The sequence below is a fragment of the Malaclemys terrapin genome, chromosome 8, assembly GCF_027887155.1.
Source record: "Malaclemys terrapin pileata isolate rMalTer1 chromosome 8, rMalTer1.hap1, whole genome shotgun sequence".
In the NCBI taxonomy this organism is placed as follows: domain Eukaryota; kingdom Metazoa; phylum Chordata; order Testudines; family Emydidae; genus Malaclemys; species Malaclemys terrapin.
This window is the reverse complement of record NC_071512.1, coordinates 76,708,155-76,850,421: the sequence shown is the minus strand read 5'-3', so window position 1 is coordinate 76,850,421 and position 142,267 is coordinate 76,708,155. Positions and strand designations below refer to the sequence as shown.

Below are 142,267 nucleotides of genomic sequence, written 5' to 3'. Positions count from 1 at the left end.
ATTTTAAAAATGGGCAAACAAGGCTGGTACCATTTGTGGAATGAAGGCAGGGATTGACATCTTGCTGCCACATTAGAAATTATAGGGCAGAAATAAGTCATAAAGAGCCTTGAAAGTGAAGACATGTAGCTTGTATTTGCAGTGAAGGACAAGGAAGTGGAGGAATGCAAAGAGAAAGTTGATGTGGTTGAAGTAATAAGCTAGGAAAGATTTTTGCAGTAGCATTTTGAATGGAGATAAGTGGTGCAAAATGGGATTTGTCAAGGTTGGAAAGGAAGAGGCTGTAGTAGTCAAGGCACAGATGAGGGCTTGGACAAGAACTAGCTGTGTGCATAGTGAGGAAAGGTTTGATCTTACAGATGTTATGTAGGATGAAGTGTCAGGCTTTAGACACAGACTAGGTATGTGGAGATGGTAGAATTAAGACAACACCCAATGTAGTTATACTGACTTAAGACCTGTTGTAGGCAGCACTACGTTGACAGAAGGGCTTCTCCCATCAATATAGCCACTGCCTCTGGGAGGTGGAGTACCTATTCTGACAGGAGAAGCTCTCCCATCAGAGTAGGTAGTCTTCGCTAAGCACTGCAGTGGTGTAGCTGCGCCGCAAGTGTAGGCAAGCCCTAAGAGTTTTGTTTGGATAGAAGGAGACCGGTTGGGAGAAAAGTAGGTTTGAGAGTTGTCAGCATAGAGATGATACTTGAACTTGTTCTTTCAAATTAGATCACCCAAAGACTAGGTATAAAGGAAAAAGGAGAGGGCCAGGGATGGAACTCTTTGGGACCCATTCATAAAGTTGGAGGTTGAATGAGAAATATCCACCAAACAAAACTCTGAAAGAGCAATTAGAGAGGTAGAAAGAACCAAGAGGGAACAGAATCATGGCAGCAGAGGAAAGACAAGATTTTGAGATGAAGAGAATGGTTGAAAGTATGTGTGACAATTTGGGGAATCTCTGTGGTACAGTTTATTAATTTTGGTTGATATGAAATTGCTGTATAATGGAATCTCGGGGTCTATGAAGTCAGTCCTGTGCTGTCAGGGCTATTACATATTCCCAATACCAGAGACAGTGGAGAGCCATTTAACCTCAGTGACTGTACTTTGAAGATGGGTATGCTAACAAGAATTGCCTGATGTGGGAAACCAAGGTGACCAAGTTTGTCTGCATGACTGGTATGGAGATACCCAAACAGGACAACAAAAGTCAACTGTTAATGCTGGGTCTTAAAAACCACAGAGCTTCAGGCTGTCTACGCTTAAAATGCTTCGGCAGCATCGCTGCAGCTGTGCCACTGTGGAGCTTCAGTGTAGATGCTACAAGGGTTTCTCCTGTCACTGTTAATCCATCTCCCTGAGAGGCAGAAGTGAAGTCATCAGAAGAATTCTTCTGTTGATTTAGCACTGTCTACTCCAGGGATTAGGTTGGTTTAACTACATCCCTTTTTTTTTTGGGGGGGGGGATTTTTCACACCCCTGAGAGACAGGGCTATGCTGATGAAACTTTCCAGTGTAGACCAGTTTTCAGAAGTTATGGAGTAACTCAGAGGGGCTCAGACACAGGAACCTTGGACTGGAAAGAGGAAGAGACAGGCATGCTTTTGTAGCAGATGGTCTTGTTTTACTGTTGGACTACCTGAAGAAGAAGGAAGCTCGCTGCACAGAAAAGACAACTCCATGGTTTGGAGAAGTCATGAGCTTTATGAGGGGAGATCCTGGATGACTTTGATCTAAGCCCAAAGAGTGCTGAAGAATGGTGAGGAAATTGAGGCAGGGCATTTTTTTTGTCTGGATCCATGTCGTGCTCATGCTAAGTAAAGCGTAATTGGGTTTAGAAACCTTTGAAGAGAGTGAGTGTGTGTGTGTGCTTAATCTATCATGTGCCCACAAGGCAGGAGTTTTGGGAGAGTGTGTCCTTAAAGTTACTGGAAAGACTGGGAGGTCAACACTGGTCTTGGGACCCACGGCAGCTTAGCTGTGAGGCCCAGTATCCACGAAGCCTTTGCCCAGAAAGCATGCTAGAAAGGCCCAGGAAAGAGTGTTGTGGCCTACTCAGACCACGAGAAGCTTAAGAACACCGGGCTCTCTACTGGGCTGGGGACTCCAACACAGCGGCTGGTGAGTATCCAGCGGCTGGAGCGTTACCCAGGCTGCACATGACATTGGAAGTTTGAACTTTGGCCAGGAAGAGGTTGCTAGTGTATAAAGAACTGGATCAGTGGAATGGAAGGCGCAGAAGCCACATTGGAGACCACCTATGATGGAATTGGAAGAGAGGAACTCCAGACATCCATTGTAGACCGCAATTGGAGGTGGAAGAAAAAAGATGGGAGTAGTAGGGCTAAGTGTGGGGAGGAGGGCGTGCATGTTAAGACAAACTTTCTTGTAGTGTGCAGGGAAGTAGTTGAGGAGAGGGAGATGTTGGGGAGGGAAGCGCTAGGGAACACTGAAGCAGAGGCTACAGGAGGAGACTAAATGTGAAACTTCTGCATCAATAATGGTGAAGGGGAGTGGTGGGCAAGAAAAGTTAGATGGGGCTGGGAGAGGGTTGTTTGTTGTTCTGCTTGAAAAAGCAAGATTCTGTGCAGGGGGAAAAAAGTGAAATGGGTGGGGAGGATTTGGGAAGGGGAGAGTAGAAGATGGCAAATAATCCATTAGGAGTATAGGTGTGGGAGTTAGTCAAGGTGAAAAAGTAACTTGTCAAGGAAAATTGCAGAGTTTAAGAGACTTGGGGAGGGGTGGGAGAAATCTATATGGTCATGGAACTTCTGCTTGAGATCCTCCACTGCATGAGAGCAGAAATAGATCCTGGCATGAGCAAGGCTAGGGGTTGGCAGAACAGACCTTGTGATGGGGAGAGGGATGAATGAGTCAAGGGTGGAGGAGAGTGTAGAATGGCCCATCTACTCTTGGGGCAATTCTATGCCAGTGCATGTGTGCAGAATTCATGTCCCCCGCAGGTGTCTTTGCTTCCCGGTCAGAAAGTAAGTTTTCTGCAGGGAAGCAAAGGGAAGTTGCAAGAGCAGTCATGCACCACTCCCTAGCAGTGCAGACACATTGTTTCAGGCACCCGGAACAGCCAGCAGAGTGGTAAATCACTGCAGGGCTGGGGACATGCCAGCCAGTGGCTCCTACCTTCAGCTGGGATCAGCTGCTAGACCTGGCTGGGCTGGAGGCAGGAGAGGATAGGACTTCCTCTTCCTTTGCCAAGGAGTGGTTGGGACTGTCAGAGCCACCCCCAAAAACCTCCCCCAGCTGCAGGAAGCTTAGCATCCTCTCCTGCCCCCAGGGCTTCTCAGCTGCGGGGGGGAGCTGCTTCCCATCCGCCCAACCCCCATGCATCTAGACCTCCCATACCAACACCCCTGACAAGACTCACACCGTACACCCAGAACCTCCCTAGCCCTCCATACTTGAACCCCACCCCACTGAACCTCAACCCCTGCATCTGGAGTCCCCTGCACCTAGACCCCCTGTCTCTGGACCCCTGCACTAGTAAGCCCCATCCCCCCTGCACAACTGTTGGGAGAAGAGAATAGATGCTATAATGCAAAAAGGGGTGTGGTGAGAGCTTGGTTGAATAGCAGATGGACATAATTAGGGCATGGCTACCCTGGACACTTCAAAGCGCTGTCGCGGGAGCGCTTTGAAGTGTGAGTGTGATTGCGCGTGGGAGAGCTTTCCCAGCGCTTCTGGTAATCCACCTCCAAGAGGGGATTAGCTTCAAGCGCTGGGAGTGTGGCTCCCAGCGCTCGGAGCCTGTCTACACTAGTGCTTTAAAGCGCTCTGACTTGCTGTGCTCAGGGGGTTGATTTTTTTTCCCCACCCTTGAGTGAGCAAGTTAGAGCGCTATAAAATGTAAGTGTAGCCAAGCCCTTAAAAAACAGTTGAGTAAAAAATCACTAAATGGGAACCAGTTAAATCAATAACGAGTCAACTGATTAATATTGTATCAGATTAACAGCAAGCTATTTATTTTAAGCAGACACACAATGAGTGGAGATGCAGCTGTAGTGAGTTGGGTGGCAGCCAGTGAGGAGTAGTGTTGGATGTGCAGGCTCACTGAAAGGAGGAGCTGGATGATAGCAGACAGTGAGGGTTTGGAATGAAGCAGGGGAAAATAGCAGCTGTGCATGGCCTCCATAGGGATAAGATAGGGCATGGGTCACTAAGAACAGCCCTTAATATGGCAATGTGGCCAGTCATGTGGGGAAGTCAATGGGAGTGAGGGGAAATTAGATGCCAATCCTGAAGGTGGCAGTGAAATATGGATAGAGACCCCAGTATGCTGGGTGACTGCAATGTGTTGTCCCCATCTTGGGAAGAATGTAGATCAGGCACCAGTACCAGGAGCAAGAGAGAAGTAACTGGTGCTTGTATGATCCCTCTCCCTCCCCCACAATCATTTACAAAATGTCGCTGCCAGAGGGTATAGAGCAGGTGTGCATATGTGTACATGAGACTGTGTGAGTGAATGCAGTACTGAACTATGCTCATGACACTGAGTTGTGCACCTTTCTCATTTCAATTGGATTGTGCAGTCAGTTTTCCCAGTGGCTGGCCCAGATTTTGGATTGATTAAGAGCTAGTTGGCCAGATCAAATAATGAGGCTTTTTTCCGGTGGAAAATGGCCTGTGCCATTGGCAGACTTGTTTCACTAACTCCTCCCCACCCCTCTGTTGTTACATTTGGGCAGATTGGAAAAAGGAAACTTCTTCGAGTGATTGTTCACGTCCGTTACACATTAGGTGTGCGCGCGCCGCGTGCACGGACGTCGGAAACTTTTTCCCTTAGCGGCTCCCGTCAGGTTGGCAGGGCCCCCCCTCCCGCCAGAGTGGCGCCCTGCTCTAGGGTATATATATCCCTGCAGACCCGACCCCTTCAGTTCCTTCTTACCGTCCGTGGAGGCATTGGAACAACTCTGTCTTTTGTCTGAAAGCGTCCCTTAGCATAGTCATTAGCGTTATCTGCAACAGTTATCAGTTCTTTAGTTGTTAGTGTTAAGCTTAGTAGTTAACAGTTCTTTAGGAAGTACTTGAAGTTCTTGTTGTGGGTGTTTGGTCAACCCGGGCACCAGCCCTGGGCGGCGGGGCATGCCACACGCCCAAGGCTTCAAGGCTTGTGCCACGTGCTGTAAGCCTATGCCATTGAGCGACCCCCACAACTCGTGTCTCCGCTGCCTGGGGGAAACTCACCAGAAAGAGCGCTGCAAGATCTGTAAGGCCTTTAAGCCCAGAACTAAGAAAGAAAGAGACTTTCGCCTCAAGCAGCTGCTCATGGAGACGGCGTTACAGCCCTCCACTTCGATGGCACAGTCTGCCTCAGTGCGGAGCGCCCCAGCATCAGTTCGGGAACCGGCACCGGCGGGTCACCCGAAGCCCACGGCACCGACCCAACGGGGGCATTTACGGCACCGGTCGTCTTCGCCGGCAAAATCCAAGGGCCAACCCAAGGCCCGAGGACGCTCCCCACATAAGAGGGCAGCACCAGCGAAGACCTCGAGTGCGCCTAAGGCTGGCATGACCCCGGCACAGGCCCCGGCAGTGGCTCCGGCGCCGAAAGGCCCGTCGAGCCCCGGGATAGGCGCGTCGAGTGAGGAAGAAGGGCTGGAGGAGCTCTTGGAACAGCCCTCCACTCCGGACACATTTGAGGCAGCAAAAGACCTCATTGAATTGTCCGTTGAGGGCCCTCCACAAATTAAGGACGCTCCGCCGAGACTGCCATCCAGAGGCAAGCCGGCGATGGTGCGCCCATCACGGTCGCCATCTCGGCACCGTTCACGGCATCGGTCCTGGTCGAGTTCCTCCTCGGTGGACTCCCGGTTGCCCTCCGCGCAGAAAGCGCCACAGCCGTCGGGCCTCAATAAGCGGTCGGCACCGACTCAGCAGCCATACTCGAGTCGGCACCGGGATGCGTCGGCTACACGTTCCCCGAGACCGACCACCCGTAGTCGTTCCCGGTCCCGTGGTCACCGGTACCGATCCAGGTCGGCGAGACGCTACTCCAGGTCCTGGTCACAGAGACACTACTCTCCAAACCCGGACCGGCACCGTTTCCGTGGCCTTCAAGATCACTGTCCGTGGTGTTGGAGACTGACTCGGGCCGGTACGGCGGGTATGCCCATAGGACACAGGCCAGTAGAGACTACAAAGCCTCTGGTCATCCTCAATGGGGCCAGCCAGGCCAATGGCCATTCTGGACGCCCTGGGGCTACCACCAGCAAGGCCCCCCATCTAGGGCCTCGAGATCTGGGCCATCAGGGTACCGATCCCGCTCTCCGCGGTGCCGCCCGCCCTCTCACAAGGAGGCAATGATCTCTAGACCACAGGAGCGGGAAGGAGTGGACTCAGCACCGAGCACGGTACCGTCCCAGTCCCACGCTGTGGGACAGGCCCCAGAGGAACAACCAGTCGATGACGGGTTGCAGGAAGGTGAGGATGGGCAAAAGGCCCCGACCTTTTCCTCCTCGCCGGACGAGGCAGTGGCGGGCACGACAGTGTCTGGCCTCCCCCGATTGATCATCGGGCGCACCAGGACCTGCTCCGCCGGGTAGCCCTCAATCTGGGCTTGCAAGCAGAGGAGTCTGTAGAGCAGGAAGACCCCATGGTTGACATCCTGAGCCCGGAGGGCCCCTCCAGAGTCGCTCTCCCGATTATACGGACAGTCCAGTCTAACTATAAGACGGTATGGCAAACGCCGGCCTCCAGTGCACCAACTGCAAGAGGCGTGGAGAGAAAATACTTCGCCCCATCTAGAGGGTTCGACTTCCTCTTTTTGCACCGTCTCCTTGTTCGCTGGTAGTCTCTGTGGTCAACGAATGAGAGCGTCATGGCCAGCAAGCCCCTGCGCCCAAGGGCCAGGAGGCGAAACGCTTGGACTTATTTGGGAGGAAGGTCTACTCGTCTGGGGGCCTCCAGCTGAGGATCGCTAATCAGCAGGCGATTCTAAATAGACACAACTTTAATTCTTGGGCATCAGTATCCAAGTTCAAAGAATCCCTACCTCCGGACGCACATCCAGAGTTCACGGCCCTAGTGGACGAGGGGATGGCGGTGGCCAAAACTTCGTTGCAGGCCTCCCTCGACTCAGCTGACGCAGCGGCTAGGACTATCGCGTCAGGGGTAGCGATGAGGCGCTTGGCATGGTTACAGGCTTCAGGCCTTCCGCCAGAGGTGCAGACCACCCTGCAGGACCTTCCGTTTGAAGGGTCAGGCTTGTTTTCAGACCAAACGGTCGCCAGGCTACATAGCCTCAAGGACTCGCGAGCGACCCTAAAGTCGTTAGGAATGCATACCCCGGTGACACAGCGCAAGCCCTTTAAGCCTCAACCACCACAGAGGCAGTACCACCCTCGCCCTCGGCACGAACCGTACCGCCGTTGTGGCAGGGATAACAGGTGAAGACATAACAATACGCCTAACCAAGGTCATGGCCAGGGCAAGCCGCAGCCAGGGAATAAACCAGGCTTTTGAAGTTACGCTCGAGGACAGTGTACCACTTCCCATTCCGGATCCACCTCTAGGTTTCAAGGACCGCCTGTCCCATTTCTACCGTGCATGGTCACGCATAACATTGGACCGCTGGGTCCTGCGCACAGTGAAGGCGGGCTATACCCTCCAGTTTTCCGCGCCCCCTCCCTTCCATCCCCCTTCCCCGTCCCTCTTCAGGGACCCCTCTCACGAGCAACTTCTCATGCAGGAGGTGCAGACCCTCCTCACAGTGGGAGCAGTGAAAGAGGTCCCACCAGACCTAAGGGGAAAAGGATTCTACTCCAGGTACTTCCTGATTCCCAAGGCAAAAGGGGGCCTCCGTCCCATTTTGGACCTGCGCGGACTAAACAAGTTTCTGGTCAGAATGCGTTTCCGTATGGTCTCCCTTGGAACTATTATCCCATCCCTGGATCCGGGGGATTGGTACGCTGCCCTCGATATGAAAGATGCATATTTTCACATCACCATCAGCCCGGCCCACCAGCGGTTCCTGCGCTTCACCGTCAACCAGCGCCATTTTCAATTTACGGTCCTGCACTTCGGCCTAGCATCGGCACCGCGAGTGTTCACGAAATGCATGTCCGTGGTAGCAGCCTTCCTTCAGAAAAGAAGGATGCGAGAGTTCCCGTACTTGGACAGGAACGGAGGCCGAGGTCCGCGCTCACGTGACGCTGGCCTTACAGATGTTCGGCAGGCTCGGCCTACTGGTCAACGTGCCCAAGTCCACGTTAACTCCCACACAGAGACTGGACTTCATAGGTGCAGTCCTGGACTCGGTGACTGCGCGGGCAAGTCTCCCAGAGTCGCGGTTCTTGGCAATTCAAGGGGCCGTAAGCTCCGTCCAGAAATTTCCCACGACGACGGCAAGGTGCTGCATGCACCAGGGAGCTTTTGCGAACAGGGGCTGCTAACAGAGTTTCGCAAGGGAGTTTGGAAGGGGAGCAGGAAGGGGGCGAGGGTCCCTTGCCGGTTCTATCTGTTTTCTCTTTATTCCCCTTAAAACCTATAACCAACTACATTCAAAACTTCTTGCTTAACAACCCTTTCAGCGGACAGGGGGCTGCAGAGGGGAGTTTGATAGAGGGAGGCTTACGATGGTTAGGAAGATCCGCAACACCTGTGCCAGCACTGCTTCTGTCTCCTCCACCTGTGCCTGTAGCCAGACAGAGCACCTGAGCATGGATGCTTCTACCCAGATCCTGGTGTGGTTTTGCAGAGACTGTAACTTGCAATTTCCACTTACTGATATCCAGGCTGGGGGGACCATCCAATGTGAGAGGTGCCTGCTGGTGGAATCTCTCAGGCAGCAGATGGGAGAGCTACAGGAGGAGGTGACTAGGTTGAGGAGCATCCGAATCCACGAGCAATTCCTCGACAGTGTCCATGTGGAGACAGCTGAGGTAGCTGTCCCAGTACACAGGACTGCTGATACACCACTGGTGGAGGAGGAGATGGCTCAGGGTGGACACTGGCAGCTGGTTACTTCTGGCAGCAGGCAGTGCTCCACCCCTGCTCCGAACCCTCCTGCCGGGGTAATAGGTAACCGTTATGCTCTTCTTGATACAGGAAAGAAGGAATCACTCCCTACAGTAAAGGAGGAGAAGCCTCATACCCCTAAGGCTGGGAGGTCTGCTGCCACCACTGCGAATAGGAAACGTAGGGTAGTGGTGGTTGGAGACTCTCTGCTGAGGGGGACGGAGGCGCCCATCTGTCGCCCTGACATTTCATCTCGGGAGGTATGCTGCCTGCCAGGAGCCCGTATCCAAGATGATACAGGGGTATTGTCGAGGATTATCCAGCCCTCTGACTACTACCCCATGCTACTCATCCATGTGGGCACAAATGATACTGCGCGGTGTGACACTGAGCGGATCAAGAGCGACTACAGGGCTCTGGGAGTACGGGTGAAGGAGTTTGGAGCGCAGGTGGTATTCTCTTCAATTCTTCCTGTCAAGGGTAGGGGCCCAGGCAGAGACAGATGCATCATGGAGGTGAATGCCTGGCTGCAAAGATGGTGTCGCCAGGAGGGACTTGGCTTCCTAGACCATGGGATGCTATTCGAGGAAGACTCTCTAGGCAGAGATGGCGTTCACCTTTCGAGGAGGGGAAAGACCCTATTTGGACACAGACTGGCTAACCTAGTGAGGAGGGCTTTAAACTAGGTTCGACAGGGACAGGTGAGCAAAGCCCACAGGTAAGTGGGGAACATGGAGACCGGGGAGATGGGTCGGAAACGAGAGGGAGTGTGGGCTATATTGGCAGAGAGAAAGGAGGGTTAGGACAAAACTGGGAGGAAAGATCAAACCAGTATCTTAGATGCCTATATACAAATGCGAGAAGTATGGGGAACAAGCAGGAAGAACTGGAAGTGCTAATAAATAAATACAACTATGACATTGTTGGCATCACTGAAACTTGGTGGGATAATACACATGATTGGAATGTTGGTGTGGATGGGTACAGCTTGCTCAGGAAGGATAGACAGGGGGAAAAGGGAGGAGGTGTTGCCTTATATATTAAAAATGTACACACTTGGACTGAGGTAGAGATGGACATAGGAGACGGAAGTGTTGAGAGTCTCTGGGTTAGGCTAAAAGGGGTAAAAAACAAGGGAGATGTCATGCTAGGAGTCTACTACAGGCCACCTAACCAGGTGGAAGAGGTGGATGAGGCTTTTTTTAAGCAACTAACAAAATCATCCAAAGCCCAAGATTTGGTGGTGATGGGGGACTTCAATTATCCGGATATATGTTGGGAAAATAACAGAGCGGGGCACAGACTATCCAACAAATTCTTGGACTGCATCGCAGACAACTTTTTATTTCAGAAGGTTGAAAAAGCTACTAGGGGGGAAGCTGTTCTAGACTTGATTTTAACAAATAGGGAGGAACTCGTTGAGAATTTGAAAGTAGAAGGCAGCTTGGGTGAAAGTGATCATGAAATCATAGAGTTTGCAATTCTAAGGAAGGGTAGAAGGGAGAACAGCAAAATAGAGACAATGGATTTCAGGAAGGCAGATTTTGGTAAGCTCAGAGAGCTGATAGGTAAGATCCCATGGGAATCAATACTGAGGGGAAGAACGACTGAGGAGAGTTGGCAGTTTTTCAAAGGGACACTATTAAGGGCCCAAGAGCAAGCTATTCCGCTAGTTAGGAAAGAGAGAAAATGTGGCAAAAGACCACCTTGGCTTAACCACGAGATCTTGCATGATCTAAAAAATAAAAAGGAGTCATATAAAAAATGGAAACTAGGACAGATTACAAAGGATGAATATAGGCAAACAACACAGGAATGCAGGGGCAAGATTAGAAAGGCAAAGGCACAAAATGAGCTCAAACTAGCTATGGGAATAAAGGGAAACAAGAAGACTTTTTATCAATACATTAGAAGCAAGAGGAAGACCAAAGACAGGGTAGGCCCACTGCTTAGTGAAGAGGGAGAAACAGTAACAGGAAACTTGGAAATGGCAGAGATGCTTAATGACTTCTTTGTTTCGGTCTTCACCGAGAAGTCTGAAGGAATGCCTAACATAGTGAATGCTAATGGGAAGGGGGTAGGTTTAGCAGATAAAATAAAAAAAAGAACAAGTTAAAAATCACTTAGAAAAGTTAGATGCCTGCAAGTCACTAGGGCCTGATGAAATGCATCCTAGAATACTCAAGGAGCTAATAGAGGAGGTATCTGAGCCTCTAGCTATTATCTTTGGAAAATCATGGGAGACAGGAGAGATTCCAGAAGACTGGAAAAGGGCAAATATAGTGCCCATCTATAAAAAGGGAAATAAAAACAACCCAGGAAACTACAGACCAGTTAGTTTAACTTCTGTGCCAGAGAAGATAATGGAGCAAGTAATTAAGGAAATCATCTGCAAACACTTGGAAGGTGGTAAGGTGATAGGGAACAGCCAGCATGGATTTGTGAAGAACAAATCATGTCAAACCAATCTGATAGCTTTCTTTGATAGGTTAACGAGCCTTGTGGATAAGGGTGAAGCTGTGGATGTGGTATACCTAGACTTTAGTAAGGCATTTGATACGGTCTCGCATGATATTCTTATCGATAAACTAGGCAAATACAATTTAGATGGGGCTACTATAAGGTGGGTGCATGGCTGGCTGGATAACCGTACTCAGAGAGTTGTTGTTAATGGTTCCCAATCCTGCTGGAAAGGCATAATGAGTGGGGTACCGCAGGGGTCTGTTTTGGGACCGGCTCTGTTCAATATCTTCATCAACAACTTAGATATTGGCATAGAAAGTACGCTTATTAAGTTTGCAGATGATACCAAACCGGGAGGGATTGCAACTGCTTTGGAGGACAGGGTCATAATTCAAAATGATCTGGACAAATTGGAGAAATGGTCTGAGTTAAACAGGATGAAGTTTAACAAAGACAAATGCAAAGTGCTCCACTTAGGAAGAAAAAATCAGTTTCACACATACAGAATGGGAAGAGACTGTCTAGGAAGGAGTACGGCAGAAAGGGATCTAGGGGTTATAGTGGACCACAAGCTAAATATGAGTCAACAGTGTGATGCTGTTGCAAAAAAAGCAAACATGATTCTGGGATGTATTAACAGGTGTGTTGTGAGCAAGACACGAGAAGTCATTCTTCCGCTCTACTCTGCTCTGGTTAGGCCTCAGCTGGAGTATTGTGTCCAGTTCTGGGCACTGCATTTTAAAAAAGATGTGGAGAAATTGGAAAGGGTCCAGAGAAGAGCAACAAGAATGATTAAAGGTCTTGAGAACATGACCTATGAAGGAAGGCTGAAAGAATTGGGTTTGTTTAGTTTGGAAAAGAGAAGACTGAGAGGGGACATGATAGCAGTTTTCAGGTATTTAAAAGGGTGTCATAAGGAGGAGGGAGGAAACTTGTTCACCTTAGCCTCTAAGGATAGAACCAGAAGCAATGGGTTTAAACTGCAGCAAGGGAGGTCTAGGTTGGACATTAGGAAAAAGTTCCTAACTGTCAAGGTGGTTAAACACTGGAATAAATTGCCTAGGGAGGTTGTGGAATCTCCATCTCTGGAGATATTTAAGAGTAGGTTAGATAAATGTCTATCAGGGATGGTCTAGACCGTGTTTGGTCCTGCCATGCGGGCAGAGGATTGGACTCGATGACCTCTCGAGGTCCCTTCCAGTCCTAGAATCTATGAATCTATGCAGCTCCTGGGACACATGGCAGCCTGCACACACGTAGTCAGACATGCCCGCCTAAGGCTCAGACCTTTGCAGTTGTGGTTTGCCCAAACGTACCGCCCCAACAGAGACCCCTTGGATCTGGTGGTGACGATCCCGGCTCGGGTGTTGAGCTCCCTCCGCTGGTGGCTCGATCAACGGCAGGTTTGCGAGGGGATCCCCTTCGCTGCCCCACAACCCACTCTGATGTTAGTAACAGATGCATTGGACCTGGGTTGGGGGGCGCACCTGGGGGAACTGCGGACCCAAGGGTTGTGGTCCAGGGAAGACAGGTTGCTTCACATCAATCTGAAGGAGCTGAGGGTGGTTTGCCTCGCCTGTCAGACCTTCCACGCCACCATAGAAGGTCACAGCATGGCAGTTCTGACGGACAACACTACCGCCATGTTCTATATAAACAAGCAGGGCGGGTCTCGGTCCTCTCTCCTCTGTCGCAAGGCACTCCATCTATGGGACTTCCGTATAGCCCATGTGGTCCATCTTATCGCAACGTATCTCCCAGGGATCCAAAACAGGTTAGCGGACCGCCTCAGCCGATCCTACCACATGCACGAATGGGCTTTGAGGCAGGACGTCCTGCATTCAATCATCCGGAGGTGGGGTTTTCCCCGGGTGGATCTTTTAGCCACCAAGGACAACAGGCAATGCCCTCAGTTTTGCTCTTTCCAGAACCTCAGCCCGGGATTGTTGGCAGATGTCTTCGCGATTCCGTGGGGAGGGAGCCTGAGGTATGCCTTCCCTCCATTCCTGCTCATCCACAAGGTCCTCCTCAAGACCCGCAGGGACAAGGTGACAATCATCCTCATCGCCCCGGCGTGGCCACGACAGCATTGGTTCACGACCCTGCTGGAATTGTCCATAGCTGACCCGATTACCCTCCCCCTCCATTGCAACCTAGTCACACAGGACAGGGGTCGCCTGCTCCACCCGAACCTATCGTCGCTACATCTCACGGCGTGGTATCTCTCTGGCTGAACGATGCGGAACACAGGTGCTCTCACCAGGTACAGCAAATTCTCCTTGGTAGTAGGAAGCCCTCCACAAGAGCGACCTACCTGGCTAAATGGAAGAGGTTCTCCCACTGGTGCAAGCCTCAGCACATACAGCCTCTGCAAGCCTCAGTTCCATCGATCCTGGACTACTTACTGCACCTCAAGCATCAGGGGCTCGCCCCCGCCTCGATTAAAGTGCATTTGGCTGCCATATCGGCGTTCCATCCGGGGAAGTTGGGAGTGTCAGTGTTCTCCAACCCCACAGTAGCTCGATTCCTCAAGGGGCTGGAGAGGGTGTTTCCCTACTCGCGCCCACCAGTCCCTGCGTGGAGTCTGAACCTAGTCCTGACTAAGCTCATGGGGCCTCCCTTTGAACCCCTAGCCGCTCATGCACCTCTCGTGGAAGGTGGCGTTTCTCGTGGCCATCACATCGGCCAGGAGAGTATCGGAATTGAGGGCCCTCACTTCAGAACCCCCTTATACAGTTTTCCATAAGGATAAGGTGCAACTGAGGCCGCACCCCAAATTCCTTCCAAAAGTGGTCTCGCAGTTTCACATGGGACAGGACATTTGTCTACCGGTGTTCTTCCCTAAGCCCCATGCGGACCCTAGCCACCGCAGCCTGCATACCCTCGATGTTCGGAGGGCATTGGCGTTTTATCTGGAGCAGACCAGGTCGTTCCGCAGAACACCTCAGCTGTTTATTGCTGTTGCGGAACGTATGAGAGGCCTGCCTATCTCGACACAACGCTTGTCAGCATGGATTGTGCATTGTATACGCACGTGTTATGAGTTCGCCAACGTACCGGCCCCAGAGATCCGGGCTCACTCGACTAGGGCCCAAGCGGCCTCGGCGGCCTTCTTGGCACAGGTTCCTATCCAGGAAATCTGTAAAGCGGCCACCTGGTCGTCCGTGCATACGTTCACAGCCCACTACGCGATCCACCATCAGGCCAGAGAGGACGCAGTGGTTGGACGGGCTGTGCTACAATCAGTTGTACCTTGACTCCTACCCACTTCCAATGGTAAGCTTGTGAGTCACCTAATGTGTAATGGACGTGAACAATCACTCGAAGAAAGAACGGTTACTTACCTTCTGTAACTGTTGTTCTTCGAGATGTGTTGTTCACGTCCATTACACTTCCCACCCTCCTTCCCCTCTGTCGGAGTCTCCGGCAAGAAGGAACCGAAGGGGTCGGGTCTGCAGGGATATATATACCCTAGAGCGGGGCGCCGCTCTGGCGGGAGGGGGGGGCCCTGCCGACCCGACGGGAGCCGCTAAGGGAAAAAGTTTCCGATGTCTGTGCACGCGGTGCGCGCACACGTAGTGTGTAATGGTCGTGAACAACACATCTCGAAGAACAACAGTTATAGAAGGTAAGTAACCGTTCTTTCTTTGCTACAAAAATAAACTGTGAATGCAAAACTTGAATTGAAATCTTAGAGAACAGACATATGCTTATGCCCAACTATGCCTCTGTAAATCAATTTTTAATCTATGCATACATAAATTATACTAGTCCCAGGTTGAGTAACAGTCATAACTATTTAGAATTAACTCCTGTATTGTACGATGAACTCTACAATAAAGGTAGAGACATATATAGCATTGCCCTATAATGGATTTGGAGCTGCTCTGTGATAATTTATGAATACTGCATGTAGGTATATGAATACCTGTAGTTTTGGGATGTTTATGAATATATTTTAATGCAATAGGGGGCTGTTGGGGAAAACCAACAGGAAAGGAAAGAATGGTTCAAGATCAGCCACTTCACAGCAATGGCTTGAGAGTTGTTAAGAATCACGGCCAGGATGGCAAATGGCCTATGCACACCAGAGATCAAAAGAACTCTAGCAGCTCTGAAAGGGAATCCTCTCTTGAGAGGTGGGAGTTAAACTGAAACACAATCTGCTGTGAGTGTGTAAAGAAGTTAGGCCTTCCTAGGTTACTATTAAGGGGCAGAGGGGTGGTAGCTGAATGGTTAAGATGCTTAGCTACAAACCTAAACATCATGACTTTAAGTCTTGCTCTGTCTTACACTGAAAGACCATCTCCAGTTCACTCAGCTGCAAAGTGGGTGCCTGATCCAGCAGGTTGGGGCAGTCAAAGGTGGTCAGATATGATATTGTGCACATGGAACTGCTGTGCCTTAACTGTCTCAGCCTGATAAGCCATAGGCTTGTGAGAAACTCTGACTTGGATGATAAGCCTTTAGGCAAGATAGACGTGCATAGACTGTTTTAAAATCCTGCTTCTCTCAATGCTTTGTTCCTGCTGTAAATTAATCAGTACTTTGTTTTTTAGAAGGCTGACTGATCACTGTGCACCATTGGTCTCAGGCCACCAAAGGGAAGAACCACAGGTGATTGAACTCAATAGGATCTGCAGGGTAGGAACGGATGATATAGAGTTCTGGTAGTCAGGGGCCCAGTCTAAGAGTAGGAGAATTGTGGAATTCTACCCCAGGGAAGGTAGAGGCACAAGGCTTGACATCTGAAGGGATGCAGTCGGAGGGCCGAGGTGCAGGTAGCCCTGTAACTGCGACACCAGCCTACAGTATATTGCCCAAAGTTAGATACAAATTTTAGGTTGACTTCCCTTTTATGTATACATTTTTTCATTAGAATAGTTTATTAATTTTAGTTGCCTGAACTCACTGCTAATTACTGTATCTAACAATATCACATAGTACCTTAATAGTAAATATGTAAATATATTAATTCTACTGGGATTCTACTCCTAGTTTGCCTCTGCCTCTTTGTGACACCATCAGCCTGCAAATGTCTACTGAAGTTAATCAGTAGCTTGATGAGGATTTTTTTTTCTTTTAACTGATGGGCAAGAAGTTAAATGTTAGTTCAGTTACTTCAGATGTTCTCAGTGCTTTATATTCCTTCTGAGGAGAAGCTCACTAGGCAGGCAACTTAAGGCAATTGATAGCTGATAGATTAGTGGATTATTGTTGGCATCTGGAAAATGGAATCCTCAAAATCAGCTGCTATGGAATGGCAGACATTTATAAAGTTATGAAATATTAAAATATGTAAAATTACTTGTATAGTATCACTACAAAAGCAAATTAGTTAGCAAAAATACTCCAGTGTTTATTACATACACAATGGATCAAATCCTGATGTTTAATATAGTGGTATGTCTTTAACGTGGACAGGATTTCAGATGGCCAAGCAAATAGAAACGAAAGAGAGGCACTACTTGGAAGTCTTGCTCAGCCCAGGTATCCAATGAAGAAGATTTCTGTGGTGAGTGAATACTGTCTTAATATTCATTGATATTTTTAATAAGGAGAATCCTGGGTACAATTCCAAGTTCTGAAGGGAAGTGTTTAGACTTTCCACCTCTGTCCCATCTGCCCGTCTCTCTCTCTCTCTCTCCCCCCCCCATGCCGTCCCACATCCCAAGGATGATCCCCTCCAGACTTTGTAAGTCCTCAGAGCTCCCAAGAAGTTCTTTATGCCTTTAGTCTTATTCTATATCTGCATCCCCAGTCTTTCCCCTGCCTTCCCCAGCCCTGGGTCGTCCCCCTGCCCCCACCACTTTTGTCTAATTTTGAGGTCTCCTCTGCCACCCTTGCCAATGTCCAGTTCCAGTCCAAGGAGTCCTCCTCTATGTTGGCTCCTGTCTCCCTTTCCTCCTCTCCAGCTCTGGTTTCAATCTACCTTTCTCTATGCTGCTTGCCTCTGTATTCCTGTCAAGCTTCTTCCTGCTGCTCCACCTGTCCTGGACACTAGCATTGTGGGCACTGAAAGCCCAGGAGAGTGAGTTTCAGTGCTCTCGCTTATGGTGCTCAGTGCCACAGTGGCCTTTGGCAACTGTCAGAAGCAATTGCAGGAAAAGTTCTGCTCTGCCCTAGAGCCCTGGGATGGAACATGCTCAGTCAGGACCTGCAAACTCTACAGGTTTTCTTTGTGGACTATGGGTTTTCAGATCCTGTATAGGTCTATGGAGAAAAGCCCGACCTAGTCTGTGGGGAATAGTCCTCTGATTATTGTCCTTTTCCATTTTGGAGACAGTGGTGTTGGCATTAAGTTAGTGGATGTTCAGAATCTATGCTGGACTTGCACATTGCCAGATTTAGTTGATCGGGCTTGAGGAGCCCCTCTGCTACCCGTGTTTCCAGACTCTGCTTGTGCCAGATGGGCATGATTTTTCCTTTGTTTTTACTACTAGAGAAACCTGTACTTACAGGCAATCTAACTAAAAATAAAAAGAGCTACAGAAGAAAGGAAACAGCAAATGAGGGAAGTCTTGAGGACACAGCATGTGATCCAAGCTTGTTGTTGTTTGCAGTTAAGAAAGAATGGGGAACAAGTGGAGCTGTTCCCTTGTCATACCCTCTGTGAGGGAAGGGGAGGGTCAAATGACCCCAGTGGACACTGTAGTCTAGAGGATTCCACAGCTCAGTACCTTGTGGCACCACTCTCACAACTAGAAATATGTAGAGACTACTGGAAGAATGTATTCTTTTGGAAAACATTTTAGAGAGAGGATATATGTGAGATTTTCCTCTCTCCTCTTGGGAACGTATTGCATCCATAGACAGGGATCTTACACTTTACATTGTATAAAGCAAGCAATTTGACTGTGGACAAGAATCCTGATTTGGCTTGTGTAACTGACCTGGCAGGATACAGGCCCTTTGTTCATACAGTCCATTAAATCCTTAATAGTCTAGGATTTTAGATATTTAAAGGTGCATCTTAGGTTTTTGTTTCCATAAGCAAAGACCAGTAGCATTTTCCAGACCAGCAGATTAGAGGCCTGCTCCCATTAACACTACATGTGAATGTATAACAGGATGTATCTACAGGCATGGCACTATAGAAGAGGCTGGGTAACGAGGCCCCATCCATGGAAGGGAATGGTTGAATGAGCCTGCCAGGATCTAAAGCAAGTTACCTAATGCTCTTGAGAAAGGAGAGTAGTTTTTTGCCTCTGGTAGATTATGGTGGTTTTTAACTATTACTTTCTTTTAAATAATCTTTAGGTTTCTATGAAATCCTTTAGTCAATGGCCATGTGTTCTAGTGATATCTACTAACGAACCACCAACCTCTTTTCAGTTGCTTTCTGCTAGACACTGAGTGTGATTTCAGAAGCTTATTTATTCTTGCAAATAATTAGAAAATTGGATTAATATCTTCCTCCCGTCCCTCCCAAAAGCTGGCCTAGTCCTGCTGCTGTATGGCCCGCTGATTTTTTTATGATCACATAGGATCAAATTCTGCAGTCCTCACTCAATCAACATTAAACATTTAAATATTTCAAATTGATTTAATTGAATGTTTAAATGTTTAATGTTGATTGAGTGAGGACTGCAGAATTTGATCCTGTGTTTTGATCCAAAACACCAGGAGTTTGATCTGAATAAGAACTGTGGGATTCAGCTCTTCATTAGAAATCTGACTTTTAACAGCTCAACTGGGAATCCAGAGCTCCTTTGTCATCTCCCCCTGGCTCCGCCCACTTCTCCCTAGAAGAGAGGCAGGTTGCTTTATGGAGGTATAAAACATTTGTTCTTGAATACAGTCTCATAATTGTCTTTGCAGACTTTAAATATGTAGCCCTTTTTGTCTTACTAAGTCCACCCAGTTAAGTCTATAACACACATCCCCTGAAACTTGGCAATAAGTATTTAACAGATGGAGAATTGCCTGCTTTTGCATGCATACAAGCTCATGGTAAAGAGAAGCTAGAACAGTAGGAGAGGCATTTCCACAACAGATGGTAAATGCTATATTGCCCCTTTTTGAAGAGAGAAAATACTTTGTCACATGCAAATTCCTAGCTCATGTCAGGATGTTTCTGCATTCTTTCATGGCCGGGGAACAGAATAAAAGGTCAGAGATTATTTCTGTTGGCATGGATTATGGTTGTGTAATGTAATAGTTTGTCAAAGTGAGACTGTATCTTGCAATAATTGAGACACATTGTGTAACCTCCATGACCACTGTATTACAGAATCATTTAGTTACGCTGGTTCTTAACTGTGTTTTGTCTGCTAGCAATCTTGAAACTAGACTAAGCCAATTGCAGTAGCATTTATGAACCTTACCATAATTTCCTTAAGATTGCACATACTATCTTTCCTAAACCCTATTCTATCCTCCTTACACGTAGTACTGAAAGCTTAGAGTTCCAAAAATAGATTGCATTTTTTCACTTTCCTTTCCCCTAAAATATTGGGCGAATTTTGTGTTCCAGAGGCAGGATGAAATTCACACACACACCTGGCAACTTTCCTTTCACAACATAGGCTTGCTTTCATTGTGCAGTGTATGATACCCTAGTCTTTTATGAAAAAAATATAGTGTTGCTCCTACTATTCAGTCACATGCATATGTGGAAGATTAACGTTAATTAAGATGTAAATATTTAAAGCTTTAAGCATGACTACAATAGGGATTTGTAAATGGCGTAGGTTCAAAACTAAGCTTCCACCCCTACTGTTTAAAGAATTAGAGGGCAGGGGTAAAATTCTGATCTCACACCATTGTAACTCTGGAGTTGTGGTCACTGTCAGTTTGCTTCTGTACTAGGGTAACTGAGAGCAGAATTTCACCACTAAATTTGGAGGAGACCTCTCTTAAGGAAAGAAATGTCACAAGGGAATATTATACACTGGAGAAGAAATGTGGTATATATTTCAAGCAAGGCAGAAACTCAAAGGTCAATTGATCTTACTTGAAAATAAATTATTATAATCTTTTGCACAGGTTTCATTCCTAATCCTTTTACCATTAAACTGAATTTACAGGTGTTACCATTTACGGTTATCAAGTGAAACCTGATCTCTTAAAAGAACAAGAAGTTTTGGAAATTCAGTCTTTGAATGACTTGCTTTGTGACATTGTGGAAGTCATGAAGCTTTGGTGCATGCTACAATATCAGGCTATGTTACAGTGCTTGCTCTTTTTATGGCTCTATCCTGCAAGATACTGAGCAGTCATGTGACCTGTTGTGCACCTTCAAATCCTGTTGAAGTCAGTAGGAACTGTGGGTGCTTAGCCCTTTAAAGGATCAAGCCCTTAGGGTAGAGTATGCAAAGATGAAGTGTTATAATTAGAGTGCATAAAAACAAGTTTAGCCTTATTTATTGTAAAATCTCTGCTTCTGGCATATAATTTTATTCAACATCCACAGAAATTAACCATTTATTACTTAGCACAGAATTAAAAACAATTAATCTTACACACTAGATTTGTTTTCCTTATTTCAGTTAATATTTGATTTGTATCTTTTATACAAAACACAAGAACAATTTACTCCAATATCCCATTAAAAACATCATTTATTGCGTCTAAGTTTGAACACCATATCCTTCACCCTTGATGGCCACTGATAAATATTTTTCAGTTGACAAAATCTCATACAGCTGCATCTATAGTATATCCTCTGTTTAAAACTTTTTGTTATGGAGAAGTTACAGTAGTAAGGGTTGTTCTAATAACCGAGCTAAGAGCAAGAATACAGTAGCCTAACATCAGAGGTAGACTTTTTAGTCACAGCTTCATGGAAAGAATGCAGCATTTCACAGCTGTGGTATAGCATCACATTTGTGGTACTACATTTAAGGCTGAATCACTTCTGTCTTCTATTAAAAGGACAGAGCTCTAGGAATGGGGGTCTGCCTGTACTCAAAAAAGCCTGTGCCAAAGCCTACTGAAGTCAGCGGGAGCCATTCCACAGAATGCCTTCAATGAGCTTTAGATCAGGCCTATAGATCTTTTTACCACTTGTCCCTGCTCTGCATCTACTTTAGGTATAGGGCATTAAGTCCCTGGAGAAATGGAATACCCCATGCTGCTCACCACTGCCCCACTCCTCAATTAAGGGAGAGGAGGTAACTTGTTCTGAAGGGAGTCCTACCCAGAAGAATGATGTATCCCATGGTTCCCAACCAGGGATACGTGTACCCCTGGGAGTACGCAGAGATCTTCTGGAGATACGTTAACTCATCTACATCCGTTTCTCAACCTGGGATCATAGCATAGGCTTAGGGGAGTTGCAAGTGCAGGGCTGACGTTAAGGGGTGGCAAGCAGGGCAATTGTCCAGGGCCTCACACAGCTAAGTTACATGTTTCAGCCCTGGGTGGCAGGGCTTGGGCTTCGGGAGTATAGTAGTCTGGAAAGGGTGAGAACCAGATGTATCCAATACTGTATAGGATCATGTGTAATTCTGTGGACAAGTTAATGATAGGAAGGTAAGGATGGTGTAATTCAATTTGTAAAAATCTCCAGGCTCGTAAGTTCAATGGTGTCACCCTCTGCAACATGGCAGGAAGGACCTGATACACCCCCACACTTGGTGGAATTTTAATAATACCAAGTCATTTGAAATGGATTACAAGTTGGGTATTGTTTGAAAGCCCTTTCTCTCACGAACACAATGGTATCAACATGACAAACCTAGAACAATTATGTAGATATATATATATATGTGAGAAAATGTTTTTAAAAAATCAATGTTTTTTTAATTTATGCTTTAACACAGGGATGCATTGCTTAAGTAGAGATTGATCTTTGGTAATCCTAAAGAATCTAGCCTTGACACTTATAACTGAAAACATTTATTCCTCAAAGTCACCATCAGTGTTGTCTCAGTCTAGGACAGCACTGCTAGACATGTCACACTGATCCTTGTCTGTGCCACTCTCACACATCTCTGTACAAGGCAGGCTGCTGGCCAAACATTTGCAGATGGTGAGCATCGGGTCTTTGCACACAAGCATTTGATGAGCTGCAGGATTGATTGGAAGCGCACGGTATTTCACATAACTGCTGTAAAGTGATTCCCAACTTGACCCATTTTCAATGACACTATGATCAAAATGTCCACCAATCGGAGGAGCTGGGAGGGGACCAACAATGAATCCTCCCTGCCACGCCACAGAGGGTAGCACCTTGAAATTATGATTCTGCAAATTTTTACAGATCAATTGACACCTCCCTTAGACCTTTATCACTAACTTGCCCATCGAATGACATTTTACTGTATTATGTACCCAGACTAATAGAGGGCAGGTACAGCAGCCCCTGAAGTCATACAGTCAGCAGCACCTTTTAAAATCTTTTTTTTTTTTTTTTTAAAAGCAATAATTTAAAAGGGTTATTGCTAGGCTTCATTCATACATCTGAAATTGAAACTAAAGTGTAATCTCTATGATAGCCCCTGCTAGAGAAAAATGGCACAATGACTGCATTTTAATGAGTCAGTGCACTGAAAAATGTTTTCCCATCCTCTTCTAGGGGGATAATGCTGGGCCCTCCAGCATAATGACCTTCAGTCCGATGTGCTCACAAAGCAGACAGTCTAGTTGTAGTGTTTCAATTCTTAACACCAAGTTCAAATACAGGCAGTACACTTGTTTACCTAGGCTGGAACAAATGTTTTAAATCTTTTTTAAAGACAGCTGATGTGAACAGGGGTACAGCCCTAGCAGTCTTAACATGGACTTTCAGAGCTAATACAATTTCTATGGGCTTGGCACTTGGCTTGAATCTAGGCTGATTACAAAATACTTAAAAACTGCACTCTAAAATACTAAGGCTATAACAAAAGGAGACAAATGCACAGATGAGACATGTATTTTTCCACTCCCTCGGCAGAAAGAAATGGTAGGTTTGATGCAAGCCATCTGCCTTTTTATTGAGAAAGATAGCAAACTGCTTCTATGATTGAGCATTACCTTGCATAATCAGTTCATGCTGCAAATCTCAAAATTTAGGGCCAACTCCAGTTTGTTTTATTTATGCAAGTAGTCCCATTAATTTAATAGGAGAGCTCATAGGAGTAGAATGGAAATAGTTACGTGATGACGGATTTGTTGGGGTTTTGTTGTGGGGAGGGTTTAGCTGAACAACTTTAGCTCTGAAGTTCGTGAACTGCTACAAATTGTGGCATAACCCTGCTTGACCTCAAGGAGCAAAACATCTTAGCAAAATTAGTAATATAGAAAGAATTCTGGAAGTCTATAAACATTTAATGTCACGTTAATGTTTCCAAACAATTTTACCTAAAAACTATTAAAGGAAGACTGTCATCTGAAAAAAACCTCACTTCTGTCTGAATGTATCTACTGTTATGATATCCAAGATTACAATAACTAAAGATTAAATAATTCCATTTTATTTTGTGCATCTGACTGTTATTTTGTGTGGTCAATTTCACTGTTCCAGTGGACCTTTCACACAGCAACAACCAACTAAACAGGAAAATGGGATTGTACAATCACAACAACTGGCAGGAGGACTTGGACAGGTATAGTGCCTGATGCTACTTTTAATTAGTTTATAAATTGACTAAATTTTACATTAACTGTCTCTTTAAAGTGCTGATATATATAAAAGTGTAAAAATAACTTCTCATTTTAACCACTTCACAAATGTTAACCCAGTGTTTCTGTATTATGCTGTACAATAAAGACTCAAGGAAATTTTATACATTTACATTTATAGAGAACTGACAATAGCTATAGCCTACATAGGTGGGCCTCAATCCTTTGGCACATCTGTAACTTTTCTCAATGCTTTATTTAAAAAATTGTAAAAAAAAAAAAATACCCAAATTATTTAGGCAGACATAAAAAGGTTTAAGTGACCATGAAAAGATGACTATATGGCAGGTACTAACATTGGCTTACATTTGGTACACCATTCGGTGTTGTGCATAATCTAGTAAGCGTCATTACAAATGCAACAAGCCAACAAATAGACACACCAGTAAGACTGTTAGTAACACTTGCAGAGATGGAAGGACAGGGGAAAGGTATTCTGTTCATGCTAGTAACATGTGAATCAAGAACCTGATTATGTCGTCTATTCAAAACAAGTGGCAAGGTAACAGGTCTCTTTTCCTGTAGCAGTTTATTCCATTTTCCCCTCCTCTCTGGTTATTGCTATGATCACACTAGCTGTTAAGTTCTACTTTTCCTCTTATCTTCAAAAAGACTTTTCAGCATGTAAACCTGAACAGCTGAAACCACCACCATGACTCCCAAGTTGACCATGGACCAAAAATTCACTGTGTCAAAGTTGCTTTCTTGTATATTTCGATCACGAGCTTCAAATGCTCTGAGCAGCGTCTGAATCTGGAGGCTTTTGCTTAACCTGGCTTTGACATTGTTGATGGATTCCTGGTAAGGAACAGAATAGTGGTTTTTTAGACTGTAAAATCATTTGGAAGGAAACAGAAGTACATTTTCTGCTAATATCAGTACATATCACACTTCTCACTTTAAAAAACACTATCATTCACATTGCTGGTTTTTATTTGTGCATGTGTCACTACCACTTTTTCATTTTGCAGTTAGGTGACCGTTACTTCACTTATGAATGTTACACATTATGAACTTTTCATTATTTTTTGTTAGCCTTATTGTGTTTATTTTCATGTGTTTGAATTTAAATACATAATATTTATCCCAGGCTCTGATCATCTTAACAAATCAATTAAAAAGAATCCACAACTATTTAACAAAAGAAGACCCCACCCGCTGAACAAAGAGACACTTAGAGCAGAATGCCCTAAAGGTAAACAAATCTGGGCTATGTTAGACCCATGTGGGACATGAAGTCCAAAGATGAGGTGCTCAAACAGCCCTCTATCTAATGACCTATGGGGGGGAGGGATAGCTCAGTGGTTTGAGCATTGGCCTGCTAAACCCAGGGTTGTGAGTTCAATCCTTGAGGGGGCCACTTGGGGATCTGGGACAAAATCAGTACTTGGTCCTGCTAGTGAAGGCAGGGGGCTGGACTAGATGACCTTTTAAGGTCCCTTCCAGTTCTAGGAGATGGGATATCTCCATTAATTATTTAAAAAAATTATTATTATAATGTACTGTGTCAAGCAAGTATCTGATATGGCAACTACAATATTAGAGGAAAGACACCACACTGTTGGCCTCTGAAAGTTTAGATTAAATTTTCTAAACCAGCACTCTACTTTGTGTAGAACTAGATGGACATAAACCAAAACTGCTATATTTAGATTTAATAATCAAAATTAGTCAAGTCATTTCACAATGTACAGCTTCAAACCAGCATCATTGCAAATCTGTAGCTTTAAGATATCCCAGTGGTCCATTATCTGTATCAGATGGCTCATGAACAGTTCCATTCTGCACTACTGGACTGCAAAACAAAGCTAACTGTTCTCAGCTGGATTATCTGACCAAGATACCCTTTAACCCAAAATGAGCTAGCATTAGCGTACAATGTTGTTTTTTTATTGATTTATAAAGCACCTATTGACACAGTCAAACTATGTTCAGGTAATAGGTAACTATTTCTTGAGAGTGTTCTTTCACTGCTTATTCGGTTGACTGTTTTCTCCTATGTATTTGTATGGCCCCCAGTTTAAAAAGGAGGACTGGCAGACTGTCTGAACATGAACTCAGATTCTGTTTTCTGCTTGTAAAAGTTGTTGGCATTAACACCCCCCCTCTGCTTCTTTATCCTCCTTTAGAAATTAAGAGTTAATATTTCTAATTATAATCTTTAACTTCTGTTGGGAAGTGAAGGATAATCTAATTTTCAATATTTTAAATTGTATTTAAAATAAATACAGAAAGAATTTGGCATCTTAAACATTCTATGAAGTGTTGGTTTGTGTTAGGAAAAAGATCTGTTTTTTCATGTATTACAGGAAATAGGACCTGATACACAAAGTAGATCATTTTCTACATGGATGAATAGTCTGTGGGACAGCAGATGGTATGTAAATACATTTTTAGTGCATGCTGATTCTGCTTTTTTGGCAGGCCTCTATTTTCTCTGTCTAACTCAGTAAGTTCAGGACTCAGTATTGTAGCCTGCTAAGACTACTGAAACAAGCACAGGCATAGCCTTATTGTCCAGGACTCCGTATTTGCTTCAAAATTTGTGTAGAGGAACTTATACAATAGTATGAAAAAATTGGCACAGCAATGAGTGCAAGCTTCTACACCTACAGTGAACTGAATGCTGTTGCTAGGGAGGTGGAAAAGGCTATGACTGGGATGCAGGCAGTGGAGATAGCCAGTATATGGTTTTAGTGAGACCACTTAAAGCAAATGATGTATGGAGTGCCTGGAGTTAGGATTTTCAGTTATTCTGATTTCAAACTAGGAGCAGGCTGACTCAAGTGTGCTTATGAGTTGCCGCTGGGGGGGTGGGGGGGAAGAGAAGGAGTATCAGAAGGATAGTTGGGCAGTCATGAGGGCCAGCCACTGACACAGAAACATTTCCAATAGTATCCTGAAAATAGTATCCCTCCCAGGTAATTTCTCAATGCCTAGGGACATAGTGTGTGCATAGCATAATGTCTTTCCCAATTCAACCAACTACAGAAGCCACTCCCTGTAGTTGACTTCATTGTATTTCACCATTAACAAAATACCATGCTCATTAGCTCGACTGGTGGATTAACACTGCTCTCCCTCAACTCTCATCTGCATCCCTCCAAGGTTGAGTGCTCAGCCACTGTTCAGAAGTATGTTATCTTAAAGCTTTACTTATTCCCTCTTTCCCCATCTTTGTCAATTGCTATTTATTCCCATTATGCTATATAGTGACTAGGGCACTAAGCCAGGATGAGAACAAGAGTTATCCAACAGCATAATTATGAGACACATCAAAGGATATATCCAACAAATGCTTCTGATGCTACCACAGAGACTAAGCAGAGTAGCCCTGGGAGAGGAGTATTACCACCGTTTAGCTATTGGAGACATGGTTTGTTTGTCCCCTTTCTCATGGTGGGGAGAAGAGGAGGCAGGGGGCCAGTGAAAGGACTCAGACTACTGGATACACAGTCCCTTCCAACTGTGCAAGGTGAGGCATAAACGCACACTGAAAGATTTCCCATTCAATCTCTCAGTTGGAAGGAAGAAAATTGTGTTGGGCCTCATGTGGCAGGGTAGTGGATGCGTACAAGTAGAAGAATCCTCAGGGCTACAGAAGATTCTTTAGATGAAACAATATGCAAAACTGATTTATCCTCTGGCAGATTGAGGACTGCATATACTTTGTGATTAACCAAAAGACCAGATGGAAGAAAAACAAGAGTACTGTATATATAGACATATATAAGCAGAGAAATTTGTCAACATTTCAGGGCAACTTTTGGGAATAGGGGCTGGCTTATATGCACGCGAGTTTGATCACTTCTCTTCCCCTCTCTCTTTCCTGCCTAAGAATGATGATAATTTCTGTATAAATGCATATTATCATCCAACCGCTTTACAAATATCAGCTAATTTAGCCTCATACTATGTTATGCAGTAAGTGGTAGGTAGTAATCGCTTTGCCCCTCACTGAAACGCAACCACCACTGAGATGTACAGCAGTTGCACTACTGCTGTTCCTCTAGGGAATATGTTTGCTTATCTTATGAAGAAGAGGAGATGGCCACTTTACATTTGTGAGTGTAATATATATATATAAATTACCAAATGGGTCAAATTTATTATTTTGTTTGTGCCTTCAAGTCACGTGCTCGCTCAAAATGAGCTTGATCCCAAATTCTATATGTACATGAACACCAAGTTAATTGCTCTAGGTCAAAAATAAACCTTATGATTCACCATAAGCACAGACACAAAATAACGAAAAAACCTGCCACCATACATACACACACACGTTCTGTTTTAATAACAATAGTAATATTTTGTACTTTAATGCCTTTCATCCAAGGAACTTATTAAATCACATTGAGCAAAGACTCGAAGCTCCCCTATGATAGTTATTACTCACAGATGAAAGAGACACTTAAGAGTATGTCTACACTGCAATTAGACACCCGCGGCTGGCCCATGCCAGCTGAGTTGGGCCCGCAGGGTTCAGGCTAAGGGACTGTTAATTGTGGTGTAGACATTTGGGCTCAGGCTGCAGTCCAAGTGCTGGGACCCTCCCACCTCACAGGGTCTGAGAGCCTAGACTCCAGCCTGAGTCCAAACACCTGCACCACAATTAAACAGCCTCTTAGCCTGAGTCAGCTAGCAGGGGCCAGCCATAGGGATCTAACTGCAGTGTAGACATAACCAGTGAGGTTAAATCACTTGCCGTGGGCCACATAGGAAATCCATGGCAGAGCTGGAACTAGAATCCAGATCTTTTAATTCCCAATGCTGCTCTTTAACCACAGGCTCCCCTCAATATGGGACAGAGTGAACATAATGTCCTATGAGGAGCACAGCTGATCACACTGTTTCCCAGCTGCTCAGGTCCTCACATAGAACAAGACTAAGGCATATTCCCATGGCAGAATGATTATACGAGTTTTTCAGCTACTCCGACCTTAACCATCTGATGCTGTAGAGCACAATACTTACCAGAATATCTTCAAGTTTCATATCCAACAGGTCTGTGCCTGTAATGTACTTCTTCCAGTCCTCTAGTTCTCCTTCTCCCATATTATCTAGGATCAATTCAAAGAAAATCACCTTCTCTGAAATGGTGCTGAATGTGTTGTCAAAGCAGAACATGTAATCTCCATCTTCTGTTTCCACCCTGTATATGAGCAAACATACATCTTTAAACTACAGTGTATTTTTAATGTTGGCTCTAAACTTACATTTTTTAATATTCTTCCTTATGTGATTATGACAGTTATGCAAACAGAAATAATTAGATATGCTATACATAAATACAAATAAATGAAATGCAAGGACACACTAGGGAATGATATAGCACAACCAGAAATTACATGTAAGAAAACAAACTCAGATAATGTTAAATCTTAGTATGATGAGTAGTAGCTTTCCTTCACTTTATTTTTTAAAAATTAAAGCTTGAAAGCTTAATGCTCACAACCACTTTTAAAAATAAGACAGCAGCCACTTCTAGCTATGGAAAATAGAAATACCTTTTAAAAGTTTAAATTGACCACTGGCTGCAAAAGGAGCAGAGGGGATAGAATCTTCATCTTTACAAATGGTCCCTGCTCCACTGAAGTTAATGTTAATTGTATCAATATTAGCCCCAAATATTTGAGAAAGTAAATTTGGTATCATTGTTTAAAAAACAAAAACAAACCCTGGAAAGAGATCAGACTGCCAGTATGCCAAATAAACGATTACTTGAAATAGCGAACAGTTTACTTTAGTACAGAGAAAATACCCTGGCACAAAGACCTTTTGGAACTCCACAATAGGGAGTGCTTGGCTGTTGACTGCCAATAAACAGACCATGGCAAGTCAAACATCCTTCACTCCTGGAGGAACCTATCTATGAAGTATTAATAGACTAATACAAAATTAAGAGTACTTCTATATGAAATATTTGTGTGCTCAAGCTGCTTTGTAAAAAAGCCTATAATATAAAAATTAAACAAGCATGTGAATTTATCAAGCATTTATCAAGCTAACAAGTTTCTTATATTCTACATTCAAGGAGTGATTTAGGTTAACAATACAACCAGTTTTTACAACTGTTAAGAACTATGATTTAAAATACTCAATTCTAAGTTTTGTATTTGTTTGAAGCAACTATAATACTGCTGTATATAATACTGAGTTTCAAGTTTGGAGATTTTAGACTTACGTATGGACTCCATCTGATTTTCTCTGATGAAAAACTAGGATTTCACCTTTTGGAGATTCCAAGTAAAAGTCAACATCTAATCCTGCTCCGTCTAAAACCTGTAAAGTCAACAAAAAACAACAACAAAAAAACCCACACTCTAGTCTGAGTTGTTGAAAAGAAACACTTTATGTAAAGAAATTGATACTGGGAGAATTTAAAAGGGTGAATTTATCTACCCTAGAGTTCAAACCAAGTTACCTAGAACCAGGTTTTTGCCAGAAAGATGCTACACAGTTTCAAATTCCAGTATAGTCATGACTAATCACGTTAGGAAAGGAATAAACTGAGCTTTTTCCTAACACTTTCTATTATTGCTTTCTCTAATGCAATTCTACCAATGGTGGTAACAGTGGGAAAACTAGTATAGACAAGGCATTGCAGGATATTTATTCACTGTGTCACCTTGAACTGCTCTGAGCAGGCTTAGAAAGCATGGTAGTAAGAATGCCAGCACATGGTCTACAGTAGCACTTCCATTATAGATATCACTGGTGGAGCTGTACCAGTGTTGGTTAAATGGTAGGAAATTTTAAGTAAAATCTCAGTGTAGATAAGGCTTTATAATATAGATCACACCTAGAACTTTTCTAACAAGAATAGTATTTAAAGATGGTTCTGTCTAACAAGGTTTCAACTCATGTAGAAACATTCTAAGGGCTTTGTTGTTGGAGGATCAGAGTTTGTAGTGCAGGAGACATGCCCACTCACCACGCTAGTTACAGCCATAGAAAAGGGGATTCCAGTGGTTTTCTGCCTGTCGGGAAATACTGCAGATTTAGGATCCCAATCCAGCAAGATGCTGAGCATTCTCATCTCTCATTAAAGTTAAAAGGAACTGAAGGCATTTAGCAGTCACAGGATCAAACCCTTTGAGCTTGTCAACACTAAAAAGTTGTACTGCTTTAACTATACCAGTATGAATGCAGTTATATTGGTATAAAGGTGCTCTTTATACTGATATAGCTATTCCCACATGAGAAGGAAAATAAATATACTGGTATAAGTTATCTTTATACTGGTATTACTGGTCCATACTAGGGCTTTTATCATTATAACTATTTTGGTTTACAAAAAAAAAAAAAACCCAAACAAAACAAAAAACGCCATCTTTACTCAAAACAGTTAAACTGGTACAACTTTTAAGTGCAGACTAGGCCTTTCTCACTCAGGACCCAATCCTGCTCCTACTGAAGTCAATGGCAAAACTTGCAATGACCTCAGTAGGTGCAAGATTGGAGGTTTACTGAAAGGGAGGAGGAAGAAAATAATTAAGGAAAAAGATGACAAGAATGAAGAGTTTCAGAGTAGCAGCTGTGTTAGTCTGTATCTGCAAAAAGAAGAACAGGAGTACTTGTGGCACCTTAGAGACTAACAAATTTATTAGAGCATAAGCTTTCGTGGACTACAGCCCACTTCTTCGGATGCTATGCTATGCATCCAAATAAGTGGGCTGTAGTCCACGAAAGCTTATGCTCTAATAAATTTGTTAGTCTCTAAGGTGCCACAAGTACTCCTGTTCTTCTTTTTAAGAATGAAGAGATAAGTAGTAATTTAACTTTGATATACAGAAGCAATATGATCTGAGCACACTGTATCAGACTCTCAATTTCATATTGGTTTACTATATTGTGAACATGTCTTTGGGGAATTTCAGTCAGAAAGAAACTATTCTTGTCCTTTATCCATTTATTGTGTCAGTGCATCTGAAAAAATATAGAAATCTGAATGCAGGTGAGAGGGTTGTGAGAGTTTTTTTCACATTTCAACGTACCTTTGTATATAGGAGAGTTTGCGAATCTAATTAAAAATAAGCAGTCCTATCTATACAGAAGAATTGTGTTAACCTGAATTGCAGCCTGGCATTTGTGTGATAGCAAGGTTAAAAGATGGTACAACCACACAGTTAGGAATTACCTACTGGTGAGTTGTGGGTGGACATAAACAGTGTGTAAGGAGTCAACCGTGTTAGTTAGAACCTAGTTGCAAACAGGGTAAAAATCTGTTGTGTAAACAGTTCCTATAAGTCAACAGCTAATTTAGTATAAAAACAGTGCCTGGCAAGTTATAAAGGTGATCATACAGACGGCGGGGGGGAGGGGGGAACAATAGAAATGGAGTGAGAACAGAGAACACTACATATTCGCATGGAATTGCAGGAAGCAGATTACTTATTTTAACTCTGCTGGACTACAGATCCCAATCTGCTGCCTAAAACAGACCCTATCATTGTTTTGCAACAACAAACTTTTAGACTCAGACTTTAAGGTCAGAAGGGACCACAATAATCATCTAGTCTGACCTCCAAACATAATTGCCTCATCAGCATAAAACGACCTTAGCTTTTTGCCTGCCTGCTACCATCTGCTTGGTCCTTCAAAATCTGGAAGACAGACATAGTTAGGTGGGGAAGTGTGCTGTGTGAGGATCTTTTGCATAATATTTGAACCTGAGCTCCTGGCAGTGCTATGTGGACATTAGAGGCCCATCTAGCATTTTCCATGATTTTGCCCCTTGGCCAAAAGTTTCCATCCTGTGGTGGGGGTTGGTTTCCAGACGCACCTCTGAGATCGCTGAACTAGGGTTGCCAGTTTTGATTGGACTTATTCCTGGAGGTTTCATCTCATGATATAGTCTTTAACTCCTACAGACTCCAGGACAATCCTGGAGGAATAAAACCCTAGGCTGAACCTCACTGTTCACTCTGCCTTTCCCAGGCCTATTTGCCCACCCAGCGCACTGAGTAACTTCAGTGACAGGCAGGAAAACTCCTGCGTTCCCCCTTCCCGTTACTGCCAATCGCTGGGGTGCGCGGTCCCGGAACGAGCTTTGTGCCCGGCTAATAAATCTTCCTGACAATGGAGCCAGGTGGCCTCTACGGGCCGCACTGCGAGAGCACCCAGCCCTGCTCAGCCTGCCGGCTGTGCATGCGGGCAGGGCCCGCTCCTGCCTGGCGCCGCGGGAGGCTGCTGCAGCGACGGCGGCACACCGAGAAGGCCGGGCGGGAAAGCGGCTCTCCGCCACGCGCGCAGCGGAGGATGCAGGGCCGGCTCCGCCCACTGTCGCTAGCCCCGAGCCAGGTCCCCTCACCTGGTACTCGACCTCCAGCGAGGCCCCGTGCCGCATGGGCTGGAAGAAGCACTCCTTGCGGCCGGCGGGCAGCGTGAAGGTGAAGTCGCTGTCCAGGGAGGAAGCGAATCCGAAGGCGCCGGGCGGCAGCAGCAGCAGCAGGTTGTGGAGAAGGAGGAGCAGGCGGGACGCTGTCCCCATCCCCGCGGGCAGTGCTGGGCCTGGCACGGCGCGCTCCGGCTCTGCCCGGCCGACAGGAACAGGATGTTCTCACGGACACGGATGACTCCAGCCTGTCAGAGCGCCAGCGGGCTGGCTGCGGGCGAGAGCAGCCGGCCCTGGGGAGGAGCAGCAGCCCGCGCCCCCAGCCCAATGGCATAGCAGCAGCCACGCCCCGGAAGCGTTCTCAGCATCGCCCAGCTAGTGCACACACCTCCACCGCCCCATAATGCTCCAGCAGCCGGGAAGAAGGTATTGCGCTGCCAATAGGAAAAGGAAGGGGTGATTTTCTTCAGGGACTGCCCCGAACGTTCATTTTCCTGGGTATGGTGGGAAATGTAGTTCGATTCCGGTAGCAGTGGGCGGATGTGCCCAGACATCAGACTACCATTCCCAGGGGGCCAAGAGGAGAGGAAAAGGTAGGGGGACGGGACAGTGAAATGCGCATGCGTAGTAGGAGAATTGGGGCTGTTGCTGTCTCTGGAATTCAACGGCCCGCGCAGTTCGAACGAACGGGCGCAGACGGGGCGCCTTTCGGGACAGCTTTAGAGCGCGAAGTACCCTCGATAGAGATCAGCTGCGCGCCCCGAGGGGCTGCGCGAAGAAGCTGCTCTACAGGGGCTTTCCTGGCGGTGCCAACCCCCTTACTTGGGGGAAGGTAGGCGGGGGGCTCTGGGCTGCACGGTCACGGAGCTCCCGCAAGGTGGGCCCGGGTCTCACTCTGCGGCAGTTCTGAGGGGACAGAGCCAGCCCGGCTCGGCGGGATCCCAGGCAGGGCCGGCGGCGGCGCCGCTCTTGCTCCCGCCTAGCCGGGGGCTGTACTGGGAAGTGGAGAGCCGCGTTGCTGAGCAACGCGAAGTGCTGTTCCCAGTGGCCGGGATAGGTTTCCGGCTGGTATCTGACTGGCTTGCCTGGGTTTTTAATGGATTTGCCCGAAAAATAATGTCACCTGCAGGGCTTTTTCCGTGGGTGGAAAGATTGGCATTATTAGCACAATACACTGCGATAGCTCATGTTAAAAGTCCCGGTGTCCAGCTAAAGATGCTGCAGTGTTCCCACTTCTGCAGTTTAAGCGATAACAGATGGTGATTGTTGAGAATACTGTAGCTGTGGGCCCACCAACACGCAAGCCCACCGTGTGTGTGTGTGAGAGAGAGAGAGAGAGAGGGTTTGAGTTAGCTAGAGTGAGGAGACTGGGATCTTCTCAGTCTTGTTTATGTGTAATCTCTTTAGATACTATAAGTGGCTGCTGAAGCGGGGGTTGCAGGGGTGGTTGGGGGTTGAGGTTGCAGCAGGCTTGCCTTGTAGTGGGGGTGCTGGGTTTTTTGCATTTGAAAGGTGGTAAACCTACGCAGTGGTCACCAACCGATCGATCACAGTCTCCGGCCTAAAAGTCCGGCCGGGTCAAGGCAGGCTCCCTACCTGCCCGTACCCTGCACCGCTCCTGGAAGCGACTAGCATATCCCTGCATGATGGGCGTAAGGGGTCTCCATGCGCAGCTCCTGCCTGTAGGTACCTCCCCCACAGCTCCCATTGGCCGGGAATGGGGAACTGCGGCCAATGGGAGTTGCGGGGATGGTGCCTGTAGGGAGGGGCAGCGCACTGAGATATGTGCCTGACCCCCCCAGGGGTCCCAGGGATGTGCTGGCAGCTTCCAGGAGTGGCGTGGGGCCAGGACAGGCAGGGAGCCTGCCCTTAGCCCTGCTGCCTGAGGTAAGTACCACCCAACGGGAGCCCACACCCCAACCCCCTGTCCCAGCCTTTAGCCCCATCCCAGAGCCTGCAACCCAAGCCCCCTCCCACACCCCAACCTCCTGCCCCATCCCAGAGCCCCTTCCTGCACCCAAACTTCCTCCCAGAGCTTGCACCCCCTCATCCTGCCCTGCCCCAGGCTCAGCCCGGAGCCCCCTCCACACTCCAAACCGCTTGGCCCCAGCCCAGAGCCCGCACCCCCTCCTGAAACCCCTGCCCCAACCCGGTGAAACTGTGAGTGAGGGTGTGTGAGCGAATGATGGAGGAAGGAGGGGATGGAGGGAGCGAGGCAGGACCTCAGGGAAGGGGCAGGGTAGATCCTGGGTTGCACTTAAATTCAAAAAGTGATCTTGTGCTTAAAAAAATCTCTATGGGCTGGGTAGGAGGGGTTCAGTCCTAGAGGCAGGGCTGGCACTGGGAGCAGAAGATAAGGGACAGGACACAAGGGTAAAGAAAGCACCAGGCCAAATTAAAACAAAATCTTTGTGTGAAAAACCAAGTGCTAATCTGATCTGAAAAGAGGTCATTGGAAACTCAAGCAACAGCCAGCACTGTGCAAGAACGTTTCTCTCCTCTCTGTTGCTGATACTTGTATGAATAAAGCTTTCTTCCTCCTCACCCACCTGTTTGCCTGTGTAATCTGTGTGCACGTGTAGTAGCACTGAGCACGCTCGCTGGTGAAATGTGCAAGCCTATTGGAATAGGGAAGAGTGAAGGCCCCTCTTCCCAGAATTCCCTGCCAATGTGTCTTGAGCCTGACTGGGAGTAGCCACTTTAAGGGTGAGATGAGAGTTCAGTCCCCTATACCCATTCAGTGCTCTTTGCAGCAATGGTTAAAGGTGATGTTTGTGATAAGGATAACTGTCCATTAGCTGAAGAACTCATTAAGTGTAGGTCATCAAATAGCTAATCTGGGCTGTATTTGAACTGTGAGTCACAAGTCCATGCTGTAAACCAAAGAAATCCCATTGATTTTACTGGGAGTTGTGCCTATTTGCTTACTAACAGGTTAGGTGAGAACATGTATTTAAATACTGCTAGCAGATTTGGGAGTGAACATTGCTTAAATGTAATTCCACTTTCACATGAAGCTCAGTCCAGGCATGATTGAAGTGTTGCTGGCACAAGATCCAACTAGAGAAGGAGGAAGATGTAATAATCTGCTCCTTCTGTTACAGGAGTATGTTTGCTTATTGTTAATTCAGTTCACAAGATGGGGGTCCTCTTGATCCTAAAATTTAAGTAGCAGCAGTAGCTGAATCTGTCTCCAAGGGAACAGTCTTTCCTTTTGAGATGGGGACCTCATTTTGCCCTGGACTACACTGGTGCATTTTGTGTGGGGCTACTATTGAAGATCACATGGAAACTTCAGCTAGTGGAGAATATGACATCTTGTTCCATAGTGGTGGTGTTAGGTGTGGTGGTACCTGGGTGATAAAAGCATCGTTAAATATACTTGCATGAGAGACACAACAACAACTGTACTGTGTAGACTGTACTTGCTGTCAGGTTTTTTTTCTGTTCTCAATGTAATGCATGGGTCTTCACTTATAAACTCCTATGTGGTTTGGGTTCTGGCTATCTTTTTTAGATGATTCTCTCCTTGTGTAACATTCTGACCATTGAAAGTAGTTGCTAACTTGCTAATGGTCCCCCATCTGAATTGTGAGAGCTCAGGGCATTGTGTTTTCTATATGGGAGGTCTAGGTTCTGAAATTCACTTCTGCCTTGGATCAAAAAAAAATTAGGGCACCTCGCAGTGTCCATGTTCACTCAGGCCTTTCTTAAGTAAGTGAGATGCACTGACAGTTAAATATTTATTTCTATTGTGCAGTGTTTCTTTAATTGAAAAGAGCAGATGTGCCTAATGACTATCAACAGTACATATTTTATAGATCATAAATAAGCCAGTTCTTCATTCTGTACTATTCCTATTCTATTTCTTTTATAGAAAATAAACCTATTCTTCAGCTATTTGTACATAGTACCCTAGTATGCTTATTCCCGTGACTTCTCAGGCATAGGAAAGATTTGCTTATTAAAACACAAATATATTTGTTAACAAAGAGAATAAAGAAATAGCCAAGTAAAAGCAATTGTATATAGCTATGCTTTCAAGTTTTTATTGGTATGAAAGGAGGCAATAAGTGAGACTTTGCATGTATGTAAGGAAAACAAACATACATAAAACCTTTTAAAACGTTGAAAAAATATCTGCTACTTTCTAGAAATAGTGTACAATGCTGTTAAACTAAATTTTAGTATTATAAACTTATTTTAGACAAATGTAGAGTACCAATGGAATCCAACTTATGGATTTACCATAAAAAAGATGATGATGATGAGGAACTCTTGCTTGCAAATGTAGAGGCATTAAGGAATCAACTGAGGAAAACCGAGAGAAATCTACAAAATCTAGGGGAAGACCTTTCCAGGTATGTGTGTATTTAAAAACAAGAAGAGAACTAGGCCTTAATTGAGGGACAGGCAAACTTTTTGGCTTGAGGGCTGCATCGGGTTTCGTAAATTATATGGAGGGCTGGTTGGGGAGGGGGTTGTGGCTTGGCCCCCACCTCCTATCTGCCCACCCTAGGACTCCTGCCCCATCCAACCCACCCTGTTCCCTGATGGCTCCTCTGGGACCCCTGCCCCATCCACACCCCCCCGTTCCCTGTCCTCTGACCATCCCCAGACCCCCACCACCCCATCCAACCCCTCCTCTCATTCCTGACAGCCCCCCTGGGACCCCTTCCCCATCCAACCACCCCTTCTCTCTGTCCCCTGACTGCCTCCAGAACCCCTGCCCCTGACTGCCCCCTCATCCAACCCCCCCCCTCCTTCCTGACTGCCTCCCGGGATCCCTGCCCCCATTCAACCCCCTTTCTCCCCCCCCCCGACTACCATCCACACCCCTGCCCCCAGACCACCACCCCGAACTCCCCTGCCCCCTTACTGTACTGCCTGGAGCACCGGTGGCTGGCGGCGCTACAGCCACCTCAGCCTCACCACCGCTACAGCCACACTACCGCCACCTCAGCCTCCGCCACGCAGCACAGAGGACCGGATCAGGCCGGGCTCTACATCTGCGCTGCCCCAGGAGCTCACAGCTCCGCTGCCCAGAGCATTGCTGGGGGCGAGCCTCCCGGGCCAGGAGCTTGGGGGCTGGGCAGGACGGTCCTGCGGGCCGGATGTGGCCTGTGGGCCGTAGTTTGCCTGCTCCTGCCTTAAGTCTTTCCAGTTGTTTAAATCTATATTATTCACTATATGATTATAACTCATTGTCTTTATTTGTGTTTTGTTTCTGGTATATTTGGTAAAAACACTACTGGAGGGGGAATGCTTATTATTGTTTTGTTTTGTATCCTAGTACTAGTTCGAGTGAGCAATCTGTCCACAGCTCTCATTTCAGTGAGTTTGTCGGACTAACACTGGAAGATCTTGTTGAGCCGAGTTGCACTGAATTTCAAAATTATTTAGCTCATAAGAGTGCTGGTAATATGTCCCACCAGAGCAGGGATTCTCAAAGAAAATCCCAAACCAAGGTATTTATTTATATTTGTTGCAATGTTTGTTTTACACACTTGTGATTATGAACGTTTGACTTTATCCTTTCATTTGTAGGCTTCTCAGCTAATATATAGTAAGCACTGGGGAGTTAGGCATGGTAACATATTATTTCTATGACTTAAGTAAGATTGGCCTACAAAGATTCATTGCTGATATACATATATTTTTTACCTCAAGTCTTACCCAGTGTCCACTCCTTTTAATAAAAGTATGGAACAAGAAAATGAGCATCTTAGAGAGAAGCTGAACACACTTCGAGATCAAAATGCTGCTTTGACTTCCCAGAACCACTGTCTAATGAATAAAATTGAAACTATCAACTTTGAACTGACTCAGTCAAAAACAAGAGTAAGTATCGTAGAAATATTACTTCTGAGGAAATTCTGCACCAAAAAATTAAAAATTGTGTATAATATTTTAAAATTCTGCAAATTTTATTTGTCAAATAAAAGTGGCTCCAGCATGGCAGTGGGGAGCACAGGCCACTGGCTGCTCTGAGGTGGGAGATCACCCTGAACCCTCTACCTCCCCCAGTACAGGGACTCGGCAGTGTGGTTGCACCTGATACAGCACAAGGGCTGGACCTGCCCCAGAAACACCTTGGGGCTCTGTGCCAGGTGTGGGTGGGCAGGCTCAGCCCATCAGGATTCAAGTGTGGAGGGGCTTAATGTGTGGGGGATCCAGGTGTGGGGTGAGAGGTTTCTATGTGGAGCAATCTGGGTGCGGGTGGCTCAGTGGGAGATCTGGATGCACAGGGCCTCACTGGGAGGTTCCGGGTGCAGGGGCAATGGGACTCTTCAGGGGATCCAGGTGAAGGTGGTTGGGGCTCAGCTGGGGGGTCTGGGTGTGGAGAGATGGGGCTTGGTGTGGGGGGCTCTGTGGGAGGATCCAGATGCTGGAGGAGTGTGGCTTGATAGGGTGGGGGTTCAGGTGCAGCTGGTTGGGGATCAGTCGGACGGGGGCCTGGATGTGGCGGGTTTGTCAGAGGGGTGTAAGGGAGTAGGGTTTGTCAGGATGAGGGTTCGATGGGTCTGCTTAAGGGGGGAGCCTCAGCTGCCTGCGGAGGAGATGCTGCATGCCGGGCTCCCACTTCCCCCCTATGATTCCCCGTCCCCTTTTCTTCTCCACCCCCCTGCCCTCACTCCCATATTCCCTTCCTTCTGCCCTATTCCACCCTCTCTTCCTTCCCCACTGCCTCTCCCCGTCCCCTCCAACCTCCATTCCCTCACTTCCCAGCTTACCTGGCCCCACCGTGGGCACTAACTGTTGCACAGAAAACAGGGAGATGCCCAGCATACAGAAGGGGAGCACGACTGGCACTAGGAACCAGGAGTTGGCGTTCAGCCGCAGAGTCTGGAGCGGAGAGGCATCCTCCTTCAGCTGGGCAGCTCTGCACTTGCAGAAATGGGGGGGGGGTCAGTGGCACCCAACCCCGTGTGGCCCCCCCATGCCTCCCCCCAAAAAAGACTGTGCCTATGGTCGTCCCCCCATATCCCCTGCATGCAGCTTCCCGGCTGTTTTCTGCAGGGAAGCATAGGAATGGAGGGGGGGAGGGAATTTGCGGATTTTCTGCAGGCACTTAGTCATGTAGAATCCCTCCAGGAGTAAAGGATGAATATGTGGTCTCTAGCAACACAAAATATCTTAGAAAAATAAATCCCTGGTAACTGTATTGTAGTTTTGAGTAGAATGTCTGTTCACCTTGGATTAATCTATTTAAAATCTATAAATACTCAATCATTATTCTTATTCTTATTGTTAATTATTATTTATTTGTATAGTAGTAGCACCTAGGAACCCTAGTCATGTACCCATTGGTCTAAGTGCTGTACAAACAGAACAAAATGATACTCTGCCCCTAAAAGCTTACAATCTAAGTATAGTAATAAAGATGCCCTGTAACCTATACAAGAAGTAACTTGGTAAATTATTTAGCATTATACATAAATATATATTCAGTACATCTGCCTGAGATAAGTTGGGCTCCTGTATACATATTAACAATGAGAACTGAAGAAGTCTGGTCTTATTTTCAAATAAAGAGCAATATGTCTGATATGTAGAGAAAGTGAAGATGAGTTATGAGGGCATATTGCAGACCATGGAGAGAGGTAGACTGTTTATATAATTTACACATATATTTTAAAAATTCAGGTACTTGAATTAAAGAAATATTGTTTTGCTTGTTTTTAGTTTACACAGAATCTTACTAAAATCTTTGCAGACTACAGCACTGCAGGAATAGCGTGAAATGCGGTTACTGAGAAGTAAGCCACTCTATTGTGTGCATGTTGGTCTGCAGAATAAAGATTATAGTATATTATAATATTCAACAGTGTTTCTCAGACTCCATCCAGAGGACAAGTGATGTTGGAGAAAAAACAAAGAAGAGATTAACAGCTAGTGGGGGTGAGAGGGCAAAGAACAAACCAGAAAAATGAGTAAAAATGGAGGAATATTAATTTTTGGAGGAAAAAATTGAGACGACTGTAAACAAATTCTTTTTTAACATACCAAAACAGAGTGGAATGATACCGATGACACTGGCAATGTGCCAACCCGAAGGGAAAGCTTGAAGTCAGTGAATGTGGTGTGGAAATGTCCTGGCAATTTCTATAGCAGGGTTAGGCAGACAACGTCATTCAATTATGCAACAGACCTTTTGGCACAATTCATTTTAGGGTATATTTGCAAATTTTAATGAAGTCCCAAATATGTTTATATTTCAGATCTCTTTTCTTGAATCAGCTCTAGGTACCCATTCAGTCAGTATTCCTATGTTAGAAGAACAGATTGCAAATTTGGAAGCAGAAGTTACAGCTCAAGATAAAGTCCTGAGGTAATAAGTGTTCTTTTCCCCTCCCTTATAAACCTTTTGGTCTACTTGTTTAATTCACAGTTTTTCCCAGGAACGGGAAATACAGATTGCTCCCAAATCTAGTGCTTTTCATGAGAACTATTACGAAGTTTTGAAATCTGTCCTTGAGAAATTGCCGATTATGTGTGTTATATTGGTGTTTTATATTCGTGTATGTAAGATATGATGATAATATGTTCTAAGAATTTAAAGTAATTAATGAAGATTTGGTAAAATAAACTAAAGAATTCTAAAATAGTTAACTAGTTTATAACGTGGGGTAAACATAAATGATTATATATACATTGCAGAATATAGACATTTGTACCCATTGTACAACGAGCAAACTTTTTGTCTTCTCAAATATATCCACTAGAATCAATCATGGCTGTCCAAATAAAGCTTACCCGCAAAAGTTGTCTGTCACTAAAGCTGACAGCCATACACCAGTCCACACGTTGACTTACATGCTTCATTTGCTTAGTTATACTGTAAGAGCTTGATCTCCCCACTGAAACAGAATTATCATTGTGTAAGTAGCATTTGATTTAGCCCTTTTGGACACGCGTGTAATCTTCAAGACCATAGAATACTTTAAAAAACAAACAAAATTTCTCCTGGCAAACAAATACAAAAAGTACTCCACTTTCGCAATAATATTTTCATCTTGTCATCCGCATGAAACAGACCTGCTTAAGCAGAGAGATACACAGCTGCTGCATACCCTGTTATGGAAGCAAGTTGAAACACTTTCTTCGCAAATATATTTTACATTAGTTAAAAAGACCCACAGATATATAAAACAATGTAATGATTCATGATGGAGCACTAAGATCTCCTTTGCACTTAGGGTGGCAGGAATAGCACAAGAATACACTCAGTTCTCTATCCCCTGCATTGCTAAGGATAAAACAGATATTCCACTGGTCACTACTATGTATCTCTATAATGATGATATACAAATGAAGGCAGTGTCTTACAAATAGATTTGGAAGGATCAGATTTTTATCGATAAATGTTGGTAAACATCAATTTCACTATACACACACAAACTACCAAAAAAATATTTCCATAGATGATGATTGAAATTTACTGATAGGCAAAGTAAGAAAAATGTTGCTTGAGAACTTAGAGTCAAAATCCAGTGATTTAGACATTTGAATTAGGCTTGTTAGAAATGGGCTAGCAAATGAATAGTAAAAACAGGTATGATTTGTTGAGTTAAGGATATTTAACATGTGACGTTGACAGTTTGTGTGTTAATGGTTTATAAAACTTTTAACTTTTGAATCTCAATGTCTTCTGTCGTTAAATAATTGTCTGACCTCCTCCACGTAATTTTCTGCAAAATTTCTGTGAAATTTAAATAAATAAAAATCTGAGAAAGTGCTTAAATATTTATATTATCCCTCAAAATTATAATCAAATATTGAATTCTGCCAAGCCTGCTTATAAATTCTGACTCTGAATTTTGTGTAAGGTGACTTTCCTGATTATTATTTTATTATATATTTGTATTGTGGTGGCACCCAGAGTCCTGGACCAGGGTAGGGCCCCACTGTGCTGGATGCTGTACAAACAGATAGTAAACAAAAATTCCTACGCCATATTGATTAAAATGTCAATACACAGTTTAATAAGGATGAAAATAGGCAAAACTTGCTTTACAAAATAAGTAACTTTATTAATTTTAATATTTTTAATTGGTTTAGTCCTTATTGTATTAGCTCAAATACAGGATTGTCTCTTTCTTTGGACGGAGGCTGGCAAAATGATATCCCATATATCAGACTAGCTAGTCCTCCAATTGAACTTCATATATGGAAAAGAAAAAAAAAAATGCTATTTGATATCTATCCACCAAACCAAATGCTTCTGATATAAAAAGCTCCCTGTTAATTTAAAAAAAAGTTGTGGTCTAATAATTCTTAATTTCTTTTTCTAGAGATGCAGAAGATAAATTAGAGCAAAGCCAGAAAATGGTGGTAGAAAAAGAACACATTTTGCAAAGGTTTAAAGAAGAATATAAAAAATTGAAAACGGATTTAATTGAACGAAGCAAGCAAGGGAAGAGGTGATTATATAATTAAAAACAAACCTTTTTTAGTAGAAAATATTTTACTAATGAGTGACAAAGAGTCCTGTGACACCTTATAGACTAACAGAAGTATTGGAGCATGCGTCTGACGAAGTGGGCATTCACCCACGAAAGCTCATGCTCCAATACTTCTGTTAGGGTACGTCTATACCTCCCCCTTCCCCCTCCGACTAGTGTAGCCCAGGCCTTAGTCTATAAGGTGCCACAGGACTCTGTCGCTTTTTACAGATCTAGACTAACATGGCTACCCTCTGATACTTTACTAATAAGCAAATACCTCTCTCTCCCATTATTTAATATTATTTTGTGCCACCGAGTTGTCTTTTCTTTATGGGTGTATTGTAAAAGAAAAAGGGAGGAAAATCAAGTTTGTTTAAAGGTGACCTACAAGATTTTTTTAAAAAAATGGAGCGGTGTCCTTTTTTGTTTGTTTATTTATTTTTGATCCTGGCAATATCCAATGATCCCTGTTCCAGTATCACACATTAAAATACACCTTTATTTGGCTGTGATAGGTTTATTTAGCTAACCTTTTTTTTTACCCCCTGTACATATTTAAAAAAAAAAAAAAAAAAAGACCCTGATGATGCAATGCTAAGGTTGAGATTTGAAATGCATGTTCAAAGTCTTTTTTTGCTACAATAATATTAACTCATCAACTGCACTTCTATGGAAGCATAAATGTAAAAACATAGGCCTTGAGCTTGCAGAGACTTATGCATCCGCTTAACTTTACACACTCAGAGTAGTCCCAGTGAAGTCATTAGGACTACTCACAATGCATAAAGTTATTTACATATGAAAATCTTTGCCAGATTGGGATCATAAAGAGTAATCAAAAATACCACTTAAGTGTAATGTGACAGTCAGTCTTGCTGTGGGTATAATATCTTTTGAATTTCCAGAGGTTTGGAAGCATCTCTCAGGCTTAACAGTGCAGTAATAGTATTTTGGTTTTTAAAGACAAAAGAGAGGAAGAAATAAAACAGGTAGGCACTAATCTGTTTATATAATTGCATGTTCACAATCAAAGATGTATTTGAATTTAATGTAGTGGATGCCAGCTGGACCCAGGCGAGGGCTTGAGAGGGTTCAGCAGTGATTTTGCTTTTAAATTCATAGCCTTATTATTGCTTGGATGTAGCTTATTTTTTAAAAAAAAAAAAAGGCACATCTGCAAATATTTTAAATATGAAGCAGTAATTCATATGATAAGTTAGTCCATTTTATTTAAAAAGTTGTATCTAAAACAACTGGAAAGTTGAAAGGCAGGTCAGTTACCCTATGTTATTAATTTATTCTTTGTATTTCAAGTTTGCGTAATTTGGGGAGATAGTTCTACCACTTTTGTACCAGTATTTAAAAATATGGCACTTTTTTGTAGAGCTGAACAGCAAAGAAATGAGGCTCTGTTTAATGCTGAAGAGCTGACGAAAGCTTTTAAAAAATACAGAGAGAAAATAACTGAAAAACTTGAAAAGGTAAGACTTGATTATCTATAGTTTTTGGCCACACAATTAGGATTCAAAATGGAAACTGGAATCCATTTGGTCATATCTAAATGCTAAATGTCAACAGTCTTGGTTCTATTATATTAGAAATGGGGTAGAAGGAAGCTACTATACCTTATTTTTATTTATTCACACACTTCAGAAATGTTGGCTAAAACATATTTGTAGCCAGCCCCACATTTGAAGTGTTAGCAAAAGAAATTTTTATTTATTCTTTTTTAATCACAAAGGCTTCTTAAGGGAATTTGCTGCATCACTGTACCCATGGTAGAGACAGATGATTAGAATAAATATTCTGTGCCATGGCTACAATGGGAAAACAACTCTCATAAGCAGCATTAACAGTATATAGGGAGGTCTGGGAAAAAATTAAGTATTGTTGCCCCTTTTGACCCAAGTGACTAGCAAAGTTTGGGGCCCTGTGGATTGTTCCAGTTGGGTGGAGAAATTGACAATGGTCTGGTGCCTTTGATGTAATCTTGTTTATTTACAAAGAATGTCCAAAGTCCTGTTTCTCTCAACACCGGAGGAACAAAATAAATGAGATGGCTTCTTTGCTCATAGCACCAGACTCTTTCAGACAGCTTGTTCAGGCTGTCTGTGTCTGGATTTCTTTCTGCTTCTCTCTGTGGTCCTTCAGTTTGAACTGTGTGTGTGTGTGTGTGTGTGTGTGTGTGTGTGTCTCTCCCTTCCCCCCCGCACCTATCCCTTTAGTCAGAGACTATATGGAGCCCTTCATTCACTACGTTCGCTTACTGTGTGGGCTCACGTACCCCCTTTGTCTTAGTTGGAGCTCCATAGCTGTCTTTCACAGGTATTTTAAATGAGGGGTGGCTGTCACAACAATTCAGATGAGGTTTAACCCATCAACAACCGTATCCTACAAATATATTATCACACAAAACTCATCTTTTCTCCTTTTAGCTATAAAGTAAGTTCTGAACTCTTGCAATCAAGCTTTTTCTTTTTGTTTCAAGAATACGCCTTGAAAATTCTAAGTAGATCAGTGCAAAATTAGGATGAAGGGAAACCTAGGTTTGACTAATCCATCCCGTGCCTCCAACAGGAATACCTACTTATTCATTATATAGCTTCCATAGATAGATTATATGTCCACGGTGTGTTTTAAATTACAAAATAGTAAGTATGGCCATCTTGCTAGGTAGTCTATTCCTCATGTGGTATCTGCTAGCTGAAAACCCCTTTTATCTGACATGTAAACAAAACTATCTTATTCACGTTCCCTCCATTATCGTAGCTGGGAGTACTAAATTAGGGTAGCCACTTTTTAGTCCCTCCTGGTTGTCTATAAATCATCCAGAGGAACCCATGCCGGGAGCAAAGTTGGGGAGAAATTGAGCAAGCACTATTTTTCCGTTTTATTTTTCACAGCTATTACGGTGTAAGTCTGTAACTTTTTCTCTTGGGTAGGAAAAAGAGTCAAGGAATCACATAAGTCTTCAGCAGTTGCCCTGGAAGGTGAATTTGCCACTGGTTAAGCTTCTTTGGTCATGGAGATTGGCAAGACTATACTGCATACCTTGACATCACTGCTGACCAAAAGTAGGCCCTAAAATACCAAAGAGATTCTTACTTTTTATTCTTGTTAACCAAAGAAAAAGCTTTTTCCCTGCTCTCCCATGCCTCAGAACAGCAATCAGTATGGTTACCTTTCTGTGTACTATAAAGGAAGTGCGATAGTAGCAATCTTTGCAATATAAAGCAACTTAATTTGTTTATTCTTTGTCAGAATACTCTGACTATTTGCAGCTTAAATAATTGTTTTCATCATTATACAACAACGTGTTTTTAAGGTTCAAGCTGAAGAAGAAACTTTAGAGAGAAATCTAATTAATTGTGTAAAAGAAAAAGAAAAGTTGCATGAAAAATGTGTTGCCTATAGAAATGAACTTGAAATCACAAAGGAACAATTAAGGTAAGAGTGTTTCTTTCTTTCTTCCTTTTTTAATTTATATATCTTGTTCCTGGATTTCTCTATCTTCAGAATAGTTACAGTGGCATTGGCATATCTCTTAGCACCCTGACAACATTTCAGTCTTTATCATTCATAGGATAAAAAGGGACCAATCCTAGGAATGAGAGGATAATTTAGTCTCCATGTTGTTTTAGTCCTTAGTTTCTCTGCTTTTGACACTGAGAAAAGGCTACTAAGAAGTTAGTCTCTTTTAGACTCCCAGATGAACGAAGATAATCAATTTTTGTGGAGGCTGCCTTTCTGCCAGTATATCTGATAGCCAAAGTCCTACCAAAACTCCAACCTCCTAGAGTTTTTGTTGAAGTAGCCTTTAGATTGTATATATTTGTTTGTTTGTTTTTGTAGACAATTAAAGGATGAGAACCGTAGTGCAAAAGAAGAGATGAGGAGTCTAGAGGCAAAAAACACTGAAATTGTGTCACAGCTAACACAGTCTGAACAGAAGATCCTGAAGCTTGAGAGTGAACTTAATGACAAAGTAGTAGTACTTAAAGAGAAAAATGCCCTAGTAAGTGAAAATGCAGAGCTAAAAGCACTTATTGCACAGCAAAATGATCGCCTAAAATTATGTCATCAAGAAATTGAGGATTCAAGAGAAGAACTGAGCACCTTGGAAACTATTATCTCCCAGTTGTCGCTAGGTACATCTAAAGAGGTACTATAATTGATACATCGTTATAAATTTTGCACCTTGTAGAATCCTAACCAGGTACTATCTGTAAATGTTGCTTAGCTTATTAGTATACAGGTCTGTCTCATCTTATGCGGGGGTTCCGTTCCGCGGTTAGCACGTAAAGCGAAAACCGCGTATAGCCAAAACCCCATTGAGTTCAATGGCAGGCGGAATTGCCCGCACTACAGGTACAGTATTAAAATTGTTATTTTTGTTTTTGTTTTTGCCGACGGCGTAAAGCTGAAATCGCGCACGTTAAATGCGCGTAAGATGCGACAGACCTGTACTGGTTTTGCTGCTTCCAAAATGCACTGATGAAGATACAGTAATGTTTAATTAAACATTTTACTTTATCTGAATGAAGTGTGTGTGTGTGAACTCTCAAGAATGTAAAAACTGCAGTACTAGAGCAGTTTAATAAATGTTCATCTAATTTTGTACCCTGCCTCCCTCTGTGGCCTGCATTGATTCTTCAGAGGCAGACTTACTTTCCAAAACACCACTAAGTAATACAGTGTGATACTGGGGCTCCTGTCTGTTGAACAGCATGAGGTTTACCAGATGGTGAAGGTACAACCTCTGTAATAGTCTCAGCAGGGGGCATGGAGCAGTGAGAGCAAGGGAGAGACTTGCTGACAGAGCTTGTAGCTACTTTTTCTGAATGGCAAACTTCTGGTGTCTGTGCCTTGTCATGGCGGGACAGCTTGCGTGCTCTAACAATCCTCCACATATGTGTCGGGAGGGGGACTTTTTGTTCCTGGTAGGTTCAGCCAGGCTGGATTGGTCTGTAAGGGAGGAGCCAGACAAAACAGACACCCTGGTCCTCCAGGTTGGGTGTTAGGCACAGGGCTAACAACCCTGTTCCGCAAAAAACCAAAATGTTATGGAAACAGCAATGGAGAAATTGAATATTACTGTGTATGATGGCCTTCAGGAATCAATGACCCGTATGACTGCCGGTGGTGAAAGCCAAAAGGAAGCCACTGGCATGAAGACTGAAGTGCTGAACACCAAAACAAAAACCAAACTTGCTTTTTGGAACGTACAGACAATGTATGAAATAGGAAAGCTAGCTCAGGTCACCGCAGAGATGAGATGCTACAGCTTATGCATTTTGGGTGTCAGCGAGAGCAGACGGATGGGATCAGGAAGATTAACAACAGCTTCGGGAGAAACTTTGCTGTATTCTGGATGGGATAATGGACAACACCATGGGAGTGTAGCGCATTCCCTGCTTGAATGGAAGTCCATCAGCAGCAGACTTACGAGAGCCAGACCGAAAGGGAAACACAGTAATATATCCCTGATTCAGTGCTATGCTCCGACAAATGACAGTGATGAAGAAGTAAAGGACAAATTCTAACTTGCATTACAGGTGGAGTTAGAGAGAGTACCACGCTATGAACTAACTATCGTCAAGGGAGACCTGAATGCCGAGGTCAGTAAGGACAACACAAACAACGACAGAGCAATGGGAAGACATGGGTATGACACCATGAATGAAAACGGAGAGAGGCTTGTTGATTTCTGTAATATGAATAACCTAGACATCAGCGAAACTCATTTCAACATCGTGAAATTCACAAGCTGACATGGTGTTCTCCAAATGGCAGAGATAAGAACCAGATTGACCATATGATGATAAATGGTGACACTTACTGACAGATGTGAAAGTGAGAAGGGGTGCAGATGTTGGCAGTGACCACCACCTTGTGATAGCCTCCATCAAGCAAAACTGAGAAGTGTGGGCCCACCAAACAAGGGACATAAATGTTATGACATTGACAAGTTAAAGTCCCCTGAAATGCAGAAAGCCTTCGTTCTGCAGTTAAACAGGTTTCAGGCACTTGCAGACCTTGATGAAAAGGAGGGGAATACAGATGAGACGATCAACAAGAAGTGGGATAAAGTAACAGCAATTTATAAACAGAGCAGTGAAGCCTGTCTAGGCTACAGGCAGAAGAAAGGAGTGGATTACACCCAGCACGTGGAATGCCATAGAAACCAGACAAGCCCTGAAGAAAAAAGTTTTAGACACAAAATCCCAGAAGCTAAAGGACAAATACTGCGAACAGTATAGCAAGGCACACTGGGAGGTCAAATGCCTTGTGAGAGCGGACAAACGACATTCTATTGATAATCTGGCAACACAAGCAGAGGATGCAGCTGCTTGTGGTGAACAAGGAACTGTCTATAAAATGATGTGGCTTATTAGTGGTAAATGGCAGACACCAACAAACACTCTCTTCAGGGACAAACAAGGCCACATACTAACAACGGAAAAAGGACTAGAAATGCACTGGATTGAGCATTTAAAAGAATTGCTGAACAGGGAGCCACCTAAAGAGGAAGCAAACATCCAAGAGGCAGAAGAAGATCTTGATATCAGCACAGACAGGAAGAGATCATTCAAGCCATCAAATCCTTGAAAAATGAGAGCGCTCCTGGCAAGGGTAACTTGAATGCAGAATTGTTCAAGGTAAATCCTGAGTTAGCAGCATCTATCCTGGCCCCTCTATTTACATCAGTCTGGGGAAGGGAAAAAGCGTCGGATGGGTGGACCAATGGGGTTATCGTGAAGACACCAAAGAAAGGAACGATCAGTGATTGTAATAACTGGCATGGTATTACATTTTTATCTGTGCCAAGCAAAGTATTGTGTAAGATCATAGTCCAGCATATATCAGAGGCAGTTGATAGCGTTCTCAGAAAAGAGCAAGCTAGTTTTCAGAAAGGACATGGATGCACAGACCAGACCTTCACTCTATGAAAAATAATTGAACAATGCTTAGAATGGCAACGGCAACTCTGCATACATTTCATTGACTTTGAGAAGGCTTTCAATAGCATTCACAGGACCAGCCTATGGTGCATTCTGCAGGCATATGGAATCTCTCTCCATATAATCAACATAATTAAAAGCTTTTATTTCAATTTTACATGTGTTGATCACAGTGAGCTCAGTTTTGAAGTCAAAACAGGAGTATGTCAGGGGTGTGTCATGTCTGCAATCCTTCTCAACATTGTCGTCGACTGGGTAATGCAGCGTACAACAGAAGACGTGCCAAGAGGCATTAAATGGATACCCTTCTAATCCCTTGAAGACCTGGACTTCGCAGATGATTTCGCTCTCCGATCACATACCCAACACCATATACAAAAAAAACAACAACTCGACTCAGCGCATTCAGACAGCAAATTGGACTGAAAATCAACCGCAATAAGACAGATATCATGACCTTTAATATTGCCTCACCATCACCAATATGGAGAGAGAATTATGTTCTCACCAATTTAGAAACATTCACATACTTGGGCAGCACCATCAGCCAGGATGATGGAACAAGCCAGGACATCCGGAACAAAATCAGTAAAGCCAGGAACACCTTCAGGAGCTTAAATACAGTCTGGAAATCATCAAAATACAACACCAAAATCAAACTCAAGATTTATCAGAGCTGCGTACTTTCAACATTACTTTATAGTGCAGAATGCTGGGGAATGAGACAGTATGACATGTCCAAAGTTCTCCATATCTTTTGGTCGTGAACAATCTCAAACCAGGATCTATTGACACAGTGCAGCCAAAAGGATCTGAGCACGATCATTTCCAGGAGGCGTTGGAGATGGATTGGCCATGTGCTGCAGATGGAAACTGATTCCATCACCAGAGTAGCAATAAGATGGACACCAGAAGGCAAGTGAAAACTAGGTTGCCCGAAAACAATATGGTGAAGAGCCGTGGAAGCTGAGCTGAAAAACCTGGGGCATAGCTGGTGAATCATTGAAAGACTTGCCAGAAACGCACAGGAGTGAAGGAGCTTTGTCGCTGCCCTAAACACCAGAGGCATAATGGGAACATGATGATGATGATGAAACTTCATATGAAGTCCATCAAACTGGGGCTTGCACTTGTGAACTTTATCGGGTCTGCAAGAAATTTGGTGGGTAGAGCATGGATGGGAAGGAGTCACAAAGAAATCCAAGATCAGGTGCTGTATGGAGGGTAACTTTGATGAGCAGAGCTAGGGAGGTGTACTGGGTAGCAGGGCCAGAGAGGCAGCATTGGAGAGCAGGAGTTGATCTCTCCCTCTGCTTTTCGTTCCATAAATGTAGAGGGTTATTAGGAAAGTTGAATAACACTGTTTGTAATTTTTGAAGCTCCAAAGTGGGCGCTCAGAAATGTTGTAATCATGCCAATTTCAAACTGAGTGGATTTTAATCGATTTTCCTGCCCCCCTTCCCCGCCCCCCCCAGGAAAGTTAGTAATTATTTTATCCAAATAATTTAATAGAAAATTCTGATGTCCTCTCAACTGTAATTGGAAAAATTGGGAGATTAAATTCACTCATTGAAATAAAGCAGAATTAACGTTTCTTTAAGTGAAAAGTTCAAAACAAGCTGGCAGGAGGGAGATCACTTGATCATTACCTGTTAGGTTCACTCCCTCTGGGGCACCTGGCATTGGCCACTGTCGGTAGACAGGATACTGGGCCAGATGGACCTTTGGTCTGACCCATTACGGCTGTTCTTATGTTCTTAGGCTCAGCTTTGGAGTCATTACTAATACTTCATAAGTGTGATATTTAATGGCTAAAATTTTCAAATTTGAGTATCTAAATTTAAATGTAGGCATCTAAAAGTATATGACCTGAGTTTCAAGGTGCCCATTGCCCACAGCTCCATTTGATGGGACCTCTGATGCTTACCCCCTCCAAACGTCACTTTTTTTTTTTTTTTTTTTTTTGTTAGGACTGTATATATAGGTACCCACTCAGGCCAGGATGTTCAAATCTTTGTGCCTTGAAAAACATTCTGCTTGTACAGTATGTGAATTTATCATAGAAAAAGTTGAAATTTTTATTAGTTCTTTTTTCTTAACTTGCAGTTTAAATTGCATCCTTCGAAACGTCAGATGGCCAGTTCCTCTGCAAAGGAAGCTATGTATTCCTCTTGTTGCGAATCAAACAAATCCCTGATTGCAGACTTAAGGTATATTTTTAAGGGTCCTGAACTCTAGCAAGACTTTAGAATAGTATTTAGGAGGTATTGCTACTGGCAAAGAGAGAAAAATGCTTTCCCATAACATTTTATATCTTTTTCTTTGTGCTAGAATCAAACTGGCAATGAAAGAAGCAGAAATTCAAAAGCTTCAGGCAAACCTAACTGTCAGTAAAGTAGCTCAACATCTTTCTAATGATTATGAGGGACAAGAAAGTGGCAGATTACATGGCCTAGAAACAGAACCTGTAAAATTGATTGGAAATCACACAGGTGAGCATGGTGAAAAATAGTGCACTTAAAAACTATAAAATGCATTCTGACATAGTCATTTAAAAATGACTGCAGAATGCGAGTTAACATTTTTGTGGGTTTTAATTTTGCTATTTTAATATTTTCTGTAATAAGATAACAGATGTCCTTATGGAGAGCAAGGGTTTAGCTACTTTGGTATTTATCATAGTTTTGAGTCTCAATGTGCATTTTAATTTTTGTGTACGCCTCTACCCCGATATAACGCGACCCGATATCAAACGAATTCGACTATAACGCGGTAAAGCAGCGCTCTTGGGGGCAGGGTTGCGCGCTCCGGCGGGTCAGCATGTCTGGCTCCGACATGCTGTTCTGAGCGGCGTGTTAAGGGTGGGAGGCAGGCGGGAGGCGGGTGGGCAAGCGGGGTGAGGAGGCGAATGGGGAGGTGAGCGGCAGGCAGTGTATTTTGTGCTTTTTCTCCCAAAGCCTAAATGTAACCTCCACAACAGGTATTGACTACTGAGGGCAACATTTTCTGAGGTTACTCTTGAGCCTGGGGCTCATGTGGTAGCTTAACATGCTGCTGTCAAACTATTCCTTGTCTTCATCAGGCATGTCTTTTTACAACTTGATTATCTCTAATTTTAATTGTCATCTATAAATAAAACTTTTTTTAAAAAAGAAGAGAGAAAATGTCAACAGTTGGAGCTCATCAGTAAACAGTTTGAAAAGGAGCGTCGAAGATTCACAAGAGAGATAGAAGAGTTCCGTGCTAAGCTGTCAAAAGCAGAAGAGGAGAATTCTTCTTTAAAGACCAGCATGGCCCAGAGAGCCAGTCAGTTTCAAATTATACAGGAAGAACTACTGGAGAAGGCTGCAAAAACTACTAACTTAGAGCGAGAAGTAAGTTGTTAAGAGGGCTGAAAAGTGTATAATCTTTGATCACTGAATTAAATGCAATAGTTGACACAATTCCCCTTTTTCTAAAACTTTCCTTGGCATGTTTGTTTTCTGATGCAAGACTATTTGGAGAGAATATGAATTAGTAAATTTATTGGGGGTGCAGGAAAATCTGAAGGTAAAACTCAGACCTTAATATGTTAATAACATCAGAAATTCCAGATTATAAAGCTGCTGTGTAAATTGCTGCTATTTAGATTGTCGATGTGTGCCCTCTTGTGTTTGTGTTTGTGTTTGTGTTTGTGTTTGTTTGAGATTGAGAGGGGGGGGAAAAAAAAACCTACTAGTGCAGGGGCAGGCAAACTTTTTGGCCTGAGGACCACATCGCATTTCCAAAATTGTATGGAGGGCTGGTTGGGGAGGCTGTTCTGCCCCAAACAGCCAGGCGTGGCCTGGCCCCGCCCCCTATCCAACCCCTCCCCCCCCCCCGCTTACAGCCCCCCCCCCCGGACTCCTGCCCCATCCACCCCCCTCTGCTCCCTGTTCCCTGACTGCCCCTGAACCCCCTGCTGCCCCATCCAACCCCTCCTCTGATTCCTGACTGCCCCATCCAACCATCCCTTCTTCCTGACCGCTCCTGGAACCTCTGCCCCCTGCCACCCCTTCCAACCCCCCATCTCCTTCCTGACTGCCTCCTCCCACCCCCCCCCCCCGGGGACCCCTGCCACCACGTTCCCCACCTCCTATCCACACCCCTGCCTCCTGATCACCCCCAAACTCCCCTGCCCTCTATCCAACCCCACCCCGCTCCCTGCCCCCTTACCGCGCTGCCTGGAGCGCCGGTGGCTGGCGGCGCTACAGCCATGCCACCCAGAGCACCAGGACAGGCAGCTGCACTACGGTGCAGCTCAGAGAACTGGGTCAGGCAGCAGCTCTGCAGCTGCGCTGCCTGGCTGCCCAGAGCATTGTGCCAGTGGCACGGTGTGCTGAGGCTGCGGGGGGAGGAGGAACAGCACGGAGGGGCTGTGGGCCAGGAGCTCAGGGGCCAGGCAGGAGGGTCCCGCGGGCCAGATGTGGCCCACCGGCCATAGTTTGCCCACCTCTGTACTAGTGGATACCTAAATGCTGAGTATGTATTTAATGAGAAATATGCTGTATATTTCCCAGAGACCAGAACTATTACTGGATAATCACAAGAGAAATTTAGGCAATGAAAGCTATAACTCACCAATGGCATTAAAAAGAAGAACAGGAGTACTTGTGGCACCTTAGAGACTAACAAATTTATTAGAGCATAAGCTTTCGTGGACTACAGCCCACTTCTTCCACGAAAGCTTATGCTCTAATAAATTTGTTAGTCTCTAAGGTGCCACAAGTACTCCTGTTCTTCTTTTTGCGGATACAGACTAACACGGCTGTTACTCTGAAAAATGGCATTAAACTGCATTAGCATTCAAATTCCTAACATGTATATCCAGTTTCAGCATAATTTGTTTTATAATGGCTGTTTTAATGACCCCAAATATTATAGATGTCTAACCTTTGACTCACTGTTGTGGCATTGTAATTTATGGTAAATTGCACACATTGAAGATAAGTTGCCTTAAAATTTCTTTTCTCTGTAACTAATAAAAAGTAATAGTTAATAACAAGTCAGTTTTCAAGAAAGCATTCACAAATAATTGAACAAACCTTAAATCAGTTGTCCTACATAATCTTTACCTACCATACTGCTCTTAGCAGGCTGTACTTACACTACATATGCACCATTATATAAACATCACAGTTAGAAAAATATACACATGCATAGGTCTTTATTTTTCTTTCTTAAACATAAGATTATAATCTCTTTTAATGGTTTATATTCTGTTTATTTTCAGATAACAAAGAAATCCTCTCAGCTTTCAGTACTTGAAAAGCAGTTGGAAGAAAAGACAGTTGCTTATTCTGCTGCTGCTGCAAGATGTTCTGAGCTGGATCAGGAGCTCATAGTAAGAAATTTTCATTGAGAAATCATAATTGTGTAAAATCACACAATGTTGTTGTGTTACTATATATTTTTAGTTATTGTGCTGGTATTATACATATACAAACCAGATAGAGTGCAAGATCTCTTAGTACAGATCACACAATTTTAATAACCCAAATAATCTTGCTTTAAACAGAAGTTCCTGGAATTTTTTACCCTTGAACACCCATAAAAATTCTTAAATGGATATAAATAATTTTCTTTATATTACATATGGAATGAAATCCAGGCACCACTGAAGTCCATGATGGTTTTGCCAATTACTTCAGTAGGGCCAGGATTTTACTCATATTTTTTAAATCCAAGAAGCAGTCACTTTTGTAAGTATATAGAAATATTTTTTTAAATGGTCTTTCTACAGTTTTTTGCAGTATAGGAAAATATTTGTCAGTTAGAAATATTTAATGATTGAAAATCCAGCTCTTCCCTGTACTGTTACATTTGAAAAAGGATAACTGTTGCAAAGTATTAAAATATTTTAGTTTTTACACTCTTAAGATTGCTCTCTTCACTTCCTTCATATTTAATATTCACTGCGGTAAAATTACTTTATTTTCCTTTCATGGCCTCATGACATTTCTTGTAAGAGTAGGGGTTTGCCTTGGTGTCCTTGGCCAACATTTTCCTTCACTCAATACTGTGTGCTGTCATCTGTGCCAACTGTCCATCTGACAGCTGCCCTCCATGTCTGAGATGGCTGCATTTCAGTGATGCTCCATGTTTACACTGTACTTTGTAAAATGCTTTGAGATTTTACAGGGTGAAAGATGCTATATAAATGTAAAACATTAATATTAAATTCCAATTTTATCTATTGTTCTTATGAGTCTGAGGCTTTCATACTTCCTTATTGCTTACACAAAAAATAACTCATTACTTGATATCAAAAGATCTATATATTCCGATTAAGGATTTTAAAAAATATTTCCAGGAAAAGAATGGCCAGATTCGCAACTTGGAAGCAAATATCAGTGAAGAACATGAGCAAGTAACTATAGCTTTTGAAAAAGCAAAGTTAATTCATCTTGAACAGCACAAAGAGATGGAAAAACAGATTGAAATAGTAAGAGATTATGCACTAATGTGTGTGTCATATATATCTCTAATGTTTTCTGTGTAAATTTAATTTCCATATCTTCTTCATTCCTCAGTAACTCTGGGGTTAAAAAGTTCATGGTATCTCCTCCATACACTCCCTCTCTTTAGCATTCTGCATTATAAAGACTGTCCCCTGGAGACTTGTGACTCTCTTCTCTGCCATATAGAAGTGAAAGTCAGACACCTCTATAACACCATCACCCCACTTCCCTGGACCCCAGGAAGACCTCTTCCCCAGGGTCCTTAATGTGGGGAGAAAGTGGAGACTGACTTGAGCATCTCTCCTCTGTCCATGAGAAGAATCCCCAGCCAAAATAATACAGCCCCAGGCAGTATTTTCTTTCCCACTGAGACAGGGTGATCTTTGATAACGTTCCTCCAATTTTTTTAGAAACATTTAATAACTTTCAGATGACCTTTATTGAAACTGAAACCCGTACTGCTTGCAGTCATGGAAGATTTCATGTCATATTTTGCAAAAGTAGAGTTGTATGTCTTGTTGTCTTGACCAATTTCAGCATGCAAAGTAACTGTATTCTGCCTATGTTCTCCGGTTGCTTTAATCAGTAATGTAATTTTTATACCTGTTCCTAGGTTGTACAGTGTTGCTGATGGCATCAATATGATCATTTTGTGTTCACTCTAGGGGTGACTGCTTTTTGGTGGTAAATAAACCAAATGGAACCATATGTGTAGATAGTTTTTAAATCTCAAGAGGCTTGTATAAGAAACTACATTAAAACAATAAATAATGGGTTGTTTTTTTGTGTGTGTATAGCTTCAGACTCAGCTGGCTATGAAACACCAGCAAAATAATGAGTTAGAGAAGACAATGTCTGTTTTACAAGAAGATATTGTATGTAAACAACGTCACCTTGAATCATTGGATCGGCTGCTGATAGAAAGCAGGGAGGTAATATTGACTATTAATTCTATCTAATAGCAAACCAAATGTTGATTGACTTGTTTTTAGAGATGAAGGGCCGGGTTCTCTTTTTTTTAATTTTGCTGGGTACAGGAAAGATAGGGGTAGACAAAGGTGGGTGTTTTTTTGTTTTGTTATTGTTTTGTTTTTTAAAGCCATCTTTGCCTGATCCCTAATTCTGGCCTCTGTATCTGTCTAGGCCAGTCCCAGAGCTGCACTAAATTGCCCTGACTTTAATGACCCTCCATGGCTTTTATTCCAGCACAGAATAGCACTCGGGTCACATCCTGGCTTGCATCTCAATATGCCACCTCCACTAGGGACAAGGAAGGAGGCCAGCATAGAGCCTTACATCTGCTCTGTCAGGTGGAGAACTATCCTATAATTAAGGCCCTATGAAACTTGCGATGTTGCGGATTCTACAATATTAGGCTTCCATTGCACTTTTGACAGTGGGAGCCTGGCCACTCCGGGGCTGAGAGCAGGAGCCCCTGCTGTCAGCCCAGGGTGGCCGCTGTCAGCCCCAGGCCCCTGCTCTCAGACCTGGGTGGTCAACAGCGGGAGTGCCCACTCTCAGCCGACAATGGAAAATTGTAGAACAGTAATAATGGGCTTTATTATAGCAAATAATAAGGTCCATTATTACTTTTCCGCAATTTTCCGTGGCTTGTCTGCAACTCAGCCGCAATATTTTTGACTATCATCCTGCAATTCAAGTAGGGCCTTACCTATAGTGAGTATATTCTGCAGGAGAGGGCTACACTCTCTTTATAGCCGCTTTCTGCCATTGGGGAAGTGTAAAGGGACCACAACGTGACAGAATCAGGGCCAAATTCACTTAGAAGTAAAATGCATGTTAATACAATATAAAGACAAACATTTTTGTAACTAACCAAATATTTTTTTGTTTTCTAGTATGCTGGCTTCCAGTAGTATAACTTTTATATATGCAGTTATATTCACATCTTGTCTCCTTTGGCAAACAGGAAATGGAAAAGCAAAATACCAAGAAAGAAGAAGCTTTGAAAATGTTGCAAAGCCAATTAACGGAAGAAACAATCAAAGTAAGTATGATTTTTGTTGTTTTTGATTAATACCTTTTTCTTTTTTGAATTGCCGTATTTATGTAGCTCTTTTCCATTCCCTCTGATTGAGACACCTCCAAGTTACTTATAGAGCTCATGTAAATATTCCAAAAGGTGTCATTACTTTCCAGTCCTCCTTTCAGCCTTCATTTAAGAATGAACAAACGAAAGAGAAATATTTTAGTGAAACCTGCTCTAAGTGACTGCTGTAAGACAAAAATCATTTGCCTGGCTAAGATGCTCTCGTAGTACAAGTAGAGCAGAATTGGAATCACTACATTTGGAGATAGTTTGGGGAGTCTCTAAAGACAAGAGAGTGACGAATAAGGGTCTCTCTCTCTCTCTCTTTTTTTTTTTTTTTTTTTTTTTTTTTTTTTAAAGGTTTCACTATAGATGCAATATTTATTTTGGGCTAAATAGTAATTGTAAAAGTAAACTGACTTCTTCAAACTCTTTAGCCCGTCTACTTCTCCTACTAGTGTCTGTCTGGCAAGCGTCTTCAATGCAGTACTGGCAACACTAGTTTTGCCAAGCAATGCCATCTTGTGCTGTAATACCATCTGAATTCATAACCTAAGATTGGTTGGGATGAGAAGCCATCCAAGTATCGTCTAGGTGCTTTAAGAAGTGGCGTTGGTGATTCAGTAGGTGGCTTGCTTCCGTCTGAGTTTGTACTGAACCAGTGGGCTGTTATAGTGTTACAGGGTACTGCTGCCAGTGGTGTTTTTCAGGTGAAATATAAAATGAAAGTCCCTGACTACTTCTAATCAGAGATAACTTGAAACTTTTTTTCCCCTCCCTTTAATAAAAAAAAAAAAAAAAGTGTGTGTGTGTTAACCTCATGGTCTAGTAAAATTCTAGTGTGGAAAACTGCAGACTGCCTATCTAAATTTTCCACTGCTGTTGCAATTTGATATGGAAATCTTCACTTCCTGCCCAACGCTGTTTAATGTTACAATTGCTGCATTTCACCCCAGAGATAGTTGCGCTTCAGTGTGTGTGGGGGAGAGGTCCCTAGTTGTTGTTGTATATAAATTGTATATCTAAGTTTGTGATTTCAGGGTGCAAGTCCAAATTGGTAATAATGTAAATGTAAGATACATTTGTTAAATTGTCAACATCATCATCATGCTATGCTGTTTTATGTTTACCTTGTCCTTTCCCTCCTGATTAAACTCAGGAGCTGCAGTCTCAATGCAGAAAATAAAAGTGGATCTGCTATTTTGTAATAGCACAATAAAATATTTTGGTTTTAGATATGGATCTACTTTTTTGAGTGTTGACTTGTCATAATTTACATAAGAATGTACCTTATGAAGGTATCCCATACATAAAGCTGGAATTTTATAGCCTTTTTATCACTTTCTCTGTAAATGATGCGTAAGTGAATAGCTGACTCAGTAGTGTGAAATATATATATATATATATATATATATATATATATATATGTGCTTAGACTGTAGCTGATGACAGGTATTGTAATGTCTTTGCATAATTGATAATCTCTTATGACTTAAAAGCATAAATTTTGTAAGTTTTTGTATGAATATTTTTCATTATTTAAATGTTATGTTAAAAGTAAATTTCAGAGAAATTAAAGATAGTTTTTTTTAAATCCATATTTGTAGTTATATCACACAAAATGTCAGAATTAACAAGCAGGTTTTAATGAATTATTTTAGACTTCTTGACCAATTCTGAACAACTAGTCATTACTTATTTTAAATGGTCTCTTACACCTAACTAGGTCCGACAACTAGAGTCAGCACTAGACATTTGTAAAGAAGAACTTAGATTGTATCTGAGTCAATTAGAAGAAAATAAGGAGTCATTTGAAAAGCAGCTAAAGAAGAAGTCTGAAGAGGTAAACTTTAATTCGTTTTATCAACTTAGTTTTTCTCTGTTACAGAGAAAACTGGTGTTATCCATTATGAAATATTAGAATTTGTGTCTAAAAGAAGGATATAGTAGGCAAGGAGAGAGGTGAACAAAATTTTAGCAGTAGGGATTGTGAAAAGGGGCAAATTTTTGTGACAAAGAGGGAGAAGCAATAAGACTTTGAGAGTGAATGTGGTAGGTGAAAAGTAGTAGTATCCAGTAAAAGGGAGTTGTTAATAAAGCCAGAGAAACAGGATCAGGAGGAAGGATACATTCAGTTATGGAATGACTGAGATTGAGAGGGCTATGGCGGTTGTGTTAATGTTTAACTAATGAAAAAGAAGTTAGTGAGGTGACTTGATTGTACTATAGGTATAGGGGTACCTTCATGGAGGGAAAAAACAGGTACTAAATGGCTCTTCAATTTTGTGATGAAAAGCCTAACAAGAACTAGTCGTTGGAAATTAAAGCCAGACAAATTCAAATTAGAAATAAAGCACAAAATATTACCAGTGAGTGATTAATTATTGGATCAAACTGCCAAGAGAAGTGATGGATTCCCTATCTCTTGGATGCCTTTCTGGAAAATACGCTTTAGCTAAACACACGTTATTTGGCTCAGTATAAGAATAACTGGATGAAATTTTTTGGCTTGTGATACACAGGATGTCAGACTAGATGGTCTACTCATCCCTTCTGCCCTTAAAATCTATAACTGATAGTTAGAGATGGGGAGACTGGATAGTGGGGCAAGGTTAAAGGTAAAGATTGGTAATCATGGCCAAGATATTCATCAGTGACTGGTGATAATGGGTGCCTCCATTTTTGGGTGTGCAACTTGAGATGCTTTAAAGGGGCATGACTTTTCAGAAGATGTTGAGCATCCACCCCCTGAAAATTAGGCTCCTTCAACGCGTCTCAAGTTAGGTACCGAAAGCCACTAATCATTGTTGAAAATCTTGGCTCATTCGCATATAGGTGGTAATTGAAGGAGAGGGGAACAGATTGAGGTTACAAAAATAGAGAAGAGCAGAGGAACCAGGACAGAATGTGGAGGGGAGAATGAGCCGCTAAAGGAGTAGGATAGGAAGAGAACCAGGAACCACAAAATTGCAAAGCCAAGAGAGAATAGGAAGCAGAAGAAGAGTGATCAACTGTTAATTTTACATTACCTCTTTTTTTTATATAGGAAAGATAACCTATAGATAAGACTCTGTGGAAATCACAGATTATTATTATTTTTTTTTAAATTCACAGCAGTGTCATGGGTAAGTGTTTTGAATTTCATGGAATGTGTACAACTGCCACGCCTCCTGCTGCCCCTGAGAATTGCTGCAATTTTTTCCCAACAGCAGGGAGGCGGAAGTGGCCATCTCGGCTTCCACTTCCTGCTAAGGCTGCTTGTGGAGGGTTAGCAGGCTGGGAGGTGGCAGTACCAGTCCTCTCCTTGGGAGTAGGAGGGATGGTAAGCTAGAGGGCGTTGAGGGGGGGTATCTCATCAGATGGCGCCAGACATCTGGCCCAGCGTGGTCCAGGGCAGGGATTGTAAACCTGGCTCGCTCTGCACTCAGTTCTCACCCAGGCTTCTGCTGCTGCTTCCTGGCTGGCTGGCTGATGGGGAGAAAGGGGCAGGACGGACAAAGTGCAGTTCTTCTTTGAGTGATTGTTCATGTTTATTCCACAGTAGGTGTGCGTGCTCGCACGTGCGTGCTCCAGCACGTGCACCGGTGCTGGAAGTTTTCCTCCTAGCAGTACCCGTAGGGGAGCGCTCCTAGCGACCTCTGGAGTTGCGCCTCTATGGTGCAGTATAAGGGTGCAGTATATACAATGCGCGCACCTCCGAATCTCTGTTCCTTCTTGCCGCCAGTGAAGATGCATCAGAACTGCTCTGCTCCAGCTTGTCTGCAGCTTTCCTCTAGAACTCTTGTTCGTTCATAGTAGTAGTAGTACCTGTAGTTGTAGTAGTTTAGATGAGTGTTAGTTTAGTTTAGTGCACCCGGGTCGGGGCATGCCCCAGGCTTTAAGTCGTGTGACACTTGCAGGCGGCCGATGCCAGTGAGTGACCTGCACGCGGACTGTTTATGCTGCCTGGGGGAACCCATCTTTGCTATCGCTGCAAGATTTGCAGATCTTTCAAGCCTCGGACCAAGAAAGAAAGAGACATTCCGCTCCGAGCCATTCTGATGGAGTCAGCATTGACCCCGACTCCAGTGCACCGCTCTGAGTCGGCACCGGGCATCGCGGTGTCGGTGTGCGGCGACACTTCGGTGCCTTCCACCAGTCGGCACCGCTCCCCGTCCGCGGGGCACACCTAGAAGGCTAAGAAGAGGTCTTCTCTGCCGAGGCACTGGAGCAAGACCAGGGGAGAGACTAGATCCACGTTGGGCAGTTCTCAGTCCCCATCGGCCTCCAGGTCTCCAAATCCGGTTGAGCGGAGTAGCCTGGCCCAGTCAGCGCAGGCTTCCCTGGATGTCCGGGTGCCCTCCACGCCAGAGGCCCTGCAAGCAACCTGGGACGTTATGTTCCTACCGGTACCAGGGGCACTGCCACCATTGGCTTCCTGGTCCAGAGGCAAGCCACTGCTTAGATCGCTGCAGTTGCCTCCTGGTCAGTACTGTTCGAGGGAATGTTCCTGATGCTGTTCGCCGCTCAGTGTAGTCCACACCGGTCACTGTCGACCCCCACCAGGTTGCCTGCCTGGGTTCTGACTGACTGGGGTTCCAGACATCGCTCTGCCTCGAGGGACCATAGACCTTGCGAAGGGAGTGGGCCCCGTCGAGACCGAGGCAGACGGCACCGGAGGTCTTCGCCTGTGAAAGGCTACCGTAGCCCGTCATGATATGGGCATCAATGCTGTTCCTGTTTGTCGTCTCGCACCAGGACCCCGCTGCAGCACCACTCCCGCAGTCCCGGGCGTCGATCGCTGGCGCCCTCCGGAGCCAATTGTGGAGCAGCTGCTACCGGCGGTATCGTTCCTCCATGTTGGGATCATGGTCTTGTGGTCGGCACCGTTCCCGACGCCATCGCTCCTCCCGGTCCAGGGACAGCGGCAGATCGTACGCTAGCCTGGCCTCCCTTCGTAGTCATCAGTCAATGGGACAGGCTAGTCAGGCTGAACAATGGCACTGGGCTCTTTGGCCAGCACCGTGGTACCAGTGGGCCCCATGGCCCCCGACGCAGCCCCCGGTGTGGGCTCGCTTGGTGACCGGAGCATCGGAAAGACCGTCGGCCTCCCTTTCCCAGCATCCCAGAAAGGAGTCGGTGGGACGTGCATTTTCGGTTTCGTGCCCAGAGGGTGACCAAGTGGGGGGACCTCCAGTACCGGTCGGTACGTAGAGTACCATGTCTGCATCCTCACCCTCCCCTGATAAGGCAATTACGAACTCTCCTTCCTCTGTTCCGCAGGAGGACTCTAAGGCCCACCAGGAACTATTGAAAAGAGTGGCATCAAGTCTCAACTTTCAGGCCGAGGAGGTGGAGGAACCCTCTACTCCCTCTTCAACGTCCTATAGGCCTTGGTACCGGGCAGGGTGGCCCTTCCACTCCACAAAGGGGTGGCAAAAATTTCAAATGCCTTGTGACAAACCCTGGCTTCCTTGCTCCCCATCTCTAAGAGGGCAGAACGGAAGTACTTTGTGCCCACCAAGGGGCATGAATACCTGTACACCCACCCTGCCCCCAACTCCCTGGTGGTCGAGTCGGTCAACCACAGGGAGAGGCAGGGCCAACCAGCCCCAACTCTGAAAAATAAAGACTCAAGGAGGCTGGACTTCTTTGGGAGAAAGGTTTATTTGTCCTTGAGTTTCCAGTTAAGGGTGGCGAACCATCAGGCTCTTCTGGGTTGGTATGAGTTCAATTTGTGGGGCTCTCTACCCAAATTCGAGGACTCCATCCAGGAGCGTGATAGGAAGGAGTTCAAAGCTCTGGTGGAGGCGAGTACAGCGGCTACCAGGGCAACCCTGCAGGCAGCGTCGGATGCTGCGGATACAGGTGCAAGGTCCATGGCCTCTGCAGTGTCCATGAGGAGGACGTCGTGGCTGCTGCTGTCTGGGCTGTCCAGTGAGGCACAGAACTCCTTGCAGGACCTCCTGTTCGACAGCAAGGCCCTGTTTGCGGAACAGACGGATGTGAAGCTGCATGGCCTGAAAGATTCCTGCACTACGCTTAAGACACATGTCCCAGCTCTGGCTAGGCCCAAGTTTAAGCGCAGCAGGCTCCCACTCAGACCACCCACTCTAAATATGAGCCCCCTTATAAAAAGTCATGGGACTATAAGAAATGCTCGCAGAGGCAGTCTTGGTCTGCCCCCCAGCCTGGGTGCTCCAAGGATAAACAGGTGGGGAAACGTCAGTTTTGACGGGACGCCCAGGGGCAACCTACCAGTTCACATCAGGGATCCACCCGCAATAAAGCTTCCCTTCACTAACCGGTTCTGTGCTTTTCTCCCGGAGTGGTCGTGGCTGACTTCAGACCGTTGGGTCCTCAACACCGTCCCCCGGGGCTACACCCTCCAGTTTACCTCTACCCCACCCAACTACCCTCCGCCCCCGTCCCACCTGGGGGACCCCCTCACGAGGCTCTGCTAGAGCAGGAGGTGGGGCAGCTCCTTGGCTTAGGAGTGGTGGAAGTGGTGCTAGCAGAGTTCAGATGCAAGGGGTACTACTCCTGCTATTTCCTTATCCCAGAGGCCAAAGGGGGGCTCAGGCCCATCCTGCACCTGCAAAGCCTGAACCTGTACATGGTAAAGTTCAAGTTTTGCATGGGCTGTCTGGCCTCTCTCATCCCCTGGATCCCGGGGATTGGTACGCTGCCCTTGATCTGCAGGACGCATACTTCCACATTCATATATTCGAGGGGCACAGGCACTTCCTCCGTTTCACGTTTGGGTGAATAAAATAAAATAGAGTTGAGAGCTTTTTTTTTTTGGTATGTTTGTTTTTGCATTATGGGTCTGATCATCCTCTCACGAAGAACATCGGATGACTGACTTAAATGGAAGCAAGATAAGGCATAAATATCTTTGTTTCATTGTAAAGAAAATTTAATGTATTTTCAGGTGCACCGGTTACAAAAAGAAATAAAACAAAGAAATCATAATCTTCAGGACACCACTGAACAAAATGTCCTCCTACAGCAAACTCTGCAGCAGCAGCAGCAAATGTTACAGCAGGAGACAATTAGAAATGGAGAGCTAGAGGATAGCCAAATTAAGCTTGAAAAACAGGTAAAGTACATTCATAATGAGAAGAATTAAATAGTATAGGTAAGCATAAATATTTAAATGTATTTATATGGAATTGCAATATCTGTCTATTTGATAGCTTACTTTGTTTATAATCTTTTAATTATCAGATGTAATTGATATAATTATTATAGTAGCCTGAGTGAATAATGAAATGAAATGCCACTTAATTTCAGGTGAAGTTGTGGATGCTCAGTACTTTGAAAATCAGGCTGTAGGTGTATAATTAAAACGTAATACATCATAAGAAATTTTGCGTCTAGTTACTTTTGTAGCACTTATTAAACCGATAAGAAATAATTTGTTCTCTAAAAGTACCTTTGCAGATTTCTATTTGATTTTTATGTGCAATTTTAGGATCTAACCAAAGAAATTAAATATTTTTAACCCTTTCATATGTGATTTTTTCAAGAGGGAGATTTCTGTTCTTTTATAGAAATTTTAACAGTATAGATACTAAATACAACTTTAAATAGGTATCAAAACTGGAGCAAGAGCTTCAAAGACAGAAAGAAAACTCCGAAGAAGAGTTGAGAAAGGCAGAAGGGAAGCTCCGTATAGCTTCTCAGGAAGCAGATTTAAAAAGACAGAAGGTGGCTGAACTTACTAGCACAATTGGGTATGTGTAGAACATTTTTTTTCATTTTGGTGTATTCTGAAGATCCAATATTGTAAAACTACTAAAAAATTGTATTACAAAATGTGATGCTTTTATTGAAAGGAGTATGTTTTACAGATACATGTAGCTTTAGAATAGTACTTTGGTCCTGATTCAGCAGGTCCTGATTCATACTTGAATATTTGCCTATTTGTAAACATGTTAATAATCCCATATACCTTGTTGAATTCTGGCCTTTATTTCTAGCTTAAGGACACTTCTATTTTTTGTTAATTTACAAACAGATATCCAGGCTTAGTCCTTCTATATGCCTCTATTCAGGAAAACATCCTTATTCAGGAAGAGTGCATAAACACACTAACTTCAGTTTTATGCCTAAAGTTAAGCATGTTCCTAAGTGCTTTCATGAAATTGGGGCTTGAGTTAGTTTAAAAAATAATAATGTTGATGGTTTTGCTCTTGGGATTGACCACTCTCCATGCTGAAAATACTCTTGTCAACATCAGAGAAACAGAAAAGCCTTATAAATAATTTAAGGATTTTTAAAATCTGTTTCTTTCAACCGCGGTTCCGACCCCCAGCCGCACCAGTACCCCACCCCCCCAACCGCTCTCCCCTGCTGGGGCAGGAGGCAGAAGCTTCGTCTTGCAGCAGCCAGGCTCTCCCCGGCTTCTTCCCCCAGCCGTGTTGCAGCCTGCTTTCCTGCCCCTCCTCCTCTCCTTCCCTGCGCCGGCTCTTGCAAAGGGAGTGGCGGAGGAGTGGTAGCGTGCTCGCTGCTCCGCAAAAGCCCCGCAGTCCCGCTTTCCCGGCCGGAGCTCCAGCCGGCGCGCGGCAGCCCCGCAGCCCCTTGCTAAAGCCGACCCTGGGTAAAGGAGGCAGAGAAGAGGTAGGGACAGGGCCTTGGGGAAGGGGGTGGAACAGGACATATCCCTTCCAGCCCCCTGCCGTGAGCCGCAGAGGGCAGGGGGCTGGGAGCATCCCCACGAGGCGAGCACCCCAGCCCTCTGCCCTGACCCACCCCACCCCACCCCCAGCCTTCTGCCCTGCACCCCCCCACACTCCCAACCCTCTGCCCTGACCTCTGAAGCCCCCTGCACCCCCACACTCCTCCAGCCCTCTGCCCTGACCTCTGAAGCCCCCCACACCCCAGCCTTCTGCCCTGCACCCCCCACACCCCTCCAGCCCTCTGCCCTGACCTCTGAAGCCCCCCACACCGCCAGCCTTCTGCCCTGCACCTCCATACACCCCTCTGCCCTGACCTCTGAAGCCCCCCACACCCACACTGGGGGGATGGGGGGCTTAAGAGGTCAGGCCCCACTCAGCCCGCTGCGGGCCTAGGTGAACAGAACTCCAGGCTGGCAGCGAGCTGAGCAGGCTGGTGGCGTAAGATCAGCATTTTAATTTAATTTTAAATGAAGCTTCTTAAATATTTTGAAAGGCTCATTCACCTGCACGTCCACCAATGTTATATATGCCATCATATGCCAGCAATGCCCCTCTGCTATGTACATTGGCCAAACTGGACAGTCACTACGCAAGAGGATAAATGGACACAAGTCAGATATCAGGAGTGGCAATATACAAAAACCTGTAGGAGAACACTTCAACCTCCCTGGCCACACAATAGCAGATGTAAAGGTTGCCATCTTACAGCAAAAAAACTTCAGGACCAGACTCCAAAGAGAAACTGCTGAGCTCCAGTTCATTTGCAAATTTGACACCATCAGATCAGGATTAAACAAAGACTCTGAATGGCTATCCAACTACAGAAACAGTTTCTCCTCCCTTGGTGTTCACACCTCAACTGCTAGCAGAGCACCCCACCCTCCCTGATTGAACTAACCTCGTTATCTCCACACTGATATATATCTGCCTCTGGAGATTTCCATTACTTGCATCTGAAGAAGTGAGGTTCTTACCCACAAAAGCTTATGCTCCCAGTACTTCTGTTAGTCTCAAAGGTGCCACAGGACCCTCTGTTGCTTTTTACAGATTCAGACTAACACGGCTCCCCCTCTGATACTTGAAAACCTTGTTTACTTTACATACAACAATAGTTTAGTTATATCATATATAGACTTATAGAGAGAGAACTTCTAAAAAAGTTAAAATGTATTACCGGCACGCAAAACCTTAAATTAAAGTAAATAAATGAAGACTCGGCACACCGCTTCAGAAGGTTGCCTACCCCTGGCCTAGTGAGTGAGAACTGCAGGGAGCAAGAAGGCTCCTGCAGGAGTCTCTGGGGTAAAGCAAGGACCTGGAGGGGCACAAAGAGGTGAGGGAAATGCTGTCTTTATTATTCCAATTGTTATTTGTTAATTCTGTTTCCTTTTGTGTTTTGTTCAGGCAGATTAAGCTGGAGATGGATCAGTGCAAGGATGAGCTAATTGGTATGGAGAAAGAACTAATGCATTTAAGACGAGATGGTGAAACTAAAACAGTGCAGCTAAGTCACTTAGAAATGACTTTGGAGCACACTCAGTCAGAACTCAATAAAAAAACACAACGAGGTAAATGATTTACTATGTGTAAAACATTTCATCTTTAAGGCTTATTTGCTTATGCTTTATATATTAAAATGGATTGTCTCCTCTCCCCCCACCCGACTTGTTTTGTAGTTAGTTGCAAGGGACTCAACGTATGACTATTTTGACTTTTCATAATCTTGCAATTTGAAAAGATCTGGGTAGTAAAATGTTACTTGGGCTTCTTCATTTTAGATGGCCTCTACATATTCCCACTTGTGGGGTGTTCCCTTCCCCCATGGAGCCTCGGTTACATTGAGAATCAATGTCACCAATTATCAGGCTATCATGGCCTAATATCAGCTTCAAATTCTTTCTCATTCCAATAAAGAAATGCCATCATGGACATGAAGATATTGAACAATTACATCAGAAAGTTCAAATTCCTACCGTATCCCTGTAAGACTGGCTCAGGTCTCTCGTCACAATCTTGGTCCAATCTCATTCTCTGGATGGACACCAGTTTCTTATGATTGTGTCCAACTGCTGAATCCCACGTGCTTCTATGCCCCCTTCATCTGAGTAATGACTGCTCACTGCTTGTAGCTCTGGGTTGCAGGCAGTCCCAGGTGCCTACCCATGACTGACATGCTTCTTGGGCAGTGGTACCCCACGCTCTGGCTAGACCCTGTAACCAATGCTGCAGCCCACCTGAGCCCCCATTTGCTTAGACATATTCTCCCCCAGAGTTCAACTGCCTGTGGGACCTCTGGTTTCCTAGTTACACCCTTCAGGGACAACATAGTAGTAAAGCAAGGCACGCAGACTAAACAATGGAATTTTTATCAACAAACACTTTGCTCTTAAAAAAGGACAAGAGGGCTATAGATAGATGGAAAACAACAAACACTTAAATGCAATCCATCTCAGTTGATTTCACCACCCTTGTAAGTCCTGGGTGTGGTCTGAGTACTTAGGCCAGGCAGCCCTTCTGGCCTTCTTGGCCTGACTATCTTGCTTCTGGATTTCCTTAGAGAATGACCACTTCTTAAAACTGACTGTGTCCCCTGAGTCCCCATATGCTGCAAGCTTGGGATGGGGAGATTCCAGCTCCCACCCCCATCAGCTTTTGCGTAAAGAGAGAAATATTCTAAATCAATGGCCCTGCTGGTAGAAAACCCATTGTTCCTTTAGGGAAGTGCCGTTCAATGTCAATGGCACTTGACTGCTCTGTCACAGCTTCCCAGCCATCATCTGTCCACTAGGTATCAAATCTCAGCTACAAAATGGATGCTTTAGTCCACAATGAAGGTTACACTCATAAATGGCATTCACAAAACAGAATGGAATTCATAAAGTATATCTGGTTTTTTTTTTTGTTTGTTTTTATGTGGGAGAAAATCACTACCAATGCAAAGTCTCATCTTTAGATTTCTATACAACATTGATAGGTTAACTGAGACATTTAGGAAGGCACCTAAACTGTTTGTAACCAGTGAGGATCAGTGTGAGAGGAATGCCATTTCCACTTAGTATCTGTCAAAATGGATTAGATTATGTACCAAGATGTGTTGGGCTGGAGGACATAGGATTCACTCTGTTAAGACGGTATTAATAGCCTGCTTCTGTAATATTGTCATCATAGAAATCTGCAGGAAATTTTGTTGACACATTTATGCAATACTGCATACTCAACAGCTTGGTATTTAGATCAGATACATGCTTTGGGAGGGTAATTCTGGAGCTCCTGCTTAATTAGAACTTCTGAGCCTGCCTTCTTAGGGGTTATACTGTTTACTAAACTCCCACATTTAGGAATATGCAGAGGCCAACTCAAAGAAAGGTAGATTTCTTAACAATAACTGGTGGTTCTTTTGAATGTCCGTGTAGGTCCCACTGTAGGGGCGTATGAGCCTATGTACACAAGCTCAGAACCTTTTGAAGAGAATGTCCATCATGGCCATCCATACATCCTATTCCTTCTCATAGGGCATAAAGGGCAGTGCAGCTGTGACCCTCCCTCAGGCCTGGTCTACACTACACAGTTAGGTTGACATAGGGCTGCTTATGTCGATCTAATTATGTCAATATATACACTACAGCCTTGCTCCCACCGATGTAAGTGCCCTACTGCGCCAACATAATAACTCCACCTCCACAAGAAGCATAGGGCTTGTGTTGGTGTAGTTAGGGCAACACAGAATCTGTGTAGATGCTGTGTTCCTTACATCAGCTGTTGGTGATCTTGTCAATTTCATGGCAGGAGCCATGAAATTGACAAGAAAGCCAAGCTGCCCCCCATTCCCCTGGAGAGTTGGGCAGCTGGACCCCCCTCTGGGGTGAGAAGCCCTGGCAGTTGGATCCCTGCCGGGAGCTGGGCAGCCTTGTCAGCTTCATGGCTTCTGGAGCCATGAAATTGACACGGCTGCCCACCTCCCGCTCCCCAGGGGCGAGAAGCCTCAGGCAGCTTCCCCCCTGCTCTCGGCAGGGAATGGGGAGCTGGGTGGGGGCAGTCTTCTGGGAGCCTGTGGGGCAGCTGGGCTCCCAGAAGGGAGCTGCCAGCGGAGCTGAGAGACCAGGCTCTCCGCTCCGCACACTCCCCCTCTTTGGATGGTGGAAGCGCTTCTGGTGAGGACGTGCACCACACACCCAAGGAGAGTAGTGTGGACATGCACCACTGTATTAATTTCTGCGGTAGGTGTAGTCGACCTAATGAAAGGTAAGTCAACCTACTAGTGTAGACATACTCTCTGTTCCCTCTTACTGCCTGTGGCATCAAGATGGCACATTGAATCTGCTCTTCTGTTTCAAATGCAATCGTTTTGTGAAGAAATCCTCTTCACCCTATTATTAAAAATTATTTTCTTGTTATTTTAATTGGATCGTCTGTCCCTCTGCCCCCCCAAAAAGAAAAGAAAAGAAAGATGGAGGAGACACCCTCCCATATTTCCTTGAACAGTTGAGCAAAGCACTTAGTTAGTAATGGCAGACTCTAAACCCACAGGGTTTATAATCTGTCCTTTGTGTGATGCTCTTATGCCCTTAATTGATGGGCACAACAGATCTCTTTTCTGCCTCAGGGAAGGACATATCCCTAATAGATATTTTTGAAGCATTCCTTTGAAGGTAGCCTCTGATCCCAGAGAAAAGAGATCCTCCAAGCTGGAGTCAAGGAGACTATCTTTAATAACTGTCCTGGTAACTGGGTAACAAGGCACCATATCTCTGGTTCTACCAGGGAGAAGAGGCCTAAAAAGTGCCAGCATCATTGGCACTGGTGTTAGCGTTCTCTCTGACAACCTCATCAGCACCAATGACCTCAGTGCCAGCACCGACTCCAGGACAGAGAAACCTTATGCCATCCACTTTGGATGCCAAAAGACATACAGTAACTCCTCACTTTAACGTTGTAGTTTGTTCCTGAACAATGCAACTTTAAGTGAAACGATGTTAAACAAATCCAATTTTCCCATAATATTTAATGTAAATGCGGGGGGTTTGGTTCCAAGGAAAAAAATTTTGGCCAGACGAAAGGCATTATGTACTGTACAGTACTGTACTGTGGTTGGGAAGTGCCCCTGGCTTACCCCACACAGGCACAGCCCGCTGCATGCAAGGACGCTAGGAAGCACCTTTGCAGCAGCAGCGGCAGCTTCCCCAGAGAAGAACAGGCACCGACTTTGCCGGGAATGCTCCAGGCCTGCCTCTTCCTGTCCCCACTCCACTCCAGGCTCACCTCTTCCCACCCCCACGCCACCTCCTCTCCGGAGCATGCCGCATCCCCACTCCTTCCCGCCCCCCGAAAGTCCTAAGCGCCACCAAACAGTTGTTTAGCAGCGCTTAGGACTTTCTGGGAGGGAGGAGGAGCGGAGACGCGGTGCTTCCTCACGCATCCCCCTTCCTCCCAGCGCTTGTTTGGCGGCGCTTAGGACTTTCTGGGAGGGTGGGGGAGGAGTGGAGACACAACACTTCCCCGCTCTTCTCCCTCCCTCCCAGGAAGTCCTAAGTGCCGCATCGCTGGGAGGGAGGAGGAGGCAGCGGAGAAGAGGAACTTGTGCAATGCTCCCTTGTAAAGTCACTGCTCTTCCACAGAATCTTACAAGCAGTGGACAGAGCAGGCAGCCAAATGACGTTATAAGGGAGCATTTCACAACTTTAAACGAGCATGTTCCCTAATTGAGCAGCGACGTAACTTTGAAACAGTGTTAAGCAGGAGGATGTTAAGTGAGGAGTTACTGTACCTGCACCATGTGTAAAAGCAGCTCAGAGCAGAAAATGCACCCATTCCTCAAGGAGGGCTTGAAGTTTTTTCCCTCTTTGATATCAAGAAATCTTTTATGCTCTTTTACAGGAGCACAAGGAGCCACAGGGCACATGTATCCCCCAAAGCCCCAGAACATTACTATTTAAAATATTCTGTGTTTGCACACAAGACATGCGCACTGACAGTGGGATCCACACTTACTACAACATCTCTGTCAGTAGAATAACCATTCTTTGAGTGTTGCCTCTTCATTTTCCCACTATTCACCTACTTTCACTTCTTCCTCAGAATTCAACTCTCTTAAAGACCAAGTTTAGCAAAAAGAAGTGAGGAGGTTGGGGAGTGCACAACCTTCATAATGTCACAGAGGGATTGGTCATGCAGTCTTGAATAGGACTCTGCTTTTCTAGAATGTCCTCAAAGCTAGTGACATTGGGGGTGGGTGCATACTGCAAGTAATGATATGTAGAGGTGACACTTAAAGAACCAGTTACCGGTGAGTACGCTTTCTTTTCAATTTCTATTCACATAACAGTGAGTGATCTGGAAGATAAACTGCTTCAGAGTGAGACGGGGCAAAAGGATGCTTTACATAGAATAGAAGAGCTAGAAGCTGAACTACAGAATGCCCATGGAGAATTAAAAATCACTTTGAGACAATTACAGGAACTGCGAGATGTGCTACAGAACGCACAGTTTTCTCTGGAGGAGAAGTATGCTGCTATCAAGGATCTAACAGCTGAACTTAGGTGAGCTAACTCCTATTCAGGTCTTGAAGACTTAATCCCAGTGATTTTTTGTTTGTTTTAGGAACAGTGAAGCATGTTTCTTGGTTTTGATGGTGCTTTCCACCTTTTAGCAGCCCCCTATAATCTGGTGGAGATCTCTCTCTCTCTCTCTCTCTCTCTAGATAATTAATTCATGGTCCTTGGGATAACTTAAAGTAGCTCTTCAGTTTATTTTGTTTAGTTTCTAAAAGCGAAAATACTAACATTTAAAGTACTTTTTTGGGAATGCCTTAAAAATAATAGTATAGACGCTCCCCGACTTATGCAAGCGTTCCGTTCCAGAACGCCTTGCATAACTCGAATTTTGCGTAAGTCGGAAATGTATACCCAACAATTACGCAAAAAAAACCCCAAACCTCCTATTTCTAGCTTACGGAACTTTTTCTGTAAGTGCGCCTTTGCTTAAGTCAGGTTTGCGTAACCCAGGGGGCGTTTGTAATAAAAAAAAACCTGTTAATATGTTGCCTAAGTCCAAAGCTGTTAAATGACAGTAAAAAGAATGACTGTCTTGTACAGTACAACTGTTTAACCTTTACTATAGCAAATTAATGAAACTTTCTAATATACACGTTTTATTGCAATGTAGTTCTGATAATGAGTGAAATAATTTTAATAGAAAAGTTACTGTGAAATCTCCATTGTGAAGATGGTCATGAAATGCATTCAGGTTTTTTTACTCAGTTCAAAGTTTACCTATATTTTAAAATAATTAAGCTTGTAATAAAGAACAGAGGCCAACATTTTTAAATGTGTGTGCTTAAAGTTACACACCTAAATCCACATTTAAGCACCTACAACATAAGTGGCCATATTTTCAGAGTTGCTAAGTAGCCAAAGCATCCACTGAAGTAAGCGTCCAGCACTCTGAAAATCAGGCCACTTACGTTTTAGGTTCTTAAATGCAGAATTAGTTACCCAACTTTAGATAACCAAGTTGCAAAATTTTGGCTGGCATGGTGTATATTCAAAGAAAACTTAATTCAGTTTGCTCAGTCAAGCACTCTAAATGCTTCTATAGCTAAGAAATGTCACACCACGAGTACACTATAAAATGTATTTTAAAATAAAGTTTTAAATTAACAGCTGTAATTTCAAATTCCTGGTTGAGAAAGCGTCTGCCTGGGTGTTGCTTTGCTGATATAGAAGGTGACACTTACAGCAGCACTACTCTCTGTCTGCTGCTAGGGGAAGGAGCCTTTCATTTCCTGAGGTACCTATCCTTTCCGTCTGTTTATCTATCACAGTTGTGGCTTGTAAAGGCTTTACTTAATTGTTTTCCATGTAAACTGCTCTTCCACTCCCCCCATTGGATCATTTGCTGCTGCATGCTCCATCCTTTTTCTTATCTCCTCTCCACTGACCCAGACAAACCATATGAAAGCAGGAGTGGAGCATGCAACAGCACCTGACACCAGTTTGGGGATAAGGAGGCTGGTAAATAAAGCCTGAAGAAGCTACCATTAGGGCAGGCAACAGAGAGAAGCAAGGGCCTCAAGAGATAAGGAAGATCCAGATAAGACAGTGGTGGGATCACTCTCTTCTTTTTCAAGTATCCATGTGTCGCACCCACTTTCAGATTTCTCCCCTCCAAGATGTACAGTCAGAAGCAGGGAGTGCCCTATGTCATCAGAGCAGCACCGAAGCAGAAACTGTTCAACCAGGAAGTTGGGATTGAGAATGCTAAGTATGATCAAAATTAAATTACCAAACGTTTTAAAAGAAAAAACATTTGGAGTTTTAGAACACAACATTTATCAGTTTTATGAAAACTTGATTTTTTTGAATCTAAATCTAGCTTTATAAAGGAGAGAGAACATCTACATTGTTTGTTTGTTATATGGAAATTGCAGGCATTGTAAGGATGAAATTGAGGACAAAAAGCAAGAACTTCTTGACATGGACCAGGCATTGAAAGAAAGGAACTGGGAACTGAAACAAAGAGCAGCTCAGGTTAGATCTTTCTAAGCATATTACCAGAATATCCTATTGAGTGTTTGTTTAAAGTATAAGTCCAGCATTTACTAATGCTCAAATGATCACTAAGATCGCTTGCTACATTTCAAGAAATGAGTACTTTTTCAATATAGTTCATTTATCCTAGCTGCATATTGTGTTCCAGTTCAAGGGATTCTATATCTGTTTGCCTACCATTGAGGCATTTGTAAAGGATATGTCTAAATTTTTTCTGTTTATCTTTGTGAGGCTTCAACCTAGTGCTGACCAAGCTGATGGACTCTCAATTAGAGCCTCTGGAGGAATTTTCTCTCTGTCACATGCCCCAAAGACTGTTTATCATGGCAGTTAGATCAGCTAAAATGGTCTGTGAGCTTCAAGCTTAAACGCTTGACTTTCCTCACCCAACTTTATATGAGGATAAGGTGGTATTGTATACTTCTCCCATATTCATTCCTAAAGTGGTCACTTTCCTCAAGCTACACCCATTACCAGGGGATGGTCAGATGACACACTTTGGGTGCAAAGAGGGCCTATAACTACTACTTTAATAGAACAAAACCCTTCTGTAAATACCGAAGGCTTTTTTTCATTTATAGTAATAAGGTTATGGCACAGGCAGCTTCCTGTCAGAATTTGATAAACTGGATTAAGATCTGCATTGAAAAATGCTATCAGTTAACCGGTATCCCTGTCCTCAATAGTATCTGAGCACATTTGACTAGATCAGGGGTTCCCAAACTTGGTTCGCGGCTTGTTCAGGGTAAGCCCCTGGTGGGCTGCAAGACACTTTGTTTACCTGAGCATCCACAGGTACGGTCACTCGCAGCTCCCAGTGGGCGTGGTTCGCCGTTTCTGGCCAATGGGAGCTGCGGGAAGCAGCACAGGCCCGGCCACCGCTTCCCGCAGCTCCCATTGGCCAGAAACGGCGAACCACGCCCACTGGGAGCTGGGAGCGGCCGTACCTGCAGATGCTCAGGTAAACAAAATGTGTCGTTGCGGCCCGTCGGGGCATACGCTGAACAAGCTGCAAACCAAATTTGGGAAACCCCTGGACTAGATCTAAGGCAGTCTCTGAACATGCTTTTGTAATGTTCCTATTGTAGAAATATGTAGAGCTGCTGATTGCAGGTCAATCCATATCTTTTCACAACTTTAGTCTTGATCTGCCTTCAAGATCTGATACCCAGTTTTGGAGGGCAGTCCTACCGTCATTGTTTAAATGGTCTTCTCAAAGCCTTCTCTTTAGAGAGTTGTTATTGCCTGTCATTCTTCCAAAAGTGGGGATTTTTACTGACAGTACTCAAAGGAGAAAAAGAAGGGTTACTGCAGAGTTTCAGCTGGAATCTGAAGAAGTTGAAGGGACTGAGGGTGCATGAAGGCCATGCATAATATTACCTGAAAAACTCTGTAGCTTGAGATGAAGTCCATATGGCTCCTAGTAATCAAAGCATTTTTTGCTTTAGTGCTTTATGCAGGCACATTCCAAGAATGAGGATCTATACTGACAGTCTACTCAAATAACTCCGTGTAAAGCCGAGTAACCATTCTGTCTTGTGTTCTCTGTTGAGGTATGGGCAAGATGTGTGAAATTATGGAATTAGAATTGTTTCTCCCTTTTCTCTATGTACTTGGCCTCTAAGAATAGATTTCTAAATGCCAGACCGCTAATCCATTCTTAGGTCAGTTTTACTGATTATACTTGGGACCACATTCTCAGGGCCAAAAGGGATTAGTTTCATTAGGTGTGTTGAATTCTTTTATATTCCATAAAATAATGTTTCTAAAATTCTAAATACTACTTCAAAACAGTGTTTTTTTTTTTCTTTCTTATATTTAGGTTACCCAGTTGGATATGACTATTCGTGAACACAGGGGAGAAATGGAACAAAAAATAATTAGATTAGAAGGTAGTTTGGAGAAAACTGAGTTAGAAATTAAAGAACGCGATAAACAGGTATTTTTATTAATGATTTAAAATAAAATCCGGCTAGCATGGTAGAATGAATAACCTAGTGCGTGCATGAGATTGGGGCATGGATGCAAGCAAGAGCTGGCCTAGGATAAGACTAAAGTGATGTTAATAGTTTGAGGGTTTCTTAGTTTTTTGGGTGTTGGTTTTTTTTACCAGAGAAATTATTTAGAGTTCACCAATTAAAACCTAAAAAATGTGCGGGAGGGGGGAAGCTCTATAGTAAGAAAAGCCAGCCTTGTTACTTCATAAAATGTGCACCTTAAATCATTCTTTAAAATAGGAAAATGTGGTGGTAAAATTATCAATTGGTAAGGGAACTCAATGGCAGATGTAGTATGTAAACTACTTCTAACTTTTGAATTTGTCAGGATTTCATGGTGTCCCTTAAGAAGGAAAAAAAAGCTGTTCTTCTGACTTTAAATGTATTTTGTATTTAGATTGAGAGCTTAGATTGCAAGCTACAGCATTCTAAAGATGAGCTTCGTGAAAAAGAGTTTGAATTGCTCCAGAGAGATCAAGAAATAAATCAACTAAAAAAGGAAATTGAAAGAAAACAACATAGAATAACAGATATTGAAAAAGTAAGTTGTTTTCTTGGATAAATGTGTTTTTTCCAATTAATTATTGGTTTACTAACTGAACATTCTTTGTCTCCAGTCTAATGGATTGTTTGGTTTACTAAGCAATAAACAGCGGAAGAAAGTTGTCTTCTCATTTAATGTAATGCTTTCAAGAAAGTATGTTTTTTTCATACTGAAATTACTTGCTGGAGTTCTTGGCTGAAGTTTATTATATTTTCATTATTGGATTGTGATGGTATTGGTGTAACCAGTTGTTTATAAACAGTTGTGTATAGATCTTCCTTGTCTCCCTTCAAAAATAGGGTTCTATACTTTTCTCCAGGTATTTGTCTGCAGAATCATGAATCCCATAAATTAAACCAGGATTCCAAAGCGCACACTCTAACTTTGCATTATGTGGGAGTTTTAAGCCAATCTTGCTGCTTGTTTTAGGCTCTAGTAACCTTCAGACTTAGCTAGGGAAATGGGCTTCATAGAAATGCAATTGAAAAGGCAAAATGAAAAATAAAAAATATTACTTTTTACATGCTGCATAATTAGCTTGTGGAACTCATTGCCACAAGATATCAATGAGACCAAGAACTATATGGGATTCAGAAAAAAATAGACATTTATATGGATAATGAGAACACAAATATTGTATCCTATCTAATTTATTTTACAAGGGATGTAAACTTTTATGCTTCAGGGTATAAACCAAGCACTAACTGATGTGAGTGAGAAAGAAGCTTCTATTATGGGCAAGTTACTTCATAAATGTTCACTGTAGGTTTTCTTGTACCTTCCTCTGAAGATCTGGTACTGGCCATTATCGGAGAGTCAGTACTGGAATAGATAAGACTTGCCATAGCAGATCAGAACTGTGGTCTATCTTCTTTTGTAATCTCCAAGAATCAATAGTCAAAAAGGGTTGCTGCATTGATTTTTTTTTTTTTTTTTTTTTTTTGATTTAAAAAAAAAGGGGGGGGGAGGAATACAAATCATTCAATATCTGTTTTCTTTAAGAATTTAAATTATTTACTTATTACAGACAGTGAAAGATCAGGAGAAGTGCATTGCAGACCAGTACAAGGAAGCATTAGATTTAGGTCAGCAGTTGAGGCTAGAACGAGAACAGATGCAGCACATTCATTTGGAGCTTTTGGAGACTCGCCGGCTGTTGGTTCAAGCTCAAAGAGAAACGGACAGACTCTCGCAAGAACTGGAAGAAATGAACCATCTGTCTCGAGAAAAGGTGACCAAACATATAACGTATTCAAAATAGCTTTGGTTTTAAGTGGCAGTGGAATTACCTTTGACAAATGTTGATTTTTGAGAGTGGACTATACTGTTTATTTGGTGTATAAAGTTGTCAGCACAGATGCACATATTTAGTTTTGGAGTGACAAGGAAGTATTGTGATAATTTTTATTATAAAATTAAGAAAAAAGACAGATTGTTTAGTTGTGTTTCAATTCCAAAAAACATACTTTCAATAAGATTTCAAATATGGGTGTCTGTGAACCCCAAATTCCCTAATTTAAAAATACTGATAACTGGATATTTTTTTTGTAAAATCTAAAATCTAGGTCTCTTTGGTACATAAAACAAAAAGGAAGTAATTGAAATATTTACATATGGAAACTAGATACTAGGAAGTAGATTGAGGCCGACTCTTGCAGTAGAGCCTTTGACTAGGGTTACCATACGTCCGGTTTTTCCCAGACATGTCCGGCTTTTCGGCAATCAAACCCCCGTCCGGGGGGAATTGCCAAAAAGCCGAACATGTCCGGGAAAATGCCGGCTGGGCACTTCCCCTCCCGCGGCTGCTCTGCTCCTCCCCTGACTCTTCGGCTCTGTTTAAGAGCTGAGCTGCCCGAGCGCTATGGGCTTCAGGCAGCCCCCTTGTCTCCGGACCCCAGCCGCCGGCCGGGCACTTCCCCTCCTGGGCTCCGATGGCGCAGGGCCAGAGGCATGGGGGCTGCCCAAAGCCGGTAGCGCTCGGGCAGCTCGGCTCTTAAACAGAGCCGAAGAGTCAGGGGAGGAGCACAGCCTCCGGCCGCGGCAACTCTGCTCCTCCCTGACTCTTCGGCTCTGTTTAAGAGCCAAGCGCTACGGGCTTTGGGCAGCCCCCATGCCTCTGGACCCTGCGCGGCCGGAGCCCAGGAGGGGAAGTGCCCGGCCGGGGGCGCAGGGTCCGGAGGCATGGGGGCTGCCCGAAGCCCAAGCGCTACCGGCTTCACGGTTTGCCGGGCAGCCTCCAGACCCTGCGCCCCCGGCTGGGCGCTTCCCCTCCCGGGCTCCAGCTGCGCTGGGGAAGCGCCGGCCGGGGGTGCAGGGTCTGGGGGCTGCCCGGCAAACCGTGAAGCCGGTAGCGCTCAGGCAGCCCTTTCCGCATGGCTGGGAGTGGGAGGGAGGAGGGGCGGAGTTAGGGAAGGGGTGGAGTTGGGGTGGGGCTGGGGTGGGAAATGGGCGGGGCCAGGACCCCATGGAGGGTCCTCTTTTTTTATTTAAGTATGGTAACCCTACCTTTGACCCATCTTCCTCCTTTTTTTTTTTTAATTCTCCCTGCACAGGAATCAAACTCAGATACAGTTCCTGAACTCTCTTGAATACGATATTGGTCCCTCTTAGTGCCCCAAGGGTATTAGCCACCTCAAGGTGGGTGGGGAGGAGGGGCGTGCATGCTGTATCCTCCTAAGAGGTAGTCTGCACCATGTATATTCCCCTACCTCTCTCCCACCATGCTCCAGAAGGATTGTGCTTCACTTAAGCACATTAGCATCCTTCTGCTTCTTAATCACTGTGTCTTGCTTTGCAATAAAACTATAAAAAAAACCTACTGTATGTGCATGAGGCTGAGTTATAACTTTTAGCCTCTGCCCCACACTGAGGACAATTCAGGAAGGGATTATTCTAAAAGCTATAACTGAGCATTGGGTATACAATAGAGGTTTTTTGTAACTTTACTGCAAAGCAAGACACAGCAATTAAAGAAGCAAAGGAGCTCTTGTGCTTGAGATGTTCTGAGATTCAGGAGATCTGGATTCTGTTCCTGAATCTTGCCTGTGAACTTCATCTCTCTTCCCCATTTGTAAAACGAGTATAATGTTTACCTCATATTTATCTTCACAACATCCTTATATCAGTGTTTGAGAGATGCCCAGATACTACAGTGATGGCGGCCATAGAAATACCAAGAGAGTGAACCTTACAGGTCATGATGAAATATTTGCAACAAACGTGACATTTAATTTACTCCTGTGCTAGTCATTAGTCTCTGGCAATAACTACTTGCACAGCCACACTGTTTTGTCTGAATCTATTACCACCGCTTTGGATGAACAGTAACACAAGAATTTTTTTAAAAAAGTTAATTTGTAAAGAAACTGATTTGAATAATAAATAAAACCTAGTTTCTAATGATTTAATAATTGTTTGGGGGTACTGGCCAGGGTGACACATAATGTGACCACTTGTATTACAAATAAATCCTAGTCAAATGAATATAAATATATTCTGGTACTATTCAATTGGCTTGGATTTGCTTTAGAAACTACCAGTAGATAAAAAGAAATTGGTTGTGGCTTTCTGGCTCCTGGTTCTGTTTCTTGCTCTGCTACTGACTCAGTGTGGACAAATAAGGTAAATGTTTAAACTTTTCACTGCATAAAATGGGAAAATAACATTGTCTTAATTCATATGTTTGGATGTAAGGTGCCATATAAGTGCAAAGTGCCATTAACATTATTTATTATATACTGTCTTACAGGAAGCTCGTGCAAACTGTTTGGCAGAAGAACTGGGTGCTGCCCAAGCACGTGAAGCTCAGTTACAAGCAAAAATGCAAGCAGAGATAAAAAAGCTTTCATCAGAAATAGACTCATTAAAGGATGCTTATGAGCAGGAGGTAAAAGATAAAACTAAACTGACCCTAGCATTTTTACTGTATTGTGCTACATGGGTGTTTTCCTCCACTCAGACCAGACTAACTACAGCCTCTCCAATGCAGATATCAAAGGCAGTTGAAATTTGTCCCAGGCCTCTGTGGCTTGGCCATGTCCTTTCTCCCAGTCTTCTGCATCCATCAGTGCAGCCAGAGCAGCAATTTGGCACTCCCACCGTACTTGTGCTCAACAGCTTATTTTAGAACAGTAGTGAATGATCATCCAACCACCAATGCACACATTATTTCCAACTCTTTCTATCCATCTTGGGGCATTTTCTGAATGGTACCACTTATGGAACTGCTGAGTAGCCACTTTCTCCCCCTCATATTGGAGTAAGCAAAAGAAAAACCTAAGCTAAAATGGTATTCCATTAGAGAATAAGCATTCTCTGGAGCTGCAGATGGGGAACTTTGCCACAACTGCTCCCAATCTGGTGATCCTTGCTTAGCCAGGGGAAGAGGTTCTGAGTCTGGAAGGCAGGTTTTGGCCTCTGTTCCTTGGCATATGAGCTGAGACTCCCCTGGAGATGCCCCCAAAACCAAGTAAGTCCTTTTCAGTACTCAACAGGCAGGTCCATCTAAGTTCCCAAGGAAGTCTTCACGGGTATTCAGGATATCCCCTCAAACCCTAAGGCCTAGCCCTGGTCTAAAAGGGAAATCTGAATGGGATCCCTTCTCACATACTTTAATGAGTAATTGAGTCATTGGTGAAAGAATCCAACATACTATCAGACTTCTACAGCTTTTGGGAATAAGAAGTGAATTCTTATGAAGACATTTGCTTGCAATATCTCTCAAAATATATTTTTGATAAAGGGGAAGATTTAAAGACCCTCAGTTAGACTAGACCTTACAATTGAAAAGCTTTAACCAGAAAAAGGGGATCCTGTTTCCAGAAAGGAAGATCCTCCCCTCCCCCCCCCCCCCCCCCGCAAAGTCCAAAGAAAAGTAAAGAATCCAAAGCATGCGCACACACACACACAAAAACCCACTAAGAAAAAGTCCAAGAGACCAACTAGGGCCTCTCTCCCTTTCCTCCTATTCTCTCTTTTGGGAAGCATGGTACAAAAACCAAAGATAATACTCATCACTCCTAATTGTCAGGGAAGGCTGTTTTCTCTTTACAGGGCCTACCCAGTACATCTTCCCTGCCAGCAGGATCTCCTATCACAGGGTCTGCTCTGACATCCAAAACCCAACTTAATTGACCCTGACAGCCTGTGTATTAAAAATCTAACCCGGATGAATACTCTTCCAAGGTGATTAAATACTGTCGTCCTCTCCTACAGCCCATCCACCTGGTCTACCTACACAAGTCTGGACAAAGTGCTCTTGGTAGTTGTTAAGAAACAGAAATTAACTCAAAGAAACCAGGCATTTCAGTTCATTTAGATTTTCTTCTTCGATAGTCTGGACTTGAGTCTTAATTGCTTCACCGTGATGTCTCAGATCTTGAGATTTGACAGTGTTATAAATACAGGCTTATTCAAATCACTAGTGGACCATCTCTGGGGGTCCAGTTTTGTGAACTTATCCAAAACATCAGTCAGATCTGTGCTTCTGGAATTCACTCTCCAGACTATAAGCCCTTGCACCTCACCCCTTTTAGCTAGAGACATCAGTCTCTTTATCATTCTTACCTAATAAAAACTGCTTCCTAATAGGAATCACATCAACAAGGCAAGTCTCAGAAATCTGTCTTCCTAAGATATAAACCCTGCTACATATTCCATAAGGACAAGATTGTGTTTCATACTCACAAATCATTCTTAGCCTGAGGCAATACAGGCTTTCATACCACACAGGAAGTCACACTGCCATCACTTTTGCCCAAACCCCAACACCAGAAAGAGAAAACATGGCACAAAATTGATGTGAGGAAAGCAATGAAGATATACTTGAAGTGAAAAGACCAATTCAGGAAATCATCCTCTATGTCCTTTCATCACAAATTTCTCGATTTAAAAAAAAAAATTAATTCCACTGTTGCAATATGAATAAAATATGGCATCACAGAAACATTCTCAGCAATAGAAAAAGCTATTTTAGAGAGGATCTGAGCCCAGTCAAAACTTTCTATGGCTGCTGCTTGGTCTGAAAGAATATCAACCACCATAAAAGAAATCAATTAATACCTCCATTAATATGGCTGTCAGATACTGCAAACTGATTTGATATTCCACAGAGCCACCCTTTGGCAAGAAGCTGCCCAAGTGGGGATTCCTAAATAATCTGTTGTTTTACTATGTTTGAGGAAAGGGATTTTTGTGTCTGTCTTATCCTTCTCACCATACTACTTTTTCCTAATTGCTCACTACATCCCACATAGACTGGGCTGGGAAAGAGATCTGGATGCAGAGTGGGAAGTTGACTTCTTTTTCCCCCCCAATCCACCCCACCCGGAATACATTTTCTGAGGATGGGTAAAATCATCAGGTAACAATTTTTTCTTTTTAATTATTATTGCTTCTTTCTCTATGGAGGTTGGTGAAGGTCTTGCTACAATTATTAGAAAAATAGTTCCATGCAGAAATGAGGAAATATGGGACTGCAGTTAAAGTTAAAGGGTTGAAAAAAAAAATTCAAGAAAACTCAGAATGGCTTATTTATTTTTTCTGAAAATGTGAAAGGGGTTCCAAAATACAGATTGGCAGACTTTGCTTCAATTCCAAAAGTAGATTGCATTATTTCTGGGGGCAAATGAAACCTTCATATCCCTAGTTTCTTTTTTTTTTTTCTTCTGATTGCACATGTGCACCCTGAGCACAGTTGCTCAAATTTTTTTCCCTCAGTGGTACCCATTGTGGCTGCTTGAGTGCCCTCTGCTGCTACACGCTGATAGCACTGGTATAAAGCACCCAGCTGATCCCGCCCCCTCAGTTTCTTCTTACCGCCCGCGACGGTTGCTGGAACTGCTATCCTTGTTTTTGCAAGCTTTCTCAGTTGTCTTTTCTTCTTTCTGTATCTAGTTAGTTAGTTTTAGTCAGTTTTAGCTAATTTTAATGAAGTTCTGTAACTTTGTGTTGTCCATTCCCCTATGCCAAGGCATGCTTTGATGACTGGGCTTTACGCTCTGCACCTCCTGCAACTAGGCATATGCCCCTTGCACTCAAGCTACCTGAAGTGCCTGGGAAAAGCTCACTTTGGGAACTGTTGCCAGATCTGGAAGAACTTTAAGCCTTGCATGAAGGACCATGAGGCCAGGCTAAAATTTTTGCTCATGGAGGCAGCACTGAGACCTCCATCTGAGCCAGGGCGGTCAGACTTGGCACCAAGTGGCTTGCCGTTAGTAAGGAGTGCGCCTCATACCATATTGGAGTCCCGGCACTGAAGCTGGCCAGGCATGGGGATTAGAGTAGAATGCAATCTAAACCAAATACTCTTCTGTCTTGGTACCACAGAAGTTAGCACCATTGACTCTGGCACCTATGCAGGCACTGTCAAGTCCAGTACTGGAAGAGCTGTTTACATCTGCGGCACAGCACAGTACTGATACTACCTCGGTACCAACCACATGGCGTGTGCTGCTGCCAGAGAATTTCTTTTGCAGTTGGTACTGGTATTACTGGCAATACAAGATTCAGTGTTGCTGGTGCCTAATGGACAGGAGGGAACCCACTGGATCCTGTCATCGTTTGGTACCATGCCCTTCAGTACTGTCAAAAGGGAAACCATGGCACCGGTCTCTGGCACTGGTAGGAATGGCACCACCATGGTCACTGGAGAGAGAGACTGAATCGGAGGTTGGGTCTTACTCCTCCAAGAAGCCTCTTTCTAGCTACTCCTCCAGACATTTCCATCCTTCCATGCATCCAGACACAGGAGTACCATCGAGTGCATGGTCAGGAGGTCACTGGGGACCTATGCCAGTCCAGTGGTCCTTTTGGAACCCTGGGGTTTTCCCCCGTTTCTAGGGCTTATTCCAGGGGCACCTGTTGGGTGACCTCGGAAAGAAGGGCGTTCTCATCCTCTTGGACAGCGCCTGGTCTGGACTCCGGTACTGACCCCGGAGCCAAACTGCATGAACCAGCTCAACCAGATCCTGCTGAGTAAGAAAGAGAAGAAGAGCTTCATGCAGAAATGAGGAAATATGGGACTGCAGTTAAAGTTAAAGGGTTGGGGGAAAAAAAAAAAACTTCAAGAAAACTCAAAATGCTGGTGCTGGCCTCCTCCCCTGATGAAGCAGTCTCAGGAGAAGGTGTGTTGCCTCCCCTGAATGACGATAAGGCTCACCAAGACTTAAGGTCACCCCCTTCAATAAGTCTGGGTATACAGGTAGAGAAAGTCCTCCCATAGCCTGGTTGACATTTTAGCCACTGCGAGCCCCTCAAAAGTAGCTCTGCCTCTCAATGAGGCCATTATGAAACCTGTTAAGACCTGGTAGCAGACCCTCATGTCCCTTCCCCCCATGTCAAAAAGGGTTGAACAAAAATACTTTGTTCCTGCCCAGGGTTATGAGTTCCTGTACACCCATCCCCCGCCCAGGATCCCTGATGGTAGCTGCTGCCAATGAGAGAGAAAGGCAGGGTCAACAGGGTGCAACCCCAAAAATCAAAAGACTCAAAGAAATTAAACTTGTTCAGTAGAAAAGTTTATTCTCCTGGGGGGTTACAACTCAGAACTGCAAACCAGTAGGTGCTGCTGGGAAGGTATGATTTTAATATGTAGGACTCCTTGCAGAAGTTCAAGAACTTGCTCCCACAAGAGACTATGCAAGAGTTCTCACTGGTGGACAAGGGAAAAAAATCAGTGGTGAGGACCTTGTTGTAAGCTGCTTTGGATGCAGCTGACTCAGCAGCCAGGTCCATGGCTTTGGCAGTGGTCACATGCAGGAGTTAGTGGCTACAGTCCTCAGGACTCCAACAGGACCTATCTTTCGAAGGAGCTTCACTCTTTTCAGAATACACTGATGTGAAATGGCATGGTCTGAAAGACTCCAGGGTGACCCTTAAATCCCTTGGATTATACACACCTGCTCCTTCAAGGAAGCCCTACAGACCTCAACAGCCATCTGGTATGACAGCCTTGGCTGTCTGTCACGATCTGCAGAGAGAGAGAAGCAGAGATTTTAGGCATAGGCCACCACCCCCTTCTACCTCAGTGTCAATGCCTGCCCCACCCAGTCATCCAGGGGGTTCTAAGCAGGCATTTTGATGGGATGCTCGAGGACACCATACCAGTTCCCGTGATGCCAGACCCTGTTTCGCCTTTATTTGCAAATTGCCTTTTCTCAATGCTTGGTCCCGTATCACCACGGACCATTGGGTGTTGAGCACTGTGGGACTGTGATGCACCCTCCAGTTTATTTCTACCCTTCCTTCCCACCTTCCCTCCCTGTTTCTTCAGGGACCCCTCTCACGAAGAGCTTCTGGTTTGGGAGGTTCATTCTCTTCTTCGGGTGGCTGAGGTGTGGAATTTAAGAGTGAAGGGGTTTTATTCCTGTTATTTCCTAATCCCAAAAGCCAAGGGCGGTCTCAAACCCATTTTAGACCTGCGGCGGCTCAACAATTATCTCAAGAAAATAAAGTTCTTCCTGGTCACCCTTGTATCCATTATCCCCTCCCTGAATCCCAGGGATTGGTACGCCGCTCTTAGGAGATACCTGTTTTCATATATTGATATACCAAGGACGCAATGTTCCTCAGATTCGTAGCGAACCACTCACACTACCAATTCACAGTTCTCCCATTCGGTCTGTCTGCGGCTCAGCAGGTGTTCACAAAATGCATGGTGGTAGTGTCAGCTTTCCTCAAGAAGTTAGGGGTGCAGGTTTTCCCTTATCTAAATTATTGACTAGTTAAGGGCCAGTCCAGGGCTCAGGTAATATCCAACGTTCAACTCATTCAGTCAACCTCGGTCCCTAGAAAAATCATGCAGCAGGTCCTCAAGGAATTCAGTTTGAAGCACGTGGAGGAGAGGAAAGTGATCAGGAACAGTCAACATGGATTCACCAAGGGCAAGTCATGCCTGACCAACCTGATTGCCTTCTATGATGAGATAACTAGCTCTGTGGATATGGGGAAGGTGGTGGACGTGATATACCTTGACTTTAGCAAAGCTTTTGCTATGGTTTCCCACAGTATTCTTGTCAGCAAGTTTAAAAAAAAAAGTATGGATTGGATGAATGGACTATAAGGTGGATAGAATGCTGGCTAGATCATCTGGTTCAACGGGTAGTGATCAATGGCTCGGTCTAGTTGGCAGCCAGTATCAAGCAGAGTGCTCCAGGGGTCGGTCCTGGGGCCAATTTTGTTCATTATCTTCATTAATGATCTGGATGATGGGATGGATTGCACCCTCAGCAAGTTCGCAGATGACACTAAGCTGGGGGGAGAGTGAGATAAGCTGGAGGGTAGGGATAGGGTCCAGAGTGACCTAGACAAATTGGAGGATTGGGCCAAAAGAAATCTGATGAGGTGCAACGAGGATAAGTGCAGAATCCTGCACTTCAGATGGAAGAATCCCATGCAATGCTACAGGCTGGGGACTGGCTGACTAAGCAGCAGTTCTGCAGAAAAGGATCTGGGGATTACAATGGACAAGGAGTTGGCTAGGAATCAACAGTGTGCTCTTGTTGCCAAAAAGGCTAACAGCATATTGGGTTGCATTAGGAGTATTGCCAGCAGATTGAGGGACGTGATTATTCCCCTCTATTCGGCACTGGTGAGGCCACATCTGGAGTATTGCGTCCACTTTTGGGCCCCCCACTACAGAAAGGATGTGGACAAATTGAAGAGAGTCCAGCTGAGGGCAATGAAAATGATTAGGGGGTAGGGGCACATGACTTATGAGGAGAGGCTGAGGGAACTGTGCTTATTTAGTCAGCAGAAAAGAAGAGTGAGGGGGGATTTGATGGTAGCCTTCAACAACCTGGAGGGGGTGGAACTAGTCTGTTCTCAGTGGTGGCAGATGACAGAACAAGGAGCAATGGTCCCAAATTGCAGTGGGGGAGGCCTAAATTGGCTATTAGGAAACACTATTTCACTAGGAGGGTGGTGAAGCACTGGAATGGGTTACCTAGGGAGGTGGTGGAATCTCCATCCTGAGAGGTTTTTAAGGCCCAGCTTGACAAAGCCCTGGCTGGGATGATTTAGTTGGGATTGGTCCTGCTTTGAATAGGGGGTTGGACTAGATGACTTCCTGGAGTCTCTCCCAACTCTAATCTTCTATGATTCTATGAACATTCAAGGCCGTATGGCTTCTAATAAATGCAGAAAAATCTACCTTCACTCCAGTGCAGAGGATAGAGTTCATTGGGGCAGTGTTTGATTCTACTCAAACCAGGATTTCCCTCCCAGAAACTTGGCTGTTCTCACAGACAACACTGCAGCCATGTTTTACCTCAACTGGTCAGGGGGAGCTCGCTCTTCCCTCTTCTGTCATGAAGCAATGCAGCTATGGGACTTTTGCATAGCCCACTCAATCAACCTCGAAGCCCCTTACCTTCTGGGAATGCAAAATGAGTTGGCAGATCACCTCAGTGGATCTTTTCCAGTCACTACATGTGGTCTTTGTGTCCAGATATGGCAAGAGACATTTTCCAGTAGTGGGGGACTAAGACAGGTCTATTTGCGAACAGGTACAACAGGAGTTGTCCCCAATTGTGCTCCTTATAGGAACACAGCCCAGGTTCTATCTAGGATGCCTTTCTACTATCATAGATGGAACATCTTTATTATGCGTTTTCCCCCCCCCCCCCGCTTTTCCGCTGCTGCACAGAGCTCTGCTAACGATTAAGCAAGACCAGGTTAATCAAATAGGCCCATCATAGGCGTGCCAACACTGGTTCTCCACTCTTCTAGATCTCTCAGTGGCAACTCCAATTGTGCTTCTGTTTCACCTGGACCTGATTTCCCAGGACCATGGTCAGCTGCTCCACCCGAACCTGAACTTTCTTCATATAATGGCTTGAAAGCTTCATGGCTAAATCCCAGAGAGCGGGATTGCTCAGAGCAAGTTTGTCAGGTCCTACTAGGTAGTAGAAAGCCCTCCAACAGAGCTACTTAACCTCTTGAAGTGGAAATGATTCTCTGTTTGGGCGTCCCAACATAGTGTCTTACCCACGTGTTCGTCCATACAAGACATACTTGAGTATCTACTACACCTGAAACAGCAAGGCTTAGCAATCTCCTTTATCAAGGTTCACCTTGCAGCAATATCCAGCACTTCAGCCAGAAGGGTCTCAGAACTCTATGCCCTCACATCGGAGCTTCTGTACACAGTCTTCTTTAAAAATAAGATGTATTTTTGTCTTCACCCCAGTTGCCCCCCAAAAGTGTTTTTGCAATTTCATAGCAATCTGGCAGTCTGTCTATCTGATTCTACCCGAAGCTTGACATTAGACAAGCCTTAGCATTCTACATAAAAAAGAACTACGCCATTCGGAAAGTCTACCCAACTGTTCATAGCTGTGGCTGACAGGATGAAACGCATCCCAATCTCTTCACAGAGAATTTTATCCTAGATTATTTAATGTATTTGCTCTTGTTACCATCAGGCAGATGTTTCGCCAATAGCTGTCCTGACTGCTCATTCCACAAGGTCGCAAGCATCCGCCGCAGCATTCATAGTTCAGATCTTTATTCAAGACATTTGTAAAGCAGTGACCTGGTTATTGCACACATTCTCCTCCCAATACACCATCACTCAGCATTCCAGAGATGATGCCAAATTTGGCCAAGCTGGGGGTGGGTGGGTGTGTGTGCGCGAACTCTGATTCCTCTGCCTATTCAACTGCTTGCGAGACACCTAGTGTGAAATGCATGTGCAGTCACTCGAAGGGGGGAAAAACAGTTACTAACCTTCCATAACTGCTGTTTTTCAAGATGTGTTGCACATGCACATTCCATGACCTGCCCTCTACATTGGAGTTTTTTAGAAAGAAGGAACTGAGGGGGCATGGGGTCAGCTGGGTGCTTTTATACTGGCACTAACAGCATGCAGCAGCAGAAGGCGCTCAAGCTGTCCTGACCAGTACCACTGAGGGGGAAAAAATTTCTGGCAACTGCTCGGGGCATGCACCTACCTAGAGTGGAATGAACATGTGCAACACATTTTGAAGAACAACAGCTGTCAAACACCCTTATGTGTTAATGGTGATGAGTTTTGAAATTGTTACTTGGACCCCTTCCTGTCTATACATATATTGTGTGAATGAGAAAGAATAGTATTAAAGTTGGCATAAAACAAAATCTGTATAATGTTTTCACTTTATTTCTTAAAACTTCTAGAAGCTTGCACATCAGACAAATCAGGAAAGGTGGCAGATGTCAACAGACAGCCAGAAATCTGGCTCTCATCATCTAAGTGGACAATTGCAGCAGCTGAAGCAGGAGTTAGAAGAGGCTCAGGACACTGTCAATAATCTTCAGCAACAACTTCAGGCTAGAAATGAAATGGTTCAAGCTGCAAATGAAGCACTGCTTGTGAAGGTGGGTTAACATAGCAATGTGTTGTACGTGAGACATTTTAAGGCGTCGGGGGGCAAAAACAAAGGCTTCCTTATGCCAACAAATTAATTACCCTCTTTTGCCTCATGTTTGTTTTTACAAGGAATGAGAAGTACCTAAAAGACTTATCGTATAGGCCTAGAGTTTTACTCTGCCATGTGGAAGAACTGGATTTGAGAGCAGCAAGTGGATTACACAATGCTGTATGAGTGGATTGTGTCAGAGCAGTTCAGTCCACAATGAATTAATATACATCTACATATCTTATAACTCAGCCATTTTGTTTTATGCAAAAATGTCTTTATAAAAGACCAATTTTGTGTTTTACAAATGTAAAAATTCTTAAGGAAATACAGTATTGTGAATATATACTGTAATAATAAGTCCATGTAACCCTGTGACAGGGTGCGACTCACCATTGCGGCGCCTCTTGTTGGCTGTCTTGGGAATTAGCTCTGTACCCTCTTCTGGTGGCATCTTGCCACCATCACTTCTGCTGCGGGGACCCAGATGACTCCTAGGTCCGCGGCATCTTCTTCATGACACAGCCCTCTGGCTGTGCCTCACCAGCTTCTGCCCTCTTCCGGGGGAACAGCAGTCCGTTGTGAAGCCACTTCCTGAGTGGGGACAAGTGGGGACCTGGGCCCCCCCACTACTCCAGGTCCCGGCTCAGGGACCCTGTAGATGACAGCCATGTGCTGCATCCCCTCCAACCTCTGTCTATTTCTCTGGGTCACTTCCCCACAGTCTTAGCACCTTATCTGCCATTGTGTCAGGCCTCAGCATGCCAGCAGTCAGCTGGGAACTCACTCTCGCTCCTCTGACCCCGCCCAGCACTGCTCTGTCCAAGATATTCGCTTCTTCCTCCTGCAAGGCAGCCAGTCCTCCCTCCTTGAGCTACAGGGAGCTACTGAAGCTGCTCTTTTCTGCAGTCCTCCTTATATAGGCCAGCCTGGCCCTGACTGGCTGCTCCTCGCAGCCCCTCTCTGATTGGCTGACTCCTGTGCAGCCTCCCAAGGGCTCTATTAACCCCTTATGGGCCAGTCTGGGCTAGATGCCCAATCACAAACCCCTATTTCTTTTAATTAGCTATAAAAAGATCATTCATCTATGCCATACAGGGTGTGTCTACACTACGAAATTAGGTCGATTTTTTTAGAAATCGATTTTATACAGTCAATTGTGTGTGTCCCCACTAAGCGCATTAAGTTGGTGGAGTGCATCCACAGTACAGAGGCTAACGTTGACTTTCGGAGCGTTGCATTGTGAGTAGCTATCCCACAGTTCCCGCAGTCTCCGCCGCCCATTGGAATTCTGGGTTGAGCTCCCAATGCCTGATGGGGCAAAAACATTGTCGCCGGTGGCTTTGGGTACATGTTGTCAGGCCCCCTTCCCTCCGTGAAAGCAACAGCGAACAATTGTTTCTCGCCTTTTTGTCTTGGGTTACCCGTGCAGACGACATACCACGGCAAGCATGGAGCCCGCTCAGCTCACTGTCACTGTATGTCTCCTGGGTGCTGCTGGCAGATGCGGTACTGCATTGCTACACAGCAGAAGCTCCTTGCCTTCACGGCAGCAGACAGTGCAGTACGACTGCTAGCCATTGTCGTTGTCGTCGTTTCCTGGGTGCCTGGGCAGACATGGGCGCTCCTGGCAGACCTCAGTGAAGTTGGTCAGGGGCACCTGGACATAAATGGGAGTGACTTTAGGTCATTCTCTTCAAGTTTCGTCTAATGGAGAGTCAGTCCTGCCTGGAATATCATACGAGCTGGAGGCTTCTGCTTCAGGCTGCTCTCTCAGCCAGCAGCACCGCACAGTCGCGCCTACCCCTTGCTCCCATGGCTCATAAAGCCTGTCAGTAGTAAGGAACAGTTCAACTATTGGCTGAGCAAGTGCGGAATGGTGGTAGAATGTGCCTTTGGACGTTTAAAAGCTCGCTGGCACTGTTCACTGACTAGGCTGTCTGTGATTAGAAGAGCAAGCAAGGTGCACTGCGCATCACAGAGGCTTTGAAAACCAGTTTCGTGACTGGCCAGGCTTCGGTGTGACAGTTCTGTGTGTGTTTCTCCTTGATGCAAACCTGCCCCCTTTTTTGGTTTTTAATTCCCTGTAAGCCATGTCATCACTCACCCCTCCCTCTGTGAGAGCAACGGCAGACAATCATTTTGCGCCTTTTTTCCGCGCAGATGCCATACCACGGCAAGTGTGCAGCCCGCTCAGCTCAGCCGCTGCTGTTGTGTCCTGGGTGCTGCTGGCAGCAGACGGTGCAGTAGGACTGCAAACTGTCGTTATCGAACAACCGCTTCCACTGCCACTCTGCTCTCCTGCAGACGCCATACCATGGCAAGCATGGAGCCCACTCAGATCACCGCAGCAGTTATGAGCACTGTAAACACCACTTGCATTATCCTGCAGTATATGCAGCACCAGAAACTTCAAAAGCAGGTGAGGCGGCAACGGCAGCGCGGTGACGAGAGTGATGAGGACATGGACACAGACTTCTCTCAAAGCACGGGCCCTGGCAATTTGTACATCATGGTGGTAATAGGGCAGGTTCATGCTGTGGAACGCCGATTCTGGGCCCAGGAAACAAGCACAGATTGGTGGGACCGCATAGTGTTGCAGGTCTGGGATGATTCCCAGTGGCTGAGAAACTTTCGCATGCGTAAGGGCACTTTCATGGAACTTTGACTTGCTTTCCCCTGCCCTGAAGCGCAAGAATACCAAGATGAGAGTAGCCCTCACCGTTCACAAATGGGTGGCGATAGCCCTCTGGAAGCTTCCAACGCCAGACAGCTACTGGTCAGTCGGGAATCAATTCGGAGTGGGCAAATCTACTGTGGGGGCTGCTGTGATCCAAGTAGCCAACGCGATCACTGACCTGCTGCTATCAAGGGTAGTGACTCTGGGAAATGTGCAGGTCATAGTGAATGGCTTTCCTGCAATGGGATTCCCTAACTGTGGTGGGGCGATAGATGGAATGCATATCCCTATCTTGGGACCGGAGCACCAAGGCAGCCAGCACGTAATCCGAAAGGGGTACTTTTCAATGGTGCTGCAAGCATTGGTGGATCACAAGGAACGTTTCACCAACATCAACATGGGATGGCTGGGAAAGGTACATGATGCTCGCATCTTTAGGAACTCTGGTCTGTGTGAACGGCTGCAGCAAGGGACTTACTTTCCAGACCAGAAAATAACCGTTGGGGATGTTGACATACCTATAGTTATCCTTGGGGACCCAGCCTACCCCTTAATGCCGTGGCTCATGAAGCCATACACAGGCAGCCTGGACAGTAGTCAGAAGCTGTTCAATGATTGGCTGAGCAAGTGCAGAATCGTGGTAGAATGTACATTTGAACGATTAAAAGCTAGCTGGCGCAGTTTACTGACTCTGATAGACCTCAGCGAAACCAATATTCCCATTGTTATTACCGCTTGCTGTGTCCCCCTTACTCTCACAGATATAGTGGAGCAGACATTTATGGCGGGGTGGGAGGTTGAGGCAAATCACCTGGTTGATGATTACGTGCAGCCAAACACCAGGGCAGTTAGAGCACAGCAGGGCGCGCTACGCATCAGAGAAGCTTTGAAAACCAGTTTCATGACTGGCCAGGCTACGGTGTGAAAGTTCTGTTTGTTTCTCCTTGATGAAAACCTGCCCCTTGGTTCACTCTACTTCCCTGTAAGCCAACTGCCCTCCCCTCCCCTCCCCCCCTTCTATCGCAGTTTGCAGAAGCAATAAAGTCATTGTTTCAAATTCATGCATTCTGTATTAATTCATCACATAAATGGGGGGATAACTGCCAAGGTAGCCCAGGAGGCATGGGGGAGGAGGGAAGGACAAGGCCACACTGCACTTCAAAACTTATTGAATGCCAGCATTCTGTTGCTTGGGCAGCCCTCTGGGTTGGAGTGGTTCTTGGGCATCTGGGTAAGGAGGCTATGGAACTTGGGGAGGAGGGCGGTTGGTTACACAGGGGCTGCAGTGGCGGTCTGTGCTCCTGCTGCCTTTCCTGCACCTCAGCCATACGTCGGAGCATATCGGTTTGATCCTCCAGTAGCCTCAGCATTGCTTTCTGCCGCCTCTCATCATGCTGACGCCACCTATCATCTTGATCCCGCCACCTCTCCTTTCGTGCGTCCCTCCTGTCCTTGTGTTCATTTTGTGCTTTCCTGCACTCTGACATTGTCTATCTCCACACATTCTGCTGGGTTCTTTCAGTGTGTGAGGACTGCATGAGCTCAGAACATTTCATCGCGAAGGCGTGTTTTTTTTGTTTTGGTTTTTTTGGGGGGGTTTTTGCCTTCTAATTTTCGCTAGCCTCTGGGACGGAGATGATAGAGGGAGCATTGAAACATTTGCAGCTCCGTGAGGGGAAAAAAAAGGGGAGTAGAGAGTAGTATTTAAAAAGACACATTTTAGAGAACAATGGGTAGACTCTTTCACGGTGAACCAAGCTATTAACATTACATAGCACGTGTGCTTTCTTTACAAGGTCGCATTTTGCCTCTTATATTGAGGGCCTGCCAGTTTGGTGTGAGAGATCACACGCAGGGCCGGCGGGCAACAGAATTCAGCTTGCAGGCAGACATGGTAAGCCACAGTCTTTTGGTTTCTTTAACCTTCATAACATGCCGGAATGGTTTCAGCGCCCTCATTTCCCATACCAAGCACCTGTTGGGTTGGCCATTTAAAAAGAGGGGCTGTGGTTTTTGGGTTAACGTGCAGCACAAACCCAATTAAACCCCCCACGCACAACCAGTTCTCTGGGATGATCGCTTCATCCCTCCCCCAACCGCGTGGCTAACAGCGGGGATGATTTCTGCTCAGCCAAAGGCAAACAGTCCAGGAGGAATGGCCACCTCTGAATGTCCTCTTAATAAAATTCCCCTATTTCAACTAGGTGACCATGAATGATATCATTCTCCTGAGGATAACACAGAGAGATAAAGAACGGATGTTGCTTGAATGCCAGCAAACACCAGGACCATACGCTGCCATGCTTTGTTTTGCAATGATTCCAGACTATGTGCTACTGGCCTGGCATAGTAAAGTGTCCTGCCATGGAGGATGGAATAAGGCTGCCCTCCCCAGAAACCTTTTGCAAAGGCTTTGGGAGTACATCCAGGAGAGCTTCATTGAGATGTCCCTGGAGGATTTCCGCTCCATCCCCATACACGTTAACAGACCTTTTCCAGTAGCTGTACTGGACGTGAATGCATCCCAAGTCTTCAGGGCAAATTAATCATTAAACACGCTTGCTTTTAAGCCATGTATTATATTTACAAAGGTACACTCACTAGAGGTCCCTTCTCCACCTTCAAGGTCCGGGAGCCCGCCTTGGGTGGGTTGGGAGGGTACTGGTTCTAGGGTGATAAACAGTTCCTGGCTGTTGGGGAAAACGGTTTCTCCGCTTGCTTGCTGCGTGCTATCTTCAACCTCCTCCTCCTCATCATCTTCCTCGTCCCCAAAATCCGCATCCCTGTTGCGTGAGAATCCATTGACGGAGTCCATGCAAAGGGGTGGGGTAGTTGTAGGGGTACACCTTAGAATGGCATGCAGCTCATCATAGAAGCGGCATGTCTGGGGCTCTGACCCAGAGCGGCCGTTTGCCTCTCTGGTTCTTTGGTAGGCTTGCCTGCGCTCCTTAAGTTCACGCAGCACCGCTGTGGGTCCCTGTTAAAGCCTCTGTCCTTCCTGCCCTTGGAGATTTTTTACAAATATTTGGGCATTTTGTCTTTTGGAACGGAGTTCTGATATCACAGGTTCCTCTCCCCATACAGCGATCAGATCCAGTACCTCCCATTCAGTCCATGCTGGAGCTCTTTTGCGATTCTGAGACTCCAGGGTCACCTCTGCTGATGAGATCTGCACGGTCACCTCTGAGTGCGCCACGCTGGCCAAACAGGAAATGATATTCAAAAGTTCGCGGGGCTTTTCCTGTCTACCTGGCCCGTACATCTAAGTTGAGAGTGCTGTCCAGAGCGGTCACAATGGAGCACTGTGGGATAGCTCCCGGAGGACAATACCATCTAATTGTGTCCACGCTACCCCAAATTCGACCCAGCAAGGTTGATTTCAGCGCTCATCCCCTTGTCGGGGAGGAGTACAGAAATCGATTTTAAGAGCCCTTTAAGTCGACAAAAATGGCTTCGTCGTGTGGACAGGTGCAGGGTTAAATCGATCTAATGCTGCTAAATTCGACCTAAACTTGTAGTGTAGACCAGGGCACAGATATAGGTGCAGGATGTAAATAGCTAGATGGCCCCACCCTTTTTAAAGGGAAAAGCTAAAATACAACAGGTATCAGTGTGTCAAAATTTCCAGTGTTACCACCTAGTGTATAACTAGCATGAGTAGCTCTGTATGGTGATGTCTAACACTTCTTTAACAGGTTTCTTTTTTCTAATGTGCTATGTTAGATAAAAGTTTCTTCAGTAGATGTTCTAATTTACAGGTAGACAGTCCTGCTCCTCTGGGACAATGCAGATCACAAAGCCCAGAATAAAATGCATAAGAATCAAGACAAACTATTCTCAATTGAAGGGATCCAGCTGTAGAATGAACTTTCAGAGGAGGTTAGACTAATCTGATTACCTTTAGGAAATCATAGAAATGTAGGACTGGAAGGGATCTTGAGAGATCACCAAGTACAGCCCCCTGTGCTGAGGCAGGACCTACTAAATCAAGACCATTCCTGATAGGTGTTGGTTCAACCTGTTCTTAAAAACCTTCTTTGGCAGGAATTCCACAACAGCCCTTGGAACTCTTTTCCAGAGCTTAACTACCCTTATAGTTAGAAAGTTTTTCCTAATATCTAATATAAATCTCCATTTCTGCAAATTAAGCCCATTTCTTTTTGTCCTACTTTCAGTAGATATGGAGAATAATTGATCACCATCCTCCTTATAATAGCCCTTAACATATTTGAAGACTGTTATCAGGTTCCATTCAGTCTTCTTTTCTCAAGACTAAACTTTTTTAACCTTTCTTCTTCGGTCAAGTTTTCTAAATCTTTTATCGTTTCTGTTGTTCTTCTCTGGACTGTTTCCCCATCTTTCCTGAAATGTGTTGCCCAATATGATACAATACTTCAGCTGAGGCCTTTCCAGTGCCGAGAAGAGTAGGACAATTACCTCCCATGTCTGAAAATACAACACTTCAGTTAATATACCCCAGAATGTTAGCCCTTTTTGCAAATGCATCACATTGACTCATATCAATCTGGTGATCCAGTATAACCCCCCCAGATCCTTTTCAGCAGTTCTACTGCCTAGCCAGTTATTCCCCATTTTGTAGTTGTGCATATCATTTTTTTCCCCTCATAAGCGTAGTACTTTTGCATTTTTCTTTATTGGATTTCATCTTGTTGGAGAATTGGTCTAAGGCTTGGTCTACACTAGCCGCCTGATTTGGCGGGTAGAGATCGATCTTCTGGATTGATTTATCGCGTCTCATCTGGACGCGATAAATCGATCCCAGAAGCGCTCCCCCGTCGACTGTGGAACTCCTGCTCGCCGAGAGGAGGAAGCACTGTCGACGGGGGAGCTTGCCTGCGCCACGTGGACCCGCAGTAAGTAAACTTAATTCAATCTAGGAAACGTCGGCTTCAGCTACGTTATTCTCGTAGCTGAAGTTGCGTTTCCTAGATCGATCCCCCGCCCCAGTGTGGACCAAGCCTGAAATCAATTTGTTTAAAGTTGTTTTGAATTCTAATCCTGTTATCAAAAGTGCTAACAAACCCTCCCAATTTGGTGTCATCCACAAATTTTATAAGCCTGCTCTCCACTCCGTTATCAGATCATTAATGAAAATATTGAATAGTACTGGACCCAGGACTGACTCCTGCAGGATCCTATTAGATAGGGACCCTTCCATCCCCCACCCAGCTTGTCAGCAAATCATGGATAACTACTCTTTGAGTATGGTCTTTCAACCAGTTGTGCACCCACCTAGTAATTTTGTCTAACATGTTTCCCTAGTTTGTAGATGAAAATTTCATATGGATTGTGTCAAAAGCATACTAAAATCAAAATATAGTATAAACCTCTACCCCGATATAACGCAGTCCTCGGGAGCCAAAAAATCTCACCGCCTTATAGGTGAGACCGCGTTATATTGGGTTCGAGCCGGTAAGCCATGCCAGACTGGACCGGCTTCCCCAGCGGTGATTTAAAGGGCCTGGTGCTCCAGCTGCAGCGGCTGGAGCCTCTGGCCCTTTAAATCACCACCTGAGCCTGGCTACTGGAGCCCCGGCGGGGATTTAAAGGGCCCAGTGCACCTGCTGCTGCGGGGAGCCCCGGGCCCTTTAAATCACCGCCGGAGCTCCGGCAGTGGGGCTCGGGCAGGGATTTAAAGGGCCTGGGGCTCCCCGCAGCAGCCAGAGCCTCTGGCCCTTTAAATCACCGCCCGGCAGCCGGGCTCGTGCGGTGATTTAAAGGGCCCCGGGCTCCACACGAATTTGGATATAATGCGGTAAACCAGCGGGGCTCGGGTGGCGCTTTAAAGGGCCCGGGGCTCCCCGCTGCTTTACCGCGTTATATCCGAATTTGTATTATATCGGGTCGCGTTCTATTGGGGTAGAGGGGTATTATCTGCTTGCCTCCTATCCACTAGGCTAGTAACCCTGTCAGAGAAGGAATTAGGGTGGTTTGGCATGATTTGGTCTTGACAAATCCATGCTTGGCTATTCCTTATAACCCCATTATCCTCTAGATACTCACAAACTGATTTGTTAATAATTTGTTCCGGTATCTTTCCATGTATCAAAGTTAAGCTGACCGATCTATAATTCCACAAGTCCTTTTTGTTCTTCTTTTTAAAGATAGGTGTTATGTTTGTCCTTCGCCAGTCCTCTGGAACCTCACCCATCCTCCATGATTTCTCAAAGATAATGCCAGTTACTTTTTGATGTAGCTTTTCCGCCATAAGCAGAATGACATTCACAACATCAATCATCTGCTTTTCCTCTTCGCAGGAAAGAAATAGAAAACCTACCCCAAGTAGAGTTCCCATTCCCCAGTAAGGGAGGAAAGCCAGAGACTCCATGAAGCCTACTGAGGACATAACTGTTGCTAAATCTAGTTTATGTAGAAGGCACTCAGATACTCTAGTGGTGGATGGCAGTGTAAAACCCTGAGAAAGAAGATGGTACTTTACTGCTAATGCCTATTACTAGTACACTGCCCACTCCACTTGTTACAACTTTGACATTTGAGGTACTGCTTCTCAAATTCTACTTCTATACTCATCTTAATTTTCCCAACTGTCTCAAACCTATGATTTTGATTTTCTTTATTATAATTTTTGCAGTGACGGCTGGCAAGAGACTCATCTTTTATACTGATTTTTTGCTGCCCATAATATCTTTTTAAAAATGCGAGTTTTTCAGACTTTTCTCTCCACAAGTATTCACATTGTGCTAGATAGATTATGGAGTTCCTCAGTCCCAGTAGTCATCTTTTTCTCTGAGAAATTTTATTGATGAACTATTGATGTCACTGAGGATTGTCAACTCTAATAAAATTTCTGTTTTTATGGCAAACATTACTTCTGTCTCCTCTTGTACACTCCAACTCTAGCTGAGGGCTTCCTTCGTGGAAGTGCTGAGTGTGGGTGGCAGTTAATTCCCCTCCCCCCAATTTGGGTATCATTTTTTCCCACTGTTTTATAGCATGTCCCAAATGGGTCATCTTGGTGTGAATGTCTTGTTCTGGAAATTTAAGATAGCAATCATTCTCCATTTTTTTTCTAATGTCCTTCATTTTGGAAATTGATTTTTTTCAAAGAGTGAGTTTTTGAAGCCAGAAAAATGATAGCGCACTTTTCTAATGAGAGACGCTTACAGTGAGATTGCCTTCCACATGATATTCCAGGCATTGATATGTTGGAAATATCGTAACTCTGCCATTTTGTATGCTTTTGATCATATTGCTGATATGGCACCAAATAAAAATTGACCCTGATGTTGGTACTAAGAGACTTTGCAGGAGAAACATCATTTTATTGTTTGTATAACAGTAATGCCTAAGAGTGCAAGTCATAACCAGGACCAGTTGTGCTATGCACTGTACAAACACAGACTAAAAAGACCCAGAAAAGTTTACAATCTGTTATTCTGAAACCTATCTACAAACAGATTGTAGGCTGGAGGAATACAAGGAAATGACAGTATTGGTCAGCATGAATAGCAGTGGTCTCAGCACATTAGTGGCCTAGCCATTCAGGTTTTTTATCGGCATCATGGCAATGGAGAGTTTTAAGGAGGGATTAGAAGAAAGATAATGAGGTAGCTTCGTCAACGTTTGCAGGGGAGCTCCTTACAAGCATGAGGGGCAGTATGGGAGAAAGCATGAAGGAGCTTGTTTGAAAATGTGACCAGTGGATGATGGTGGCTGGCATCATTTGCCAGTCAGAGGCAAAATTTGACATCTCTATAGTGAGTGAGAGATGATAGGTAGGGTGGGGATAGGCCCCAAAGGGCCTTGAAAGTGTTTGATGTAATAGAGAAGGGGATGCAAAGAGGAGGTGTTAATGATGGAATGAGAAAATTATCTTTGCGGCAGCATTCTGAATGGATATGAGCAGGGCAAGACTGCAGTTGTCAAGGCCAGAGAAAAGGATATTGCAGTAATTGAGACATGAGGCGAGAACCTGGATGACCGTTTTAGCCACGTAGATGCTATGCATAAAGAATAGGCAAGATTTAGACATAGGCCGGACATGAAGACCTAGAGAGAGTTCCAAGTCGAAGATGATCCCAGGTTATGGGATCGAGTGAGAGGCAGGATTATGATGTTTCCACAGTTATTAAGGAGATAGTGGGAAATGTATTTAGACATGGCACAGAATACAGAGGATAGTTCTAATGGACTTTAGTGGGGCAGCTCCCCCACTCCAGCTGAAAAGGGGAAAGTCAGCCCTGGGAGAAGGTTGTGGCTGAGAGCTGCTAAGCTGGGCTGATTAGGGAAGTGGCGGCAGCTGGGTCATGCCCTAATCAGGCCACAGCTGGCATGTATAAAAAGGCTGTGAGCCAGAGGCCCAGGAGGCTCTCTCTCTAGTCTTGGAGGGAGCAGGGCCTGGCTGCCTGCAGAAAGGGTCCTGAGAGTGAAGCAGGGCTGGGGAGAGCCAGGGGAGCTCCAGGCTGGCAATTCCCCAGGCTGCAGGGCCTGGTCCAAGGCCCACAGAGGTACTGGGAGGCAGGCAAAGGCAGCAGGTCCGAACCCCTTTGCCTATGATGAGTGGCTTTTACATTGCAGTCCGCCCCAGGGAGCGGGGGCTTAGTGATGACTGGCAGTAGCCCAGACTGAGGCAAGGTGGGGATTAGAGGGTTGGGGGTTCCCCAGAGAGGGGAGACGCAGAGGCAGAGTGTGGGGGGTTATTGCCAGGGGGCAGCACCCCAGATAAAAGGGCACTGGGGTCCGGGAGGGACATGGGGCCGGAAACAAGCAGGACACCATTCAGAGGGCGCCCAGGCTGGAAAAGAGCTAATTCCCTGAGACGACCAGCAGGAGACGCCGCAGGGGTGAGTCCTGCACGTTTACATGGACATAAGCATTTTTTAAAAATGCAAAATATTTGTTTTATTGCATTGTAGGAATCTGAAGTAACGAGATTACAAACGAGAATTGCTGGGCATGAAAGAACAGAAGGCATCAAGAAGCTACCAATCCCGCTTGTATTATCAGATCATATGCTCTTCGATGTTCAAGAACAAGATTCTTTCAGAAATTCTCATACGTCATACTTCAAACATAGAAAACTGCGTCGTTCTATAAGTGCTAGTGACCTAGGTGTTAAAGATGATGATTCTCTAGATCTATCAAAAACAATGTTAAAAGATTTCAAACAAATGCTTACATTAAAGCCCTCAATGATTCCCGAGAGTCCAAAGGATTTTCTTCATACTCCACCAAACAGTTTGAATGAATCTTCATTCGATCCCCTCACATACATTGTAGATGAAGATGCGACATCGGACAGTAATGACTTCCAGACACTTAGCGGAATGCTAAAATATATCAACAAAGAAATGAGGCAGTCTGAAAATGCTTCTGTACAAATATCATGTGGTACAAACTCAAAGGAGAATCAAGAATCTGGTTTGTGGTACAGTAATTCTTAATTTAATTGTGACTGTTTATATAGGGATGAGTCATTAACATTTGTATTTATTTATGGCAGCAAGTTCCCAAATGTATCCAGGATGTGGATCACATTTTAGTGAGACCATTTCATAGATCACCCAGGGGTATTTTTAAATTAAAGATACACTGTCAAGTAACGAAAGCTCAAAATTTAACACTTTGTTTAAACCATTCAGACAACATAATATGTCAAGTTCTGCTCTCAGTTATACCAGAATAATTCCACTAACTTTAATGGAACTACTCCCAGTTTATATTGGTGTAAATGACAGCAGATATTTCCCCCGTGTCAATAGAAATATTTCATAATTCATATATTTTATTAGCATTTCAATAAATAGAGTTTTTTTAAAAAAATTCCCCCTACAATACTGGGGACTTGAATACAACACTCTTTGAGGTGAAGTTTTTGTTTGCCTTTACTTTGGTGCCTTTAAAGTCTTGCACAACATAACTATTCCTAGTAGTGACTCCTAGCAGCTAACACTTCCTTATGGAAAGTGAAACAGATTTATAAACCAAATGAAACTGACTAGTTCACTTTCACTATTGAAGCTGAGTGAAGTGCAGAATACAAATGGCACAACTGGAGAAAAATCTGATTTTTAAAATTCTTACAATTTTGATAGAGTTACGGTAATGTTGCTAATGACATTATTCCTTTAAAATGTATAATCTTTATGGGTTTAATAGGATTATAAATGAGTATTTCTTCACAAATCATTCTGCTTAATTTGTTTCCTTATTTACAAGATTGCCATTTTTGTATTCTTATCAAAGTACTGTAAGTCAGTGTGGGGTCTGAGCAACTGTTGGATACCTGTAGACTATATATAAATATATTTATTTATTAAATATTGAGATATTTTAGTCTATGGGTCTTTTGTATTATATTATGTATCTAAATGCTGGCATTTATGGATTTCCAGAGAAGTTGTCTCTTATTGTGGTAGAAACTATTATAAAGCAACACCTATTAACGTTTCTAGGCCAGGCTGCAGGATGCAAGAAAGAGACTGTGGACATCAAACCTGCTGTAACTAGTTTACTTTAATGTTTGATCAGTTCCATAAGAGAGAGCTTATTTAAGAGAAAAACCTATAAGAGATATTACTGCAAGACCACCCTCAATACAAATGGATTTTGATCCGGAAAATTAAACAAGGAAGTTGAAAGTAAGATTCTGACTACAAATACTACTTTAATTAGCATACTTATCTATTTCAGGGACAAAGATTGTGAAGAAAGACTATCACACTCTGACAAGCAATAAACCATAAGTGGAATTGTTGCAACACAGCATAGCATTCAAAAAGGAAATTTTAATTTAGTAATGATGAACATAGTTAAATATATTTACATTGATTGTAAATCCCAACGCTCTTGTTTTTCCAATTTTAGTTTTAATATTATTGTTTTGAAATAATTTGTATAGTAACTTTTTGGGTTTTTTTTTTTTTTTTGTAAGTTTCCTTAAATTATAGGGATAAATTTGGGTGGTCCTTTGTGACTAGGATTTTTAAAATCAGAGTCCTTACTCTTTATATCTAAATTCTACCTAAAAGTGTTCCTGAGTCATTGCTTCATTCTCAGTTTTTGTTGAGAACATTTTATCTTTCGTGTAGTGCAAATGTACTGTTGCTGACAAAAGGGGCTTTTCTTCAAACTGTCAAATATAAGGCAATTTAGAATAAAGGTTGAACATAATATTGCGTCAAGACTTTAAACAAAATCTTGCTTGTCTCACTTCCACAAGTAAGCTCATTCATCTTTAGGGGAAGGAAACTCAAGGCCTCATCCAGCTCTTTTTGAAGTCCATGGACAAGTTTCCATGTGCTTCAGTGGAAGCAGAATTGTGTATTTAAGTTGTTTTATTTTAAATTGTAAATTAATACATGAAGTTATGTCATTTGGTTTTTGGCTTCTCAAAATCTGACTCAACTTAGCCCTTAAAAATGTCTTCACTATGCCCCAGTCTCTAAAGTTTAAAAAAACAAAACAAAACAAAAAAACAGATGTGTAAGGATCATATACAACAAATCCAGGAACTAGGTGGACTTAAGGGCATGAAGTCTGAATCCCCTATGCAATCCTGAATCTACACAGTTGAAATTCCAAAGCTTTAAAGTATTAAATCACTCAATGAATCATGCTAAAAATGTACTTGCTTGAAAAACGTATCAGCAGGGCCACCCAGAGAATTCAGGGGGCCTGGGGCAAAGCAATTTTGGGGGTCCCTTCCATAAAAAAGTTGCAATATTATAGAATACTGTTTTCTTGTGGGGGCCCCTGCCGGGTCTGGGGCAAATTGCCCCACTTGCCCCCCTCTTCCCCGGGCGGCCCTGTGCATCAGCAAAGCTATTAGCAATGAAAGTATTTCGGAAGAGCAGAAAATAATATAATGCTGTTAAGGATTAAGGCCCAAATGTGCATATTTAGAAATCATTAAGGGTGCATCTCAGCCAGTAAAACTAGCACTTGTATTTCAGCAATTGTGCAGAGGAAATTGCTATATAGACTCAGAGCTTAGGCATTTTTACAAGTGTCAGGAAAACCTGCTCCGCCAGTGCAACTACACATTGCTGGCAGCTCCTGAAATACATGTACAGATTTTGCTCACATAAACAAGGCCTAAATACACAAGGTACATGTTCCTACAGCTCCAAATAATGTTTAACTGGTTGTTTTGTCTGTTTGGAAAGATGTATGCACTGTAACAAAAGGACTTAGTTTACTTTTGGGAATAATTACATTTTACATTTTTTTAAATCAAGCCATTTGTTTCCCTACAGAATAACAATAAAATCTATTAGAACTGTCTTGGCCAATGTAATAACTGAAAAACAGTTCAAACGATTTAAACCATTTTTTCTCTAAACAAACCAGTAGGCCTCTAGGCTAATAATGTGTGTGCCAAGTTTCAGACAGATCTCCTTTAAAACAATAGAACTTTAAACATTTGACCTCTCAAACCAGGATTTCAGACGAAAGCTTAACCTGTCCTTAATTAGAGTTGCATTACCACATCATTGGAATTTCATCATCGTAGGTTGTATAAAGCCTAGCTTGCTCCCCTTACATGTGCTAAATATAAATGTGCATGAACAGCAGAAGCATTTTTGTCTAATAGCTGAATCAGCTAAATAAGTGTGAGCTGAAATTTTTTTATCTGACCATTTGGCTTGCCTAGTGAAGTCAGGATCAAACCTGATAGCCAAGGTTAAATTATAATTACATTTATCTCATTAATTTTAGATGTTGTCATATTGTGCTTTGTTTGAAAATCTAATTATTCTGCTTGTTACATTAGCAAATGTATTTTTATTGGTTTGGAAAGTAGGAAAAGCCTTTGTGCCAAACCATAATTTCACTTTATTAGGGATCTAAACAAGCCGTTTCTTTATATGCCTATATAAAATGGTTATTAACAATACTGGAACATTGAGTGCACTTTTCCAAACTGTATTAGATAAAATGGGATTATTGATTCTTGGAAAATATTCTTGTTCTGTGTATATTGTCATCCTGAATGCTATTTAGAAGTGTAACTGTTAGTATCACTTTATGTAGCTCTAAAGTTGCAAGAGACTCACTCAAACATTTCTTACTGAATTGTAATTTATCTATTTGTTAACCATGTATATTGACATATTGTTACATTAAGGGTGGACCCATACCAAATTCCCAGCTCTAACTGTCTCCAAATTTTGGAGGAATTCAGATCTAATCCAAACTTTTCAGCCAAACTGTGTGTGATCTTCTTTTCTTAGTCAAAGGTTTTGTTTTGGTAGAAAGATCTCAAGGCATCTGAGTTCTTTCAGCCTATTTAGTAAGCAAAACATAAAGGGCTCTTGCATCTGCGTGACTGTTAGAACTATTCTACTATAGCTCTAGTCTTGTAACCTCCTTTCCTCCCCCCCTTAGGATATCTCTTTATTTTCATTTCCTGTGGGTGTGGCTCTTCTCTTCTTTCACTGATGAGGATAGAGGGAAATTAATCAGAGAGTTACTTCCCCAATCTGATTCTGCTGCTGTTGGGGGACTATCACTCCCCTAATCAAGTACCCCAACAATTACTTGTGTTAGTCCTGGTGCATTGTGAACTCCCTTTCTTACAATTCCCTCTGAAATGGTGTCTTTATTTGCTTAATTGCTATTTATTCACTCCCTCTATTCACTTAATAGCTCTTTGAGTGGCCTCTACATATTTCCACTCATGGGATATGCTGGCCAGGTGTGGTTTAGACTGTGGAACTAGCAATTAAAATATCTAATGTGCCCCTCTCCTCACCATTTGTGAATGTTCTGAGGGCTAGGTTATAAAAAGAAAGTGTGGCACTCCAGCTGAGCTCCCTCCCTTCCATTCTATCCTGTCCAGTTGACAATTAGGAAAATGCTCCATGCATCAACCCAATCCTTCTCTTCAGTGCCTTTCAGACCAATACTTCAGTAGGTTTTAGATAGAGTTTTGGTACATTTTTAAAAAATCTTAGTGTACTCTCCCTTATTAGGCAGAAAAAAGGGCCAAATAATTTCTAAATGTGTTTAATTATATATCCACGAAGTTTATAATTTAGCACCAGTCTCTCTCCCTCAAGGGATTAGAGCCCATTCCACTACAGCCAAAACAGCATCTATGGATTTTTTAAAAAAACATGCCCCACTCATTGAAATATCTTACAGATTCAATTTTACAAATGCCAGTCTTACAAAAGACAGTGACACAAACTATTTTTCAAAGCAGAGATAAAAAAAATCATAATGAAAGTGATGTTGATGAAGAACAAGTCAACATCGCTTCACATTCCAATGCCTTCAGTGTATTGGAAATTGCTTTGCAGTGATTTGAAGGACAAGAAAGTGATGCAGTGCACCATATTGCAACTTATGCACCACATTTACTGTAATTTTGAGATGTTTAATTTTATGAACTTTTCCATTTTAAATTCCTCAATCCCTGATTAGTTTGTAAAACATGGCTATTACTATATGTAAGGCAGCAACCTTGGGTTCTATTCATACTTTCACTAGACATTATTCTCTAGACTTGGTATCCAAATCAAATGCTAGATTTGGCAGGGCAGTTCTGCGGTCTCTGTTTAATTAGGACTCCATATCCTTCCTTATGGGATAGTTTAGCAAACCGTAATCTCATGAGTGGGAATATGCAGAAGTCTCTCACTAGAGGAAGAAATGAAGGTTACTTGCCTGTAACTGGAACTCTTTAAGATTTGCTGTGCGTATTCACTTTCCCTACCCACCTTACCCTCTTCCTTGGAGTCCTAATTTCTAAATGGAACCTGACGGGGAGTGGTGGAAGGAACTGAGGTGGTTGGAGTTCTATGCCCCTTTTCATAACTTTGCACTTAGGATGTTTGCAAACATTGATGGGAGTAAGAAAGGGGGCAGAGGAGTGTTCCAACAATCATTGCTTAAGTTCCACTAAGCTGCATGCAGTCGGCACATCCCATCAGCGTGAATAGAGTCCATCTCAAACAACTCTGGTTATAGGTGAGTAATCTTTATATTTTAGTGAAAGACTAAAATTTATGACTATATGTGACTAAATTAAGCTTTTCTCCATATGAGTATCATGTTTTGTTATAAATTAATAGTAATATAAAAATTCATTAAAAAGGAAAGGTAAAAGCATTGGAGACTCTAATGGGGAAAGGAGGCAAACTGCAAATAACAAGGGAAAGCTGCAAAAATAGGGAAAAACAATAAAATGTTTTGGATGGGAGCGGAGGCAAGTGGAACATTGTGGAAACTCTGAAGAGTGTTCAGTCATCTTTCTGTCTCTCTCTTCAAAGCCACACTCCTTTTTCCATTTCACTTCTTCCAGATGTTCTATTAGGACAATAGTTCTCAAACTTCTGTACTGGCGACCCCTTTCACATAGCAAGACTCTGAGAGCGACCCCCCCCCCTTATAAATTAAAAACACTTTTTTATATATTTAACACCATTATAAATGCTGGATGCAAAGCAGGGTTTGGGGTAGAGGCTGATAGCTCGTGACCCCCCATGTAATAACCTTGTGACCCCCTGAGGGGTCCCAACCCCCAGTTTGAGAACCCCTGTATTAGGACTTTTAGTTGCAAACGTTCAATAATATGTAGTCAATTGGCACTGTGTGGTTAAATCCTTGTGTGCCTCTTTGAGGGACAAAATCTGACCCCACCACTGTGGCTGTGGAGAGATCTGATTATAATTTGGATAAGTGTTGTCCTGTTACACAAACGAACAAGGAGGCAGCCAGTACCCTGGCACAGGAGGCCTGAACAGCAGGGAGCTATGCTCCATGTGCACCCTTTGTACCCTAATGTGGAGGGCAGAGTACGGGTGGATAGTTTATCTGTGACGGCATGGATCACTAATCATCACTCTCTTGTGCATGATTGGTACTCTCCCATGGGGGCTGTGATAGAGGCAGCAGAGTATGACAGGAGGGAGATGGTGACTCCTCCCTCCCCTGATGTGCCTGGCCTAATTATTCAACTATTTAAAACTTTTTGGCACAAATGTTTTGCAAGATTTTTAAATGCATGTAATATTTCTGTTGATATACTGTACATTGATGAGCCATATCAGAGGCTGTTCAAGACAATCTTCCACCCTAAGCAAAATGTCAGTGTGCTGTCCCCTGTGCCACTCAAATTTGGCCCAGTTGCCCCTGCATCCTGACAGAGGGGTGGCCATGCCAAATCTACTGTCCTTGGCAGCTGCCTAGTTCTCCTGTACATAGAGTAGCCTCTGATCCAGATTATGTATCCATGCAGAAGCATCTGCTATTTATTAGTGTCCAGTTGGAGATTATCCCCCTAATTATACAGTGTCCAGGTGTGCATTTTGTTGGCTCAGTGAAGCTGTAGATAAAGCATAAAGGGCCAGTAATACTCAGCTGTAGCCATGATATTTAGGTGATTGTTCATCAGAGTGGCAAGACTTCCCACTATATCTGCTGCCATCCAGCTGAAAATAATGGCTCAGAAAACTGTACTCATCACAGGTTGCTCCTCAGGAATCGGACTGGCCTTGGCTGTAAAAATGGCCAGAGATGAACAGAAAAGATTTAAAGGTAATATTTCTGAAATTAAATATATCACAGTACTGCATCTTCCATGTTGTTAGTCACTTTCATTTTAGGGTGTGACAGAGTGGACTGTACTAAGTGCTGGGTGTCTCACCATCTGATGGATAGATTTTCATCAGTCTGTACCTGAATTCTGTTCAGCTTCTCTTCTCCATTCTTATTAATTCTCCCTTTCCTGACAGCAAGATATTATGCAATCAAATGTACTAATTTCTATGAACAGATGGTGATTCTGTGACTGTACTGAAATGAAATGTTTATCTGAAATTAACATAAATGTGGCAGTAGTATAAAAAGGGAAACTTTTTAAATTAAAGAAACAATGATGCATCTGCAGCACGCTAAATAAACATAGCTTTTTACAGGTTAGTCCTCACAGCTGCAGCTAGCTTTACTTGGCACTTAGCAAAGTCTTGGTGTAAATGCAATTGCTAATTTTAGGAGAAAAAACATTGTGTCTGGGAGCCCTTAATTAAATTAGCAATTTGTTTCTGAGAGGCAGGATTCAGTATTTCTTCCTTGCATTTACTCCCATGAGGGAGGAGAGGGAAAACTTGGTTCCACTGTCTGCCTTACAAAATGGAAATATTTGCTGCAATTGTGTGTAGCTGACTCAATGAATTTAGCAATTCAGATCAGGTTTACTCTCAGCAAGTGTCTTACTCACCAGGGAATGATTGTATGGATTTATGGAAGTTAGCGTAATTAGGCCACGGTAATATTAAAGCTGATCTATACGTTGATAAATATCTTGCAAAATCCAACAATTTTGCAGTCTGAGGAATCATTTGTTTCACTTCCAAGTAAAATGCTGGCTGCTTTTCTAAACACACTGGCTGTGATTTTCAAAAATGGGTGCCTAAAGATAGGCTTCTAACTCATTATTTAGGTGCCTAAATGTGGACTTAGGAGCCTAAATTTGGCACCCGTTATTGAAAATCTTGGGCTTAGTTTTTCTACCGTATCTTCCCTAACTGATATAGAAATAAAAACACGTAGCTATGAACATGGCTGTATAAATGGTTTATTTCTCCATTTGCTCTTTCCCAAAATCTGATTTAAGAAAGTTAGAAGCACTATAAAAAAAAATGAAATGCATACTCTCTGTTTTAGGTTATCAAGGCCCTATCTCCAAAATATCTAAGCACTAAAATATGGACTTAAAGGTTGTATGCACTGTAACTTGTGTCTGCTGTCATTCTCAAAGGAAAAGCTTTCTCTGAAGTTACATTTCTGGTTACTTATTTATGATTTTTTACAGTGTATGCTACCATGAGGAATCTGACCAGGAAAGACAAACTTGCAGAAGCTGCAGGCAGAACCTTGGGTAAAACCCTGGAAATTAAACAACTGGATGTCTGCAGTGAAGAGTCTATTAAAACATGCGTCAGTAGCATCCCTGACAGAAGGATTGATATCCTAGGCAAGTAATGAACACAAATGAAAGATGGCCGAAAAGTCAGGATACAAGATTTAATTTAAGGATCCTTTTAAATATTTCAGAGATGTTTCAGTAATATTCTTTCTAAAAATGTTTATGGATTTAAGTATAAATATATGAATAAAACCAATAATACTGCACACTTGTACAGTATAAAGTCTTCCATTCAAGGTTCTCAAGCCATTTTACAAATACTAATTAATTGAATTCAGGCACAAAGAGATCAAATGACTTCTACAAAATCACACAATGTCTGTGGCAAGGTTGAGAACAGAACTTGGATCTCCTGACTCTCCATCCTGCACTTGAGACCTAAGACCACCTCTACCCACTGAACACAATAGACCCCTATTTATTTACACTAACAATAGGCTGATGATCCTTTGTGAATTAGCAAGTAAGTGAATAAATAATTGAGACTAATGCATCATCAAATGCACATGGTTAATTTCTAATAAGTTATAGTTTCATTTTATTTGATACTTTACTAGTAAATTATCTGTAATATATTTTGTAAAAATAAATATAACATAATATGGCAACTAACTACACCCTCAGCTTTTAAATCTTGGCTAAGAGGAAGTAGAGCCTGCCTTTTTGGGGGAGATGATGGGGGAGCAGCAGAACAGCAAGGTGCAAATTAACATGATTTACTGCAAATTGCACTATGCTCCAATTTGACATTCTACTTCTTACTACGGAGTGCTCATATTATGGCATGACCATTCTGCATTTCTGAAACCACAAGCACTCAAATGGAATCTTCTCTTGACCACCACATAGTGGCAAAGTTCTCAACCGATGCCAGTTCATTTAAAAAAAAAACAAAAAAAAAACTGACATTATGAGGTGCTAAATACAAAGTAGACCAAAAATATCAAACAAACATACTAAGGCCTGATCAAATACCCAGTGAAGTAAACTGAGACTCGGTTTGACTTGATTGGGCCCCTAATTCTTAATACTGAATAAGCAAATATAGAGAAGTTTTTGCTCATTTTTTCCCCTTACCCTTTCCTGATTTAAAGAAAAAAAGTAAGGCATAAATCAGAAATAAACAAGAAAAACTTCAAAATAGCAGATATTTTAAAATGTATTAGAGTAAAAGCAAAGACATTCCATGTCAAATGTAATCTCAAGGTTTCAGTAAGAAGCTGAATAACTAATTGCTCTTGTGTGTTTTAATCCCTTATTCCAGTCACTCATTTTTATCACCATGTGTTTTCCAGTGAAAGTGCCAAGTTAATGTTTATTGCAGTTACTACTCACTACTGTGTTTTGCATCTGTACAGTTAGCAATGCTGGAATGGGGCTCATTGGACCTATTGAATGCCAGACCATAGATGAGATGAGAACTGTGATGGATACAAACTTCTTTGGATTGGTTCGACTCTTGAAGGAGATTTTACCTGATATGAAGAAGAGGAAGAGTGGACATATAGTTATAATAAGTAGTGTCATGGGAATACAAGGCAAAGTATTATTATGTACTAATTATTCATAATTTGAAGCTTGCATTTTTCTGAAGTGAAAAATGTAAGCAATCTAGTATATTAAGCTATTGTTTCCAGTTTACAAACATGAGCTTCAGTTCTACATTCTTACTCACGCTGAGTAATACATTGTCAGTACTCTCATTAATTTTAATGGGACAACTTGCAGAGTAAAGTACTACTGCTTGTGAGTAAGGCTGACAGATTTAGGACCATAACAACTATGTTTGAGTTTTCTGGAAAGTAGCATTTTGCTCTTTTCACAAAGTAAGTTCATAGGAAACTTGTCTCTGTGTCTCGCTTGAAGGGACTATGGAGGAAAGACCAACACATTTTAATACACTTTTTTATGCACAGATATTTTGTGAAACTAGCTTTATAAAAAGCTCTGCCTTAAAAAGGTTTAGTACATATGCAGTCTGTTAGTAATTCACATATTTGACACAGGAAAGTATTCCAAGCAGTATATACAAAGTTGGTCTTCCAACACTGCTCTCTCTCTCTGTCCCCTCCCCCCCCCCCCCCCCCAAAAAAAAAAAAAAAAACAGAACAAGAAGATGGAATCAACAGTTCCATACTGAAATACTCTCTGACTGTTTGATCAGTGGGTCCTTTCCCACTTCCATTGGAGTCCTCCAAATCCCAGACAGTCAAATCAGTATTTCCTTTCTGAAAGGCTTTCCCTCTTACTAGGTATCCTGGTGTTGCCACTAACCCCCAAGGGGGAGCCATCAAATGAACCTCACTTTAGAGCCAGATAATGTTGCTTTTAATTTGGTGCTCCACCCTACATAATCTTACTTGTATACGTAGTCTCAATAACTTTACTGGGCCTCTCACCTATGGATTATTCATGTGAGTGGGCAGTTGTAGTGTCAAGACCTTGGCTACTAAGAGTTGCTAATGAGCAACATGATGCTCACCATCCGTCTTAGAGGGTTGTATATTGCCTCCTCCGAGTCATCAAGAAGTTTAAAACCAAATCTTTTAAATCTTATATCTCTTAGATGCATTGCAACACAGCTGCCATGCCAAATGATAGATGGTATTACACATATAGATTGCTGTATTAGACCACAAAATATCTAACATAAATACCATGTGCGAGAGTCTCGGCCATGGCCAAGGAACAGCTCGAAGGCTGCTCTAACCTGCGCCAGTTGCCAATGGCACCTAGGGATCATAATAGCCAGGGTGCAAAGGAGACAATCACTGCTCAGCAGGTATTCCCCCCCCCCCCCAAAAAAAAAAAGGGTTGGTCACCCTAGTGCATTTAGTAGGAGTGTTTTTAACATCTTCATAACTTGAATTAGCCCAACATAAATCATGATGATTTTTTTTCATGCTCTCATAACCACAAACAGCTTATACGTTTTTTTAGGAAATATAAGCCACTCAAAAACTCTTAACATGATCTGTAACAATTTTGTTTTTGCCTTCAGGTATTTTGTTCAATGATGTTTATGCTGCATCTAAATTTGCTGTGGAAGGATTCTGTGAAAGTTTAGCCATACAAGCACTCAAGTTTAAACTTCAGTAAGTGTTGACCCAAAGGTGTGGGCTACATATCAGACTGTACTTTAAAATATATCTTGAGCTAGTAGTAGTAGTACAGCCATTATATTGCAGGCTACTGTGCCAGAGAAAGAGGATGAAGAATTTTTCCTCTTGAATTGAAGCTATACATTCACAAGAAGCCTCTGAAACCTTCTTATAGAAGTTCCCTTGCCCTCCCCACCAAAGTACTACAAATGTTTAAATTACAAAATAAACATGACCTACAGCATTCAGACTAGGAGTAAGTTTAGCTTTTGAAAAAATATGTATAGCTTTCATATACATCCCTGGAAATCTGGACTCTCATCTACAGTACTGTGGGGATGTGGTGTAATATGTGTACCTCAAAGAGAATGTGTTCTCTAATCTGTAGTACCCAGATACATTAGGGAAAATGATCAATAATGACTTTCATTATAATGATTATTGGAGACATTTATATAACAACATAGTGGTATGTAGCACTTTCAATAGTGAATAAAAACATGGGACTTGCAATGGAAATCAAGCAAAGCAAGACAGAAAGAGGAGATGCCTACAGTCTAAGTGAATAGAGCGTGAGCAGGAGGGATGCACAAAATAAGATTGTGAGGTAGTTTACATGGTAGTTCATAACTTTTGTATTTCATTACTTACAATTTAATTTTATTAGTTTTTAATGAGAATGTATTAGAGAATTACTGTATGTGTAAATAGATGGGCTCTGAGAAGGGGTTTAAAGGAGATAAGAAATGTTTGTGGCATAGAGGGTTAGAGGGCATTTGAGGCCTAGGAGGCAGCATGGAAGAAGGAAGAAGAAAAAGGTTGCATGGAGAAATGTGAAATTGGCTAGTGTCCAGTGATAACGTAAGCTGGGGCAGCACTGTGCAGAAGTTTTAATTTGAAGTTCTGTTTAAAAATCAGTAGTGTGGTATAGCCCTTAGGAATAAGGGGCAAAATACAGATATTCATTAACAGTCTAACCCAGCCACAGAACTGGCCAGAAATCTGCTATACAAAAACCTTGTTCAATAGATAACTACGGTTGTAAACAGGAAGGACTTGGCATACTTAAAACTTGAGAGTGGAGCTGGAGAAGGAACTGGTGCAGGGACCTTAAGTATTTCTAAGCTTTACTATTATGCACTTCTGGGCAAATCCTGCTCCTCAGTAGGTCCACCGAGCTCAACAGCAGCATAAGTCTGGGAAGCTGGACTTTCTGCCTAAGCATTTATACTGTACTTTGTGGGTACCACAGAATAAGAGTGCCTTCCAGAATTATATACACCCAAGAGGTAACCAAAGAGATCGCTTTCTTTTAAATACTTCTACTATTATTACTATTACTATTATTACTATGTAGGAGAGATGGCAAGGAGATCCATCTAGCACTTCGTCCAGAAGGCAGTGAGGTTTATAATAATTTAAGTCTTGTTGCAGAGATCCACAGCTGTGAGCCAGCAGCTGAGAGGGCTTTGTCTCCTGCTTCCACTTGTCATAGACTGATAATTCCATTGCTCCTCAGCAGTGCAGCCAGTGTTCTTCTCCCACGGAAACCCCCAGTGCCTGTCTGAGATACTCAGGGCAAGAGCTGTGGTATGGATCTCCCCCTTAACATTTTTTAAATAGTAAATTCTTTAATAAGTGCTCATTTATTTGCAGCCACTCACTACCTATATAAAGGATAGCGTTACACATTTCCCATATAGGAGGACAGATCACCAATGTTATTGTTCTTGTAACAGGCTAAGTCTGATTGAGCCAGGCCCAGTGATCACAGAATTTGAAAAAAAGGTGTTTGAAGATGGAATGAAAATGGATCTTTCGGCTGCTGATGAAGAAACTGCTGACATGTTTACTAATATTTACCTTAAAAATTACAAACAGATTTTCCAAAGCCTGGGACAGAGTGCAGAGGACATAGCAGAGGTAATTAGTCAAATTATTTTGTGCAGTCTTAGAATGATCTGTTTGGTTGTCGACCCACTAGACTTCATTAAGCACAACCTCAAGAAATTACTGGATCTAGAATTTAGAAAGAACATGAAGTTCTCCCAGTTTTAAAAGGCAACTGTGACTTTTAATCTGTAATACCATTGAGTGGATAGTTGCAATGTGATCTAACTACCCAGTGAAGTCAGAATGACACTAATGTGCATGGTCACCAGAAATCTAGATGGGTTACTACCATTGTTTATGGCCCCTCTCTTGCTCAGATTCCACTAGTGCAAACCCCTACACCCATGTGAAGTCCAGCAGACGATCCCAGGAACCAACAACAGAAATGCACCAGCAGGTCACAGCAGAACATAGCTGGAGGCAATCTCTGATATTTGAGGGTTTATAGACCACAACCAACACCATGAACTGCTTCTAGAAGCAAATAGGTAGACAACCTAGAGTACGGAACATCAGTCTTATAGACTTACATCTCAAATTTAAGCTGTTGCATTGTGCCAGCTGACATGCTCTTCAAAAGTAGGCCAGAGTAATACTCTAGGGTAAATGAATGCTTGAGGTTACAAAGGCCTGAATGACTGTGGAGAGGTGGAAATACAGGAAAGTTTGCAGCCTTCAGATCAACCCTAAGTTAAAAATGTGTGTGTGTGATTGAGGGCATCTTGGAATCTAAGAGCAGAAATGGATTCTAAATGTTTACGAGCAGCATTAGTGAAGGTCAGACACACAGTCCACCTCCAATATACGAAATACTAGCTAAGGCCCTGATCCTGCAACTGGTTTTGTGCACACAGATTTGTATGCATTTACACAGCCATATTCACTTCAATAAGACTCTGCCTTGGCATAAGGATCAGCCTGTGCGGGATCTGGAAACCTACATGGAGTCCCAGTGATTTTGTTTGTGTCTTACCATAGACCTATAGGGTGTGATTCTTAACACCCTCAGCATTGACATAGCACTGCTCCCACTGAAGTTAGAGAGCTTTACCGCTGACTTCAATGGGAGCAAAGTTAGGCCAACACTGAGCACTTTTGAAAATCCCACACAATATATTTTTTTAATTTGTATTTGATTTAAATTCAGGTTCCTGAATTTAATGTTGTTTGTAAACTGGTAAATATGAAACCTCCTGATTCACACATTTGATACCATATCTGTGAATTCAGACTTGTTCTGTATTTAATATTTTATTTTTAATAATTCCACATTTAATCACTTTCTGAATGATAAAGCACTTTAGTAGCTTTTATTTACAACAATATACAGTTGGAAAACTTAGATGCATGCAATTAATTCTTCCAGATAAGTGAGTGCAGCTAGAACTTTACAAATTTAAAATTTTTATTAAGATGTTAAAAAAAAAAATATTGAACAGAGTTTGAGCATAGAAGTTTCTGGTTATCAGGGAATAATGTACAGATTATCAAGGGTGCAAAGCTTGGTTTAAGATCAGGTGGCATAAGGAATACATAATCTGCAATATCCCTGATTGGGGGTAAAAGGTTGATGGGTCAAAGTACAGGCATTGAGTGGCATACCAGGATATGTGTGGTACTCCAACTGAAACTGAGGTAACTCGCTCTTTGCCTGCCAAGTTGAAAATATATCTCTGTCTTCAGCTTCCTAGACAAACACTTGTAGTTTGAACAAACAACAAATCAGCAGAGACCCTTCCTTTAGACTGAGTTCTTCTAAGCAAGAGCTTCTAACTCAGAATCAGACTCCTGCCCTCACTTCAACCTGCATAATATGTCTTCATTGCAGAATTTACCCAGTGGATCAACATGCAAGTTTGCCTAGCTTGGGTGTGAATGGCCATGCTGCAAAGCCACTCTTGAGTTGAGTTAGTGTTGTACTCACCCACTTGAGATGCTAAAACTTCTGGGATTATATCCCATGGTTCTTAGCACTGCAGTACACTAAGCCAGTCTGAATTGTGGGAAAAATTGTCTGTCCTTTTGGGCGCACACAGGGAATTGTGCGAAAACACTGGATATTTATCAGCACTTGAGGGGTTCAGTGTGTGTCCTCACTGCAAAGTGGGCAGTTTACCAGCCTGAGTGAAAGTACTACTCTGGCTTTAGTGTATAGCCCCAGATGAGCTAGGTAGCTTGGGTGCAAAGCACAACCAAACTTGGGTCAGAGGGGTGCGTGTGTGAGAGAGAGAGAGATGGGATGGGGCAAAACCCAAGCAAGAGCCCAAGATAACTCTGCAGTGAAGATGCTCCCTGGATCTCACCCTGCACTTTCTCTGCTTCACCCATGCTTATCTGATCACCTCCTTTCTCTCCTTTGCCTACATCTAATTTCATGTCCTCTTTCTTACCACCTCCATACATTCTCAACTAATGTTTGAGAAGTTTCTCCTTGACCCTCAAAAATATCCTGAAAACCTGCTCCATGAGGTGCTCCTGCTTTAGTCACCACTTGCTTACTCTACTTTTCTTTTGTTTTTAGACTCCTAAGGTCTTTGAGACAGGAACTTGTCATTTGTTCAGCATGCATTGCATATCATACAACACTATGTATAGGTTTAAAGAACGCAGACACACAAGCCTTTGGGCATGAGCACAGAACTGCTAACCAGCAGTGATCACTGGAGTCACAAACCCCTTACATATAGAACCCTATTCAAAGCTATCAAAGAGATGGAAAGGAATAAAGGTAGGAGACCCAAGTTCAGTGCTGCAGTAGATTAGAGCCAGCTAGCAATTTTTTTTTTTTTTTTTACTGTTTTGCAACAAATTGGGAATTAGTATTAGAGCCTTTTTTGGTAGTTTACATAGTAGTTTTTAGCTTTAGTCAAGAAACCACTCTGTGCTGAAGTTCCCTCAATACACATTTGGAATAAAAAAGAAAAACCAAAATGCTTAACCCTTGGAGCCCCACTGAAGTTCATGTGTTTTATAATACCAAACTGGAGACATTTGTCCCAGAATTTAATTATTATGATGCTTTTTAAAGAATAAAAGGGTCAAGCAAACATACTGATCACCTCCATGCTGCCTGCCCAATACTTCCAAGACAGGAAATGATTGTACTCAGAAATAGGACTGATGTTGGCACTAGATGCAGTATTAGTATTAAAGATGCTCTGAAAATGTCACTGATACATGTCGGTATAGCTCAAAAGCTTGTACCTTCCACCAACAGAAGTTGGTTTAATAAAAGATACCATCTTACCTACCTTGTTTTATTGCTGCACATAGCAAGTTTTAGAGAGAAATCCCTGTGGGTGTAAAAAAACAGATTTCTGGTTTTCTAATCACATATTTCATCACTGATCTCAAATTCAAATGTTCTAAATAGTAAATATATTCCTTTTGTTTAATATAAACTTCCACTATATTTTCTGATAAAGTTGAAAAATAAAATTATGTTGATTAACGTCAAAGAGAAACATGTTTTTTGAGGTTTCTAAATTATCCTAAGAAAATCTTAATGGATTAACTGCCTGATTAAAATGTGATAACATTTCCTAAAGGATTTTACAAAGCTGTCTTTGCTCAGTCATTCTGTTTGTTGATTCTTGCATTTGGATAAATGATGTTCTCTAAAGATCCCATTTCTCATTCTAACAGCATACAGTAAAGATAATTCTTGCAGAAAATCCACCTTTTCGCCATCAGACCAACACCCTGTATACACCAATGACAACCTTGAAATATGCAGATCCAAATGGAGATTTACCTATTGATACCTTCTACAAAATGGTTTTTCAGCATGATAAAATCTTCAGTGCAAGTCTTAACTTCATCAAACTGCTAAGGTGGAGAAGCAGAAAAAGCTTTGATTTGGGAAACCCTTCACAATGAATATATGTATGCTATTGTGTGCATTTGGATCACTGGTTCTAGTCACTGCTGATATACTGTTTTGAAAAATAGCTTTGCAATATAATTGATTACAAAAAGACATTCAAAATGTTTGGTTAGTGAGCTTAATTGAGGTATTAATGTTGATTAACTTCTATTTTGAACTTCAAGTTTCCAATGCTTTGAAAGTAAAATGTTTGACCTTACGTCAGTTATTGTCAGTAATCTTGGCTGTATATTCTATTTCCAGAGTTGTTCCTGGTAGAAATTTATGACCACTATTTTTCTGAACATCAACAAACCAATTATCAAACAGTCCCTTCAGCATTTATTAGAATTAAAAAGAAAAGAGATTGAGATTAGTACTCTGTGTATATCTTATTTGTAGAAAAACCTGATTTGTTAGTATTGTAAAACATATTGAATTGCTTTGCTAATGTTCTAGTGATTTTTAAATCACTTAACACCTTGTTCTATAGATCTATACTTCTATTTAAAAGGATAAGAATAAACTACTTGTTAGAAACCTAAGAAGTGCAAGCATTTTTATAGTTTTAAAATGTATTGAAGATGCCTAAAATATGGACATTCATATTACAGTCAACTTCTATGATAGTGGTGAATGGCTTATGATTATTTCTGTGGTTTCTTAGGGAACACAAATTAATACAATCAAAATTTTCAAACCTGAGGGCCTAACGCTAGGCTCCTAAATCCATATTTAGACATCTGGATAGAAGTGATCTGATTTTCAATGGTGCTGTGCACCTGCAGCTCCCATTGAAGTCAGTGCGAGTTACATGTGTTCAGCACCTTTGAAACTCAGAGCACTATCTAAATCAGTGGTGGACAACCTGCAGCCCATCAGGGTAATCCGCTGGCTGGCCATGAGACAGTTTGTTTACATTTGCCCAGCTCCCACTGGCCGCAGTTCGCCGTTCCCAGCCAATGGGAGCTGTGGGAAGTGGTGGCCAACACATCCCTGTGGCCTGCACCACTTCCCACAGTTCCAATTGGCTGAGAACGGCGAACCCCGGCCACTGGGAGCTGCGGGCAGCCATGCAAATGTAAACAAACTGTCTGGTGGCCCGCATGCAACCCGTGGGCCACAGGTTGCCCACTACTGATCTAAATGTCAAAATGTGGATTTAAGACACTGGCTTTAGGCACCCACATTTGAAAATTTCATAGGAGTTGGCTAGACATCTAAATGTCTTTAGGCTTTCAGGTTTGAAAATGTTTGCTTGTAGCTCCACTTTATTTACAGCTGTATTTGAGTGTCTGGAGGATGGGTGTTTGTATGTATGTATGTAAATGCATAGATGTACCAGTAGCTTTGATAAGGTTGGCAGTGTTCTTGGGAATAGGATTTGCTGACTGCTATATGACATGCTTGGGTTATACATAGTGGGGTTTTTTTTAAATATCTTACCAACACAGCACTTTTTTTTTATATTTAGAATTCAAAGAATGTTTGTCATCAGACAGAATAATTTTAAAGCTAAGTCAAATTTTAAACTGAATGCAATAGTATTCCTTTAAATTTCATGTTGCTTTACTGAAATGGGTATGAAAAATTTGGTTTCCACATAACAGAATCAATTCATCATAACAGAATTTAAATATACAAATTACATATTTAAGATCAAGACATGCTATAACAACACTTGTTTTTCATAAGGTCCTGCTTTTTTGAAGAACTTTAACTATATAAACATTGTCAAAAACTAAACATAAGAATGGCCATACAGGGTCAGACCAATGGTCCTCCTAGCCCAGTATCTTATCTCTGACAGTGGCCAGTGCCAGATGCTTCAGAGGGAATTAACAGAATGGGGTGGTCGACTGATCCATCCTCTGTTGTCTAGTCACAGCTTCCGGCAGTTGAAGATTTAGGGTTGCATCCCTGGCCATCTTGACTAATAGCCATTGATGGACCTGCCCTCCATGAACATCTTTATTTTATTTTATTTTATTTTTAAGCCAGTTATGCTTTTGGCCTTCACAACATCCCATGGCAACAAGTTCCACAAGGTTGTGTGAAGTAGTACTTCCTTTTGTTTTAAACCTACTGCCTATTCATTTCATGAGGTGACACCTAGTTCTTCTTTTAGGTGAAGGAATAAATAACACTTACTTTCTCCATACCATTTATGATTTTCTAGACCTCTATCATAGCCCCCCTTCTTAGTTGCCTCTTTCCTTAGCTGAGCAGTGCAAGTCATTTTAATCTCTCCAAATGGAAGCTGCTCTACACCACTAATCATTCTCATTGCCCTTCCCTGCCTTTTCCCAATTTTAATCTCTCTTGAGTAACTTTTGTATCATCTGCAAATTTTGCCACCTTACTAGTCATCCTTTTTTTCCAGATCAATTATGAGTATGTTGAACAGCACAGGTCCGAGTATAGATAGTTGAGGGACCCTGCTATTTACCTCTCCATTGTGAAAATATTTATTCCTACCCTTTTGTTTCCTAGCTTACTTAACAGTTGCTGATTTATGAGAGGACCTTCTGTCTTATCCCATGACTGCTTAGTTTGCTTAAGAACCTTTAGTGAGGGAGCTTGGACTTTCAGAAAGCTTTTGACAAGTACACTATAATCCACATGCTTGCTGACTCATTCAAAGAATTCTAATAGGTTGGTGAAGCATGATTTCCCTTTAAAAAGGTCAGCCATGCTGACTTTCCCCCAACTATATCTGATAATTTTTATTATAGTTTAAACTAATTTGCCTGGTAATGAAGTAGACTTACCACCCTGTAATTGCCAGGATCAGCTTTGGAGCCTTTTTTAAAAACAGGCATTATGCTACCTATCCTCTAGCACACAAGCTAATTTAATCAGTAGGTTACATACCACAATTAGTAGCTCTATAATTTAATGTACGAGTTCCTTCAGAATTCTTGGGTTAATACCATCTGGTCCTGGTGCCTTATTACTGTTTGTTTAATCAATTGCAATCTGGAACAGTTCCTCAGATTTGTCTCCTAAAAAGAATGGCTCGGATGTCTGACTCTCTCCAATATCCTCTGCTGTGAAGACTGATGCAAAGAATTCATTTAGCTTCTCTGCAAAAGCCTCATCTTGAGTGCTCACTGACTGTTTGGCAGGCTTCCTGCTTCTGATGTCCTTTAACAACAAATTGTGGTTTTTTGTTTGTTGTTTTTTTTTTTGTGTCCTTAACTAGTTGCTCTTCAAATTCCTTCTTGGTCTGCCCTATTATAGTTTTACACTTGATTTACCAGTTTCTATTTTCCTCGGACTGGGCTTCTAATTTTTAAAGGCTGTATTTTTTAATCTAACTGCTTCTTTTACTCTGCTGTTTGACCATTGTTGAATTTTTTTGAGCTGGGGTATGCATTTAGTTTGAGCCACTATTATGGTGTTTTTAAATAGCCTCCATGCAGGTTGCAGGCATTTCATCCTAGTGACTGTTCCTTTTTATTTCTATTTAACCAGCTTCCTCATTTTTGTGTAGTTCCCCTTTTTGAAGCTAAATTCTACTGTGATGGGTTTCTTTGGCATTTTCCCCCCTACAACAGTGTTAAATTTAATTACATTAATCCTATTATCTCGTGGTTCACCTATATTCACCTCTTGAACCAGATCCTGTATTTCTCTTAGGACTAAATCAAGAATTCCTTCTCCCCATGTCAGCTTCAGAAAAAGCAGCTCCAAGAAATTGCTGAAATATTCTATGCTAAGTATTGTCGTACTGATATTCACAGAATTACTTCTGACACTTGGCAAGGTTATAGGGGAAAAAACATTAAATGATTCTAGTATACACACTCATGTATCATATTCAGGTATGGCGACTTGCCTGCCTAGCACGTATGGTGACTTGCCTGCCTGGTGCGAAGGTTGCAGATCTCTTGAGGCATCGAGATAGACTTGTGTCGTGCTGGGGAGGAGCCAGTAGTCATGGTACATGTAGGTACCAATGACATAGGGAAGTGTAGGAGAGAGGTCCTGGGGGCCAAATTTAGGAAAGAGACTGAAATCCAGGACCTTTATGATGGCATTCTCAGAAATGCTTCCAGTTCTGCGCGCAGGGCCAGGTAGAGCTTCAGCGTCCCAATGCGTGGATGAGACGATGTTGTAGGGAGCAGGAGTTTAGATTTATTAAACTGGGGAAACGTTTGGGATAGGGGGAGCCTATACAGGAACGATGGCTTCCACCTAAACCAGCGTGGATCCAGACTGCTGGCACTTAGATTAAAAACTGCTCTGCAACCTTTTTAATGTTAAGAGATGGGGAAAAGCCGATTGCTGCAGAGAAGCACGTGGATCGGACAGAGACATCTCTTAGAGGAGAGTCTATTAATAGAGATTCTCTAGGTTTTAGTCAGGAGGAGAGGATAGAAGAGGATAAAGTATGGGCCAGATCAGACAAGAAACATTTATATAAAAAAGAATCTGACACATCAGAAAAGGGCAGACAAACAGTGACACGTTTTTAAAGTGCTTGTACACAAATGGTAGAAGTCTAAATAATAAGATGGGTGAACTAGAGTGCCTCGTGTTAAAGGAGGATATTGATAAAATAGGCATCACAGAAACCTGGTAGAGTTGGGACACAATCATTCCAGGGTACAAAATATATTGGAAGGACAGAACAGGTCGGGAGGGGGGGAGGGAGAGAGTGGCACTATCTGTGAAAGAAAATGTAGAATCAAATGAAGTAAAAATCTTAAATGAATCCACATGTTCCATAGAATCTCTAGGGATAGTAATTCCATGCTCTAATAAGAATATAACAGTAGGGATCTATTACTGACCACCTGACCAGGACAGTGATAGTGACTATGAAATGCTAAGGGTGATTAGAGAGGCTATCAAAATAAAGAATTCAATAATAGTGGGGGATTTCAATTATCCCCATATTGACTGGGTACATGCCACCTCAGGAGGAAATGCAGAGACAAAATTTCTTGATACTTCAAATGACTGCTTCTTGGAGCAGCTGGTACAGGAACCCACAAGGGGAGAGGCAATTCTCAATTTAGTCCTGAGTGGCATGCAGGATCTGGTCCAAGAGGTAACTATAACAGGAATTAGTGACCATAATATAACAACATTTAACATTCCTGTGGTGGGAAGAACACCTCAGCAGCCCAACACTGTGGCATTTAATTTCAGAAAGGGGAACTATGCAAAAATGAGGAGGTTAGTTAAAAATAAATTAAAAGGTACAGTAACTAGAATGAAATCCCTGCAAGCTGCCTGGACACTTTTCAAAGACACCATAATAGAGGCCCAAATTAAATGTATACTCCAAATTAAAAAACACTGTAAAAAAACTAAAAAAGAGCCACCATGGCTTAACAACCATGTAAAAGAAGCAGTGAGAGATAAAAAGGCATCTTTTAAAAAGTGGAAGTCAAATCCTAGTGAGGTAAATAGAAAGGAACATAAACACTGCCAAATTAAATGTAAAAATGTAATAAGAAAAGCCAAAAAGGAGTTTGAAGAACAGTTAGCCAAAGACTCAAAAGGTAGTAACAAAATGTTTTTTAAGTACATCAGAAGCAGGAAGCCTGCTAAACAACCAATGGGGCCCCTGGACAATTAAGATAAAAAAGGAGCACTTAAAGACGATAAAGTCATTGCAGAGAAACTAAATGAATTCTTTGCTTCAGTCTTCATGGCTGAGGATGTGAGGGAGATTCCCAAATCTGAGCCATCCTTTGTAGGTGACAAATCTGAGGAATTGTCACAGATTGAAATGTCACTAGAGGAGGTTTTGGAATTAACTGATAATCTTAACAGTAACAAGTTACCGGGACCAGATGGTATATACCCAAGAGTTCTGAAAGAACTCAAATGTGAAATTGCAGAACTATTAACTATGGTTTGTAACCTGTCCTTTAAATCAGCTTCTGTACCCACTGACTGGAAGATAGTGAATGTAACGCCAATATTTAAAAAGGGCGCTAGAGGTGATCCTGGCAATTACAGACTGGTAAGTCTAACATCAGTACCAGGCAAATTAGTTGAAACAATAGAAAAGAATAAAATTGTCAGAGACATAGAAGAACATAAATTGTTGGGCAAAAGTCAACATGGTTTCGGTAAAGGGAAATCATGTCTTACTAATCTATTAGAGTTCTCTGGAGGGGTTAACAAATGTGAATAAGGGAGATCCAGTGGCCATAGTGTACTTAGATTTCCAGAAAGCCTTTGACAAGATCCCTCACCAAAGGCTCTTACCTAAATTAAATTGTCATGGGATAAGAGGGAAGATCCTTTCATGGATTAAGAACTGGTTAAAAGACAGGGAACAAAGGGTAGGAATAAATGGTAAATTTTCAGAATGGAGAGGGGTAACTAGTGGTGTTCCCCAAGGGTCAATCCTAGGACCAATCCTATTCAACTTATTCATAAACGATCTGGAGAAAGGAGTAAACAGTGAGGTGGCAAAGTTTGCAGACGATACTAAACTGCTCAAGATAGTTAAGACCAAAGCAGATGGTGAAGAACTTCAAAAAGATCTCACAAAACTAAGTGATTGGGCAACAAAATGGCAAATGAAATTTAATGTGGCTAAATGTAAAGTAATGCCCATTGGAAAAAATAACCCCAACTATACATACAATATAATGGGGGCTAATTTAGCTACAACTAATCAGGAAAGAGATCTTGGGAGTCATTGTGGATAGTTCTCTGAAGTCATCCATGCAGTGTGCAGCGGCAGTCAAAAAAGCAAACAGGGTGTTAGGAATCATTAAAAAAGGAATAGAGAATAAGACGGAGAATATCTTATTGCCCTTATATAAATCCATGGTACGCCCACATCTTGAATACTGCATACAGATGTGGTCTCCTCATCTCAAAAAAGATATAATGGCATTAGAAAAGGTTCAGAGAAGGGCAACTAAAATGATTAGGGGTTTGGAATGTGTGCCATATGAGGAGGGATTAAAGAGGCTAGGACTTTTCAGCTTGGAAAAGAGGAGACTAAGGGGGGATATGATAGAGGTATATAAGATCATGAGTGGTGTGGAGAAAGTGAATAAGGAAAAGTTATTTATTTATTCCCATAATATAAGAACTAGGGGGCACCAAATGAAATTAATGGGCAGCAGGTTTAAAACAAATAAAAGGAAGTTCTTCACACAAAACACAGTCAACTTATGGAATTCCTTGCCTGAGGAGGTTGTGAAGACTAGGACTATAAGCGAGTTTAAAAGAGAACTAGATAAATTCATGGAGGTTAAGTCTATTAATGGCTATTAGCCAGGGTGGGTAAGGAACAGTGTCCCTAGTCTCTGTTTGTCACAGGGTGGAGATAGATGGTAGGAGAAAGATCACTTGATCATTACCTGTTAGGTTCACTCCCTCTGGGGCACCTGGCATTGGCCACTGTCAGCAGACAGGATACTGGGCTGAATGGACCTTTGGTCTGACCCAGTATGGCCATTCTTATGTTCTTCTTATTCTGGGGAGAGGTCTGAATTTTATTTTTAATTATGGTTTTTACCCAGCCTATATGTTTAGGACTAAGTACTCCTCCTAAATCCACAGCTCTCCTAGGGATGTCAATGGGTAGTTTGCATAGTGCTCATGAGGGGAATGTGGTCTTTATCTAATAACTGAACTTATTTATTCTGTACCTAATTATTACATTCAGCATCATTCAGTGGAACAAATATGTTCATCTTGGAGGCCACTATTACTTCTGCCCTTCATTTCTTTCTTCCCTATCTTCATTTTTGTTTCTTTCCCCCTTTAATGTTTTTGTGTCTCTCTGTTTTTTCTTAATTTCCTTTCCTCCTCCAACTCCTGGTTCCCAACCCCTGCTGGAGGATGGGAGATATCTGGAATAGATTCCCTACCTCTATGTGACCATGCTGCTACTTCTGTGAAATACATGGGAGGAAAAAAAAAAGTGTCACTTTGTCCACTAGATGCTCCTATTACTTGATTGCTCAATAAAATGCAACAAAGAGAACCAGAAGTTGCCATCTTATTCAGCTTTCTAAAGTCAACATATCATTTGTCTGACGTAGAATACTGTGCAACTTGATGGCTAAAAACTGTCTTAAAGATGGGTCAAACTGTATTAACAGTGACTGAAAAGTTTTATAAAGACAACTGCAAAATGTCTCAGAAATGCATATTGAAATCTAGGTTTACTGTAGTACCTGCTGATGAATCCACCAACAGGTCTGCAGTTAAAGGCTTGTTACCCGGGAAGTCATTCCAGATTAGTCATTCCTGATTAACTATTTCTAAGCAATACATCAGATATTACAGGGTGGGAAACTCTCTCCTATTTGCTGAAATAGTAGACCTAAAATACGGAATTGCTGATGGTATCACATTGGGGATAAAAATAAATATTGGAGCTGTGGGACTAAAAGTAGAACAACAATCAAATCACTAGGTTAAATTGAGATTGTGTAGCAATGTGGGTTAGTCAAATGGCCCAAACTTAGACACAGAACACTGCCTGCTGCATCAAACTACAACCTTGAAACTACTAACATAGATATCAAAATAGGTTATTCTTATTTTTAAGAGGACTGAATTTATTTTGAAAGACATTTTTCATTGTAAGTCCTGAAAAACTATAGTAATATCAAGCTCTTGCTGATGCCTATAAAGTACCGGGAGAAGTAAACTATTCTGAAGGTATTGACCGTGCACACCAGTCTCCTAGTCAGGTCACAACACTGAATGCAAGGAAAACAAATTATCACGCCTTGTCATCTATTGGGGATGTACTGCAGACAGTGAAGTAGGGCCTGCTGTAGCCCGAGCTAGGGGCACTGTTAACGAGTAAAGGTTTGCCCACACTGGGAAAAAAGATGGGTTTTAGCACGTGTCAGCGCACATGGAAGTGGTAACAACCAGTACAATCCGCGTGCAGACAAGGCAGTGGTAGTTCCTGCTCATGTGTGTTAAACTACCCCCGCCTGGTCCACAGGGGCCTTCACCATGTCTTGTCCACCACATTAAAACCCACCTTTTCTGCTAGAGAAGAAAGGCCCCAGAGGTAACACAGGGCGCATCGCGCCGGCTGCACGTGTGCGCCCTCCTCCCCCCGCTTGCCCTGGGCAGGCACCGCTGCCTGGGCTGCGTACACAGCAGCGCCACGAGGCTAGTGAGCACGCGGATCCAGCCTTGCCCCTTTGCTCCGGCGCCGTCCGCCCAGTGCTGCCCCACTTCAGATTCCGACGCCCGGCTGGGCGCGGGGAGCGCGGGGTGTGCGTGCCCCAGGGTGGGCGCGGGGCTTGTGCCAGAGCGCTTTCCGGGGAATGGGGTCCCGGAAGCGGAAGTGTCAGAGGACGGCTTCCGGCGGAAGTGGCGCTGGTCGCTGGTTGTGCTCCTCGCTGGCTCGTTTCCCCCTCCCGGCCGCTCTCGGTTCTGAGGGAACGGCCGCCGCTGGGTGAGTGCAGAGCCGAGCCGAGCTGAGCTGTGCGCGGGCTTTTCGGACGGCTTCCTGCGGCTCCCGTTCACAAGGCGGCGGCCAGTATGGCACGACTACCCGGCGGCGGCGCGTGAAGGATGTGGCGGAGGCTGTAGCCGAGGGAGCCCTGAACTCCGGGCAGCGCCTCCCACGGCTGCTCCCAAGCTCCTGGCACCGGCTCTGGGGAGCTGGCAGCGGGCCCCGCGCCGGCCCCCGCTAGCGCTCTCCCGCCTTCGGGCGTGATCTGATCCCTCCCTTTCTCCCCCAGCGCGCGGTCCCCTCAGCACCCGCCCCGCACCCAGCGTCCTCCAGCACCTGCTCTCATCCCCTGCTTGGTACCTGCCCCGGCAACACCGCCCCGGGTCTCCCTGAGCAGCGGGTCTCTGGTGCCCCGTGGGTCTTGCTCTGGATCTGAAGATCTGAGTTCAAAGAGTCTCGGAGAGTGAGTGTGAAATATAATGGCTTCGTCGTCTGGAAACGACGACGACCTCACCATCCCTAGAGCTGCTATTAACAAGATGATCAAAGAAACTCTCCCCAATGTCCGGGTGGCTAATGATGCCCGGGAGCTGGTGGTGAACTGCTGCACTGAATTCATCCACCTCATCTCCTCGGAGGCCAATGAGATCTGTAACAAGTCTGAGAAGAAAACCATCTCCCCAGAGCATGTCATACAAGGTGAGTGCCTCGGGGGCAGTCGTCTGGTAGATGACAGACCATTTCGTTTAATGCAGTGTTGTTGTAGCCATGTCGGTCTCGGGATAATAGAGAGAGAGGGTGGGTGAGGTAATATTTTTTTAGTTGGCTAACTGCTGTTGGTGAGAGAGGCAAGCTTTCCAACAACACAGAGCTCTTCTTTAGGTCTATGACCCTACAATTTATTTCTCTAAAAGTACTGGCAGAAAAAGTCAATATTTTTAAGAACATGAGTAAGATTATTTGTTGCCTTGCACTGCAAGAGGGAGGCTACTTTTGTGGTGAAGGGGGCAGGAGTTTTCAGTTCCTGCCCTTGTTCTCTTCCTGTGTGACTTTGGGTGAGTCACTTATATTTCTGTGCTTCAGTTTCCATACCTGTGAAATGAGGACTATCTCTCAGGGTGGTTGTGCAGATTACTTCCCTGTTTCTTACAGAAATAGAATAAAATACTAAGCACTTGCAAATGAGAGGCTGATACGCTATATAAGATGGGGATGGAAGGTGGGCTTTACGAGAGAGTTCCAGGCTCTTGCCCCTGATGATAAACCAATCCCCTAGCTGATGTAAGAAGAAAGGTACTGGGATTCCTACCAAACTGTTCCTGGACTTGCTTTGTGGCTTCATCTTTTGTATCAGTTCTGGTGTAATAGGTGTATAAATTTAAAAATATGCCATTGCACCCTTTTCTGGCTGTTGGCTCCCACCTTCTGTGGCTGCTTGATGGAAAAGTTTTCTGGTTCTTTTTTTGTTCTCTCTCGAATCTCGGAGCCTCCTGATTTTGGTGAGTATCTGCTATTCTAGGTCTCTCCAGCCTTCTTTTTTGTGAGTTCCTTCACTGTGAATAGAACCAGTGCCTGACACTGCTGCTCATAGTTTTCTCAAGCAGTAACAGAATGAAACTAATGACTTGGGTTACTTCCACAGCTGCTTCTGAAAGCCACATGGGCTGCTCCTATCAAGAATCATGTTCATTTTTCTCAGATACTTGAGAAAGCTGCCACAATTCTTGACAGTTTCATTGCTGCCCACAAAGTTGTGAATTAAGGTAGTAGTGAAAGTGATCAGAGTTTTAGTTTTACTCAGCTGCTTAGCAAGTCAGTGAATAGCAGCATAAGCAGTAGAACTTGAGGCTCAGGAAAACTATCCAGCATTAGTCTGTATCAATTCACATGGAAAGTTGTTTTTGAAACTATAAGTACTAAATGCTCAATTAATTAGATTCTGCAGACTCTGATGAGGTATGCTAACTCCATTCACCAGAAAAAGTTTCCTATTTGCTATATATAAGTGGATTTTTCAAGGTCTGGTTATGATGACTTATAATAAAGAGCAGTATAAGAAAATATGAACCATATGTAAACTTTTGTTATAGTTAACATTTTAAGAAAATGGTGCCTTGCAGTAAAATTGATTCTTAAAAATCCTCTCAAACTCAGACTTTAAAAAGTGAAATGATTACCACAGACAAACTGTATCTGTCATGTGTTGTCTACTAACAAATATTTTGTCAAGTTATAATTGCTAGTATGTTCAAAGTTCTAATTTTTGATATAAAGCTCTTCTTGAATTCCAGGTTGTCAGTGTTAATCAAATTTTGTTAAATGAATGTTGATGTTTATCCATTTATATGATCAAATGTGGTAAGGAGGATGTTACTGTCATAAAATGTTATATTCTGCATCTACCTTCATTGCTATCTTTATTATCCTTCAGAAATACATAGGTTAGGAAGGAATTAGTACCATATCAGGTGATTCCTTGAAGCATGAGGGTTAATATCACTATTTTAAAGAAAATTATTTAAGATTTATGTGGTGCATATAATTTTAAATATTTCTATCCCATTCTGTATTCTAAAACTTATTTTGCTTTTTTTGACTACTATCTTTAAGTTGTCTACAATGACTTTGTCAAACGCTTCCTGAAAGTTCAAATACATTTCAGTAAGTTCTCCTTTGCCCACTATTTTATCAATATACTAAAGGAAATATTTCTTTGATATGCTCAATTTTTTAGTAAGTAAGCTGCAGTTTGCTCTTTCTGTCATATTCATCTAGATTTTTATAATTGTCACTTAAATCAATTTACTTGGAACTTAAATGAGCCTTACTGGTTGGGTATTCTATTCCCAGGATCGCCCCAACTTGTTTAAAATTTGCTACTCTCCAGATCACCAGTATAGTAGATAATCTCAATGAGAGATTACATCTTTTTATTGGCAGCTCAGCCCATTCATTCTTACATTCTTTCAGAGATCATGGTCCATACTATATGGCTCTTGTTTCTGCACTACCTTTTTTTGACACATCAGTATGTCAGTTGAATACCTGAAAAGAGTAGGTCTAGGGTAGGTATCACCAACATCCTTTGTGGGAAAAATTGGAAAAAATAAATAATTTAGCTTCTCTGCTTTTTTTAAATTTGAATTGCTATATGGTATTTTAGAAGATCACCATTTCTTCTGTAACCTTTCTGGTTCATATATATTTAAAGAATTCCTTGTAGCTTTTTTTTATGACTTTGACCATTTGCTCTTCAAAATCCCTTATACTCTACTAATTTTCCCTGCCATAGTTCATGCTTTCTTTCTCTTGGCTTTACTGGGGTTAGATTTGCATTTTCTGAAAGATACCAGTTTGGTTCAAGTAACATCTTGTGCATTGCCATCTTGTAATTGAACTATTTTTTTGTTTAGGTCCTTTCTGTTCAGATGCCCATGACTTTGTTATGGTATTTTTAAGTGGCCTCCATTGAGTCTAAGGATTCTAATGTATTTCCTTTCGATTTTAATGTCTTTATTAATTAGTTTCCTCCTCTTTTTGAAGTCTCCTTTCTGAAGTTTAATGGAACACTACTAGCTTTTGGTATGATTCCTTGCCCAAAGCAATTTTAATCTGTTTCTTTCAATTAATGGAAGTTCTGATTTAGTTTTTAAAGCAAGATCCTGCAACTGCAGCGGTTCTCAAACTGTGGGTCGGGACCCCAAATTGGGTCTTGACCCCATTTTAATGGGGTCACCAGGGCTGGCTGAGACTTGCTGACGCCTGGGACTGAAGCCTGAGCCCCACCACGCAGGGCTTCAGCCCTGGGCAGTGGGGCTCAGGTGACAGCCCTCTGCTTGGAGCTGAAGCGCTTGGGCTTTGCCCCCCGGCCCGGGGCGGTTGGGCTCAGGCTTTAGTCCCCCAGCCCCTGGAGTCATGTAGTAATTTTTGTTGTGAGAAGGGCGTCATGATGCAATGAAGTTTGAGAACCCCTGTGCAACTGGATCTATGTGGGCTGATCCCTGTTGTTGCTCAGAGCCCCACTGAAGTCAATGGCAGATATGCTATTTGCTTTACATGCTATTGTACTCAATATTGACAGTATAATCTCTCTTAATTTCAGTATGCTTTGGTAAAATATAGTTGTTTTGTTGAATAACAGGATACATTTAAAAGTATTCAAGTCTCTACCTAGCCTAGAAAAAACACTTATTTGGAAGATTTCATTGTTGTATTTCTTATTCTAAATAATGCATTGCATAAGTAGTATGTAAAATGCAAGCCCACACATGATGATGTATTCTTTATTATATTTCTTTAGATTTAATAAAATACTTAAGACTGAAACATTCTGTACATTGATTAAAATACAAAATATTTAATATTTTTAAAATAAAATACAAACTTTCAAACAGGCACTATGCAAAGGTACCTTGTATTATCACGTATCCTACCCATTACATAATACAACTGTAAAATAAAAACCACCATAAAGAATACGGCTCCACAACTAAATTGCCTCCGATCCAAACTGGTCAAAATTGACGCTGAGACTCTCAAACTCACTCTTCTGAAAGAGTTCTTTCAACGTGCAGACACAGAAAAGACTAAGAGTGAACCTTTTACATAGACTATCTCTAATCAACAGCAAGATTCCAGGGTTGATTCTGAGACATCTCTTACCCCTCTAGTTGGCAGAGCAATTCAATTGTATCTGTGGAGCAGAGGCCAAACTTAAAGGCCACAGGGGACGAGAGTTAGTTATCAGTTTTCTGAACAGGTAGAGTATCAGTAATGAGCTCTTTACGAGGCTTTTTTGTATAATTCAATAAAATGAATCACCTGACAAATCTCTGAAGGGGATGTGATCTAAATTGTCTATCAATCATCACTGCAAATTGACTGCTATTTTCTGTATATGACTGGAGGGCAAATCTGGACACACCAGTAATCTTAGTCACTGAAACAACAAGCTTTGGTCACTTAAATGTTGCTGAGATGTCCAACATGACCAAAAATGGCCATCAGACACCACTCTAAAACCAGTAGATAATTCTTAAGTCAGACTGCAGTCTACATAGGCTACCACCGGTGTTCAAGTGCACTTGAAACATCAAAACCACAGCCTTCTGAATCATATTCCCTTAAAAGAAAGCAAAGTTTGAGAATGGGCTCTAATTCACAAACACTCTAGCCTACAGACATGGCTTTTTGAAGATATTGACCTTTACACTTTTTTAAGAATAGCAGGCATTCTCCCTATGTGTAAAGCAACAGAGAGTCCTGTGGCATCTTTAAGACTAACAGATGTATTGGAGCATAAGCTTTCGTGGGTTACTACCCACTTCGTCAGACGCATGCATATTGCATGCGTCTGACGAAGTGGGTATTCACCCACGAAAGCTTATGCTCCAATACATCTGTTAGTCTTAAAGATGCCACAGGACTCTCTGTTGCTTTTTACTGATCCAGACTAACACAGCTACCCCTCTGATACTTGTCCCTATGGTGAGGTTCATGGTGACTGACTGTAATTGTATTAGTGAGTTATGACAAAACTGGGCCTAAAGCTTCCTCCAGGTCTCGGTATATTAATCAGATCTGGCACATACCACTAAGAGAAGCATGAAGTCATACATTGCATATTCAGACCAAAACTGGCATCACAAAATCAAAAACTCATGCATGTTACCTGTTCTGTCTTGGTTGCATAGTTTTTCATAATGGGAGCCAAGGTTTCTTTGGCAAATTCAAAACTTAGGTAATGGGCTTCAGAACCTGAGCTCCAGCCTGAGCTGCAACTTCAAAGTGCTGTATATGCAGCTGTTTTTAGAGCATTAGTGTGAGCCCCACTTACCCAGTTCTGTCAACCTGGGCTCAGAGGCTGTCTCCAAAATGCTGTGTAGATGTATCCTGACTGTCTCTCACTGTTTGCACAGTGCCTAGCACAATGGGACTTCAGTCTCCGTTGAGACTGTAGGTGCTAGTGCAATACAAATATTAAGAATAAGTAATAAACTAAAATTAGTGCATTCAAATTTTAAAATCTAGTGATTTATGGAAACTTTATTATTTGCTAGAAATAGAATGTCAAACCTGTTTGCTTGGCTTTGAAACTAAGACATCTGGTAGATATTAAACCTGTAGCATTTAAAGTAAACCAAATAGGTCAGAGCGTTGATATCTACATGTGCAAATAGTAATAACAAAGCTGTTGAAGGCTGTGCCATTAACTTCATCAGAAAATATTTGTCAGTGATAAAGTAATACTGGTATGTCAGTTGGCCTTTTCTACAATAGGCTTTAAAACCAATTTTGAAAACAGAATATAAACTTTATTAAAAAATTAAATTTAGATAAAAGATGCAGTCAACTAAATTTGCCAGTTTAAAAGTGAAACTGACAATAAACAAAAGGAAGACTGACTTTATGGATTTTCATTGTCTAAGATTTGCAAAATGTACAAAATAACTAGAGCATGTACAAAATAACTAGAGCATGTCACAAGTAAATTCTGTTTTTACAATTTTCATTTTTAATAATCAAAGATTTTACTAATAACATAATAAGAAACAAGTACATTTCTTTAACTGTTGCTTAAAATTAGTTTTCAAACACTTTTTGTCTGGTAAAGAAAGGACCATACCTTTTCCTCTTATTTTTTTAAAAATAAAATTCAAGTCGGGGGCTATTTATCCAGGTACTTATGTGGCCACCATTACAGTAGTTTTGTAATGCTTCCAAAGTATATTAAAAACAGATAATCTATCTTCCTAGTTTAATTAATCGGAGACCTTTTGTGTGTGTGAAGCACTAAGCTTTCTCCCAGTAAATTGAAGAAATTAGTTTTACACTGACTTTTGAAAGTGGAAAGGTCCATAGTCATTCTTCTCATCAAATATAAGATCTTTCCCAACAGCTGGTCTATCTCTCTCACTTCCAAGCCCACTGTTCATTTGTCATCTGTTTCTTTGTTCACTGGAATGTTGCTGTTGTAGATGCTCATGGGGCTGAGAGGCAATCTCTCAGGTGTCTTGGTACTCAAAACCCTCAATGGGATTAGTCTAAAACAGACTAGGATCCAGAATAGAGTCTGAGAGCAGAATGCTAGGGTGGAGGTGATAACGGGGAGGGTCTCTGTTAAGCAGATGTGTTTTATACCACAGGGAGCTTTTTCTGGGTTTGACTTCATTCCTAGATATGTGGTGCAATAATCAAGCATAGAGGTCCCTAATGAATCAATCACTGTGACAGGTCTCTGTCTGCTAAAATGGGGTTTAATTTTCTGGCTAGTAATAGATGGTTGTTACTGCTGCTGTTTGGGCATCTAATAGCATTGAAGAGTCCTTTAGGAGCCCATGGCTGCAGACCAATTTAGCAATCTAAAGACAGATGCTCTCTGTAGTAGTACAGAGGCAAGTTCTTCAAAATATTTCTGTAGCTTTCATCCTATTTTCAGTGGCTAGCTGAATAATGTTTGAAACCAGTGTATCCAGAACCCCTTTTTCCAGTAGTTCAAACTACTTTAAAGCATGGTTCAAAGCTCAATGTGGACAAGAGTTGGATCCTATCTACAGTAAAACAACTTTTAGGAACCTGGTTACAACAGTTGTTCCCTGATGCTGTCTATCCAACCTGTTGTATATTTTGTGGAGACTATTAAAACCATGATTAGGTCCCAGCTATGCTACAAGATGGAATAGTGTCTTAGCATTTTAGGGAGGGTTGGAGGACAGTTACTGAATTGCAACTAGGTATGCAACACACTATTATTTACATTGGGGGTGGGGTCTTAAATTAGCAATCCTTTCTTTCCTGAAATGGCCAAGTTGTTGCATATCGGTGCTAACTTCAGCCTATTAAGAAAATGTACTTTTCTGGTTGGTCCATTATGCTTAAATGGGAGAAGGATGGGACTTTGGGCAGATGTGGTGTGTATGGTACATGTTACCATATATCTGTTCTTAAGCAAAATGGGAAATATGGCACCGGTTCCATTCATTTGTCTGGTTTATATGAAATTATTTTAAATTTATAACTAAGAAATTAAACTCTCCTTGTCTTGCTGTTTTTCTCTGACTAGTTCCCTCACCAAATATAGCTAAGAAATTTAAAAGTACCAGCAAAACCAGAGAAGAGCACACTTGATAGTCTCAAGTTTTGAAGATTTAAGACAGTGCACTTTTGCTGCAGGAAGGGAATAGGGGAATATGACTTAGGCCAGTGGTTTTCAAACTTTTGAAGCTGAGCCCCTTCCCCTTCTTTCCCCCCATCCTGAGTTATAATTTTTGTTTGTGCTGCCCCAACCCAGAGAAATATAGACACAAAACCTGCCCCTTAGGTTTTCAGGGTGTGGGAAGGCATGTGTGACAGTCTCTGGGGGCGGAGCCAGCACTGGGCACAGAGGCTGCCAGGAGCAGAAATCAGCACAGCATCAGTGGATGTTGACACTGACCCACAGGCTGGATGGCTTGTTGATGTGAGTCAGGGGGCTGGAGATAGTGCTCCCTCCTCAAGTCCCAGCCGCCTGGGGACACCGCTTGCCCCCCAAATGTTCCTCTGTGCCCCTCAGTTTGAAAATCTCTCGCTTAGGCCTTTATGCACAACAGAAGAGTAAAAAGATGCAAATAAAAAAAAAACGGTTGTGGGTCGCTTTAAATAAGGAATCTATAGGACAGAACAAGTTGGTATCTTATTACAGGAAATTGTTTTGATGTGACTACAAATTTTAGTTATGCTAATTGATCAACATGTTTTCTTTTTTGCAGCACTAGAAAGCTTGGGTTTTGGCTCCTATATCAGTGAGGTAAAAGAAGTCTTACAAGAGTGCAAAACAGTAGCACTAAAAAGAAGAAAGGCCAGTTCTCGTTTGGAAAATCTTGGCATTCCTGAAGAAGAACTTCTAAGGCAGCAACAGGAGTTATTTGCAAAAGTGAGTGAGGCAATATTTCTGACTAAGAAATCTAATGAGGTTGAATGAACTAGACACTCCCTGATTTAGTGCCACAGAAACATGCATAAGTCCAGAAGAATCCCCTGTTCTATGGATTCCATGGCCATGAAAGATTTTATTGAATCTGACCTTGCAAAGTTAATATATCTGGCAAGAAATGCAAATGGATAAATAAGATGCTGAATTTTCTTTGTTACTTCTGTGATCTGACATGCCAGAGACATTGTATAGAAATGTGTACGTTTTATTAGTCTGAGTTTTAAATGAATGTATTACTTTACCACTGGTGATATCAAAGCCATGCCACTCAATCATGTATTTCTATTTTACAGAAACTTTTACAAATGTTGGAGTTTTAAAAAATTATTTTCAACTACTTTTTGTATTCCTTTACTTGTATTACCAGATTTTCTTTAGTCCAATTGTATATATGAAGGGAAATGGCAACTAATATTTTAGAAAATGATCAATTTCTGTGAACTATAATCATAGAAATGTAGTGCTGGAAGAGACTTTGAGAGGTCATCTAATCCATCCTCCTGCGATGCGGCAGGGTCATGTGTACATAGGCCATCTCAGACACATGTCCTTAGAAACCACCAAAGACAGGGATTCCACAACCTCTCTTAGAAACGTATTCCAGAACTTAACTACCCTTATAATTAGAAAGTTTTTCTTAATATCTAACCTAAATATCCTTTGCTGCAGATTAGTCTGTTACTTCTTGTCCAACCTTTAGACCAATTTTTATAACAACAGTCTTCAAATATGTTAAGACTATTAGGTCTCCTCTGAGTTGTCTTTTCTCAAGACTAAACATGCCCAATTTTTTTTGACCTTTCCTCATAGGTCTTAAACCTGCTATCACTTTTGTTGCTCTACTCTGGACTCTCTCCAGTTTATCCATTTCTTTCCTAAAGCATTGCACCCAGAACTGGACAGAATACTCCAGCTGAGGCCTCCCTACTGCTAAGTAGAACAGGACAGTTACCTTCTGTCTTTTGTATATGACACTCTGTTAATATACCTTTTTTTTGCAACTGCATCATGTTGTTGACTCATGTTTAATTTGTGATCCATTATAACCCCCAGATCCTTTTCAACAGTGCTACCACCTAGCCAATTATTTCCCATTTTGTAATTGTGCGTTTGCTTTTTTCCTTCCTAGGTGTAGTACTTTCCACTTATCTTTATTGAATTTTATCTTGTTGATTTCAGACCAATTCTTCAATTTATCAAGATTGTTTTGTATTCTAATCCTGTCCTCCGAAGTGCTAGCAACCCCTACCAGTTTAGTGTGCTCTGCACATTTTATAAGCATACTCTCCAGTCCGTTATCCAAGTCATTGGTGAAAATGTTGAATAGTACAAGACCTGAGACAAACCCCTGTGAGTCCCCCCAATCTGATAGCAAATCGTTGACAATTACTCTTTGAGTAGGGTCTTTCAACCAGTTGTTCACACACCTTATAATAATTGCATTTAGACCACATTTTGCTAGTTTGCTTATAAGAATGTCAGGTGGACTGTGTCAAAAGCCTTACTAAAATCAAGATATGTCACATCTACGGCTTCCACCCATTCATTAGGCCAGTAATCCCATAAAAGAAGGAAATTAGGTTGATTTGTCATGATTTGTTCATGACAAATTCATGTTCAGTTTTACTTATAATTTTATCCTTTACATGCTTGCAAATTATAGTTTAATAATTTATTCCAGTATCTCCCAGGTCTCAAAGTTAGGCTGACTGGTCTATAATTCTCCATGTCCTTTTAGTTCCTATCTTTAAAATTAGGAACAATGTTGTTTCTTCTCCAGTCCTCTGGGACCTCACCATCTTCCATGAGTTCTCACAAATAATTGCTAATGGTTGAGATTTTCAGTTAGTTTTTAGATACCCTCAGGTGAGTTTCATTGGCCGCTGCCGACTTAAAAATATTTAACTTATCTAACTATTTTAACCTGTTCTTTCCTTGTTCTAGCTTGTTCCTTCCCCATTCTTGT

At 43.0% G+C, this 142,267-nt stretch overlaps 4 protein-coding genes across 7 annotated transcripts in view; 3 read left to right on the top strand and 1 right to left on the bottom strand.

Annotated features, from left to right (window-relative positions):
* Positions 1 to 20,779: 20,779 nt before the first annotated feature.
* TMED5 (transmembrane p24 trafficking protein 5) lies at positions 20,780 to 33,697 on the bottom strand. Its single transcript, XM_054037641.1, has 4 exons — positions 33,353 to 33,697; positions 30,224 to 30,321; positions 29,014 to 29,191; positions 20,780 to 24,837 (listed from the first exon to the last, which is right to left on the bottom strand). The coding sequence occupies exons 1-4, from the start codon at positions 33,530 to 33,532 to the stop codon at positions 24,619 to 24,621; spliced, it is 675 nt and encodes a 224-aa protein (XP_053893616.1). The 5' UTR covers positions 33,533 to 33,697; the 3' UTR covers positions 20,780 to 24,618.
* A 342-nt stretch (positions 33,698 to 34,039) lies between these two features.
* CCDC18 (coiled-coil domain containing 18) lies at positions 34,040 to 105,453 on the top strand. 2 transcript variants are annotated; one of them, XR_008446028.1, is made up of 28 exons: positions 34,040 to 34,208; positions 37,584 to 37,737; positions 38,670 to 38,844; positions 39,047 to 39,217; positions 41,599 to 41,708; positions 43,672 to 43,800; positions 45,209 to 45,305; positions 47,150 to 47,271; positions 47,677 to 47,986; positions 52,893 to 52,996; positions 53,118 to 53,278; positions 53,940 to 54,160; positions 56,038 to 56,148; positions 57,118 to 57,249; positions 58,063 to 58,197; positions 59,196 to 59,273; positions 61,042 to 61,158; positions 66,229 to 66,396; positions 66,891 to 67,033; positions 69,383 to 69,546; positions 74,301 to 74,514; positions 76,404 to 76,503; positions 78,347 to 78,463; positions 78,919 to 79,062; positions 80,093 to 80,296; positions 82,814 to 82,951; positions 85,320 to 85,426; positions 92,221 to 92,307. XR_008446028.1 is itself a non-coding variant. In XM_054038671.1 (28 exons), the coding sequence occupies exons 2-28, from the start codon at positions 37,601 to 37,603 to the stop codon at positions 104,565 to 104,567; spliced, it is 4,431 nt and encodes a 1,476-aa protein (XP_053894646.1). In that variant the 5' UTR covers positions 34,040 to 34,208; positions 37,584 to 37,600; the 3' UTR covers positions 104,568 to 105,453. The 2 variants fall into 2 exon arrangements, 1 of the variants encoding a protein (XP_053894646.1); XM_054038671.1 differs by lacking the exon at positions 85,320 to 85,426 and adding an exon at positions 104,040 to 105,453 and having other exon boundaries at positions 92,221 to 92,421.
* A 116-nt stretch (positions 105,454 to 105,569) lies between these two features.
* LOC128841489 (retinol dehydrogenase 8-like) lies at positions 105,570 to 122,448 on the top strand. 3 transcript variants are annotated; one of them, XM_054036527.1, is made up of 6 exons: positions 105,570 to 105,764; positions 112,946 to 113,107; positions 114,418 to 114,597; positions 116,061 to 116,154; positions 117,900 to 118,083; positions 121,699 to 122,448. In XM_054036527.1, coding segments are annotated over exons 1-6 (855 nt in total). In that variant the 5' UTR covers positions 105,570 to 105,763; the 3' UTR covers positions 121,933 to 122,448. The 3 variants fall into 3 exon arrangements, with proteins under 3 accessions (XP_053892502.1, XP_053892501.1, XP_053892503.1); XM_054036526.1 differs by lacking the exon at positions 105,570 to 105,764 and adding an exon at positions 111,277 to 111,669; XM_054036528.1 differs by lacking the exons at positions 105,570 to 105,764; positions 112,946 to 113,107 and adding an exon at positions 113,308 to 113,522.
* Positions 122,449 to 131,246: 8,798 nt separating this feature from the next.
* The window catches only part of DR1 (down-regulator of transcription 1), a 17,543-nt gene continuing 6,522 nt past the window's right edge, over positions 131,247 to 142,267 (top strand). Inside the window, exons 1-2 of the mRNA XM_054038102.1 lie at positions 131,247 to 132,029; positions 140,078 to 140,241. Coding sequence (XP_053894077.1) covers positions 131,810 to 132,029; positions 140,078 to 140,241 — 384 coding nt within the window. The 5' untranslated portion in view covers positions 131,247 to 131,809. The remainder of the gene's footprint in view (positions 132,030 to 140,077; positions 140,242 to 142,267) is intronic.

Coding starts and splice junctions, on each gene's coding strand:
- TMED5 (XM_054037641.1), bottom strand. CDS start 33,532: ATGGGGACAGCGTCCCGCCTGCTCCTCCTTCTCCACAACCTGCTGCTG. Junction 29,192..30,223: donor AAATCAGATGGAGTCCATAC/GTAAGTCTAAAA, acceptor GCTCATATACAG/GGTGGAAACAGAAGATGGAG. Junction 24,838..29,013: donor TGAAACTTGAAGATATTCTG/GTAAGTATTGTG, acceptor GTTCCTTACCAG/GAATCCATCAACAATGTCAA.
- CCDC18 (XM_054038671.1), top strand. CDS start 37,601: ATGGAATCCAACTTATGGATTTACCATAAAAAAGATGATGATGATGAG. Junction 56,149..57,117: donor AGCTGGATCAGGAGCTCATA/GTAAGAAATTTT, acceptor AAATATTTCCAG/GAAAAGAATGGCCAGATTCG. Junction 67,034..69,382: donor GAACTTACTAGCACAATTGG/GTATGTGTAGAA, acceptor TGTTTTGTTCAG/GCAGATTAAGCTGGAGATGG.
- LOC128841489 (XM_054036526.1), top strand. CDS start 111,573: ATGGCTCAGAAAACTGTACTCATCACAGGTTGCTCCTCAGGAATCGGA. Junction 114,598..116,060: donor TAGTGTCATGGGAATACAAG/GCAAAGTATTAT, acceptor TTTTGCCTTCAG/GTATTTTGTTCAATGATGTT. Junction 116,155..117,899: donor GCACTCAAGTTTAAACTTCA/GTAAGTGTTGAC, acceptor TTCTTGTAACAG/GCTAAGTCTGATTGAGCCAG.